This window comes from Podarcis muralis, chromosome 11 (assembly GCF_964188315.1).
Source record: "Podarcis muralis chromosome 11, rPodMur119.hap1.1, whole genome shotgun sequence".
NCBI classification, from domain to species: domain Eukaryota; kingdom Metazoa; phylum Chordata; class Lepidosauria; order Squamata; family Lacertidae; genus Podarcis; species Podarcis muralis.
This window is the reverse complement of record NC_135665.1, coordinates 25,094,635-25,238,813: the sequence shown is the minus strand read 5'-3', so window position 1 is coordinate 25,238,813 and position 144,179 is coordinate 25,094,635. Positions and strand designations below refer to the sequence as shown.

The 144,179-nt window shown below is 42.6% G+C and overlaps 1 protein-coding gene across 1 annotated transcript; it reads left to right on the top strand.

Annotated features, from left to right (window-relative positions):
• Positions 1–34,101: 34,101 nt before the first annotated feature.
• MAN2A1 (mannosidase alpha class 2A member 1) lies at positions 34,102–90,779 on the top strand. The gene is made up of 22 exons (XM_028747881.2): positions 34,102–34,856; positions 44,894–45,154; positions 48,492–48,636; positions 50,193–50,364; positions 54,269–54,396; positions 55,716–55,889; positions 59,090–59,276; positions 61,954–62,131; positions 62,809–63,011; positions 64,644–64,829; positions 65,061–65,175; positions 66,794–66,861; positions 78,009–78,174; positions 79,489–79,722; positions 79,821–79,943; positions 81,454–81,568; positions 82,776–82,909; positions 84,032–84,173; positions 84,548–84,681; positions 85,990–86,184; positions 87,968–88,078; positions 88,671–90,779. The coding sequence occupies exons 1-22, from the start codon at positions 34,722–34,724 to the stop codon at positions 88,821–88,823; spliced, it is 3,459 nt and encodes a 1,152-aa protein (XP_028603714.2). The 5' UTR covers positions 34,102–34,721; the 3' UTR covers positions 88,824–90,779.
• The last annotated feature ends 53,400 nt before the right edge of the window (positions 90,780–144,179 follow it).

Here is a 144,179-nt window from a genome sequence, read left to right as displayed (position 1 = left end):
GAGTGTTTGGACTACAATTCCCATCAGCGCCTGCCTGCATGGCCAGTGGTTGGGATGATGGGATACGAAGTCCACAACTTCAGATGGACACCACATTGCATATATTTTTCACCTGTGTCTGAACAGACTTGGAAGGCAGACCATTATAGCAGAAATTCTAGAGGTTAATAAAGCAAGGGTGATTGTAGGGGTCACAGTTGAGTCCAGCATACAGTTCCATCTAATTTGTTGAAATTGCTAATGCACAGGTGGTGGTAGTAAGGTCTCTGCTCTTTAGTGTATTATTCATGATTTTCTTTATTTTTAAAAATAGACACCAACTAATTAAATAGCTCTTATACTGAAATAGCCTATAATCTTTCAAATGATCATGACAAGGTTTCGTGGAAAAATGCTGAGGTATAATAAGGGCAAAAAGAATGCCTGAATGCCAAAACTTTTTTTTTTAACCCAATTAGTTGAAAAGTTGTAGAAATGTGGACTCTGTTTCAAATGATGGATTAGCAAGTCGGAAAGATTTGCACAGTATCAATACTGTAGCAGCAAACACACACACACACACAACTCCCAGAGAAATGTAACAGGAAATTAAGCACAAATTGATTCCACAAATTAATGTACATAAGGACATGCTGAATAATTTAGCAAATCGATATGAATAATCTGAGTAATTGATGGGTATAGAGGCAAAGTGCTATGTAGGTTAATGTTTAATACAAACCTATTTAGTGACCTGCTCAGTAGCAATAATTGTTGAATTCTAAATGTGTGAATAATAGAGAGATAGTTGCAGTGTAGTTGAAAGAGAAAGACAACCAGGAGACATGGAGGTCACAAAGTGGAATGCAGCAACATCCATGCTAAAATGTTTCGAATACGCTTGCTAATTAATGCAAGCGAAAATTGCACCAAAGTATTTTAAGGTATGAGGCATGGTTTTTAGCGGGGCTAAGAATAGTTACTATAAATGTTTTAGAGTATTTGCTCATAGACAAGGAATGGAATGTTAGCAAATAGAAAGTAAATGTAATTTGCACCTCTTTGAATTTTAATTTAATGCAAATATAGGCTTCTGTTTACTTTGAAGTGAGCTGATTTTTCAAATAAGTTCCCCACCACCACACACAGATGCAAATACCAATGTGCTGTCGCCTTAAAAGACAATGAAAAGAGAGGACTAAACTGAAGGCTGTTGTCCTATGGGAATAATGCAAAGCAACAGCATCCCTTTGTATTCATTGGAACTTCACTTGAGAGGTGGTGCTCTGGTTTTTATTGGGCTCTTCTTAGCAATATATGGGTTTAGTTGGCCTTTGCAGAAAAAAACCCCTCATAGGGCAGTGATTCCCAATTACCTAAGTACTGCAGGCCCCCCATTTTTCAAAAACAAAGCCACAGACCCCTACTTTTTAAAATTTTAATATCTCAGTGGTAGCTTTTGTTACATAAAAGGTGCCACAGACCCCCTCAGGTGGGTTTTGCCGACTCCCTTTGGTCTGCAGACCACCAACTGGGAACCGCAGTCATAGGACAAACCCTCCAAGTGCCCCAAATAGGCTGGGATAGTCACGAAAAACCTTAAGCCAGTGCTTCTCAACCTGTGGGTCCCCAGATGTTGTTGGACTACAACTCCCATCATCCCTGAGCTCTGGCCTAGTAGTTTGGGAGGAGGTGTGAGGTCTCCTTCCCAAAGCCTGGTGAGCACTTCCTCCAAGCTTTGGGAAGAAAGAGGGTGGACTCTAGGACCCTGACAGAGTCCTCAGACCACCTTCTCAAAGCCACTAGGTTTCTTAGGGAAGGGGAAGTACAGTCATCCCATCACTTAAGCACTCCAGCTCTCTTTTGCCACCTATAGCAGCGTGGGAAGGAAAAATACCCTCTCTCCATTTGGCACACAGATGGAAGTAAAGGGGTAGTCACATGTCCATCTCCTCCCTGCTCACAGAGCACTGGAGGGGTAGGTGGGAGGAACCCAGAGAAGGAGCGATTCCAGGCAAAAGGGGCAGCTACCACTTTAAGGAATTGACACTGATGCAGAATAGAAGGTCCCTATTTCCATCTGAGGAATGTCGGAGCGTATGATAGGGCAACTCTATCGCTGAAGCAGTCCTAGGGCAGAGAGTAGCTCACATGGTGCCGCCCGGATGTCAGACTGCAGTTCCCATCATCCCCGATCAGTATGGCTAATAGCCAGGGATGATGGGAGTTGGAGTACAACAAGGTGTGGAGAGCATTATGTTGGCTATGCATCCCAGGGAGTTGTTCCAGGTGTTTCGCATTTCTGCACAAAAGGTAAGGTGGGGTGGGGTGGGGGAGAGCCTGTAGCTGGGTACGAGAGGCTTCTGTGCCCAAACTTGTTTCTAAATCCCCGTTTCATCAACACAGTCCAGACCTGAAATCTCTTTCCCACTTTCAGTCTATAAGCTACTTTTAAGACTTGGCAGAGACTTCAAAAGCTACTGGTGGCTTTGGATAGTTTGAGTGCTGTTCATCAAAGAAAGAGGAAAACACAGGTGTGCTAAGTATATGAATATGTCTTTTGTAGAGTGAACCATACAATGAGCTTTTAGGAAGCGGACAATGATGTCGATGGTGGACTCCACATATTAGTTACTTGTTGCTAAGGTGTCCAAGTAATTGGATATTTAAAAACGAACAAATACATTAGACAATTAAAAAAATCATATAAAATATTGATATTCTAATATAAACACCTACACACACAACACACACACACTGCCTAATAGCTAGCCTACAGGAAGCCTTGGTAGCAACTAACATCAAAATTAATTGGGTCCGTCAAAAGCCTGGGGTAGGGAAGATAAAGCTTTACCTGATGTTGAGAAGATGTCAGCAAAGGCACCAGGCGGACCTCACCGTGGAGAACATGTCACAGATGGGGAGCCACCACTGAGAGGGTCCCGGCTGATATTCCACATGCACGATTAAGGCTAAGCAAAATGATATCCACCTGGTTTGCTTCATAAATCCTAGGAACTCCAGCACTTCAGTGAAACAAGCAGGAAGGTGCCTTGTACCAGGTCAGGCTATGTGTCCCACCTAGTCCAGTATTCTCTGTGCTGACACGCGATAGCTCTCATCGCCTGCTGCCTGAGCGTTCTAACTGACGATGCCAGGAGTCGAACCCGAGGCCTTCTGCATGCCAAGCACGCATGCACTGCAACTGAGCTATCAACATGGATTTTGCTGACTGCACTTGGCTTCTGCAAAGAGGTAATTGCCCTCCCTAGCACATCTGTTGGCAGCACCAGGCCCTCATTTATTAATGAAGAGCCAGATGGGTTCTGCATGGGGGTGGGGAGAAGCCAGACAGGTGTGCTCAAGTCCCTTGATTACCTTGCTGACACAGTGAGAAAAGGGATTTCTATAATTCATTAAAATGCTTGACACTTGTGTCACAGAGCAGATTCTCTCCTAGCAAAGTCAGGTGGCTCAGCAAGGAAGAGGAGCCACTCAAACAAACAAAACCCTGCCAAGGCAGTGCACTGAGACTGTATAGGAAGCAACGTGTTTTAAGTTATATTGTGAGTTGTGTACCTACTTAGTCTGCTGACCAGGTGCTGCTAATTGTGGATGGGCAACTTCAAAGTTTCTGCCCTTCCTTTCTGTGCTTCCTTTTCTTTAAACCAGACCTGAAGCCTTCAAACAGATGGAACCTTCAGCTAAAGGACTGGCATCTGGTAAAGGGGTAAAGGGGGACCCCTGACCATTAGGTCCAGTCGTGGCCGACTCTGGGGTTGTGGCGCTCATCTCACTTTATTGGCCGAAGGAGCCAGCGTACAGCTTCCAGGTCATGTGGCCAGCATGACTAAGCTGCTTCTGGCGAACCAGACTAGCGCATGGAAACGCCGTTTACCTTCCCGCAGGAGCGGTACCTATTTATCTACTTGCACTTTTGACGTGCTTTTGAACTGCTAGGTTGGCAGGAGCAGGGACTGAGCAACGGGAGCTCACCCCGTCACGGGGATTCGAACCTCCGACCTTCTGATCGGCAAGTTCTAGGCTCTGTGGTTTAACCCACAGCGCCACCCAGGTCCCTTTTCTTTAAACCAGACCATTTTATATGAATGTGGTTCCTTATCTTTAAACCAGACCTGAAGCCTTCAAACAGATGGAACCTTCAACTAAAGGACTGGCATCTGGTAGCCCTTCCAAATAGAGGACTCTTCTCTGTAAAATAGGACACACGACTACCCTAGGAGGGCCTGTGTTTCTGACGTGAATTGGGGCTGTCTTATTCAAGCCTGTATCTTTGAGAACTCCCGTTTTGAATACTTGCCCCATCCGAAGTTTATGTTGGTAAACCTCATTGCCTGTATGAAACTTGAATCCGAAACAAGGGGAAATGGACAGCATTGGGCATGGGAGATCAGAGAATAGGGGTGAACAAGAAAATGGGAGAGATTTACATTCATTATCTCAGTGCACAAATACAAGTTGTAAATAATTTAAATGGCTTCACAAAAATAAATGAATATGCAATCAATGACTGCTAATCAATAAGCCATTAGTTCCCTGATTTCCTTTTTGGCTGTTTGTAACTACATACCCGCCAACTGTCCAAAAGCCAGGGCTGGTCCCTAGTAAATCACTGTCCCTATTTCGCCCCCCACTTCATTTTATTTGGGCAGGCGGATGAGAAGATTTTGTTATTAACATTGTGACACTCAAGTTCAGCTCCCTCCCCCAAATTGGTTAAGACGTTAAATCAATAGATAAAGCTGGTGACACCCAGCTTTATCTATCCCCCCCCCCCTCTGTACCCTAGAATCGCCCGCTCAACATGAAAGGGAAGCATTTTAGCCCCTGTATGCTCTAATGCTGAGCATTTAGGAACACAAGGCGCTTCGGTTTTGAGAGAAAGGTATGCAAGTTTTGTTCCATAAAATGGAATTTCATGGGAAACAGTCGCTCCAAAAGAAGATATTGGAGCACTCCAAATCATTTGCCCAGGTATGTGCACAGAAAATAGTAGATTGAGCTGAAAGACAACATATGCATTGATCATTGCAATGCATTGTTATTGTATAATTATATGATCATTGTATGCTTGTAGAAAGTTATGGATGTGACTATCATGAAGGGACCCTGCACTTCTGAATTTGCCGCCACACTATTGCTGTTAGGAGGTGGTTCATCTGCCCAGGTTACAGAGTGGGGTTGCAAAGCTCTTAAAGGATCAGGTTTGCCGTTTGGGGGTATTGATTGACCCAGTTTCATCAACAGAGGCTCAAATGGGCTCAGAGCACCTTTTACCTGATCCCAATGATATGGCCTTCCTGCAATATCACCTGGATGCACAGTGTCTTATTTCAGTCACCTACGCTCTTGGATTGCTGCAATGTATTGCGTGTGGGAGCTGCTTTTGAAAATGGTGTGGAAGCTTCAGAAAGGGGCAACGAGTGTCTAAACATGGACTGGTTAATTTGACCATATTATGCCAGTGTTCTGTCATCTACCCTGGCTCCTAGCCTGTGTCCAGGCACAACTAAAAATGCTGGCTTTGACCCTTGAAGCCCCTAACAACTTGGTACCAGGTTACCTGAACGATTATGAGGAAACAAATTGACAGCAATGGAGAAGGCTTGCAGTCACCTGGACCCCAAGCCTTCCCCATAGCTGTCAACTGTCCCTTATTTGGCGGGAAACTCCCTTATCCCAGCGCCGTGTCCCGCTGCTGTCCCTTACTGATGATGTCCCTTAAATTTCCCGGGTTTCATGCTTGCCCAGCTCGGGAGGGAAGCAGTGGCTCAGGGTCCTCCGCCGCAAGAGAGAGCGTGCGCTGGCGCCGTCGTCCTTGTGCGAGGAGTTCCATCGGCCCTTCCCTGCCTGAGAGGGGGGGAGGGAGAGAGACTTGCCCACACCACCCGCGAGCCCAGAGGCGGCAGCAGTGGTGGCAGCTGAGGAGGCGGCCTGAGGGAGGAGGAAGAGGAGGGGATGGGGAGGGATGCAGAAGGGCGGTGCTTCAGTGGCCGCCGTGGCGCCGCAACCGCCTCATGCCGGATTGACAGCATCTGTCAATCCTACCAATGTATGTAGCTCTTTACAATAGCAAAATCCCCTATTTTGTCTGCTGATCCCTTATTTTCGAGGGTGCTGGTCCCTTATTTTCAAAACTGTAAGCTGACAGCTGTGCTTCTCTAGATGCTCCTGCCACATGAGGTGCAACAGGTGGATATTTGCCACCAATGGTGGTTTGCTTAATGCCTTCCATATTTTCTTTTTTCAACAGTCCTTATTGTCATGGGATTTTTGTATCTGTGCACTTTTAATCCACTTATGTTTTGATGATCTGCTTTTAGTGACACTGTGTACCTCAGCATTCTATTTTACTTGCTGCCTTTAATGCTTTTTTTATAGCTTTACCTTTAAAGGTAAAGGGACCCCTGACCATTAGGTTCAGTTGTGACCGACTCTGGGATTGCGGCGCTCATCTCGCTTTACTGGCCGAGGGAGCCGGCGTACAGCTTCCGGGTCATGTGGCCAGCATGACTAAGCCGCTTCTGGCGAACCAGAGCAGCACATGGAAACGCCGTTTACCTTCCCGCCGGAGCGGTACCTATTTATCTACTTGCACTTTGAGGTGCTTTCGAACTGCTAGGTGGGCAGGAGCAGGGACCGAGCAACGGGAGCTCACCCCGTCGTGGGGATTCAAACCGCTGTCCTTCTGATCGGCAAGTCCTAGGCTCTGTGGTTTAACCCACAGCGCCACCCGCGTCGGCTTTACCTTTGGAGGAGGGCAAAATCCTAACTCTGACAGTGGATTCTTGGCTGCTCCTTTTCCCCTCCTCCCTGCCCCTCCCCACCTCCCAAATGCTTGGTGTCTCTGCTGGTAGAGTCTGGCACAGCCAGGCAGGTCTGGGCAGAGGGACACGTCCACCTCATCCAAACGGGATATCCGTTTTGTTTTTTTAATGTTTTATTGTAAGCACCCAGGGGACACTGTTATTGGGTAGCATAAAATTATAATAAATGCACACACAATAGACATGCGCTTTGATGCTAAAGTACCACATAGCATGGTCCGCCATTTCACATACCGCAGCTGCTGAAATCCATTTTGAAGGATTGATATACCATATTGGACGACAACCATGTTTTTTCTAATCCCTTTAACTGGAGAAAAAGCATCGTCTGCTTTTAAATAATCATAAGGCAAGCTGTGGCTGAGTAAAGTAGGTGAAGCAGAGTCTTCAGTAATGTATAGCAGGCAGGATGGAAGATCTCAAGCATGCAAACAGGAATGCTATGCGCATGTTTCTCTTTTCATCTGTCCAGTGTCAGAGGGAAGGTACATATAGTTGTATATTTCTATATGGCAATAAACATTAGATCTACATGAATTACACTGCACTATGGCCCCATCTGGCATTTATCTGCAGTGTATAGAAAGGGTTGAGGCAAAGTATAGCTGCTAATGATGTTGGTCTAGAATGAATATTCACGGAATATTCCTGAGTAGCTTATAGTCTGTTGTATGGCTTTTCTGCCCCATGAAAGTATCAAGTAATCATTACTAATACAGTGGTACCTTGGGTTAAGTACTTAATTCGTTCTGGAGGTCCGTACTTAACCTGAAACTGTTCTTAACCTGAAGCACCACTTTAGCTAATGGGGCCTCCTGCAGCTGCCGTGCCGCCAGAGCACGATTTCTGTTCTCATCCTGAAGCAAAGTTCTTAACCTGAAGCACTATTTCTGGGTTAGCAGAGTCTGTAACCTGAAGCGTATGTAACCTGAAGCATATGTAACCCGAGGTACCATTGTAAATGCATTTCTTAAGGAACTTTGAAATCAGGATCCCATGGGATTTCCATTTTTTGTGTCCTCCATTTTCTTTTGTTACAAAAGAATTCTAATCCGTTGCTCCCTGTTCCCATCCCAGACCACACAGGTACACATAAATAGCAACACTCAGATGGGGATGCAATTCAGATCCGGAAAATTGTATGCGTTCTCTGCTACCACACCCCTTATCGGAATCCCAAATGTCTCATGTAGGAACCCTTGGGACATCTCTCTCTCTGTCTCTCTCTCTCTCTCTCTCTTTTACACACACACACACACACGAACATTTGTAGTGTGAAAAGTTATAGGATTGCAGCAGGAACTTACAGGATATGCACCAACTGAAAAGGAAACCGTATGCCTGCCCCAAAACCTTTGTAGGATCAAAACTTATGGAATATGCAGAAATGGCGAAACTTACCGGAAGAATAAGAAATCAAGATAACAAACTCTTTATAAAATGGAAATGGTTCATCAAATATTTACAGTATACCTGAAGTAGTGTCTCCACCCCCATCATTCAACCCGAACACTGAGCTCCAGCGCCGAGGGCCTTCTGACTGTTCCCTCACTGTGAGAAGTGAGGTTACAGGGAACCAGGCAGAGGGCCTTCTCAGTAGTGGCGCCCGCCCTGTGGAACACCCTCCCAGCAGATGTCAAAGAAACAAACAACTATCTGACGTTTAGAAGACATCTGAAGGCAGCCTTGTTTAGGGAAGTTTTTAATGACTGATGTTTTAATGTAGTTTTAATCTTTTGTTAGAAGCCGCCCAGAGTGCCAGGGGAAATTTAATATATTATTATTATTACAGATAAATTGTAAACAGATTAAAACATTAGCAGGATTATTGTAATAACCTGCCATTGTATAAGAATATATATTTATAGTAGAGCTATTTAATTAAATGAGTATATTAAATGAATTTGGATATGCAGAAGATATGAAAAAATAAATTTAAGGAACCGTGGAAAAAGAGGGAAGGAAGTCAAATATTGAAATATTAAATGGAATGCAAAATTAAGGAAAATTATAAAACTGAAAAGTATAAATAGGGGGGAAAACAATTAAAAAAACTTTTGTAGGATTGATTTGATTTATTGTATATCTATGCTGCGGATTGAGCAGAGGAGACCAATAGTGGGCCTAATGGTTAAGAAGGTGGTTTCTGCACACGCTGTAGAGAGAAGTGAGGGGCAGATGAGGCTCGTCAACCTGGGAAGGTAGCCCATCTAGCCGAAAGAAAACTCTTGTCCTAAACCTCCACTGCCTTGGGAGATATCTTTGGGAGAAGAAAAGGCTAGGGAGTAAAAACGCTGCACAAATCCAGAGTGGAGTCTCTAAATCCAGCAAGGATGTTGCCTTGTATGCCTCCTTTTGGCAACTCCTGCAGCCAAGCTGTTGCCAGACATATTGCTTTCCTTTGGAGCAAGAAAGGGGTCTTGTTGTCTGGTCAGCTCAGGACTTCGAAACACCCTGCTTATGCTTGTGCCCCCCCCGGGGGGGGGGTCACTTCAGTGCTGCTGCTGAAGCCCCCAGAGGCGCACTCCATTGTCTCTCAAGACAGAAGCCAACAACAACGCTGCTTTTCATTCAAATGAATCTCCAAGTGGCTTACAAACAATGAATTGCAATAACATAATAGAGCATCACAAATGCAGCATAAACTATACAATCAACAAATCATCAACAAAACCATTACAACCTATATAATAGTATTAATGAAACAGCAACTTAAAAAAAAAACAGCTGAACACCACAATTACAAGAAAAGTCAGATTATCTGATTAACCAATCAATATGGCATTTATAATCTATGGCACAATATTAACAACATTAACAAAATTATAACTAACAGGGTGACAGACAGTTCACTGCCTTGATAGCATCATAAACACAAAGCATCATGAATACACAATAAAAAGCGTGTCTGGAGGGGCCCATAGTTTGGTTTCTGAATATACAGAATCACTCAGCCAGAGAAAAACGCTAAGTATTCCTGCAAAAAAATTGCATGTGGTCTGAAACATGGCATGGCTACTTTTCCTAAATGACACCCCTGCTTCTTAGTATCTTCTGCAGTAATGTCAAGGATAACAATCACAGATCCTAAAATGAAGATCATGCAAGCTTTAAATGTCTGGATTTGGATATACAGTAGTTTTAGTCATACGGGCCATAGTTGGGATTGGTCTATGAAAGCACAGAACCACATTACAAGCAACTCTGCTTGCTTTTTTCCATTATGATGCAAAGAGTTCAGAAAGGGCTGGCCTTCTTCCCATACATTGTTGTAGCTGTCCAGCCAGTTGCTCCACAGCTCCTGAATGTAATGTCTCTGTTCCTGCATTTTGGCGCTTCTTGTGATTCCTTCCTTGCGATTTTGCAACCTCCCTGGTTTCTGTGTCTAGTCCTATATATAAACTTGCTCAATCCCCTGACTAACATTCAAAACCTGATTTAGCCTCAGGCTTGATCTTCTGAGCTGGGCATTAAGCCAAATGATCATTTAGTACTGACTCCAGGTGTGATTTTCTTTAGAAGTCCAATATGATCTGACACCAGAAACTGCCTTACACTGAGACCGCTGGTGCATGCAGCTTAATATTGTCTACCTGGAAATACCAGAGATTGAACCCAAGGCCTTTGGTGCACAAAACATGTGTTTTACCACTGAGCTATGATCCTTTCCCACTGATCTTGCTAAGTGTGCTCAGGTTCTGTGCTATTAAGGGTGAAGAGAAGCAAGCTGAATTTAGAGGCAGGTGCAATTTGTTCTAAACACAGGTGGTCTATTGCCTAAGAATGCCAGATGGTAGTTATAAATTAAGCAATTGATATGTTAAATGGCTTTTTGAGTCTCTGCTGGAATATACCATAAAATGTTAGTTCTCTATGTTGAGAGAGAGAACAGTTTTTTTAAAAAGGCAAACAAGTAAAATAAATATTGCTGCTCAAGTTCATCATTTGGAAAGGCAGCATGGATGGTCAGGAATAAATTCATCAAATCCTAGTTCTCAAACACCTCCCGCAGGAACACTGCCAGTTGAAACAAGTGGGATTTAATGGCTGTGGACGAAGGCTATGTTTTGAGGCTAGGGTTGTACATTAATTCTGTTCAATTGCAAACACCTGGAGGGTGCATTTTGCCAGAATTATGAAAAGGTTTTAGCATTTTAAAGTAGTTGTCTGAAAATTATTGAACTTTAAAACAGTGGGGGTTTTGTTATATATGTGTTGCATTTGTATCCTACAGCAAGGTTCTCTCTCTTTCTCCTGAATTGGGGATCATTCACTGAAGCTTCCTGTAGCAGAGTTTGAGGTTCCTTGATTTAAAGTGAAATCCTAACCTCCTAACCTGGATTAGGATTCAGCAGAAGTGCTCCTTCTGTGTACCCTCCACCAGTCTATTCTGGCAAGTGAGCATCCACCACCATGGAGGACTCAATGGACCCACCAAAAGCATCAGCAGGGATGGAGCTACAGCCAGAGATGTTCCTATAAATAGTGGCCAGCAGAGGTCTCCAAATGAGGAAGTAATGGTATGTCAATGGACTCAGTGGGTCTTGAGATGGACTGTTTCCCAGAGAGGGGCCTGGGAAGGGGCCTTTTATTGGGACAGCTTGGATCTGTCCACATCCCTAGCCGGCAGGAGGATTGCTCTGCCTGTCAGATGCAGTTTCATCATCAAGTAGCTAAAGCCTGAATTCATTATCATGTCATCCAATACAGCCACAGCTGCCCTGGCTAGGGCTGATGGGAGTTGTAGTCCAAAACATGTGGAGAGCAGCAGCCTGGGGAAGGCTATAATGGAGCAGCATCTTCCAGTTTGATTTCCCCCCACAACTGCCTCTCCGTTAAAATAAAAAGAGTGCTGGCACAAACAAATCAGTCTTCTCAATTACCAAAGTGTTAAAGGTAAAGGTAAAGGGACCCCTGACCATTAGGTCCAGTCGTGACCAACTCTGGGGTTGTGATGCTCATCTCGCTTTATTGGCCGAGGGAGCCGGTGTACAGCTTCCGGGTCATGTGGCCAGCATGACTAAGCCGCTTCTGGCGAACCAGAGCAGCGCACGGAAATGCCGTTCACCTTCCCGCCGGAGTGGTACCTATTTATCTACTTGCACTTTGACGTGCTTTCGAACTGCTAGGTTGGCAGGAGCAGGGACCGAGCAACGGGAGCTCACCCCGTCGCGGGGATTCGAACCGTCGACCTTCTGATCAGCAAGTCCTAGGCTCTGTGGTTTAACCCACAGCGCCACCCGCGTCCCTGTTACCAAAGTGTTACTGGCATGCTAAAAAGTTTATGGATTAATATTCTAAGATAGAAAACAATCTAAAAGGAGGAGCACGTGGCTTTCCTATGCAGCAACGGGACTGAGCTCACTCCCCAGGTTCAGCCCTTACTCCATGACGGGTTCTTCACCCCTGTTGGACACCCATGAGTCATATTCTTGTTTTCTATGATGTCATCTCAAGCCCTGCCTTTATATGGACAGGATTTAGAAAATACAAACTAAGATATAGGACATTGCACATTAAAACAGCAGTATGGTTCCCAAATAATCCGCAATGTACACATTGACGTCACAATCTTGGTTTGAATGAAACATCAAAGAGTCTTGTGGCACCTGAAAGGTTAATGACTTATTTGCTTGTTTGAGTGTTAGATGGATGAAGTGGGTCCTCAAGAGTTTCGTGGTGCCACACAATGATTTCTTACGTATTCCCTGCTTCCGACTAAACATTTGCTACCTCTTTGGTCTGCATGACTTATCATTTTCTTGCAAGGTACTTGACAGTCCTTTTCATCTTTGGGTGTTTCCAGATGGCTGTTTATTGTTAGACAGGTGCTCCTCACACGTGCAGGGTTTTTTGTTTTGGTTTTTTTGCAGCATCTTTATGACGTTGTCCTCAGCAAAATGCTAGTCCATATTTTTCCCCATTTAGCCTTTCATGGGAAATTTTGACCTTAAAAACAAAACGCCTGTCGTCAATGACCTGCTTGTGATGTTTCAACAATCCACTTACCAGAATCATAGACATCCCAAGTGCAACATGTGTGGTACCCCTGCTGCAAAAAGCTAACTATACATCATGGACTTGATTCTTATAAAGGCAAAACTAGTAAACGCTAATAAAACCAACAATCCTATATTAAGCTTTCCTGGTAATACGAAAACATTGTTTTGTTGTGTGAATTCTTTTGAGATATAGCAATGCCCATTGTCAGGAAAATATGTGACATGCTGTTCTTTAAGCAGCAGATGAGTATTGTGACAGCAGCTGTCCAAAACTAAGAAAGACAGGTAAATGCTGGTTCTTATTTAAGAATAGTGTTAGACAGCAACAGATAATATGACTGGTCTTTACAATCAACAATCTCTGAGTTTCTCTGTTTAAAATAATGAATAGATCCTGGTTTGATTTTATTTGAACTCTTTGCTGAATTTAAAGCTTTATACTTTTTGCAGTTTAATGAATGTCTGATCTTTAAATGTACAGTGGTACCTCGGGTTACATACGCTTCAGGTTACATACACTTCAGGTTACAGACTCTGTTAACCCAGAAATAGTGATTCAGGTTAAGAACTTTGCTTCAGGATGGGAACAGAAATTGTGCTCTGGCGGCGCTGCGGCAGCAGGAGGCCCCATTAGCTAAAGTGGTGCTTCAGGTTAAGAACAGTTTCAGGTTAAGTACGGACCTCCGGAACGTATTAAGTACTTAACCTGAGGTACTACTGTATTGTAATAGCTTGCTGGGGACTTATTTGGATCTTTATTTAAAAAAAAATCTCTTAAATATTACAAAAGTTTCTAAATTTCAATATTTTTCAGTATTCAACCCCTTTGGATTTTTGAGGGAGTGCCATGAACAACTCTTACAAAATGGCTGCCACAAGGTGAGGCCTATGACAAAATGGCGGCCATGGGGAAAGTGGCGTAACACAAGGTGCAAGATACAGCTATACAGTGGCAACTATAATGTCCGAACTAAAAGTGCAACTGACAAATATGTTTAAAGTATATTTTGTGTATGCAGGCAAAAGAATAACACAAAGAGAAAGAAAGCATTATTCTGAATAAAAATTAATTTGGTGATAAGGTCTTCGTAGATTGCAGCAATACAGGCTCAAAAATCCTCTAAGCTAATTTTCAAAAGACCTAGTAAGTCATCGTAATCTTACAAACGAATTCGATAACTTAGGATATTGTCTCCAAAGCATAGACAGCACCAAATGGGTTTCTATTTATAAAGGTACTTAGTTACAGGGTCCTTCTGATCAAAGGATAAAGACAAAACAGTTGGCTAAGATAAATATAAGTTATTAGGCAAGGGAGAGAAAGCACACACAAAAGGACCACAGGTCAATGCACTATGATAATACATTATTTATTGTGCAATAAAGAAGGATATCTAGGTTACATCCAAAAATCGACTTACAAGATAGCTCTGTTCTCGCTGACCTTTTGCAGAACAGCAAGCGAGTAGGTATATAAATGTTTTGCAACATACAGTTTGGTATAAAACCTTTCAAAATGCACATGGCTAAGTGTCAATATTTCCCAGCTGTATTTTTATGTACGCTGGTGTCTGAGTGAGGAAAATAGGGGCATACTTATTATAATATCCCAATACGCATACCAGGAACGTTTTGTCCAATCTACAGCTCAAACACATCTCAACAGCAGCACTGTGTGATGTTTGTGCTGGGGTTGAATATTTGGACCAGCATTTTTGCCACAGGGAGCTATGGAGTTTGGGGAGCAAGAACTCTCTCTGACGATTACATGGAATATAAATCTGGGTTTTGTTTCTGCAAGTTTGGGGGGCAAGGGTTGGTTTCATCCCTTCTCCTTTTTAAAAAAACTATTCATTTATATACATACCACTTATAAGCAGTTTACAGGTGTAGAAGCCATTAAAAGCCATCATTAAAATATACAATAAAACAATCCCATTAAACACTTAAATATTAACACCCACACTTGAAAATATGCAATAAAACAATCCTGTTGAAATACCACCACAATTTAAACTGGAGACTCAAGCAGAGAGATCAAGGGAATGGCGGTATAAACAGAAGCATCATCTTTGAAAGCTGGTAAAATACCACCACACATTGCACCCTCATATTTCAGCAGGGGATGCATTCTATGATACTGGTGCCACCATATCAATAACCATTAAGCCATGGCAAGATGAAGCAGATTCCATTGGTTCAACTTAATGCGTTGACCAGGCAGTGGAGAGGAAGTCAGTCTTACAAGTAGAAAAGCTAAGCTGTCAGTCCCATGAGCATCCAGATTCCATTTTGAGTGTTTGGAGCAGTAACTTAGGTATTATTTTCCCTTTTATTTTATATACAGTGGTACCTCGGCTTACATACGCTTCAGGTTACATACACTTCAGTTTACAGACTCCGCTAACCCAGAAATAGTGCTTCAGGTTAAGAACTTTGCTTCAGGATGAGAACAGGAATCGTGCTCTGGTGGCGCGGCGGCAGCAGGAGGCCCCATTAGCTAAAGTGGTGCTTCAGGTTAAGAACAGTTGAACAGTTTCAGGTTAAGTACGGACCTCCGGAACGAATTAAGTACTTAACCTGAGGTACCACTGTGTAGGTATGTGTGTGTGTGGTGTGTGTGTGTGTGTGTGTGTGTGTGTGTGTGTGTATACCGGCCTCATTGTTCTGCTGTCACTAGGTTTACCAGGGTGTTTGCCAGTGGCATAAGTAAAAAAAAATGTGTCCTGGGCTTGTCTGAGTAAACAAGCATTCATGTTAGACAGGGGTGGTTCTACTATGAAACTAATGAAGTCTAAACTTCAGGGCCCCTAATTCCAGAGGGGTCACAGAAGTAACTTTAGTGCACATTGCTTAAAAATTTGGATCTAGTAGATCCAGTTCGAGTCACACAGCTCAATTTGATGTTGATGATGATGATTAGTATATATTTTAACAATCCCAAAGTTTGAGAGTCAGTAGCACAGAAGTTGGAAAGGTGTGGTGATCTGTCGTGGAACAACTCCATTGAAGAAAATAAAGTGGTACCTCGGGTTACAGACTGCACTAACCCAGAAATAGTACCTCGGGTTAAGAACTTTGCTTCAGAAGAGAACAGAAATCGCGTGGCGGTGGCACGGCGGCAGTTACCACGTTAAGAACGGACCTCCAGAATGAATTAAGTTCTTAACCCGAGGTACCACTGTAACAGTGGTCACCCAGATTTTATTGCTGGTTGTGAAGGGGCCCCCATAACAGTTCAAGCTTCAGGGCCCCCAAAATGGAGGTCCACCACTGATATTAAAGGCCAAACTCACCCATGTTGCAGATGACCCATCCTCAGTTTCAGTTAAGGATCCCAGCTCCACACTCACAAATTGTGCCTGTTCAGGGCATGGTGTAATGCTTGGACTTTCATCCTCTGATGAAGAATCTCCTGGCTGAGATATTACACTCAACCCCTTCATGGAATTGCAACAACTCTTCCCCACTCCAAAGTCCTGTGACTCTGGTCTAACTGGCAACAGTCACCAATATTCACCTCCCTCAATGCACACAACGTACATAAGAACGGACCCATGAAAATTGGGGAGGGGGAGTGGTATCTCTGCATTAGGTAAATAGCAGAGGTTATGCCTCCCATTAAAAGCAGTCTTGTTAAAGTTTTGTCATTTTGAGTTCCAGTTTTGCAGGCGAAAGGCACACCAAGTAATCTTTCTGTAAGGTGGCTTTAGGCATGCAAAACTGGTTTGCTTTTCCTGGAGAATAATAGCATCGAGGTCATTCAAGCCCATAAGCAGCTCAGATCTGCTGGATAGCACAGAATACTGGCGCCTTCAAATTACATCATTGTAAAAAAGAACATCATGTATTGGTAATTTTATTTTATGTTTGCCTATTTATTCTAATGTTCCAAAAGATGGCCAAATCTGAAGCCCCGGTTGATTGTCCTTTCTGTACAGAGGTGTGTGGCTTTTCTCTTTCCTGTCACTTGGACGTACTCTACGACTGATTAAAACATTCATGATGGGAAAGACCATTGTTTAGATTCTGTCTACAAGGTTTTAGGGGTGCTGGTAAGATTTACTGGGTGCTGCTAAAGCCAACTGTAATTTTTAAAATCTCTGATCAAGAGGGAACAATGATGAGAAGAAAAGAGGAAGGGTTTAAAGACTGGTGGAAGTAAAACTTTCCCCATCTTTCCAGAAAATTGATAACGGGTTGTTACCTCATAACGTATTTGCTTGCAACTCAAGCCCATGTTCCTGATTGTTTGAACACTTTGGGTGGCTTTTCCCAGATTTTCAAACGCAATGTACTGTGAAACACTGCAATGAAAGAATGACAAATTTTGGCTCCTCGCAATACTTAATGCTTAACACCTCCATTAATGAATGGCCAAGTAAACTAATTGATTAATTCTGCACTATGAAATAAACCCAAAGCCTGAAAGGAATATTTTTATTTCATGTATTAAATATTTATTTCAGCCTGACCTTTGTCAAACGATCTCAGAGTGGAGTTAAGTGTAACTGAAAAAGCAGCAGATACTTGTGAGAACACAGCTGGGGTGTGACTTTTCTTGCATGTTAGTGAATGGCCCATTAGAAGAATGGGATGCTTTCAAATGGCAGGCTCTGTCTGAGGCCATGTCCTCATCTTGGGACTGTTTGGCAAGCCCTTTATTATTTGCAAAAGGCATGGAGCAAGCATTGGTGGAGACAACTGCGTTTGTCACTGCAAGAGGCTTCCGCTATCTGTTTGGGGACTCAGCTACATTAGTCAAAAAAACGTTTTGAATGCGTTATAAGCATGCAACACCAGATGCATCTGTACAGATGGCGCTGCAGAGCAGAAAAATGTTCTATGTGATTTCACATAGCGGTTTCCCCCCTTTTTGTTATAATGATTTAATTTCTGACTTTTTGATAGCGCGTCCGTCCATCCCGTCCCCCCGGTGTGTAGATCCACCCTGGTTCTTCTTACAGTACAGGGTGACCAGGAGGCTCTGTTGGATAAGCGGTCAGGAGGAAGCAAAGGTAATTGCTTCTACCAGGCATTTGTTTATGTAGTTCTGCTTATCTAGGTTTCCTCCATATGCAAAAAGACATGAAGAATGGCCCCATTTCACTTCCAATCTGATTGGTGCTAAACCACCTTAGCTCACTATTAGAAGGAACATTGCATAATGGAGTGCGGAGGGCTAGGCGTGCAGGAAAATCCCTGCATGTGCTGGCTCCACTTTAAAACCAGATGGCTTTAAAAGAAGATTAGACACCTTTGTGGAGGGCAAGGCTATAAATGACTACTAGCCACGATGACTATGCTCTGCCTCCAACACCTGCATGTCAGTTGCTGGAAACTGCAGGAGTGCAGAGTGCTGGTCCACTTAAGGTCCACCTTGTCTGCTTCCCACAGGCATGTGGTTGGCCACTGTGAGAACAGGATGCCGGAAGAGATGGGCCATTGGGCAAATCCAGTAGGCTCTTCTTGCAGGTGAATTTTAGGTTCCCTTCCCAGAGGGCAATAGTAATGAGGTATGAATAAGGGAGGTACATGGGTGGCGCTGTGGGTTAAACCACAGAGCCTAGGGCTTGCTGATCAGAAGGTCGGTGGTTCGAATCCCCGCGACGGGGTGAGCTCCCATTGCTCAGTCCCTGCTCCTGCCAACCTAGCAGTTCGAAAGCACGTCAAGTGCAAGTAGATAAATAAGGTACCGCTCCAGCGGAAAGGTAAACGGCATTTCCGTGCGCTGCTCTGGTTCGCCAGAAGCAGCTTGGTCACGCTGGCCACATGACCCGGAAGCTGTACGCCGGCTCCCTTGGCCAATAAAGCGAGATGAGCGCCGCAACCCCAGAGTCGGCCACGACTGGACCTAATGGTCAGGGGTCCCTTTACCTTTACCTATGAAGAAAGGAAGATCAACATCAAACCCACCCTGTCGTTGCCTTAGTTCAACACAATCTTAAAGCTTCATTTCAGCGACACACACCTTTTGACGTGGCACTGTTAGTTCCCTTTGTTGCTACCCTATTTTACACCGTCAGCTCTGCATAACTGCTCAATCTGCAATTCTCTTTGAAGCTCCTACAGCGTGATTTGTTGCATTCTCCATCTCCCGACTGTCTCTAAATGTTTTCATACCTGTAACATAGCTTGCTTACTCCCCTTTCGATCCAGTCAAATATCGCCTTGTTTTCATTCCACCTAGCAGTTTCTCTTCGTGACAAATTAACTCTTTCAGTCCCTGCATCCCTCGCTCCTGATATTCTGTTGGGTATCACCTTATGATGCTAATCTCACTCCTAACTTTTTTACCCCTCTTTTCTCTTCTACCCATCCATCCATTTCCCCTCCCACCATCTATCTTAACCATATGCAGTGCCGGATTTACGTATAGGCTAAACAAGCTATAGCTTAGGGCCCCAAATCAATATCCTTACCCATTCCCCTGCTGTTATCTGGAATATAGGTGCAGCATTCGTTCCTCGCCAGGGCGCACACTCCTTTGGCCAAATGTAATCCAGCGCCATTCCATCTTGCAAGGAAACTAAGCATATGTTATACTCTTCACCATTGATTCCCTCCCCAAGCATTAATTGAAGCATTTATTAATGTTTTTAATGCCTGACTGAGGGCATTCAGCCATTCTCATTGCCCTTGCTGCCTCATACCAAAGGAAGGCTGAACAAAAACGTACCTGACACATCATTACTAAAAGGGAGGCTTATTTTGTCCTTAGATAAGGCCATTTCTCTCTTATTTCTTACTCTTTCTCCAAGATGAGGACGTATACGAAATGCAGGCATTAGTAACACCTCCCATTCCAATTCTTGAGCAACCAAAGGTATGCCTTCTGTTCACGTGTAAAAACTTCTTCCATACGTAGGTAAACCGCATTTCAAAACCTTCCCTTCGCAGTTTTCACTGGGCCAATAGTCTTCCTTTTCATTCATGGTTACAGCTCAAAGGATTATTGCTGTTACTTTGGACAATCACACATTCCTGTCCCTTTCTTCTCGAAGCAGAAGGAATGGCAGACACATGCAGAGGTTTAGGAAGGACATTCACTTGCATAATATTTACAATTCTTATCTGCGGCATCCTCCCACATCGTAGCTCGACCCTCCCAGTCCCAGCAATGGACATAATTTGTACGCCATTGGATAGGAGAACAGAACCAGCCAAAGAAATCTGGTCCTGAGTTGACCTGAAAATGCAAGCTTGTCTGGAAGCCCTGCTTGCAGCATATTGATGATCCAGATGACCTCCTACCTAATTGGTAGCAGCTGTAGCAGTGAGCTTATATGTGTTTCACACACTCTGGTGTATCCACAGGCCCCAGGCGTAGCTAGACAGGTTGTTGTTGTTTAGTCGTTTAGTCGTGTCCAACTCTTCGTGACCCCATGGACCAGAGCATGCCAGGCACTCCTGTCTTCCACTGCCTCCTGCAGTTTGGTCAAACTCATGCTGGTAACAGTCCCTTGTGTTCCTATGTGACGTAGCCTACCTGAGCCTATAAAGATTGTGTGTATCTTTATTTGGGTGTGGATAAGCCATCTCCTTGCTGTGGAATCTGTCCCACAGAATGCTGTGAGCCAGGGGCAAGCTGCTGGACTTTTGTTGTAAGTTTGTACCCTTCTTTAATAAATCGTTAGACCCGATCACTCTGCTGGTTTGAGCATCTTTCTTTGGAATTCCTGTGTACCCGAACTCCCATGAGGCCTTCTCTGGTTCTGGAGAGCGTTTCAGGTTCCCAGCTGATCCTATAACTTTACTGCAAGGAAACAGTCATGCAATTCCAACAGACACTTAGGTTGAGAGCTCGACAGGTCTCTGTCTTAAAAAGCTCCTTTCAAAGGCCTGCCATCCAAATGTCCTGAGGCTCTGAAGAAATAAAATATTTTGTAAATCCAGCATGGTTATTATAGATAGGGTACAGAAAAGCCCGTCAGCACTTGACTTAAAACAGTTTCAGGGCCACCTGTAGTTGTACCAAACCAGGTGTAGGTACAGCAAAGCAGAATTCAGAGAAGTGTGAATTTCAAAAGGTTAGCTGCATTTAAGTTTCTGTATAATTTCAGAAAGTGCAAATTGCATAGGTTCACATAGAAATAAGAACTGAACCCAAATTCTCCCCATCCCTAATTATAAGTAGCTTCCCAAACCTTTAAAAGGCAAAAATAAAGGGCAAACAAGCATTTCAATACAAAAGGGGGAGGGAGGGAACCAACTTTTGTCAACGAAGCATATTAAGTTGGTATTTTCACTGCAAACAGTTCTTATTGACATAATGAAGAAAGCCAGTCGTGTCCAGCCCATGGGCCTTTGCTGAGATGCCCTCCGAACTCCCAGTTCTGTATACAATATTCCCATAAGACCGGCAATTGAGCAACATTGGTTTGTCACCTGCTGCATCTGAGGGCAGCAGGGCAGATTGCATGACATAAACTGCTTTGTTCTCCAATACTTTGTCATTGTACCCCTCCCCCCATCCCGCCAGCCTCTGTTGCTTGACACAGCCATCTCACTCTGCTTAATGGGTAAGGCTGGCCCATTAGTTTGAAATGTTATAATCATTCCCTTATCTCTATAGGCAGCAATTCTTTAAGACACTGTCTCTTTGCTATTGTGGTTGGGGACATGAAAGCAGAAAAATTCTTCCAGGTGATCCTAACTGTTCTCCTGGCATGCCGCAAACAACTCTGCTTATCTAAGAAAGCACAGGAGCTGTAGAATAATCATCCTAGGTAACTCTTCTGGGCCTGGGATGCTGCCAAGGCTTGGAAGGTGTCTCTCCTTCTCCTGGGAAAGAGTTTTCTCCCATCAGTTGAAAAATATGGATCCCCCCACCTTTAAAAATAATAATAATATTCTATTGAATTTTCTGTCTCTGTGACCTTTCTGGTATCCTATCTGTTTTCATGTTGGATCATCGTGTGCCGTAGAGATTTGAAAGCTATCTGCATCTTAAGAAATAAAAATAAAACGAAGATGAGTTACAAATTAAATGCAAGCAAATCCTCAGGGCTTAAAGAGTTGTTTTCGTGGTTGAATGTGATATTTTGCCTCCAACATGTTTCGGAAACTTTTCTCTTTCTTCTCCTGCCTTTCAGTGGATTCCTGTAATATTGAGAATTTTACATGAAGGAGCTGAATGTCTGAAATAACATTCCAGGTGTTGGGGCAGCAGTGCTGGGATTGCTGTAAGGAGTTCCGTTCTGAACATGAAGAAATAGTAAGAGAATCTGATAAAATTACTTTTAGCAATGTAGAAAATTAGAATTCAAGTAATGGGACTTTATTTGTGATTGTAATGGTGCCCATTTCCACGGAAAGCATCAACCTCATCCATGTGGTTTCATCACTTGCATGCATCTCTCAGCTGTGTGGGAGCACATCACGGCAAAGTAGATTCCAATCTGCAATCCTTAGTATACTTCCTGGGAGCAAGGGCTGGGGGAATCTCCAGAACAGATTTGGGAGGGTGCATGCGGGGCAGAGGTGCCAACTGACACCCATGAAAGGGGAGCAGGAAAAAACTTATCGTATTTTTTGCTCTATAAGACCCACTTTTTCCTTCCTAAAAAGTAAGGGGAAATGTGTGTGAATCTTATGGAGCGAATGCAGGATGTGCAGCTATCCCAGAAGCCAGAACAGCAAGAGGGATTGCTGCTTTCACTGCGCAGCAATCCCTCTTGCTGTTCTGGCTTCTGAGATTCAGATTATTTTTTTTCTTGTTTTCCTCCTCCAAAAACTAGGTGCGTCTTATGGTCTGGTGCGTCTTATAGAGCAAAAAATACGGTAAATAGACCAGAAGCAACTGTACTTCATCCAGCAGAGCTTTTACTGGTGCTGAAGGCAAAAGAGCAAAAATGGTCACAGATCCAATACATTCAGGATTGGCACTGTCCATAAGAAATCCAGTTGCAGCACTTACCATAAAACTTACAAAACTTATAATAAGTCTAAAACAGGCTTCCTCAACCTCGGCCCTCCAGATGTTTTGAGACTACAATTCCCACCATCCCTGACCACTGGTCCTGCTAGATAGGGATCATGGGAGTTGTAGGCCAAAAACATCTGGAGGGTCGAGGTTGAGGAAGCCTGGTCTAAAACTTAACACTACAGCATGCAGAAACAGAACACCAGAACAAAGGAGACAGAAAAGCGAAAGTAAGGGAGACCTCCTGGTCTTACTATTATAGTCAGCACAACCTTGGCAGAAAGATAACAGAACCAGTTTAAACCATCTGTACTCGGCTTCCCAGAGAAATAACCCAAACAGAAACCTTCTTTCACACAGAAAAGCTTCTTGAACCTTCTTTTAGTAAACAGAATAGGAAGGATCTCTACACATCAGATCCATACTTTCTGTACTAAGAAATGACAACCTACAACTTCTCGAAAACATTGCAGGGGCCCAAGACAATGTCCTGACATCATGTATGTGATGTCGCACAGAGCCAGGGGGTGGAGCCAAGCATGATGGCAGCATGGCTACAGCAACAGGTGGCCCCCATCCTCCCCACCCCCCTGCAGCACCAGGGAAAGGGGGGGGAGCTGCCCCCACTGTGCCTCCAGTTTCTACTCCAGAGAGCCAGTGTGGTGTAGTGGTTAAGAGTGTTGGACTCGTAATCTGGTGAACCTGGTTTGCTTCCCCGCTCCTCCACATGCAGCTGCTGGGTGACCTTGGGCTAGTCACACTTCTCTGAAGTCTCTCAGCCTCACTCACCTCACAGAGTGTTTGTTGTGGGGGAGGAAGGGAAAGGAGAACGTTAGTCGCTTTGAGACACCTTAGGGTAGTGATAATGCGGGGTATCAAATCCAAACTCTTTTCTTCTTCTTCTTCTTCTTCTTCTTCTTCTTCTTCTTCTTCTTCTTCTTCTTCTTCTGGCTGGTTCAAGTCCCCCTGCCTGGTGACGTTCTACGCTCCACAGAAGGGGCAAGGGAGAGATCTGCCATATCTGGTTCCTCCTCTCTGACTTTTAGTTACAAAGAGATGCCCTCTCTGCTTCACCCCTGGGTGCCCACCTTCCAGTCCCTCATCTGCTCCTCCTGTTGCATTTCAGGCTGCCAAATCATGCCAGATCCTGACAAAGCTGAGGGGGCCATGGTAGAACAGGAGATATGGGTCCCAGCACAAAGGACCTGGGCCTCTGGCCTCCTGTGCCTTCCCCTAAATATACCTATAAAATCAACTACCTGAAAGCTTTTCTCCTTTAAGTTTACACTTTAATTATGGGGCAAATGTCCAAGGCTGTGTTATGAAAAGACTCATGGCATTATCACATTTACTCAGACATAAATCCCACTGAATTTAATGGTAAGTAAGTACAGTGGTACCTCGGGTTAAGAACTTAATTCGTTCTGGAGGTCCATTCTTAACCTGAACTGTTCTTAACCTGAGGTACCACTTTACCTAATGGAGCCTCCCGCTGCTGCCATGAGATTTCTGTTCTCATCCTGAATTTGAAGCAAAGTTCTTAACCCGAGGTACTATTTCTTGGTTAGCGGAGTCTGTAACCTGAAGTGTCTGTAACCTGAAGCGTCTGTAACCCGAGGTACCACTGTATAAGATTACAGCCATAGCTTGCTTATCTTTGTCTCTAAAAACACCCCTGCTGCTATCTTTTCCTTTTCTGGTTACGTTCTCAGGAGAAGCCAACATGTTGCCCTCCGAATGTTGTTGAATCACAACTCCGATCATCTCTAACCATTGGCCGTGCTGTCTGGAGATGGCAAGATCTGGGAGTTAACAATATCTGGGAGATATTTCCCCCCACCCTTCCTCTTTCAGCATGTTGCTGGAAAAGGACAGGAGCGGCAGTTGAACAATTTTGGAGCCCAGCCCGCAGTGTAACATAACCGCTGTGGTATATATAATAAACAAGATTCAAATAGCACTTTTTGCTTAGTGTGAAATTAATAAGGCCTCCTCTTGGGAATCGCTGCATGTATAGTGTGGCTATTTCTTTTATTACTGCTATAGTACAGGAAAAAAAATGCTATGCCAGAGTTTCCTCTGTATATTTATAACAGTGCTGAGCTGAATCCTGTTCTCCTATTTCCGAAAATATTCATTCCTTTGAGAAAGAGGCTTCCATTTGGCTTTGTCATTCTCAGCGAGCTTTTAAATTTCTTTCAACTTTTGGTGGGGACAGGGTTGAGCTTATTTTAACTTTGCAAGGTGACCGTGGGTGGTTTGAACTCTGCAGCCTCCCCAGTTGCCTGCACTTCCTGATCTGAACGAGACCTATGGGAAGAGTCCTCTCAGAAGGTCTTCTCTGAGCTACCGAGGGCCTGAGATTGCCATATGTGCTGGTTTTATTTTATTTTTTAGGGAAGGTCTTCCTGTTAAAAAAGCTTTGTGCACAATTCCTTAAAATAAATTAATTCAGGCATAGGCAGACTTGGCCCTGCAGATGTTTTGGGACTACAACTCCCATCATCCTTGACCACTGGCTCTGTTATCTAGGGATGATGGGAGTTGTAGTCCCAAAACATCTGCAGGGCCGAGTTTGCCTATGCCTGAATTAATTAATCAAAATACTTTGCTTAAAAGAAGAACAAGGACATCATGAGGTTCTTAGGGAATATGGGTACCCAGGAAAGCTGCAGAATGCGGACCACTAGAGATTTGATGTGTAGCATGAAGGAAAGAAGCACCCCTAGGCCATATTAAAAGTAAGTGCAGCAAAAACCGTGTGCCCCACCCTTGAGAATTTATCTGAAATTTTCTCTGTCCTTTGATAATTTTTGAATGCTAGTTAGTCTTTTTCTCATTAACTGATGGAGAACGGTAAAAAAAAATGGGGGGTGGGTGGGTGGTTGAGATAGAAATCCAGTATAGCACTAATTTATACTAACTTAAAATGGAACTCTTAGGCAAACTGTCACCAAATGGTGATGAAAACATAACTCAGAGGCAGGTGACTCCTTGGTCCCCAGGGCTAACTTTCATTTTCTCCTCTTTTCACATATTTCATGGGGTTCTCCACAAGCTTCCCAGTTTCCTGCTGCTCATTTTCATCTGCCATCTTTTCCCTGTGCCTCACAACATCTGCCCTGAGTATTTAATCCATCTATTGTTCACTATCATTAGCCCAGATCTCACACCTGGCATGTGCCTTGCCTAGTAATTTCCCTGCAAAATTTCCAGGTATATGTAATTGGGTTATCTTTTTAGTGCCGTCGTAAATTCCTTCTCCGAATATCCATGATGTAAGGCACATGGTTCTTCAAGTGCTAGAGAACTGGGCAAAGGCCACAGTATATATGAATAGATTAGTCTGAGGTGAGAGAGCCCATCCAGTTGCTAGGCAACCTTATGAATTAGCGGCACAGAAAGTGCAATAGTTTCTCGTCAGTGTTGGTGGGCGGGGGGTTGCAATTATGCAAATAGGTGTGAGAAGAGGGAGAACGTACATCTCAATGGCACAGAAGCCTACAAACATGGGCAACCTTGCTATGGTTAATTTTCTGTAGCTTTTATGGAGGAATGTTTTTTTTGGGGGGGGAGGAGGATTTCTTAGAGATTAAAAGTCAAAAGTGAATTAAACACAGCCTGTTAACCCTTTCTTCTTCTGAGCACCCAAGTTACAATGCTGCCTGAGCCAGTGAAGCGGTCTGTAAGAAGGGAGAGGACAAGCAAAGTCATATGATTAGGGCTAAAGTACATGCGATGAAGCAGGTCCGTGATCAGATTTTCGGATGCCTCCTACCCCCCTGCCCCTCCAATCTACTGCCAAGCAGCCACAGGAAGCTAGTTATTTGAATGGGGGAGTAGAGTTGTGGGTTCAAACCACAACGCTGTAGAAGGAAGACGAGAGAGGCGGGGCCTGCATTTTTTTGCATTGCCACTGAAATTTGAGAACCCAAAGTCTGCCACGGCCCAGACCAAGCTCCTTCTGTAAGCTACACCCCTAACCTGCACCCTCCACGAGTGCTTTTGCTAAGCTAGAATGTGTTCTTGTTCATGGTAATGGCCTTTTCTTACTCGGATGAAGAGGGGTGTCTATGGTGATGTGCCCTCTGACTTTTGAATGGCTGGAATGTATCCTGCTGCACAAAGCTAAGACATCATATTGCCTGGCCCAATTGTGCCCCCCCCCCCTTTGCTTCTGACCTTGCCTGCCTCTCACATGTGGCCCCCAGAAAGTTGCCTGTAAGGGATTGTGGCCCTTAGGCTGAAAAGTTTTCACCATCTTTGGTGTTTAAAGCCCACAGTGCAGAATGATTTCATGAGCTAATGTAGTGTCGCAGCTGAGAAGCTGACCTACAATTTAAGACGTCTCCAGTTGGAATCTTCTTCTTTTTGCTGTGGGAGCTTTCTTAGGTAAGCTACTCTCTGCCTCAATGTACAATATGGGATGATGATAATAATTATACCAAACTACCTTGCAGGGTTATCAAGAAGAATGTAATAAAATGCAAATGCAAATCATTAGCTTTGATCTTTGGATTTTCTTCCTGGTTGTGCTATTTGTGTCTGTATTTAGGAATAACTGCACTGATTTGGCATGCGCTTTCATAGAATCATAGCGCTGGAAGATACGCTGAGAATTATCTCGCCCAACTGCCTGCAGTGCAAGAATATGCAGCTGCCCCATATGGGGATCAAACCTGTGACTTTGGCGTTATTAGCACCATGCTCTAACCAGCTGGGGATGCGGGTGGCTACAGCAGAGCCTAGGACTTGCTGATCAGGAGGTTGGCGGTTCAAATCCCCACGACGGGGTGAGCTCCCATTGCTCCTGCCAACCTAGCAGTTCGAAAGCATGTCCAAGTGCAAGTAGATAAATAGGTACTGCTCCGGCGGGAAGGTAAACGGTGTTTCCATGCACTGCTCTGGTTCACCAGAAGCGGCTTAGTCATGCTGGCCATATGACCCGGAAGCTGTACGCCGGCTCCCTCGGCAAGTAAAGCGAGATGAGCGCCGCAACCCTAGAGTCGGTCACGACTAGACCTAATGGTCCGGGGTACCTTTACCTAACCAGCTGAGCTATCCAGTGTTCCAGTTGTCAGCTAACATACCACAACACCTTTTGATTTACTTTCCAAGTCTACAGTAAGTTACTGGAGCTCCTCCTCTGGAACCGAGCAGAGCAGTGACTTACATATGGCCCCGAAGCCGCCATACCCATTGTTTACCTTTTTCACTTTCTCCTCTCTGCACTTATATTATTAGTCAATAATAATAAAGCAGTTTTATTTTAAATGTAAGTAGGGAGAAGGATGGGACGCAGGTGGCGCTGTGGGTAAAAGCCTCAGCGCCTAGGGCTTGCCGATCGAAAGGTCGGCAGTTCGAATCCCCGTGGCGGGGTGCGCTCCCGTTGCTCGGTCCCAGCACCTGCCAACCTAGCAGTTCGAAAGCACCTCCGAGTGCAAGTAGATAAATAGGGACTGCTTACTAGCGGGAAGGTAAACGGCGTTTCCGTGTGCGGCTCTGGCTCGCCAGAGCAGCGATGTCCCGCTGGCCACGTGACCCGGAAGTGTCTGCGGACAGCGCTGGCCCCCAGCCTCTTGAGTGAGATGGGCGCACAACCCTAGAGTCTGTCAAGACTGGCCCGTACGGGCAGGGGTACCTTTACCTTTACCTAGGGAGAAGGATGACTCAGCAAACAAAGCTCTTTCCACCCCTTGCGCTACATTCAAGGAATAAATCTTTCCAGAAAGCCTGCTTTAAACTCTTAATATCCTCCCTATAGTGTGTACAATTCAACTTCCCCGAAATCTGACAGAAGTAATAAAATAATTTTTAAAAACCCACTTTGTATTTCAGTAAGTGCTAAGTAACAATCAGCACAAATTATGCAAATTGTGTTCCATATTGTCAAAATTATTCCAGGGACTGCAAATTCTGAGACATATGTGATGATTTAATTAGTTCGTGTACCATACGTTAAAACATCTGACACACACTCAGGAATGTTTGCATTCTGAAGTTATTATAGTGACTACTTTTTCTCTTTTTTTTAAGAGAAGGATTCAAACAAACCACCAAAAGAGGAATAAATAGTTAGGTACAGTTGATGTTATTTGCAACCATGGAAGCATATTCACAGAGGGGAAAAGAAAGCTCCTGAGTCACTCAAAACGACAATTTTGTTCCAAACCGTTATGATTGTACAGTACAGATGTCTCTTTACCATTTGGCTTAGTGCTTACATTGCATGGCCACAAAATACCTAGCCGTCAACATCCCGGAAGGCTTTGGGTTCAAGTGTTGCTTGTCTTTACATGAGCGACTGCCATGCAGAAGTTGGGAAATGATCCTTGGGATAAAGGGCTAGTAAGAACATTCCAGCTCCTCTAACACAAATAAGCCCATCTAACAAAAATATGTCCTGCTAAGGATGCTGAGAATCAACTTTGCATCATTGGCTATAGTCCTAAGCAAACCTGAACAGGTAAATAAACCTGCTTCTATTTAGGAATGCAAGGTTACATTTTCACTAGGAAGTGTCCTCAAAGAGGAAGTTCCTGTCTCAGGACTAGCAATTAAGCGTTCCCATGTGAGGGAGTAGGGCGAAAAAACAGCAGCCAACACTAATTACAAGTATCCAGAGATTTCAGATAGAACGATGCAAAGGCTGGGACAAAAGCGAGCTTCCATGAATCAGCCTTTCAGTTCTCTTCTACTTTTCTCAGACTGGTGTCCTAAGAGAATCCTGTTGGGCAGTGTTTAATTGTACACTATGCAACTTTATCACAAATGCAACATGTACTCAAGGCAAGGCAGAGTCTGATTTAAACTCCTGCGGTTTTCAGAGCCAGTTGTATTTGTGGCAACAGAGAGAAGGAACATTTTCGAGATAAGCAAACTTTATTATTTCATAAGCTTTAATGAACTACAGTCCAGTCTAGTTTATCAGATGTGTTAGCTGGCAGGAGTGTGTGTGTGTACAGGTCTATCTATCTACATACACACACACACAAACAAACACATACACACAGAGAGAGGGAGGGATATATACGTTTGTGTAGGAATGTTAATGGATGAGTTCAGAAGGAAATAATGTTGCTTCCTGATACCAAAGATTTGAGGTCGAGTCTGGACAGTACTGAATGATTTCTCCAGCTGCTTCAGGTCAATTCTTTAGTATTGCTTTGGCAATAAACTGTAGGCAGAACCTAAAGGTCTTTCCTCAGCTTTAGCAGAAGGTATCAGATGAACTCTGACCAATACAGATTCATTTATTTGCTTTTCCAAGTTCCTACCTCTGCTTGGAATGTGGCTATACCCGACTGGCCTCTGTGCACACTTTCTGGTTTGAGTTTTAACCGTGCAATCCTAAACATGTTTACGCAGAACTCCCCCCCCCCACTTATTCTGTAGTGTGCCTTGGATTTCAGCCTAAAATGCCTTTTGCTTCTTTAACACAACTTCACCATTTTTCTATTCCAGGATCCAAACCAGGGATGTAGACTGCAAAGCAGATTTCCCTGGGGCCAGCAATGCGTGTGCTCAAATCTGTGGACAATCGTTTAATTAAGGGTATTTTGCTAATGAAGCATCATGCAGTCCTTGAAGCCCGACCAGTCAAACCTGCCTTGCCACATTTCTCCTCCAGGCTTTTAAAATTCTCTCTTGCCCCCATATGTCACACTGGTTCAATTATGGAAGGTACTGAATATGGCCCCACTTAAGCTCTTGGACACCATTCTAAAGTGTTTATACTTCTTTTCATTGTGGTGAGGTTTGATGATAAAAGATTTCACAGGACTTCAGTGAGGCCTTTTTTTTTATTTTAAAGATGCATATTTAAGCAGGAGTCTTTTTGAGTCTTGAACCAAAGTAGTAACCTCTTCACATTGTGGTTATGAAAGGCTTCCACTCACATATTTTGAGCTATGGTGAATTATAAATGTGCAGTTTACAAAGATGTCCTCGCATTGAGCAATAAGGGGATTAGCACCTACTCTTCCATGAGCAGTAAAATTTGTACAGTTGTACCTCTGGTTACGGACTTAATTCGTTCCAGAGGTCCGTTCTTAACCTGAAGCACCACTTTAGCTAATGGGGCCTCCTGCTGTTGCCGCGTCGCCGGAGCACGATTTCTGTTCTCATCCTGAAGCAAAGTTCTTAACCCAATGTACTATTTCTGGGTTAAGGGAGTCTGTAACCTGAAGCGTATGTAACCCGAGGTACCACTGTACTATGATTACTTTTTACCCCTTTGGTAAGGATGTGAACCGGTTGTGGGGGGAAATTAAAAATATTTGCTCATATTTCACGAAGTAATGCAGAACTTTTTTTTTTAGAATAAGATTTTATGATGTTGCAAACATGCGTTTTTTTAAAAAACTATTGGTAACAGCAGTTTTATATAAACGACTTTGATAACTTGGTTTGCAGTTTTATGAAAATTATTATTAATAGTATAAAGGGGACTGGTATGCAGAATAATTTATCCAGGTATGAACAGACTGACCAATGCTGAAATTTACTCAGTGACTTTTAACTGTTCTCTATTTAAGTAACAAGTCAATGAAGGGGAAGCCTCGTGCTGAACAGATGAAAATGCATGATGGCTGAAGATGGTGGCAGCAGGCTACTCTAAATTTATTTCTCCTCCATTCTGACCAGTGAACTTTCTGGGCAGCTAAAAGCAAACTTTCTAGCAAATGCCACCACCCCTATGCTGAAAAGGGCACATAAGATGATACAAGTACAATTTAACAAAATAGCTGTAGTACAGTCCTACTCACAAGCCTCATGAATTTGACTGAATTATTCAAAGACAGCCTTAGACATGAGCACACAAATATTTTGCCGCCTCCCATCTACAACAAGGGCTATAGGAGGGATTCCCACAATATATGAATTCTGCATTGCCAATATTATATGTGCCTACTTGTAAGTTACTCCTATCCAAGTACGTATGTACAATGGTACCTCAGGTTAAGTACTTAATTCGTTCCAGAGGTCCGTTCTTAACCTGAAACTGTTCTTAACCTGGAGCACCACTTTAGCTAATGGGGCCTCCTGCTGCTGCCGCGCCGCCGGAGCATGATTTCTGTTCTCATCCTGAAGCAAAGTTCTTAACCTGAAGCACTATTTCTGGGTTAGCAGAGTCTGTAACCTGAAGCGTATGTAACCTGAGGTACCACTGTAAAGGACTGCAGCTTTAAGTAACATTAGTCTAGGGCAGGGGTCTGCAACCTTTAAGACAAAAAGAGCCACTTGGACCCGTTTCCGAAGAAAAAAAAACCTGGGAGCCGCAAAACCGGGAAGGTGACGTCGGGACGGTGTGTGACTAACGCACGCACCGCCCCCATGCGACGTCACAGCCAGTACAGTGCCCGCCACAGTGGGGAGTGTCGGGGCGCACAATGCGCCTCCTCCCCTCGCTAGTATCCGCCCCGGAGCTGCGGCAAAGGTGTAAAAGAGCCACATGCGGCTCCGGAGCCATGGGTTGCAGACCCCTGGTCTAGGGGAAACATGAACCTAAATACCCAGGCTGTCAATGGGGTTCCTCTGAGGAAAGTGTGAACGGCATCCTATTCTATCTTTTTGCACAATTTTTGGGGAATAAACTCTTCCACTGAACTCCAGAAGCTTGGTATGGTACGTATGCAAGATACCATGCAGAAGTTACTACAGAAAACTAGGCCATTTGTTCAGTATACCACAAGACTGAAATCGTACACACATTCACCCAGGCATGAGTCTCCTTGAATTAAATGGCATTTGCTTATGTGTAGTCAAAGGATTAAAGGCACAAACCCAGAAGTCCTATATAATTCAATGAGACTTGGTCATAAAGGTTAGGGCCATAGTTATTTATACTTTCACCATAAGGTCCCAAGGCTTTCTATAACATAATACTACAATATTAAAATAAGTTTAAACAATTTACAACAGAATATTAAATTCGGTTTTAATAATTAACATAAAAAAGAAGAGGGGTAGGTCTTAAAATATATATTCCAGTTGTCATAGAGCAGGTAAGGAAAGCCATACAATGGGGAGGAAAGTCTACAAGTTTCGGGGCTGACACACAAACCGCCCTCTGGCGGACCACATAATAATTATAGTAATAATTTATTATTTATACCCCACCCATCTGGCTGGCTTTCCCCAGCCACTCTGGGTAGCTCCCAACAGAATATTAAAGCACAATAAAACATCAAACATTGAAAGCTTCCCTAAACAGGGGAATTATATTATTAATAATAATAATAATAATAATAATAATAATAATAATAATACCCCGTTTATTTGGCTGGGTTGTCCCCGCCATTCTGGGTGGCTTGCAACACATATAGAAACATATTAAAACGTCATTTTTTTGGGGGGGGGCCAACTCCCAAGTGTGGGGGAATTCCCGAGAGGCTCCCCCTGCCGATCTCCAGCCCCACGCGGGAAGGATGCGGTTTTTCAGCTATTTCCGATCCCATCTCCCCTCGCTTCTTAGCGTGACTGAAGACTTCCGAGCAAGCACGCGATGCCAAGGAGCGGCAAGCTAAGCAGGCGCGCGCTCTTCCGGCCTCCATTGCCGAGCCCTGCAATTACCCCCCGACGTAGGTGGGAGCGACCGGCGCCTTCCGCTCCGACCCGGCAAGAGCGGGACAACTTTCTAACTCGTGCCGGGGAGGGAGGCCGCCCCACCCAGGCTGGCATCGGGGGCCCTCGCTCCCCTTTCGCGGAAGAGGAGCGTCAGGCAAGTGCCTGTGTGTCCCGCCTCGCACCTGCCCGCCGTCTCTAATGCAGCAACAGCTGGAAGCCTCCGAAGGCTCCAGGGAAGCGGGCGCAGCAGCTGCTGCTCCGCTCCCCGCGCCGCAAAACACAAAAGGCGCATTCTCCCGCCGGCCGGGCATGCCAAGCTCGCTTCCTCCCATTGACGCGCAGCTGCGATCCTATGCAGGATCCTATGCTACATTGACGCGCAGCTGCGATCCTATGCAAGCCCTCGGCTTGAGGGGGTGGGAATCTGGGGCTGTGGGTTTGTGCAAGCGTCTTTTTTGGGGGGGAAAGGGGAGCTGATCTCTGCGCCGAGATCCCCCAAGTGCCGCCTTTCTGCGTGAAGCGCGATCGCTGCGGTGCAAGCGAAACCACTGGGGCGGGCGGGAAGAGTCCGGGGCGCGCAGAACGGCCGCGAGCTGCCTCGAAAACGTAATAACGGCGGCAGAACGAGGCGCGATCGCCGAACGCCTCGCCGCCCGCCCGCCCGCCCGCCCGCCTGCCTGGCCGCCCAGCGTGGTCGTGGCGCTGTGTGGCTGGTGGTGGGCCAGGCTCCGCCTCGCCTCGCCTCTCCTCCCCGGTGCGTGTCTGGGGGCGGAGCGCGTCGCTCTCCGGCGGCGGCAGCAGGCGCTGTAGCTGCTGGACTGGCGGGCCAGGCGGCCGCGGCTCCTCCCCGCTTCCTTATCAGCCGCGCCGAGCGTGGGAGCGCCGAGCCCTCCTCGCCCGCCGCCGCCGGTTCCAAGTCCCGCTTCTGGCGGAGGCGATCAGGAAGCAGCGCATCCGGAGCTCCGGCTGCGTCGAGGCGCTCGGGCGGCTGGCTGCCCTTCGCCGGCGCCGCGCGGCTTCCTCGCTCCCCTTCGCGCCGGAGGAGCTCGAGCGGGGGAGCCCTCTCGCCTTTCCCCGAAACTCCCGGGCGTATCTTGGTGGATTTGTCGAGGGGCCCCGACGGGAGGGGAGAACTTGCCCCGAGGGACTCGGAGAAGCGGCTGGAGGCTTGGCTTCGCCCCGGCCCCGCTGGCTGGCGTCCGCCCGGGCCCGGGAGGGAACTTTTGTCCTTCCTGCCGAGCTCTCCGGCCCGGCGGCGGGGCCGGGATTGTTGGAGATCGCGCTCAGAAGTTTAGTTGGAGCCGGAGCCGCTACTGGGCGGGGTAGGGCGCGGGGCGCATTTGGGTAGCTGCGCTCGGGGCTCTTTTTTGTGCCTCTCCGCCTTTGCTCGGCGCGGCGATGAAGCTGAGCCGGCAGTTCACGGTGTTTGGCAGCGCGATCTTCTGCGTGGTGATCTTCTCGCTCTACTTGATGCTGGATCGGGGCCACCTGGATCACCCCAAGAACCACCGCCGCGAAGGCTCCTTCCCCCAGGTGAGTTGGTGCGGGGTTAAGGGGCAGATGGATCGCGGGTGCGCGTGCTTGTGTGTGTATTTATGTATCATACAGGGTTGTATCACAACTGTGAGCAGTTGCCAGGAGAGAAGGAAATGCAGAAAGCTCGTTTGGGCGACCATAAACCGATTCCGGATCAGTGCCCTTCCCCGTAGATAGGATCTGAGTCAAGTGGGGTTAGGGGTTGGGGTGCCTCCGGAAAGGAAAGGGGAAGTTGCTCATACTTCCCCCTTGTTCGATGGAGAGTGGGGGGGGGGCACTAGGAGACTCCTATCTGCCCCCTTTCAGCGCCCTCTTATCAGTCTGATTCGATGGGACGAATTCCCGGGTGGAAACTGCACGTGGGATTGTAGCCTTCCCCTGGGGAAAAAGTCGCATCCTGACCGACTTCGAATGGGAGCTCAGCGCCTTAGTGCCCTACTTTCTATGTTGGGTAGGCTTAATTCGAGCCGCAGGCCAGTCCCGGAGCCAGATTTGAATGTCACGCTCGGCACAGCCTTGGACTACGTACTGTAGTAATAAAAAGTGCCTGCTACTATCGGTCCTCTACTCCAGAGGAGTCATAGCCAGGGAGTAGGGTGCAAGGCTTCAGACAAGTGGCGTGGCTATCAGAAAAGGACTACAAATACTCTGCTGCCCTAAAGTAGACCTGGGAAACGAAGGGGATGGTGGCTGTTAACGGCTTGATAGGAGCTGCGTGAATGTGGGAGGGAAACTCATTTGGAGACTGGAAAAAGCAAGTTTTTCCTGTGTGCCTGTTAAATGGGTGCTCTACTGTTCCCAAGGCACAACTGTTTTTTTTTTTTATTTGCAAAGTCTTATTTTTCTCACCCTCTATATTCCCCCTTATTCCCCAAAGAACTCAAGGCAAAATACATGGGAGTTGCCCTGTTCTTTTTTCTAAACAAAAATTATTTGGCATACTTCAGGCCCTGTGTGTGAGGCTGGACTGAGGCTGCCAAGTTAGCTTTGAGCTAGGTTTCCATGTTTGAAGTCCATTGTAGTTACATTACATTATCGAGTTACTTGCTTGTTGCTAGAAAGTTAATAACAGTGTGAAAGCATAGGGCTTATTTTCTACACATAAACACACCTTGTTTTATGATTTGTACTTTCCCTGATCTTATATGACAAGTACAAATCAAGTAATCTAAGACGTTCCTTGCTAGGATCAAGTCACATAGAAGAGTTATGTCAGGCTGAATAATTTTCCCAGGATATATATGAGGGTGTGCTTGCTTCTGAGACAGGTAACTTTGGCACAGAGAGGTGTGCATTTGAATTGGATAAATGAGGCTTTTCAGCTGCTTAACAGGTTAGAATGTACCGCTGGAAAAGAATTGAAATTAGTATCTTATATCAGTAGGAAAGAGCTTATTTTGTTTAAACCAGCTTTTCCTGCAGATCTTGGCCTAATGCTCAGAACTGTAAAACTTAACGTGGGTTGTGTAACAAAGTAAGTGTATTTCAACATTTAGTACTGTACAGGGCTGGGGTGGGGGGAATCTTGCTCTTTTCCAGCTCTGTGGTTCTAAAATTTCCAAATTCCTATGCTATTAAGTAAAGTATAGTTACCAAAGACTGCTAGTAAATCTATCATCTCTTGCGTAACCCGTGCTTTAATATGCACATTCTAGAAAGTGGTATCCTTGCTTTTATGGAGCACAGATATTATGGAAATGATAGGTTTCTAAAGTGTTTAGTGCTTTGATTTTTTTTTTTTAAAGCTGCTTAGAAAGTTTTCCTGTGCAACAGTACGCCAGCACGCGAGGTTGCATAGGAAGAAGGCCTTTGGAAGCTGTTGGAAAGAGTTGTGACATTCCTGGTTTTGTGTTTGAGAGAGCCTTAGCTCAGCAGCGGCTTGAAAATAGAGGGTTTTCTAGTTACTCCTGGTAACTTTTGTGGTGTGATTATCTCACCACAAAACACACTCAAATCAATAGTTGCTGCCACTTACTGAGGGAGCAGTATGGATTCTTACTACTTCAGTTAAAAGATCCAGTTAGGGTACCGAGTTGCAAGTATTCCACCTTTGGACCCTCTCAACAGCCATCTTCCCTCCCTAAAGGGATAATGATCAGTCTTTGCTGAACAGATAAAGCACTCATGTGAGGTGACAAGAGCCTAGTTTAGAAATCTGTTCAGATCAAGTTTCCTTAGCCAAGAAGATCACTTTATTGTTTAAAACAAAACATTAAAAATGCACTTGCAGAAATAAAGGTAAAATGCAATTTCTAGTTTAAAACGTGCCTCTCCATAAATGTGTCAGACAGATGTTTATTCTTGCCTGGTTACAGATCCAGAGGAAAAGGCAGTAATTCTTATTCAAATTCAGGACCTTTCTACTTGGCAGAAGGGTACAGTGTAGTATTCATTAGTTCACCATTAGGCCTCCTACAATATTCCTGGTTTTATACTTGGCTGTGAACTAGCCCCAGGGCACGATCTGATCTTGAATGGCAGACCAGGGCAAGTTCCAGCTTGTCTTCACAGACAGTGTGGCATCTGGGGTGTTCTGATACTGTCTAGAGTGTCAGCTTAAGAAACACACACACAGTTCGCCCTTTGAAAAATAGGCAGGCGGGCCTCAGCAGATGCAGACTCAAAGCGATCATATTTAACTCAGATGGCGTCATATACTCCTAACACTACGGATAACTTAATTGCCTTGAGCGCTTGTTTCTTCAGTATCCCAAAGTTTTTTTGTGAAGGGAGGAAATGTGTGATAAGGCATGTGAAGTAGTTCCTTCTTACCATTTGCATGCGTAGTGTCAAACAAAAGGACATTGTTTAGTGCATTTATATTTAGCCTTCCGTTATGAAACTCAACATGTGTACAAGGTGGTTACTTTGGGTTCCCAGGTGGTCTCCCACCCAGGCACTGTCCAGACCAAAATAGACTAGAAAACAAGTATATCTTTGGTTCTGTTCTATGTAGATTCTGGACATTTTAATTGGAAGTTAAATTCAGTGTGTTGACATGTGGTTCTCCAATACGTGTTGGTTGAAATCTAAATAATAGGATTTATGCAGTGCTGTTTTTCTAGAAAAAGAGGTGCCAGAACTCAACATGATTTCCTCCCTCATTCTCTTAGAATGTCCATGGTGCCCACCTGAGAGATGCTGGAACTGAGTTCCGGAGAGTTCCGGAAGAAAAAAAAGCCCTGGATTTAAGGCCTGTTAGTATGCAGAGTCAGGCATATTTTAAAATATTCAGTGAGACCAGTGGATTTAAGTAAACCTAATTCTTCATAGGATTGGGCTGTTAATATGCAAGTGCTGAAAGAACACAGTCCTAGTAGCTGTGCAGTTTTCTCACTGGAATGAGTTTGTCTCTTGCTACATCTGTTTGCCACTTCTTGCAGACTAGGGATTAAAGCCTTCCCAACCCAAAGGGACTTATACACATCATTTCCATTCACAGCCAATTGTGTGTGATCTTGTGCCCACAATACACAAATATCCAGAGACAGGGTCATGAGTCAGGCTCATGTCTATGTCATAGACATAGGAGACTTCCTGGTATACCCATGGAAGACTCTAGTGGCGCTTTCCCCTAAAGAAAGGAAACTAATGTTTAAGAAACTAATTCTAAAGCTCCTGAAGTTTTTAAGTGTGGACAAAATGAAATAAAAACCCAAAACAGCAGAAGACCTGCTACAGGTTTACAACATAGTACTGTACACAATTCAGAAGGGGAGAGGGTGAGGACATATTGGGGGGGGGGGGGAAGCAAGTTCAGGCTCCAGTCATTACACAATACTTGATTTTTTAAAGTGGGAAACTTGACTTGAAGTCGCTTCAGTTTAAAAATCAATATGTACTTTGGCTTTGGGGTTAGAGTTCAGTGAAGTGCTCCTCAGCAAACTGAATCTGTGGAGATGGCAAGGCAGCTTCACACATTACAGAGTAAGATTGGTCCTTGTGTCTCACTGCCATGGGTAAACATCAACATTTTGGCATGATTGAAGGACACATGAACACACAGTCCACACGAGGCAAGGCAGATCAAATGCACTTAAATGCACTTTTCCTGTAACGTCTGAAGAGCATTTAGCATAGGGGCCTGGTTTGCACCTTCACAGTAAACCATAGTCAGTGGGTTTAGTTTGAACACATATTTGTGGTCTATCTTGCTCCCTCCCTGCTAGCACTGGCTCTGTGTTACATCTGTAGTGTCGCTGTCAACAAAACCGACAAAATTGTTCTGGTGTTCAGTGATGCAGAGCTCTTTATTGTAGCTCAGGTTCTTAAAATAAAACAGCAGCACCTAGTTCCTCAAAGCTAAGTACCTCAAAATCAGCCTGCAACACAACATTGTTTTTTATTCTCTCGGTATCTATGTTGAACATTTGTTTTGAGCCTTCCAAAGTTGGACGTAACAGTAATCCAGGGGTCAAGCTTTGCTTCATCTGCACATAAGCAGGAAGAAGCAAAAAAGCCCCTTTAAACTTTCCTCCCTGTGTTATCAGTCTTCTACTACCTGTTCTCAAATGTGCAAACGTTTTGCAAACTTTACAGAACAGACACAATTGACCCAGGGTGGTAATGTACAGACTTGTTCTGTCACATGCAGAGCAGATCTCTCTGTGTCTCTCTCTCTCTCTTTATATAGTTGAAATATCAAAGAATAAGACTATCTGGGTGTTCAATGGTTTCCTAGTTGAGCAAAGTTATCCCAAAGGGTAAGACTCCTCTACCGTACATTTTTTAATTAATCCATCCAAGCATGCAGCTGAAAGTTGTTAGAAGAACAATGAAAAGTACGACTTGTGTTTGCAAAAGGAGTCAGCTCTGACTTTCAGTAGCAAAACAAGAGATTACCGATTCATTTACGGGCTGCAAGCTGAATCTTGCTAGATCTGTTAGTGGGAAAACAGATCAATGTTTCTATAACACAGCACTCGCTAACAGCTCAAAAGATAACCTCAAGGCATTTTGGCCTTAAAGTGTACATGGCACAAAATGCCTGGCTCTGTTTGAATATGATCCTCCCTGGAAAGTTTTGTGCCCTTTTTAGATTTATTGAACGATGTGACACTTGGCATGAATGCCATGAAATAATCAGTTAAGTGTGGCTTTCCTTAAATCTAAACTTCTTCATTTAAACAAAGTGACTTTTTGCAGCATCTGAGTGAAGCTAAAATTTCAAAAATATAAACAGGGTTGTCATTACTGTCTGAATGGAAACTTCCAAGTCAGGCTTCCTCAACCTCTGCCCTCCAGATGTGTTGAGACTACAATTCCCGTCATCCCTGACCACCGATCCTGCTAGCTAAAGATCATGGGAGTTGTAGGCCAAAAACATCTGGAGGGCCAAGGTTGAAGAAGCCTGTTCCAAGTAGTCCAAAATTCAACTGCTAATTACTGGCTGGGGTTCCCTTCAGAATGCATATAACAGCTGCATTGATTACCAGCCTGGGCCCAATTCAAGGTGCTCACGTTAGTGTTTGAAACCCTAAATGACTTGGGCGCCAAATATCTGAAAAACCACCTCCTTCTCTAGAGACCCTCTTGAGTATTAAGACCAGCAGTGGGAGCCCTCTTGGTAGTTCCACCTCCCTCTGATACTGAGTGGAAAAAGGTATTATGTGTGGCAGATGTGTCTGGCATCTTCATTATGCAGCTTTTATCATATGATAAAGACATACCTCTTTGCCCTGACCTTTGATACTTGAGATAATGTGTTTTCAGGACCTACCCTATTCCTATGGCTGTCCTTTGTTCAAACAGCTTTTAATGTTGATTTTTAGATTGTTGTGACCCATCTTGTGACTTCCTGGTGAAGTTCAGGCTGTAAATATTAATAACAATGCAGTAACAACATAATCTGTTGTAGTGTTCATAGAATTGTATAGTTAGATGGGACCACGAGGATCGTCTAGTCCAACTCTTTTGAATCTTTTGCCCAACGTGGCAAAATCTCCCAAAGGACAGTGTAACCATCTCCTAACCTTAGTTGGAGCTTAGGAGCATGTTTTGAGGTCTCATTCCTCCTTTTGTCTGATCTGTCATTTCCCATGCAAACTTCCCCGTCCCTAGAGGGGAAGACTTGGGAGATCTGAATTTATATGTCTGCCAGTGTTAGACACTCAGATATATGAGCTAATTGCCAAACGGCACCTAAAACCTAGGTTACAGCCGCCACAATGGAATGTCTAGACCAGGCACCCCCAGCCTGTGGCCCTCCAGATGTTTCAGCCTACAACTCCCATAATCCCTAGCTAACAGGACCAGTGGTCAGGGATGATGGGAATTGTAGTCCAAAACATCTGGAGGGCTGAAGGTTGGGGATGCCTGGTCTAGACACCTTTTTTAAAAAACAATGAAGTTTATGATGATGATGATTCATTTCATTTCTATACCTTTCTATCTTTTAAAGAAAAAAAATCTCATAGCCATTTACAACACATTAAATAAAACAATTCAGTATGAAACAAATACAAGCTTCAATAAAAATATTTCAGATCATTCCCTAAGTGACATTTTGCTTTCCCCATATTACCTACTTAATTTATATAGCTGCCCCAAAGCAGAAGTACTCTAGGAAGCCAGTATAGTGTAGTGGTTAGTGTTGGACTGGGAGATCAGGGTTCAAATCCCTACTCAGTTGTGAAGCTCACAGGTTACTTTGGGCCAGTTGCTGTAGGGATTAACTGAGGAGGGGAGTACTCCTTGGAGTAAAAGATGGGATATAAACGCAACAAATAAGCTCTTCTTAAGAAAGCTGGAGGGGCCAGCCAGATGGAGATGTCAGTCGCCAGCTTGGCATCCAGTGATCTCCACGTGTTCGCAGTTGGACCTGCGCAAGTCGCATAATACGCCTAGTGCATGGGGAATTTTTAACATTGAATTGTCTGCTCAGCCATTAAGCTCGCTTGGTAAGGTAAAGGTAAAGGTACCCCTGCCCGTACGGGCCAGTCCTGTCCGACTCTAGGGTTTTGCGCCCATCTCACTTAAGAGGCCGGGGGCCAGCGCTGTCTGGAGACACTTCCGGGTCACGTGGCCAGCGTGACGAAGCTGCTCTGGCGAGCCAGCCCCAGCGCAGCACACGGAAATGCCGTTTACCTTCCCGCTATAAAGCGGTCCCTATTTATCTACTTGCACTTGGGGGTGCTTTCGAACTGCTAGGTGGGCAGGAGCTGGGAGCGAAAGACGGGAGCTCACCCCGCCGCGGGGATTTGAACCGCCGACCATGCGATCGGCAAGTCCTAGGCACTGAGGTTTTACCCACAGCGCCACCCGCGTCCCTAAGCTCGCTTGGTAGTATTGTGCAAATCACTTTTATCAACTAAATTGACTCTGATTACTGAGTTTTGGATACCCAGAACTCTGCATTGCTTCAGTGCTCCCCAAGGCTAGGAGGGGGGGGGAAGCCCATGAGTAAAGTATAATTATGAATGAAGCAATTCCTCTTCTAAAGCTACTTTTATCCGTTGCAGCAAAAACAACAGTTTTGCATCACAAAGCCAAAGCTTTTTATTATGGCATAAGATTTCAAGGAAGTGGACTGTAGTCCGTGAAAGGTTACATTCGCCAAAATAAGTGTATTATCATTAGGTGCTGCAAGAGTCTTTCATTTTTCTTCTAAAGCTGTTATATTCTTCAAGTATTTTTGATATTCCAGAATGCTACTAAAGAATGAAAGCCTTCAGCCCTGTGAGAATCCATAATTGCGAATACAAAGAATTCAAGTTTTGTATTGTTCGAGATGCAACGGTGAATTAATTGAGGTTGTGAGGTTTCAAAAAATACTAAGTAAATTTTATCCCTGATGCTCCTGCTTCAAGAAAAGCGGGAACCATCTCGCATGTGGTTGCAAAACATTACTTCTCTAGCCAAATATCATATCTGTGTTCCCTGGAATCATTAGTTCAGGTGTTCCAAAACTATGGTAATAAAGTAATAGATTTGAAATGCACACCGCTCGCTCATTGTCTTAACTGGAAGTGATTTTGTTGTTGTATAATTCTCAAGGACTGCTAAGATTAGAATGTTTCAGATAATTTTGGCCTTAGACATTTGGTTAATGTACCACCAGGGGGCATGAAGTAACACTTCAGTGCTTTAGCTCTTTTTTAAAAAAAACTTTCTCAGTGCTGCCATAATATTTATAAATTGCTTTCAGATGTTCAGCTTTGCAGATGCCAGAAAGAATACTGCAAACCTTTGTATCCCCCCCCCCCCAAAAAAAATCTGTCACATCAAAGGAATGATCTAATCAGCAACTAAGCAACTAGTGTGGCTTGTAAACCTGATAAAAACTGTAACATTTGAATGGAAAGGTATTAATGAGCCTTCCTTTTAGAAAGCAGCTCATTCAGACAGAAGCTTAAAAAATGCAACTGTGTATTAAGACAGAAAATAAAGGAGCTAGCTGCAAAGGATCTAGACTGGGGGAAAGACAACAACCCCCAGGATTCCTGCAGAAATACTAATAAGAAACAGAAATGCCCCGAAGGAGAATTTACATGCTGTTGAATGGATTAGCGTTACTGTACCTGGTGTAAAACAGGATGTATTGCCTTTCAGTAGATAGAATTTCAGTTTTAGCTGGTTCAACGTGTGTTTCTGTGCATTTTCTCTTGTGGACTTTGGGCAGATCACTGTCTTTAAACTTTATTTTTTTAAAAATAATTTTTGTTGGTTTTTACACATGTTTTCCAAACATAACACAACATCCCATCTCATACAGTATAACAAACCTTTGGCTACCACAGCGTAGGACTTCCGTCAACCTTGACTAATGGTTTTCTAGCTTTCTTTCTGATTTTGCATTTTATTTTAATAGTTATTGCTCTAAAATCCAGATCCTAAATAAACCCCTCCTTAGTCCTTTTTTTGCAATAATTCATATAGTTCTCCTTACAAAACTTCTCGCAACCCTACAAGCGATGTCAGTTGATTACAGTTGTCTTTCAAATATATAATAAATTTCTTCCAATCTTTCAGGAACATCTGGTCTTGCTGGTTCCGAATTTTCCCAGTTAATTTCCCCAGCTCGGCATAGTCCATCAGTTTCATCTGCCACTCTTCTTTTGTTGGCACTGCCTTTAAACTTTCGGTCATCAGTGGATTAAAAGTTGCTGTTTTAGATTGTTGTGGCAGTGTTAAAACTGGTATATAAACAATCATTTTACATTTACATAAAATAGGTAGCTGACACCTGTCATGGCTCTGCATTTTTCCTCAAGTGCATTTGGTAGTTGGTTAAATGATCCTAGTCTAGACCAGTTTGTAACCAATATGTTAGTGACAATCTGCTTGACAGCAGCTGTTGGACATTGAACTACAGTTGCCATTAGCAAGGAATGCACTGGAGAAGTTACACTTCTCTGCACAGATTAGTGCCTTTTTGTGGCTGGGAAAGGCAGCTTACATGACACAAGCAATAGCACAAGGGAAGATGTGTGGAAAAACTCCCAATAAACCAGGGAGGAAATAACACCTGCTTCCCAGAACATTGATGGTGTGGACAAGCTTCAGTTGGTCGAACTTGTTCTTTTGCTCTCCTGAAACTTTTTCCAGTTCCTCTTGAAAACGGGTTATTAAAATCATATGTCATAAAGGAAATGTATGCATATTAATGAAAATATTAGACCATCTTTTATTACCTTTTGCATCAGGCTACAAAACCTTTCAGTCAGGTCTTGCCTTAATAGGAAGACAAATTCTCTGATATGCTTTTAGTTGAAAACATGGCTGAAAATTATTGAAAAGATAAAATTTGAAAATGTCTGTCTCTTCACTTGATTTGTAATGGATTTGGTCAGTGTGCTTTCTTGCTGTTATTTTTTTTATATTAAGACTTTTAATTATTGAAGAAAACAGTTTTTATTATTTTAATCTTTTTCTGAGAAAGTTTTCTTTGGTCATCAGGGGCTCTTCTTTTCCATTTCTTTTCCTTTGAACTCTGAAGGCCTGTTTAGTAGAGTTGTGAGTTTCGTTCAGTACAAGTGGGATGTGAAATACAGTAGCTTGCACATTTGAAGGACTAATGTTGTGCCTCTCCACAGGGTCAGCTTTCAATACTGCAAGAGAAAATAGACCACCTGGAGCGCTTATTGGCAGAAAATAATGAAATAATTTCAAACATAAGAGATTCTGTGATCAATTTGAGTGAATCTGTCAAAGATGGACAACGTACTCCAGAGGCTATAAACTTCAGTCAAGGAAACTTCTCTGAGCTGTCACCTCTTGCCACTATGTACCTCTCAGTTGACCCTGAAGATTGTCAGTTTGCATCAAAAAGTGGAAGCCAAGCCTCAGATGTACAGGTAAGAATATAATGAATTTATTGCTAGGGATGAGCTGTGTATTTAATTCTATTCCTTTCAGTCTCACTGGGTGCTCAGTCGTAGCTTAATCCTGTTTGTGCAGGTTTTTCTTTTTCTTCTTTAAGAATGCACAGAAATTCCACATTTAAACTACAATTCTTGTATATACTTTTTACATAAAATACACCTGTCCATAAAATATGCATTTTGTGCAGATCTTTTGCATACCAAAACGAAGTGTGCAATGCAGGGGTCAGCAAACTGTCCACTGTCCCTCAGACCTTGTGGTGGGCCGGACTGTATTTTGAAGAAAAAAATAATGAATGAATTCCTATGCCCCACAAATAACCCAGAGGTGCATTTTAAATAAAAGGACACATTCTACTCATGTAAACACACGCTGATTCCCAGACCGTCCGCGGGCTGGATTTAGAAGGCGATTGAGCCAGATCCGGCCCCCAGGCCTTAGTTTGCCTACCCATGGTGAAATGCAACTGGAAGCTTTTTTTTTTCCAAACCTCAGCCAAAGTCAGGAAAACAGACTAGACTAATTCCTCTCCTAACCAATACTAAGCTTTTTAAAGTGGGTCCTTAAGCGAGTTTCCCAAACAGCTTAGTTGACTTGCAGGTTAATCAAATAACACTTGAGTGTAAGTTATACTTAAGTCAGTGGGACTTACAAGAAAAGGTGGCTGTGTTGCAGCCTGAGGGATGTTTTTTGCTCAGTTCTTTGGTTTTAAGGGATTGCCTCATTCTTTCCAGGTGGAATATGAGTGGATAACTGGTGGGTACTCTTGGCTCATCTAAGAAATGAGAGGTCATGCATGGTGTGGCATTATATAGTTGCAGCATTCTCGTTGTGCTTTGGAATGACTGTGCCCACAGAGAGTATTTTTCTATTGGCATGTTAAAAGATACATCTTTATGATGCAAATTACATTAAAAAACTAAACTTAAATCTGAAAAGCTATAACATGGATATCATGGGAATTGGGGTTGCTTGTGTGTAACCTCCACCTGCTCCAAACTGCGTGAGGCGGTTGCGTTTTCCCCGGCTGAGCAGCCCCCTTGGGCACAACTGCTTCAGTCGCTGGCAGAATCCGTCAGTGGGCGTTTCCTAAACTTCTTCCAACATAAAAATTCCTTCACGGACAGCCTCCTTCTCGCCTCACTGCGCGGAAGCCTTCTGCGCAGAGTGGGCGTCCCCACCGGTGGTCCTCCACTCTTCTCACTGACCTCACTTAGTCTCGGAGCCTCCCCTCCGAAGTGCTCTCAATCCTTTCTTTCTTCCTGGTGTCACCTTGCCTTTCTTCCCCAGCGGAAGCCCTCTCTACCCCTGTACTGGTTCCCTCTCCGGCATCATTGGGGAGCCTAGCCTCTCCACTCTGCTCCGATGTCAGTTTCCTGACAATGGATGTTAAAATGTTTCAAGATATGAAGATACTGAATAATGGGAGGTCTGCAAGCTCAAAAGATTGAGCCAGGTTGCCAGCCTTGTTTTGTGTTATAAGGCTTTTGAAAATAAAGCGCTGCTTGAGTCCAACAGCCAGAGATTTGACTGTTTTCCCCAGGTCATTATGTAAATGTCAGCTTTTGTTGGCATTTTAGCTCTTGGCCATGTGAATGTGGCTGCTATTCTTTCTCAGCTTCTTTTCTTTCTCTGACCTCTTTTTTTCCCTCTGGACAGTTTTCTTTCCCATCCATCATATTCAACACTCCTTCCCCCCTTTTTACTGTGGTCCATTAACTGCCCAGGTATCTGCTGCTGCTTTTCCTGGGCCACAGCATCTTATTAGGTTTCTTTGTTTAGACCCTTTCTGTCTCCAGTCAGTGACAGCCAAGTGACTTTTCTAACCCCTTCCAACATTAAGAAAGTTTAGGTGATTGTTGACGGAGGCTTCTGTGTCATAAATACAAAAATATTACTGCATTACTGTGTAGATGAAAGCCACTGTGGTAAGATCATTGTCATATAAATCCCCCAAAGGAGAAGATAATTCTAGTTTAAATGAATGGAATTCATTGATACCTGGTCAGCATCTCAGCAGTTGCAGTTAATATCAGTTATGCAAACCCTGATTTTGATCCGAAAGACTTTATTCTGCAACAGAACACTGACATGCAACTGCGTGCTTTGCAAGGCTTAGATGGGATTTTAGTTTGTAGGACTGAATATTGATGCCCATGTTGCAGCATCTTTATTAAAAAGAGTGTAGAATGCATCGTGTCCCATCGTGTTCACTTACTGTAAGGTGTAATAGTTGCTTGGTTACCTTTGAGCAGGTTTTGTGGGAAAGGTAAGCTGTAATTGCAGAATCAAATGTGTCATGGAGAGTAGTCACGCTCAAGCTTCCCTGTTTATGTCTTGTACTTTGAACAAATCAAGAAAAAAGCACACACATATCAGCTCACTGTGTTAATACTTTATTTAATGCTGATTCCATCAGCCTTGTGCTTGTAATTATAGTGGGTTATTAAGACTCATGTGATGGCACACTTGAAAAACAAATCCCAGCATAAATAGTATTACTATTGCTAGAATACTTTCTTTCATGGGACAAAGGGAGCTCAAGGAAACGACAGCAACTAAACATGTCTTTAAGACAGAAAATATTTATACTCCTTATTAGAGACGGGGGGGGGGGACAACTTCCATGCTGCAACTCACCTTGAAAATGTTTTCAAGAAGTCTTCAATAAATATTAGACATATAAAATATTTTTTTGAGCATAATTGGGAACTGCTGGTATGTGCTGGTGTCTGTTGTTTCGTTGGCGTTTCTCATACATTTGTACCTTGGAAGTCAAACGGAATCCGTTCCGGAAGTCCGTTCGACTTCCAAAATGTTCGGAAACCAAAGCGCAGCTTCCGACTGGCTGCAGGAAGCTCCTGCAGCCAATCAGAAGCTGCGGAAGTCCTGTTGGACATGCAGGTTCCAAAAGAACATTTGCAAACCGGAACACTCACTTTTGGGTTTCTGGCGTTCGGGAGCCAAGGTACGACTGTAGTCGTATTTGATGCCTTGTTCTTGTTCAGAAAGGAGTTAACACTCTAAGCATGCAGAAAGTGGGGTTGTGGTGATTATTGATCACATTCAGTAGGTGCAAAGTTTCAATTAAATAACTTAAACAAATGCTTTGCTCAAAATATTCTATGTAAATTCTCATTTGAATAAAGAACAGTGTGAATTTTCAGTGTGAGTTTTTCCCCCTTACTATTTTATTTTATTTTTTAAATAATTTGCAACTGACTACAGCCTTACCTTTGTAAGTACAGAACTGTGTACTTCAACCACTTAATGTGTTCTCATGTAACCTTTTTTCTTCATCCATTTTAGATGCTAGATGTCTATGACATTCTTCCTTTTGATAATCCAGATGGTGGAGTTTGGAAACAAGGATTTGATATCACCTATGATGAACACGAGTGGGACAGTGAACCTCTTCAAGTTTTTGTTGTGCCTCATTCACATAATGATCCAGGTAAAACAAAATTCTAAAAGGATTTGGAGATTTATTTTTGCATGGCAGTTGCCTCGAATGTGGCTGAAATGTGGTCCTTGACATTCTTTCTGTGTAGGACAGGTTTTATCCCTTGAAGGGGAGTAGCACAAGGCATATCTGGCAAGTAAGAGACTTAACACTCTAAAATCCAGAGCCATTTGATTCTTTGGATAAGACCAGTAAGCTTATTTAAGGAACAGACAGATTGAGAAATGCTGAGAGCCCAAAGCTTGCATGGGAAACATGCCATTATTATTATTATTATTATTATTATTATTATTATTATTATTATTATTTATTTACATAAATCAGAAAAGGACTAAAGCTAATAACATATTCCAATGGATAACTGTAAAGTTCTGCATTTACCTTGGAACAGAAGATGCAGAAATACAGGATAGGTGATGCTTGGTTTGGCAGCAGTATATATGAAAAGGAGGTAGAAGTATTAATGGCACGTAGGCTAAATAGGTCTGCAGCTCGATGCGAGATTGAAAAAGGCTAATGCAGTTCTAGGTTGCATCAATAGAAATATGAGGCCAGTTTGCAAGAAGTAATCGTACTGCTCTATTCTGCTTTGGTCAGATATCACCTGGAGTACTGTGGTGAGTTCTGGGCATTGCAGTTTAAGACAGATATTGACAAACTGGAATTTGTTGAGAGAGGAGGGAAACAAAGATGGTGAGGGGCCTGGAGAACAAGTCCTTTGAGGAGAGATTGAAGGACGTGGGTATACGTAGCTTGGAGAAGAGATGATTAAAAAGTCAATACGATAGACATATTCAAATATTTGAGGGGCTGCCACATAGGTGATAGACAAAATGTATGTTTTGTTACTCCAGAGGGTAGGACCTGAACAAATGGGTTCAAGTTGTAAGACAAAGGATTCAGAGTACATGTTAGGGAGAACTTCCTAACCCAATGTGTTTGCTGCTCATGGTATTTCTTTACAAAGGGATGCAACTGAACTGACTTTTGTTGGTTCATTTTTTATTATTTCAAAACATGTGCCGTTCCCCATGAGTAGCTAATTTGGTGACCCCCCAGAAGCTGCTCCCATCAGCCTCTGCCTCCATAGCCAGTGGTGGGAGTTGTAGATGGTTACACCATTGTTTTGCACAGGCATAGGCAAACTCGTTCCTCCAGATGTTTTGGGACTACAACACCCACCATCCCTAGCTAACAGGACCAGGGGTCAGGGATGATGGGAATTGTAGTCTCAGAAACATTTAGAGGGCCGAGTTTGCCTGTGCCTGGTTTAGCATCATGTTGGTTACCCCTGTCTTACAGCATTAGATGCTCAGATCATTCAACAAGATGCAGTATTACCACCATAGCTTTTGTTTTTGAATGCTAAAAAGCAACAAGATATAAGATGCACTTAATTTTTCAGTGTCTCTGTGTATGTGTCACTGCCAGTCTGCAAAATGCTTCCAGTGTAACCTTAGTCAGGTAAATGACTCTTGACTGTTGTTTCTGGTAAATCTTGTATTCTACTTAATTTAGTCACTGTGTGATCTTTTTATGATTAAAAGGCTGGCTGAAGACATTCGATGACTACTTTAGAGATCAGACGCAGCATATTCTCAATAACATGGTTCTAAAGCTGCAAGAAGACAAAGGGAGGAAATTTATATGGTCTGAAATCTCTTATTTTTCCAAGTGGTGGGATGGAATAGATAGTCAGAAGAAGGATGCTGTGAAAAGGTCTGTATATTTTATTTATTTATTGTATGTATATGTATATGTATATGTATATGTATATATATATGTATATGTATATGCCTCCCATTCTGTCAGAGGCCCTAAAGGCACATCAATATTAACTATAGTTGTTTTCGTTATTCACAGGTTCATAAATTGTAGAGTTCTAACATGTTGCTGTATCTGGGACCCCCCCCCCCCCGATATACAATTTAGTGGAATTCCTTAACAGTTAAATTACCAAGCGCCATAAGATGAACACTTCAGAGCAGAAATCTGGTGGCACAAGCAATTCTTAATTCTTCAGTGAAAACCGTGTCATGGGTTACCACTTAAACAAAAAAAAACCCCAAACCTGCAATAAGGTGGTTATTTGGCTAGCTTTTAAGGTACAGAAATGCCACTACTCTAGAAATGCCACTACTCTAGCTACTCTAGAAAGTTGTTGAATTAGGCATTTTTTCCCCAACGGTTTTACCGTTTCTTTGCTGTTCTCCTTCATGTGGCTGTCACTCATTTGTTGTAGCTTCAGTTGAATTTTCTGTTTCTGAAACCGGAAGCATTAACAATGCTATAGAGAATGTGGCAAGTTGTTGGCAGGAGCCTTCCCAATAAGTATTCAAGTGCTTGCCACGGACCAAAGGGCAGGGCAGTGCAGCTTTATTAGCACTGCGTACAAGTCAAGTGGGGACAGTTCTCGAGGCTGATTGACGGGTGTGACTAAATCACAGGACTGGAAAGTGAAAATAGAATGACAAGTGAAAATGAAATTACTGCATCAGATCTGGTGCTCTTAACTCCACAGAGAGATGCAAATTAACTTTGTGTTGCTGACACAAAGCATACGGATCAACATTCATTTTTCTTGAAACCCTTTGAAAGAGATTTTGCTTGCAGCATTCATTGCTATGGTATTGTCCCAAATAGTGTTGTCATGATGCATAATTTTTCAATAGTGAGCTTTATGGCTTAGTATATTTTGCATGCAAAACAAGCATATTGGTATTCTGAGTGTTCATTACAACCTGCTTAATAACACCTCTAGGTTGATATCCAGAAGCAATGTAGTTCAAGTCAGGGAGAGCCTTTCCAATTAGTGCTTTAAAAAGTTGATGCTGGAGAGAGAGGTGTATTATTTTTTAAATGCTCAGTATTTTTTTCTGTACGAACTGCCTATCTAGTCCAGCGTTCTGTTTCAGATAGTTGCCCGTCACAAGCAGGGTGATGGCGGTGATCATTATCCTTTGTTGTTTGGCTCCCCAACACTTGGTGGTACAGTGGTACCTCGGGTTAAGTACTTAATTCGTTCTGGAGGTCCGTTCTTAACCTGAAACTGTTCTTAACCTGAAGCACCACTTTAGCTAATGGGGCCTCAACCTGTTCTCATCCTGAAGCAAAGTTCTTAACCCAAGGTACTATTTCTGGGTTCGCGGAGTCTGTAACCTGAAGCATCTGTAACCTGAAGCGTATGTAACCCGAGGTACCACTGTACTCAGATGCTGAATTTGTGATACAGCAACAGGCAGGGAGATTCATTTAGCTATCACGGCAAATTGTGGTGTGCCTTTTTCTTGCCGCAAACTTGACTCCTCTTCTCTGTGTTTGCCATTTTATGTCAAGGAATCAGAATTAAAGAGTTGCAAGGGACCATGAGAGTCATTTAGCCCAACCCCTTGCAACGCAGGGATCCTTTTCCCAACGTGGGGCTCAAACACACATCCCTGAGATTAAGAGTCTCATGCTCTACCAACTTGAGCTAGGAGCACAGTACCTTCCACCAAAATCCAGCATAAACAGTAAAGAAGGGAAATGCTCGCAGGGCCTAGCTAAGATGCTTGATCTGTCCTGAGGGAGAGAAGCCTTAGATTGGAAGAAGGACCGGGTACTGTATATGGCAATGTAAATTCTATTACTGGGATGTCTCTGGATCTCCTTAATGTCCGGGACACTCAGCCTGCCTGCTCCAAAAGTTTTGTGCAGCAATGAAAGAACCTCTTGGGCTACTGAGCTAGAACATAATTTGTGGGATCCTCACATTCTGTTAAAAATCCGGTTAGTCTCAATTTAAAAAGAAGAAGAGGTACTAATCAACAAATTATTTATTGATTGTAAGAAAGTCCTCTTTGATACTGCTGCTAATTTATAATGACTTGGTAATTGGCAATTAGACACTTTTGACTTGCATTAAGGCACAGAAGCTAGATCAAAGTGAATTTTTGTGCGTGGATTTCACACTTTAGAACTAACAGTGTAAATATATATACTTTCATTTTTCACTGCCACACAAATTGGAATGTTCAACATTTGTTTCAGATTTGTCTGCGTATATGTTATTAGTGCAGAAGTTGATGAAATCTGCAGTGTGTTCCCCTTGGAGCCCATTTTTGGATACACCTTTTTTTTTGCTTTTCGTCTATAAATTCTGCTGTGCACACTATGTGAGCTATTTTTAGTGGTCATCCTCTTTGAGGAACAAGTATTGAAGGGAATGATGAGGAGGCTTGAGCAAAGAGTTCATTTATTCTCATGAATAAAATCCAGAACTGGCAGCTGCCTACGGGTTTGAGGTAGAAGAAAGTAGAAAAGGGCCTAAAGGAAATTAATTCCATCTCAATCCTCTTGTTTTTCTTAATTTAGTCCAAGGGATATGGCTTTTAAAATCTGGACATGGGCAGAGGGATGGGTATTCCAGGTGAATTGCCTGTGTCATATAAATAGCTGCTTTCTAGAGATAGATTACCTGCCAACCTTTTCTAAACAAACGAGGGTAAACTATTGCTAACTCAGGTTAGTACAGCAACTTGAGAATGAAACATCTTTTTATAATAGGTGGGGGGAGGACAGACAATCCACCCGTGTTTAAAATATAAGCACAGTCTGTCAACAGTTGCACTTTATTGAACCCACTGATTTAAGTCACACTGTCTTAATCCCACTGAACATGCCAGCTACACGACGGAAATACGTTAGGAGTCAAAAAGTGCTTAAGTTTGATTTAAGATACTGCCCGTGGCCATCCTTATTTCAAGAGGGTGCTGTTTAGAGCGGTCAAACTGAAGCTTTTAGAGCATTTCGGTTTCTTATAGAATTGAGAGTGCAGCTCTTCCAAAGCTTGAGTAAAGCAGGTTTTAGACAAGGGGTGAAGACTCTGTTTCACAGGCCAATCACCCCAAACCACAGCCACCTGTCCACCAGCTGATGTCACTGGGTGACGTCAGTTGATGGGCTGAGGGGGCGGGGTTCAATGCTGCTGAGTTTCGGACCAGTCACCTTGAAAATGATTTTATCGTTAGAAGATGTTCCATACCAAGAAAGATGGTTAATTGTGCATATGATTCCTAATACAATCTGCTTCTTAACATTTTACAGAGGGCTAAGAGTGGTCTTGTTGAATGGTGAAAGTATTGTTGTTCGTATCTAATTTTTACTAAATTTTCTGTTTTATAATTTAAAATACTCATTTTTACATCCTTAAGATATAAATGACTTCTCTTTCAACGGTTCATGTTATATATCATAAACCCCTGCATATTTTACAAAAACTATACTATTCAGTATTCCATTATTGCATCCATCAAAGCTTACTAACACTGTTGAGTTTATCTTAATGCTGCCAGCGTTCTCAGCTGTACACAATTATTTCCCATATATTCAATCAATGTTTTCCAATCTTCTCTAAACGTATGTTCTCATTGTTCTCTTATTCTGTATGTTAAGTCTGCAAGCTGCGCGTATTCTGTCAACCTAAGTTGCCATTCTTCTTTCACCACAACGTCTATGGCATGGTGAAAGTATTGTTAATATTTAAGTATCATTGCTGCCAACATTGTATGTTGCTGCTCCAGATAATCTATTGATTGGAAATAGTTACATGCATGAATAAAAGTTCAGTAAATATGTTTTTCAGGTTAATTGAAGATGGACAGTTTGAAATTGTAACAGGGGGATGGGTCATGCCTGACGAAGCGTCTGCTCATTATTTTGCTATAATTGACCAGCTGATAGAAGGGCATCAATGGCTCGAGAAGGCACTAGGTGGGTTCATGTGACTTTTGCCTTGTGATTTCATTGTGAGAAGGTATTTTATTTCATTAACAGTATTTTAGAAAAACTGTTTCCCGTTAATTAAATGATTCGGTTTTCAATATTGACAACCACTGTACAGTTGTACCTTGGTATACAAACTTAATCCATTCCGGAAGTCCGTTCTTAAACCAAGGCATGCTTTCCCATAGCAGGGGGGGGGGGCACACAGTGGGACTCAGTTTACAAATGGAACACACTCAACAGGAAGCGAAACATGTTCTTATTCCAAGGCAAAGTTCACACACCAAAACACCTACTTCTGGGTTTGCAGCGTTCTCAATCCAAGTTGTTCATAAACTAAGCTGTTCTTAAACCAAGGTACCACTGTACATTAGTTGCAGGATAGTTATAAATAACAGTTGTTAGTTTATGTAATAGTGTACCTTTGAGTTTTATATGGTGAAACTCGCTTTACCATACCAGAGTTATAGAGGAAGCAGATGTCATTGTGAAAACACGTAAGAGAACTCAGTTAAGCCAAACACTGTTAATGCAGCAGATTTTTACCACCTACAGATCAAAATAAATAATTCAGTTACTTATTGCTATTGATTATTTTTATCCATAGACTTCAGTGGTTTGCCATAGTAATCATTTTTAAATGCTTTCCTGGTCATAATCTATTGTAGTGTAATCCTAATCACGGCTAGCTTCAAAGTGCCCTGCTTTGAAGAAAAAAAACCATGATTGAGCTACTAATGGTTAAAATTGGTGCCGACATAATAGTGCACAGTGGTTAGTTTCTTTTAAAAAAGGAGGGTGACTTTACATGTGGGAGGATGAGCATGCTAGTCTCTTAATTATTAAGAGATTGCAGTCTTGACATTCCCAATGTGTAATTTGAAACTTAAGCAATTAAAAATTGCATAGAAAAAATCCTTAAAATAAATGCCACTTGAAAAACAACAACTTCAATTAGTAAAGTATAATTGCAGTCCTGTAGACAAGTGGAATGTCATTTTTAGCCATACTGTTTTGTTTTCATTCTTGCATAATTGGTTAGGGGTGCGAGCCAGACATTTTTGATACGAGAAAAAAAATATTTATTTTCCGTGAATCCGCAGGTGCATAAACAAACACTAGCCGAATTATAAAAGCTCTTCCCTGATAAGTAAATTAAATTTCTGCCCACCCCCTTCTTTTAACGTAGTTAAGTGGTAAGGATTTGAGTTTCTATAGGATGAGATCTTAACTGTGCAAGACAAGGTGCACTTTCATTTTTATTCCACTATGGCGTGCATTTTCAACATGTATTCTTTTTTTATTAGGAGTGAAACCAAAATCTGGTTGGGCAGTTGATCCCTTTGGACATTCACCAACCATGGCTTATCTTTTGAAACGCACTGGATTTTCCAATATGCTTATACAGAGAGTTCATTATTCAATTAAAAAGTATCATGCAGCCCAGAAGACACTAGAATTTTTCTGGAGACAGAATTGGGGTATGTATTCCTTTTTTGCATGACCTTATGCCAAGAAGTGTCATGGCAACAAATACTTTGAAACTGAAAGGTCTTGCTTTGACCCGGAACATTTAATAGACAATACAGTTTTCTATCTTCAGAACTAATTTGTAACTTCAAAATGATTTATAGAACTACATGCAATACACTATTCATCCGATGCGCTAGACTTTAGTCTAACGAAAGCTCATACTATAATAAATTTCAGTTTGTAAGGTGCTGCAGGAGTCTTGTTCGGTTTTGCTGAAACACAAAAATATAGCTATCCAGAAATGAAAAGATAATGGGCTGGTTTACGCATAATGCTAAACCATGGTTTAGCGCTATGTGACGGAGCCTAAGTAAAGCATTGGCTCACATTCTTTTTCTTCTCTTGCAGTCAGGAGGAGACCTTCTGTCATGCTTGCTTTCAGTTTTAAATAACCTTGACTTAGTTTTATGAATAAGTCAGGAATTCTGACTTACAACAGTGGTTGGTTAACGTTTAGCACGGGGTAGAGGGAAATATGTGAACCTGCTTCTCTCAGGCATGCATGTTTAGAATTAAACCATGGTTTAGTACAGCGTTCACACTTGCCCATCGTTAATCTTGCACTGGAATTGTCAAAACAGGTCTTCATAACAGATTTTTTCTTGAAAACTGTGGTGGGTAGTAGGTTAAAATATACAATAATTGTAATCAGGTTGGTCAGTGTTCACTGAAGCCATGTCATGGGGAAGGGATCAGCAGTGGAAAATTTTTGGCATTTCTTTATACTCCTTTTAGCTATTTCCAGATTGCAGGTCACAAGGATGTTAAGGTGTTAAATGAGTGTTACTTTTACAGAACTCTGAAAATGCTCAGTGACCTTCAAGAAATTGCATGTGGAGCTCACCTATGTCATATCACATAAAGTACTGAAAGCAGCACCTTAAAGTTTGAAAAGCCGGGAGTGACTATGTAATATGGCTATTTAAAGCTCATGCTGGCAAACAAAGAGATTCTTTCTTTGTCCTTAGTGATTGAGGAATAATTGGAGTTTGCTTTGGAAAACTGAAGATAGAAAGTGTTTCAAGCAATTCTTTCTATTTGAGACAGAGGCAAAGGTTATACTTACAGAGGGAAACAAATGTTGGAAAGTGCCTGGGCTAAAGTTGCCATATTTCAAAAAGTAAAAATCAGGGCACCCCAAAGGTTGACTTGCCTAAGATCCAGGACAAAGCGCTGCTTTTCAAAAATTCTTCTGGATGTAAATTCCACCTTTGAAAAACCTGGTAATGTCCAGAAAAATCCGGACATACGGCAGACCTAGCCTGGAAACTATTTGGCACCAGAAAACTGTCTTATTAAACTTAATCCTCCATTGCTGTAGGAAGTTGTCTCAACTATATTTGGCATGTTAAGTTTATGCAAGGAAATGTAGTGTCCCGAATTATTTGTACAGCACACTTGCCAATTTCAAAGTTTGGCATACGCAACAAGAACTAATAAGCAAAGCACACAACATATTGTTAAGCAATACTACAAAGAACCCCAAGGCCAATGTACAATATATAATTAAGTGATTTAAAATTATGCAACAAGTGAGATTATGATTGTATCTGTGGCTCAAGAAAGTGTGGTTATGGCTCTAAACAGATTTATTTGCCAGTATTCTTGTTTTGTGTTCAGCAGGCAAATTTTCTGACATTGCTTTGAAAAAAATCCATTGAGTAAAACTGGATGGTGGAATTGATCAAAATTTAGTTTACCCTATTTTGGGGGCTGCTTGGTTTTCCTTCCTTCTTTCCCTCTGCAGAGTAGACAGTGCTAACAAAGATAATAAAGGAATTTTATAAAATAAAAATTGAGGAAAGCTTGGAGTAGATGGGTTGGGTCTAAAGATTGGAACCACCCCCCCCCCCCGACTGGGTTAGCTTAAATGCACTGATGAAGATGATCAACTTTCAAAGTCTCCTTTTTAGAAACACAATGTTTGTAAGTCTCTAATGATAGACTGCTTTATTAAGACGGCGTTTCTATGTTTTTGAGCCGGGGCTTAGACCTGTTGCTTCTGAAGCTGTTTCAATCTCTTCCGTATTGAATTTGGCATTTCAGGGTTACCTGGCATTGTATTTCGTTGGGTTTCTCTGCACTATCCTTTACTTAACACTGTTATATTTATCTTTAAGTCACTGAGTTATTGAAGTATTTGTGAGCAATCAATCTGGTCACCTCATGTTAACTCGAATAACAGAAGCTTACTGGATTGAATATACAGTGAATTATTTTTGCTGTGTGGCGAATTATTGGCAGTTTGGGTATCATTGCCAGGTTTGCAAAGCTTACCAGGCCCACAGGTATGGGAGGTAGCTTATGTCATAAGACCATTTATAGCTGCAAAACTTGTTACGGTTGGCTGTGATCCAACAGTCTTCCAAAGGCCTTCCAACTGCAATTTCAGATTATAGAATGGGAAATTATTAAAGTACTAATTCTGTCAGCTGATAAGATGGAATGACAGCTTTTTGGCTCATGATGGGTCCTTCTAAATGGGCGCACTAAATAACAGACCTAGGGAGACATGGCCTAAAGTGACATAGATACCACACATGGACTTCCGTATTACGTCAGTAGACTTGTCAAAAAAAGAACAGGCCAAAGAGCATACCTGGAGCTAATTACTGGTGGAAATGGGATGCAGATGGCGCTGTGGTCTAAACCACTGAGCCTCTTGGGCTTGCTGATCAGAAGGTCAGCGGTTCGAATCCCCGTGGTGGGGTGTGCTCCTGTTGCTCTGTCCTAGCTCCTGCCAACCTAGCAGTTTGAAAGCATGACAGTGCAAGTAGATAAATAGGTACCACTGCAGCAGGAAGGTAAACGGCCTTTCCCTGTGTTCTGGTTTCCGTCACAGTGTTCCGTTGTGCCAGAAGCAGTTTAGTCATGCTGGCCACATGACCCGGAAAGCTGTCTGTGGACAAACGCCGGCTCCCTCGGCCTGAAAGTGAGATGAGCGCCGCAATCCCATAGTCACCCTTTGACTGGACTTAACCATCCAGGGATTCTTTACCTTTACCATGTTTTACTGGTGGAAATAAAAATTCTCTGAAATGTTGTTCTGGTTAGAGAAAAGGCATGTCATGTAATGGGCATGAATGAGATATGAATGAGAAAGGACAGAGTATTCCTTTTATCTTTATCTTGCCTATTTTAATTCTAGATTTGGGATCTAATACGGATATTCTCTGCCACATGATGCCTTTTTATAGCTATGATATTCCTCACACTTGTGGACCAGATCCTAAAATTTGCTGCCAATTTGATTTCAAGCGCCTTCCTGGAGGAAGAGTCAGTTGTCCCTGGAGAGTTCCTCCTGAAGCCATTCATTCTGGAAACGTTCAGCACAGGTAAGTACACAGTGCTGCCCATTAATTTCATGGCCAGTCATATCTTGGAACAATGTCAACCATTCAAATTCAAAGTATGTAGGATGTGGAAATCAAATAATTTTAATATGAATAAAAGTTGGCTTTGGCAAGAGGTATGGGTGATCTTACTGACCCTGCAGGTGGCTTTTCTCATACGGTGCCGATGGCCCTGAATCCCTTGGGATGAAATCTCACTTTGTGCAGGGAGCTGCACCTTGTCTTTGAACAATCATTAATTTGGAATAGGCTTTACAATACAGTCGTACCTTGGAAGTCAAACGGAATACGTTCCAGAAGACTGTTCGACTTCCAAAACATTCAGAAACCAAAGCACAGCTTCTGATTTGCTGCAGGAAGCAGCAGAAGCCCCGTCGGATGTTTGGGTTCCAAAGAACGTTCGCAAACCGCAACACTCACTTCCGGGTTTGTGGCGTTTGGGAGCCAAAACGTTTGACTCGCAAGGCGTTCAGGATCCAAGGTACAACTGTACAGTGGTACCTCAGTCTACGAACAGCCCTGTTTACGAACTATTCAGTTTACGAACTCCGCAAAACCAGAAGTAGTGTCCCGGTTTGCAAACTTTACCTCGGTCTAAGAACGGAAGCCGAACCGTGGAAGGGCACCGGCAGTGGGAGGCCTCATTAGGGAAAGCGTGCCTTGGTTTAATAACGCTTTGGTTTAAGAATGGACTTCCGGAAGTTTGTAAACCTCTATTGCTTTTGATGTCCTTTGATCCTTATTGTTTTCTTCTGAAGTGTTTCCTATCTTGTGGCAGTTCTAAAGAATTTGGACATATATACAAAACTAGGAAATGATAATAAACCTAGTTGAGAATTCTTTACTAGCTAAATATTATAAGGACCATTAATGCCCCAGGTTTACAAACAAGACAGGAAAATTGGCTTCCAGGTGGAGAAATCAAAGTTAGAAACGGAATTGTTAGAACCCAATACTAGGAATCTATCAAGAATGTATAATTTGCTGCTGAAATGGGATACACAAGATGAAACAGTTAAATCAGCTATGATTAAGTGGGCACAGGACATTGGACATAATATTATGTTTGCTGACTGGGAATGGTTGTGGAACACCGGTATAAAATTTACGGCATGTAATGCCCTAAAGGAAAATATTATGAAAATGATTTACAGGTGGTACATGACTCCAGTCAAGCTGGCAAAAATTTACCATTTGCCTGATAATAAGTGTTGGAAATGTAATGAAACTGAAGGTACCTTTTATCACCTTTGGTGGACGTGCCCGAAGATTAAGGCTTTCTGGGAAATGATATATAATGAGATGAAAAAGGTACTTAAATTAATGCCCCACATGAGCCTGGATGAATAATAATACCAGAGGTCTCTTCCCTCCTCCTATTTTGAAGGGAGACAAGTGATAACAGGAGAGAATGCCCTGCATTGACAACCCCACCCCATCGGTCTTATCTGGCACCCAATTTGATTTCTTTTCTAAGCTGGGTAAATTATCTTTTTGCTTATGCAGATCTCCCTGTGGGCAAACTAAGCTTGTTTTAACTTTACAGTTTTTACCCTATGTTTTTTACTAAGTGTGTTTTATGATTGTTGCAGCTGTCCTGGGAGTTTCTTAAACTAAAGCTCTTGGAAGCATTCCTTGAGCTGAATATCCTTTCTGTTGTACGACAGAAGCTCTCAATTTCTTCAAAGGGTGTTCTCTGTGGATTGGGATGTAGACAGTTTTTATAGTACAGACACCTAAGTCTGCTGTCATCCATCATTGTTTTAAAAAACAAATCCTTTAAAAAAAGAATCTGTTGATTTTAGTGGATGTGGGGGGAAATATGTTACAGTGGCACCTCGGGTTAAGAACTTAATTCGTTCTGGAGGTCCATTCTTAACCTGAAACTGTTCTTAACCTGAGGTACCACTAATGGGGCCTCCTGCTGCCGCCGCATGATTTCTGTTCTCATCCTGAAGCAAAGTTCTTAACCCAAGGTACCATTTCTGGGTTAGTGGAGTCTGTAACCTGAAGCGTCTGTAACCCGAGGTATCACTGTACTTATGGACAGTGAACTGCAAAGATTAGATGAACTTGAGAACAGAGGAAATTACATGGAATTAAATTCCATGTGATTTGCATGGAATTTAAACTATAAAACCTAAATAGGTTGAGAAACAATATTAAATGTTGAAATTTCATTGATATGTGTTTTGTAGATGCATTGATTCTTTTATCATCAAGTTACTCTTAGAAGCATTGTATTTGTGCTCCTTGTACTGACTAAACACAAATCATCTAAGGCTACAGCCTTATATATACTTTGGAATATTGTCACATTGAACTTGGTGGAACTTTGTTTTCAAGAAGCACGCATAGGACTGGGTTGCACCAGTTTATTTATTTATTTTGAAGAGTTGTGCCGCAACTTGCAATCATTATTAAAAAAAATCAGTCCAGCTGCTCTTCCTCCTCACTTCTGATGTCAGAACTGTAGGTCAGAACTATTGGGATCAAATCAACTTGGCTGCCATAACTCTTTTAGAAAACTTTAATTCACCCCATTTGGGTGAAAATTTGCAGACTTAGTAAGAATGAGTATTGTTGCAAAATATCTGTTCATGTTGGTTTATCCACTTATTCTATCTTTCCCCCTCAAATTTTATTTTTTCCCCCCAAGGGCATGGATGATTTTAGATCAGTACAGAAAGAAATCGAAGCTTTTCCGCACCAAAGTTTTGTTGGCTCCACTGGGAGATGATTTCCGCTACACTGAGAGTTCAGAATGGGATCAGCAGTATCAAAATTATCAGAAGCTTTTTGATTACATGAATTCTCACCCAGAGTTCCATGTTAAGGTAAGGTACAGTCCTACTATAAGTCAGTTGTTAAATGGATTTCATTGCCTTCACGGTTCATTTCAACTTCAGTTTTGCTTCTTTGCTGGTTGGTTATGCATTCTCAGTGATAGAAAGAACAGTAGAATGAATCCAGGTGCAGTAAGCCACCTTGAACACAGAGGAATATACTTCATAGTAAACATATTCCTACACATGCTTTAAGAATATGTGGGTGATATACAACTAAGTCGTATTCAGGTGACTTTACATGCTTGACATGTAAAATGGGGGGCAGGTGTGTGTGTGTGTGTGGGGGGGGGGGAGTATTTGGCAGTCCCACCCGCCATGGCACTCAGCATGTGTTGACTATACACAGTTTTGACTTCAGTTGTGAACCCTGGGACGTAACTCCCATGTAATTTGCTGGCTTACTGTACGCATGAACACAGAATTCTTAGACTCTCTCTATAAATTCTCAAACTTGAAGATTCATGATTTATGTATTCAGAGAAGGTGGGGTGGGGTGGAGAAAGGATGAGGGTAGGTTCCATTCCAGAGCTAATGGAAGCAACGTGAGCTTCAGTACTGAAACAGAACAGCAGATGCCTGCCAAAAACGTCGGTCTCCAAGAACAGAATGTGCTTCGACTGAACGCAGTGTAAAGAACTTATATACCATATTTTAATTTGCTTCAGGCTCAGTTTGGGACTTTGTCAGATTATTTTGAGGCTCTCCGTAAAGCTAGTAATTTGGATGAAAAGAACAGTAATTCAGTGTTTCCTGTTCTGAGTGGCGATTTCTTCACATATGCAGACAGAGATAATCATTACTGGAGTGGATATTTTACTTCACGCCCCTTCTACAAACGCCTAGATAGGATTCTAGAGTCATATTTAAGGTAAGTAGGGTCACTGGCTTTTTTGGGCAGGGGGTTGAGTTAGTTTGCACTACTTCAAACGTGGGGTTACAGTGGTACCTCGCAAGACGAATGCCTCGCAAGACAAAAAACTCGCTAGACGAAAGGGTTTTTTGTTTTTTGAGCTGCTTCGCAAGACGATTTTCCCTATGGGCTTGCTTCGCAAGACGGAAACGTCTTGCAAGTTTGTTTCCTTTTTCTTAACACCGTTAATACAGTTGCGACTTGACTTCGAGGAGCAACTCATAGAACGCGGTGTGGTAGCCTTTTTTGAGGTTTTTAAAGCTTTTTGAGGTTTTTGAAGCTTTTCCAAAACTTTCCCGACACCGTGCTTCGCAAGACGAAAAAAATCGCAAGATGACAAAACTCGCGGAACAAATTAATTTCGTCTTGCGAGGGGCCACTGTACTTCCAGTTGTACTGATCTTGTGCCTGTTTTCCTGAACAATCTATTGTGGGACTAGGTGTGCTGGATTAGTCCTCTAGCTAAAGGGCCAGATTGACTGGCATGATTGGTCTTGCAACCCTTCTTTTGAAAGGAAGTGCTAGGGGGGTTGGAAAGAAAGGTTGGTGCTTCCATTTGCCTGTGAACACAGGTGCTTTGTGTTGGGGGAGTTACGCATCTCCTGTTCTTTTCCTCCCGTGTTTCAGCAAATGTGTTTGATACGTTTTTAGTTTGGAGTTTTCTAGCATTTCCTGTAGAGTGGTACCTCGAGTTAAGTACTTAATTCGTTCCGGAGGTCCGTACTTAACCTGAAACTGTTCTTAACCTGAAGCTAATGGGGCCTCCTGCTGCTGCCGTGCCCCCAGAGCACGATTTCTGTTCTTATCCTGAAGCAAAGTTCTTAACCTGAAGCACTATTTCTAGGTTAGTGGGGTCTGTAACCTGAAGTGTATGTAACCTGAAGCGTATGTAGCCCGAGGTACCACTGTATTTTGAGTTCTTCTTGGGAAAGGAAATGTAGGTGGAGTGGGAAAACGGCACACCACACCAAAGAGGGTTCTTTCAAATAGTTAAAAACAACTTGTATGAATACTTAGCTCTCTAGTCAACGGTGCAGCCTATTGTGCAAAGATAATTTGATGTTAGAAGCGAGTTAGGTTGCTTTCTTCTTGCTTTAGCCCTGAGAGCTAGCTAGGGATTTGTTAGTTTGCATGACATACTGCTGATGAAGACGGTATTGAATGGTCAGGTGTGTGTCTTTGTACATAGCACTGGGTCCAGTTTAACCCCTCTCCCAAAACGGTCTGCTCTAATGGCTTTGCGTATAGCAGAAAGTAGCTTAAGAGAAAGTTAGTGAAGACTTGATCACTTGACAACTTATCAAATGTGCTTGAGGAAAACAGAACCAGAACTTGCAATAGATGCTAGGTGTATTTTAATTAGTTCTAAACATAAACAAGTTTTTATACTTAAGGCTTTGTTAGCCTTGTGTTTCAGACCCTTGAAAGAAAGGAGCTTCTCATTGACCTAATGCTGAAGTGAATAATAGGATGTTGTAAGTCTTGTTCAGTTGTATTATGGAAACCTCTTGGGGAACCTTTATGTTGAAAGGTTGGTATACAAATATTGTAAACATTTTTTTTAAAAAAAATTATCTTTTTTTGTTTCAGGGCTGCTGAAATTCTTTACTCCTTGGCTCTGGTACAGTCTAAAAAAACCGAGAAAATGAAAGTATTTCCTTCGGTGGACCACTACAAATTACTAACAGAGGCGAGAAGAAACTTGGGACTTTTTCAACATCATGATGCTATCACAGGAACAGCTAAAGACTGGGTTGTTGTGGATTATGGCACTAGGTAAGTGTCGCGCATTTCATACTGCCTCTGGTGTATTTCTTGGCTTGAGGGGAGATCTGATTATTTGGTCTCCTATTTTGGACAAACTTCTCTTGATTTTATATTTAAGTAAACATATTAATAGCTTTGTGTTAGTCAACACTTAGCAATTGCTGCTTTTTTTGTAGCCCTTTAACATAAAGAATGCTTGAATCCAACCTCCCACAGCTGCAGTATTTATTTTGTTCACAGGCTATTCCATTCATTAATAAACGTGAAGAAAATTATCACTGATTCTGCTCACGTTCTTATTCTAAAGGACCCAGAAACGTATCGTTACAACCCATCAACCCCATTTCTTACAATGGTGAGTTTATGGCAATAATCCTTATAATCACGAACAAATTCTTTCCAGGAGGCCACAGTTGTGTTGGTGAATAGGCCAGTCTTGTTTTAGGTTCTTAGCATGAGATGGTTGGCTGCATTATGCACCTCACCTGGCACCTAATGCAGCCCGGACAACATTTTTTTTGTAATCATACCATAAAGAAAAAGTTTGGGAGAAGGAATGTGCTAAATTTTGCTGGTGAACTTATTAGCCATTTACTTCACGTGGTGTTCAATGGTGTCCTCTTGATGAAAAGAATGTCAGTGGCATGAGGGGAAGGGAGATAATTTTCAGTGTTCCTTTCAAACCCCCTGAGCAGATTTAGGGGAGTTGCAGGGGGAGGGAAAATTGCTGAAAATGGCATCCCTCCCCATCCTGTTTCATTGACAAATTCATTCTGAACAGTGAACGGACACTGTTAGATGCCTACATTGTTTACAAGGTACTGTATAATACAATTATACTGGGTGACCAAGTTAAGTTGTAGTACAGTACTACAGTGAATGTTACACCTAAACTGACTGTGCTTGCAACAGGGTAGGTACTGTGACTGGTTATAACAATTGGCAGTTGGCTTCTCAAATAGTTAAATAGTGAACAAAAATGAACCCCCCCCCCCAGTAATGTTATTTCATTGGTTATTTCTTATTTGAGTTTAAAATAGCTTGACTGTATGAAACTGTAGCATGAAAGCATGACAAATCACATCTTGTATAATTTGCATGATTAAAGGGTTCCAAATTCCCAGACTGGGGAGCTGAGTTGCCTAGAGCAATCATTTACTTCAACTTGAACTATTTGTGCACTGATACCTACTTCAGGTCCCTTCTTCCAGGTGTCTTCGTCATCTGTGGTTGAGGCAGATAGTGATGGGGAGAGGCTCTCTCAGTGGTGTGTGGCTTGCTACCTGTTAATTCTTGCTGAGATTACTTCAGTGCTTCCTTTTATCTGTTTTATCTTGTGGTGGTGGCTTAAACATTTTTTCCTCACCCTTAGAATTTGAGGGCAGTGGACCATCAGTCATGGTAATACAAAAACGAAAGTATAAAGTGCAGTGCATAAAATTAATTTGCAATGGATTTGAAACACCTGGGTCAGTAAACAAGGGTTTTACATGGCACCAGAAGATTAGCAATGTTGGGGAGGATGTTCCAGAGGCCCAGGACGTTGCCACTGAAGTAGCCTTCCATATTGACTGATGACTTCTGAAATAAAGAGGTCCCTGAAGGTCTCAAAGCATAGGAGAATTAGTATGGAAAGAGGCACTCATTCATATATTTGGATCCCAAGCCATTTTATTGGTGGATTTGATTTGATTACTAAATTTTATAAGCCACCCTCAAAATATTTAAAATTAAAGAGGGATCAGTATACTTCCTTAAAAATAAAGTGAATGGGATTCGAATGACTCCATGAGTTCTGTGGCATGGTAGGCTCAACTCTGTTCAGCAGCACAGTCCTATCTACTGAGTTCAGTGAGACTTGCTGCCAGATAAGTGGGTACAGGATTGCAGCCTTGGTGAATTTTCAAACAGACTTTTCTTCTTATGCTCTGTGTTGTATCTGCAAGTAACCTCAACATTTTTCCCATTGGAAGGATGATGCGCAGTCTACACAGGACTCTTTGCCACACAAGACTGTCATAGAACTGAGTAAGCAGCCAAGGTAAAAGCTTTCTTTCTTAATGCATGAGAATACGCAGAATGTTAAAAGTTCTACTATTGTTTTGATTTTTTTTAAAAACTAAACTATTCCGTTTCAGGGAGATATTACAGGACTTGCTAAAATTACAAAATCAAGGTGGTATAGTTGCAGTAAATTAATTTTTAGTTAATGTTTTATCCTTTTTTGTAAATAGAGATGAGGTTTTCTTATTTACAGTGTATACATTTTATGAAATAAAAATAAAGCAAATTTAACCCATAAAAATAGGATAGTTCATGATTTATGAAGAAATTAGAATAGGAAGCTTGGGTGGGAGGAAGAAAAGTTATAGATAACCTCCCAAAGCAGTGTCATTTCATTTATGTTTGCATTTTTTGATATGCCAAGTCTAAAGCCATAGTTTGTTTTTTTAAAAAGAAATACATTTGAGGATTTAGCAATAAGGCAGCATTGAGAAAACAAAGTACCATCTATATCTCATCTCAAAGCTTATGCTTTGCTTGAAAAACTGCTGTAATAACCAGACACTTAAATACATATTTATTTATAGGATTACTTACGTAGCCCTCACCATAACGTCTCATGGCGATTCATACAATTTAATATCAGACAAAATCATTAAAATAATGAACCAACACAGTTTAAATAAATAAATAAATAAAGGATGTCAAAGACCAAAGTAAAGAGGTGTGTCTTCATCATCTGCTGAAAGCTCTACAATGAAGGTGATAGATACACCTCTAACTAAGAAAGGTAACCATGACAATGCCTTTTTAATCTGCTGTGAAATAGTCACAGAAGCACTGAGCAGTAGGGTTAAGTAAAACATAATTTATTCGCTCTTTTTTTAAAAAAACACTGATGCTGCTTATTGTTGAAAATGTCTTAGTATCTGTGTACTATACTATACTGTGTACTGTGTATTATACTATTGCATAGTATCTGTGTATCATAATGTCTTCATATACTTCAGTATTTCTCAATCTTGAACAACAATATTGGTAGCAAATAAACTAGGTGAAAGAATTGATTACTGTAGTGTTTCAGAATTTGCAGTTTGGTGCTTTTTTGGGGTTGAACTGTAGCTCATTTCAAGAAGAAACACTAGGAATACCTCTATTAATATTATAGGTATCTTATCTAGTTCAGAAATGTGGTGTTTTAAATTAGTATGTTGTGTGCAAGTTTGTACAGAAGTGAATAACACTGAAACTTTGTAATTGCCTAGTTGTCTGTGGTAATAGAGCAGATATCTCCATTGCTGTCATAAGGGCCACTAATACTGGGATTGCAGCCATAGGGGTAGCCCTCATAGTACTGCCCTGCATTCAGCAAAGCAGGGCTATGAAACCTGTGGTCATGACCTCTTTCTCTTTTCTAACCTGAGGAATTGGAAGGAAATGGAAGTGGAAGTGGTGTTTGTGCAGCTTCTAATAATAATGCCAATAGTTTGCAAACAGTGCCATGGAGACTCTGAATTCCTCTTTTCTAGACTCTGGAAGTTCTTCACATGCTTTGTTTTGCCATGAGATCAGCACTTTTGATAGTCTCATTCGGTATGGCAACCGTAACCAATAATATTTGAGTTGGGGAGAAGAGGCGATGAGTGGTCTAGCCCAAGTACTGCTTAAGTATTTATTGCTCAGCAGTAAATACTTTGAGGCTCAGCAAAGATTGTACAGCCGCCTTATTTTCTGCTTACGAACTTGTGAAGTAATTTTTGATAGGTCTCAAGAGGGTTGCATGCCAACTTGATGCACTCCAGATGTTTGAAGCACAACCCCCATTGGTCCTAAATAGGATGGCTGGAGCCGAAGGGAGTTGCATCCAAACCATCAGGAGGGCACCAGGTTGAGGCTGATGTAGAGTATTTCAGAGGGTTATGGGTTGTCACCATAGAACGTCTGGTTAGTTTGCAAAGGTAACAATTTAGGAGTTGCCTGTGTTACAGAATTGTTTGTATAAACATCAGAACTGTCTTCTTGGATATAATGTTGATGAGGAGGCTATGGGTGGTGTTATAAATGCATGTACAGTGGTACCTCTGGATATGAACAGGATCCGTTCCGGAGCCCCGTTCGCATCCTGAAGTAAACGCAACCCGCGTGTGTGCGGGTCGTGATTTGCCGCTTTTGTGCATGCGCATGACGTCATTTTGACCATCTGCGCATGCACGAGCGGCGAAACCTGGAAGTAACGTGTTCCGTTACTTCCGGGTCACCACGGAGCGCAACCCGAAAGCGCTCAACCTGAAGAAACTTCAACCTGAGGTATGACTGTAAACCTAATTTGGGAACAGACAATGCGTATCTCGGGTTAAGTACTTAATTCATTCCGGAGGTCCGTTCTTAACCTGAAACTGTTCTTAACCTGAAGCACCACTTTAGCTAATGGGGCCTCCTGCTGCCGCCGCGCCGCCGGAGCACGATTTCTGTTCTCACCCTGAAGTAAAGTTCTTAACCCGAAGCACTATTTCTGGGTTAGCGGAGTCTGTAACCTGAAGCATATGTAACCTTAAGCGTATGTAACCCGAGGTACCACTGTATATCTTTCTTTGCATATCTGTGCTAGATAAAAACCCATGGTCTGATAACCTGGTGTCGGTACTAGGTGATTATCCAGTGCCACAAGTGGATGCAGCAGGGCTTTCTTTCCCTGCAGCCATGGGTCTTTCAACTCAACCTTCGTAGCTGTCATGTGCCACAGCCAGGACAAGGGTAGGCATGCCAGGATCTGTCAGAGGATGAGAGCCTCAATTGCGGGTGGGGAAGTTTCCAGTAGTGATGGAGAAGAGGGTCGTGTGGCACTGCTGCTGACTTCTTCTATAAGGGAGCAGGAGTCTGCTGGGTCAGTTCCTATTAAGTCTCCTGAGCACAAAGTTTCCAGGGTAGCCAAAGAGGCAGGTAGCCCTTCGGCCAAGCCAGCTGAGTAAGAGGTAGGGGGTTGGACTCTGTACCCATCACAAAAGACCATCTGAACAGACTCAGCAGCTCCTCTTTTAGGAGTGCTCCCTTGCAAGCACAGTCTTTTCACTAGGAATGAGATCCACATAACCGACTGGTCCTGTGATGGTGCCTGCCTATGCCTAGCCATGATCCTAGAACTCTCATGAACGATGTATTCTGTACCTAGAGCTGATACTGAGACTGTGTGCTGATATATCAATAAATCCTTTGGGATTTCCTGAGCTGAAAGCCCTCTGAGTCTCTTGTCTGAGAGTGGGAGCCAGGGCAAGACCAAATTTTGGGGCTGCAGGGGAAAGAAGTCCCATTAGGTGAGTGGATATTCATTCCACAAGTGGGAAACACCTTTGAATGTCACCTATTGATTCTTTTACCACAATTGTAATATTTGCAGAAATCATTGATACATTTGAAGACATGTGCTTAGGACATTTTAAAAAGATGTTGGAAAATATATTATTAGGCTTTGAGATTCTGTAAAGGTTTGGCTTAAAATTTGGTACATGTTTCTGACTTCTTAAGGAGGGTAAAATTTACTGCAGTGTACTATAGAAATATAAAAAGTTATATTAAGTTAACTTTTACCCACAGTACACCCACTGAAATTAATGACCATGACTAACTTAGGTCCATTAATTTCAGTGGGTGTACACTGGATTGTATTCAACTAACTTTTACTCGGTGTGCTGAAAGTACTTCCAATATCATTTTTATTTTTTACCATTTCTTACAATGGTCTTTTAAGCTTGCACAACTTTATTATTCCATATTAAAAACTTGAGCTTGAAATCAAGAACCTTCATCTCAGAATTTATGCTCTTGGCCGCTGTACTACAATAAATAAATGCAGCAAAGGTCCAAAAGTCTAGGAATCGTCATAACTCGTCAGGAGAGAGCCGGCAGAGGTCTGTGCTATCTTTACTTTTAATCGGATTTCTTCCAGTGCCTCTCTTTGCTTCACCCCTTCCAGACTTGTGTGTAGTCAGATACTGTTTGTGGGCTTTTTGTTGTGATTTTTCAGGAAATATTTTTACTGTTGAATTCAGCTGATAAATAAATCTTTTTCAGGCTCATGCTTGTTTATTTAGCTGATATTTATACATGGTGGTTGTGGTAGGCGACATACAGCTTGTGACATACTCAGTTTCTTACAGTTATCTATAGATCTTGCCGTTTGGGGGTGTGTGATCTGCCTCTTCAGGTTGCAAGAGAGAGTCCTAACATAACTTTGAAAATCAACCAGACTTTAATGTATTGCCATTTGCTGCCACTAGTAAGTTTTTTTCCATAGATTATCACCCAAGCTGTGATATGATATCTAACCTACGTACTTCGTGTAGTCACATTGAAATCGGTACACTTAAGTGCATTGATTTCATTGAGTTTGCTCGGAGTCCTCACCTTGTGTTTTATGGCATTAGGTCAGGAGCAAGACAATATACTAGTTTAACAGAACCACCTGTAATATGAAAAATACTATGCTTTATTTTATACCGCCAAATAAGGAAAATAGGTGAAAGAATATAGACAGCAGCATATGTTCACCAACCATGAGTGTTTGTGCAGTATTAGAAACAGAGATATGAAAGCTAGGAGCTAAATGGCTCCTTAAATCTAGGTTATGGGTACAACAACAGAATGTCCAGGTGCAATTTTTTTTAATAACAAGAACACAAAGCTGAAAATGAATGAATTGCTGCTAAAATATTGCAATCATTTTTCACATGGTCTAGTCCCTCCCCTCCCCACCCCTCTAATATTCTTAAGAGGGTCTCTTCCCCAGTCTTCAGAGAGCAGCTGGAAGTGGGGAGGCAGAAAAAGGCCCTCCTTTCCTTCCACTCTGCAATTTTAATCTGAAATCTTAGTCACAGTACTGCGCCCAGAACTCAAAAACTGCTCACCCTAATGAAGTTCCCTGTTGCAAAATGTGCAAGAACAATGGGAGTTTAGAACACGTGTGTGTGTGTATGTATGTATGTATGTATGTACCTGAAAGAAGTGAGTGATGAAGTCAATTCAGGAACATGTTGAGAGTGGGGGTTAGCACTCAACTTCTGTAAGGAAAACAAAAACCCAGTGACTTCAGAATTTAGGGATATGATCAGAACAGAGTTGCTTTTAAGATTGTTAGCAGGGAGGGGAGGATGTTTGAGAGAGATGAGAGCAACAAAGGAAAAGGTGAATTTAACAGGATTGGGGTCTAGAGCACTGGCGCCACAGACTCATAATTGCTTGTTCTGGCTCTGTCTCAGAGACTCAGTTGGTAGTTGAGAGATTAAATTGAGCTGAAAGTATTTATTGCTTGTGAGTGTAGTGGTAAGGTTGGACACCAGATCTTATTTAGAGTAGTTATGAGCAGTAAGTACAAACAGATGTAAAAAAATAAAGGTAACCTTTGCCTAATTAAAATTTGTTTGAAGAAACAAACTTAAATAAAACTATTGAAGTGTACCTGTGCTGTGCAATATTGTCACCTTTAAATGGATGCTTTCATTTAAATAATTATTGTGATTGCTTCATATAATGGAGCGGCATTTTTAGTGCTGCTTCATTTTCCCTTGTAAAATCCACCAGAGCATGTAGCATTGTGGTATAGATTTTCTGTGGAGTTAACAAAATTGGCAGATTTGCATGCACTTTTGTCATCAATGGATACAGCATCATGGATCTTGAAGTATTTGTGGAACTGGCAGAGATGCAGGATGGCTTTTGGAGTAAGTTATGAAGTAGATGAGAATTTAGAGTTTTGAGTGCAAAGTGCTTCTGCTTCTACTGGGATTATAGAAAATGGTTATAGACGCAAAGGATTAAATTGAGTGGTTTTTTTAAAATATAAAAGTATATACTGCTATATCATAAAACATGAAGATGGTATGCACAGGAATATAATGTGATTGATGAGATATATGAGATATTTAAATTGTTTGTTTTGGCAATTTAGCCCACTGTTTATTAAAATAATCCCAAAGTAGGGCACAATGTATAAAAACAAATGCAAAATACCAAGAATAAATAACATAAACCAGGCATAGACAAACTCGGCCTACCGGATGTTTTGAGACTACAATTCCCATCATTCCTGCCCACTGGTCCTGTTAGCTAGGGATGGTGGGAGTTGTAGTCCCAAAACATCTGGAGGGCCGAGTTTGTCTATGCCTGACATAAACCCATAATCACATATCACATACCAGTGATTCCAGCAGGGAAAAGCTGCCTACCCCCACAACCAGTTCTGCCCAAAACCTGAGTGGATAAAAATGGTTTTTAACTGGCACCAAAAACCCATCAGGGTTGACGCCTGTCAGATCTGTGAGGAGAGAACATTCCCCCAAAAGGTGCTGAAAACACACACTCACACTCTTGGTTCATAATGCAAATTTAGCACCATTAAGAGGGCATACTCACCTGATTGTCATGTTCAGGAAATCTTATATGGGAGCAGACAATCCACCAAATATTTAGATCCTAAGCCATTTAGGACTTAAATTCATATATTATATGAATGTAAGTAGTATATGAATATTGGTTATAATATTGCTGTCAATGCTCAAAAGCCCAATCTTGTCACCTGAATTGTGTATCATATTTGCAGTGTGATTGGACAAAGTAGTATGGGGTGTGCATATGAAAGCCTTTAAGGCCTCAGCTCAGTTCCATGAAGGAGTGTTGTCATGGCGGTTCTTTTTTTTGGCCATTAGTCTCTTGTTTTGCGTACATGTTAATGTAAGGAAATACATGTAGTTGAACAGGTTTTGTAATGCTGCTTCATTTTCCCTTGTACAATTTGCTTGAGAAACCTGCTCAAGTTTGGACTTTATTATTTATTTCTCTGTGAGCATCATTTTCGAGTTTAAATACATCAGCTCTTATTCAGCTCTTTTTTCTACTTTTGGCAGAAATATTAAAAACATTTATATTGATGGCTTTTGACTTATATGCTGAGGCTTTGAGAGATGAGATTTTGGGTGTGAGGTTGCATATTACCTTACATTAATATTCATGGTCACCTAACAGTAGAGCATCTTCGCTTTCTCAGAAGCAGACATTTGCCTTTTTCTCAACCTTGCACTTTATTTCTATATCTTGTGACCACTGAAGAAATAATAATAATAATAATTACTGCTACTACTACTATTAGAATAATCATCACAATAAACTATTTGGCTCTTGCATAATCAAAACACTGGAAGATATAGTACTATATCATTGAAGGGGTTTCATTAAATTTTCCTGCTTCAGAGCAGATTTGATGAAATTTAATCCTAGTTGCAATTTATATGATGCCATGTCCGGGCATATGTTTATGTAAGAATTCTGCTTGAAAGTATCTCTGGCACTATAGAGGTAAGTGTTTTTCTTGAAAAAGGTTAAGAGCAGCAGGTGGTGGCGTCTGTCTCTGGAAAATGTTCTTTGGTAATCTTTTCGATAACATCTGTTCTGTTACTATTGTGTGTGGGCAATCAGATCTTTATGACCTCATAATTTGCTATTTGCTTGTACTGCTAATGTCCCTAGGACTTCATAAGGGGCATTTTCTTCTTCGTGAAATCTCTAATGGTGGCTACCACCAGTTTTAGTGCATGAGCCCAAAGCTCAGGTACCTTCCAGAATAGAGTTATTTCCGTGGAATGTGGCAGTTAAGAGTCAGACAAAACTTAGTGGTGTGAGGAGAAATTGGCATTTTGGAGAGCACTTTAATGATGGACTAGGCCGAGCCTCACTACTGAATCTGGGGTAAAATGTTCTGACTGGAAATTTTTTTCTTCAGGGTCTTTCTGGCTGATGGAAACAGGAGAGCAATTTTAAATTTTTGAAGGAAGAAATCAATTCCAGCAATAGACCCCGAGGCAGTGCCACAAAGAAGTGCTCTGAATGGTGAGAGCAGCACAGCTGCCTATTGCCTCTGAAAGAGAGGTTCAGTTTCTCCGAGTTCTTGTCTTAAGTCCAGTTTTAACGGGACCTTTTTAGATGGTACGAAAAGCCTCCTTCAGTAAACCTGCCTCCATGCTTGTTTTTTTGTGTGGGTGGGTTACATCTAGCATTTGTCTTTCCACATGGGTGGATGTTGTGCTGTGCCACATAGTATGAGTGAAGTAGAGTCTTTTGTGAGTGTGGTGTCTTGATTTTTATTGTAGATATCTATCTTGTTACAGGTGACATGGTGTTTTAAGCGATGGACCTGATGCAAAGCTTTAAAAATTGCATCGCAGAGCTGTATTAGTCATAAATGTAAAACACGCAATTGTGTACCTGAAATTGACAGGGCGTGCCCTGTTGTTTGCATGGTGTTTTCATTTCTCAAATTGTGGGCTTAATTCTTGGCTAAAATCACAATATAAGTTTCCTCTTCTTATTGGACTCCTAATTTCCTCTTTCACCTTCCCTTCTGTTTGTTCCCCAGTTACATTTTAATACATGGTTGAGTTTGGTTGACCTCAACTTTTGGGGGTTCTAGGTACATTTATCATTAAATTATTCTCTGACCTTCCCCCACCAGAGAGTGGCTTTGGATAATATTTCTGCATTGCAACTTCCTGTTCGTGTGCATCTTTAAAAACAAACATAGGACTACTTCCACATCTGCACTGCTTAGATATTCAAGGACAGTTTCAAGCAGCAGTTATTTTTAAATTGCTGTTCAGATGAGGTGGAAACAAGAACAACTTGTCACTTGGTCTTCCTTTTGTATCAATATATCTTAAAGACACTATGCTGAAGGAGATAGGTAGATGATAGATAGATAGATAGATAGATAGATAGATAGATAGATGGATGGATGGATGATAGAATTAGGTTCTTATATGGCCTGAATTTCTGTTGTGAAATTCTTCTCGGTAGTGGCACCTTCCCTGTGGAATGCCCTCCCTTCAGATGTCAAGGAAATAAACAACTATCTGACTTTTAGAAGACATCTGAAGGCAGCCCTGTATAGGGAGTTTTTTAAGGATTGATGTTTTTATTATGTTTTAGATATGTTGTAAGCTGCCTAGAAACCAGCCAGAAGGGTGGGGAAAAAATAAAATTATTATTATTATTCACATATAATATTATTATTATTATTCAGAGAGATTAGAGGCAACTTTGAGGTAGGGATCTGTTCTCCCATTCCTTGGAAAGCACCATGTACATAGATGACACCACATAATTAATAATAATATACAGTGGTACCTCGGGTTAAGTACTTAATTAGTTCTGGAGGTCCGTTCTTAACCTGAAACTGTTCTTAACCTGAAGCACCACTTTAGCTAATGGGACCTCCTACTGCTGCCGTGCCGCCAGAGCACGATTTCTGTTCTCATCCTGAAGCAAAGTTCTTAACCTGAAGCACTATTTCTGGGTTAGTGGAGTCTGTAACCTGAAGCATCTGCAGCCCGAGGTACCACTGTATCTCAGAATCAAGCATCTACATAGTCTATGCAAGCCTAGGGTGGCTATGTCTATGAAGGAAATAGAATTTACACTACATAAAAATAATATGCAAAAAACCCCAACACATTTCCTGCCATTTTTTTCCATAGAAAATTTTATGTTATAATTTTTAATATTTGTGTCTTAGATTGATCTGTTGAAGTGCAAGCGGTGTGTCTCATAATTTGTTGCAGCTCATGTAAAGTTAGAGACAACTATAGTTCTACATTTGAATGAATAGGTTATGTTCTGTTGTACAGAGAACAGAATAAATCTTGAGAAGGTCAAGGCTTAAGGCATGCTGGTACTTCCTAGTGGTGAGATGAAAAACTGGGTGGTGCATATATACAACCACATCGTCGTGATAACTTTCACTAGTACAGGTATCTCCCCACTTATGTAGGGGTTACATTGCAGGCCCGTGTGCGCATAAGTGAAGTTGTGTGAAGTTTAAATGCCATCTCTGCCACTCTCTCCTCAAGCCATACAAAAAAAAAAAATGCTTTCTCCAAAAATATCCGCAACTAGAATTGAAGCTGTGGAGCTGGCAGGAGGCTAGAGGGATGTGTAGGAAAGTGGTGGCAGCGGCGGCTGCACTACCCCACACATCAGCTGTTAGGTGGGGAGGCTGAGCAGCATAAACAAAGCCCAGTCTCTTCAGGGCTTCCTCCACCTTCACTGATACCCTCTTCCGGCTCTGGGGTTGGTCTTTTCGTGAGCTACAAGGACTCCTTCCTGGTTTGAATCGAATTATTTATTTCCTGTCACTTCATGTATACGCGGTCACACGTGAGTTGATCGCGTGCAAGTGGGTGATGCTTGCATGTCTCTTAGATGCCAGTGAACACAGGGAGTAACTCAAACAAGGGGTATCTGAATGTTTAGCAATATAAATACTCTTCTTTGCCATTGTTCTCAGGTTAATTTTGGATGAATTTTATTGGGAAAGGGTCATTCAGTTGCTTTTAACTTTTTGGATTCTTTAAATATCAACCTTTTAAATAGAGGTCATGTCAGTATATTCACATTGACCAGTGCAGCTTACAAATGCGCTCTTGCAAGAAATCACCTAGGAAGTTAAGTAACTGAGACAAAGTAGTGTGATAGAAAGTGTAAGAACAGAAATTGATAAAATGTATACCAGTGCTTTCATTATATTCCAACAGTTTTTCCCCCTTTTTAATTTATGTGAATGCATATTTTAAGATATAGCTGCATCGTTTCTTTCTATACTATTTGCTTGTGGTTTGGGCTAAGAAATAGCAACTGTCCAGATGTTCTTTGATTCAGCTACAATACTTGGCTTCGTTTGTTGGGTGATTTTCAGTGTTTTGCAGATAGATCTCAAAAGCACCTTTCTGAAGGAGGAAAATGTTTCCTCCAACAGAGGAAGCTCATCTGAACCCAACCCAATGATATAAAGTAATTTCAACAAGTTGTATATGCTTTTAAGAGAATATACACACCATATTAAACTGTATTTTGAGGCTCTAGACATGAAACACTTCAGGTGACTGGTAAATGAATAGATTTATCTGAAAAAGATTTGCCAAGAACTTTTCAGTATTTTCTCTTCAAAAGTGTTCTTAAAAGAAAAACTCTTAATATCTAGCTAGCATATTAGATGCATTGTTCATCTAGATGCATTGTGCCCATGTATTCTTTTTGTTTTAATGTTTTCTTGGTATAATTTCCTATCTTGGTAATTCAGGTGAAAAAAGAAGTCTTTGATCAAATAACTTTGTTTTTGTAAAGATCTGGCAACATTTCTTGCAGGTACCTTTTGATTTATAACCCTACAGAACAAGAACGTACATCAGTGGTTTCAGTGTACGTGAATACACCTCGAATTAAAGTATTGTCTCCTTCTGGAAGACCAGTTGTGGTCCAGCTTACCGCAGTATGGGATGGAGCTGCTAAAATAACATATGATGCATATCAGGCAAGCTATTTGTAATACACCTATGAAAGTGTATTGAACAAGCATGTGGATATTTTCTATGTGGGAAGTAGTAGTACAAAATGGCAAACAAAAAGGGAATTCAGTCATCTGCAACTGTTGCTAGATAATGTATTTGGGAAAATTTTAAAAGCAAACAAGTGATAATTTTAACTATGGGATTTGATTATTGTCCCCTCCCCTTTATAAATAGTAATTGGATGCCTATGCATTTGAGACTTGAAAGGTGCATAAAATTACTACAGCATGTGTGTTTACTTGGAAGTAAGCTCACTTTAATTTCTTGGAGGTTGCTGATAAGAAATTTGGTATAGGATTGTAGTCCTACTAAAGCTTTCTTTTAATCCAGGTTATAGTTCCAAAGTGACAAAAAAATAATCAATTTTTCATTTCAAATATTTAGTTTAATTATGTTTTTCCTGGTGGTGAGAAGTCAGAGCAGAATGTGTAAGTTTGAAGTTAACAATTCTCTGAACATAAAATATTTTGTTTGTCTCTCTGGGAAAGGAGAATCCAGGTTACGTTTCCTTTCAAATTCTCTTGGCTCTCCAGTTTCATAAAATTCTGTGGAATTTCCATCAACATTTTTTCTGCTATAATCCTTATGCTTTTTGTAACAGTTTCCTAAAAGTGCAAAATGAAAACATTTTTCTCTGCTACTGCTGAAGTACAAGAACCCTACTGAGGGGATGCAGCTGTAGTGTTTGAGCATGCGGAAAATAACTTCTTGATTTCCCTTTCTGTCTCTTGCTTGAAATATAAGTAAGCGTCTTTACTTGTGTGAAACAGCTTTAAAGAAAAGCACTGCAATTCCTTATATATTCAAGTAAGAGTACATGCAGTGATTAAAACAAGGATGGTTTGTTGCTCCAAAATATTTTTTTGTTGATTCATTGCTCCTCAGGTTTCTCAAACGTAGAAGAATTTGATTGCATCATTACCTTTGAATTTCTTAGAATAGAAGCAAATGAGGATAAATTGATGTAGTGGAATCTTTGAAAGGCAGCTATTGTAGCTAATATTGTGTCCTAGGTTCTGCTTTATTGTAGGAAAAGCATGGATTTAATAAACTGAAAAGAATCCTGCTAAATGAGATCTAGCTCTCTTGAGTACCATTATTTTCACATGTCTGTTCATAACAAGGATGTTGGCTTTGATTAGAAAATAGTTCCTAGCACTGTTGTGAGTTTAGGATCTCGGTATAAGTCATCCTTTGGGGACCAAATAATTTTGTTTACACTTGGATGTCTGCTCTTGATATTGGAAAAATAACCTTTCTTTGCCTTCACTTAACAGATTTCTTTCTTGGTTCGTATACCACCCTTGGGTTTTGGAGTTTACCAGCTACTGGAGGGTCTGAGTTCTGAAGTTGCATTGGCAGACTATAATCTCTATCATAACGACAAAGCTAAGCTAGTCAAGCCCTATAGAGTTTTCAACGTTAAAGAGATACAGAATGCTCTGGATGAGATCATGCTAGAGAACTCTTACATGAAAGTCTGGTTCTCTGGGAATTCTGGCCTTCTTGAGGTATGTATATTTAACTATTTGAAAATATTTTGAGATTGAAATAATGTGGAATAACATTATTATTATTATTATTATTATTATTATTATTATTCCTTTAGAAAGTAAATACGAAAGAAAATAATAAAAATCACCGTGTCAAGATGGAATTTGTTTGGTATGGGACTACAAGTAACAGAGATAAGAGTGGGGCTTATCTCTTCTTACCGGATGGAGACGCCAAGGTAATAATAGGCTTGTGTTTGGACTATATTGAGGAAAGCAGGGAAGAGTGTATATACAGGCTTTGATCCAGAGGTACCATTCTGCTAGTGGAAAACTTCCCCCACTTTTGAAATAGATGTTGTGACCTCCCAGAAGAGCACTGGATTGAGAAAAGTGAGCCATGACTGACTGGGAAGAAAAGGGGATGAATCTCTTGAGAGTCAGTGCTCATTTAGCTATCCATTAGTGGTAAACTGGGATCTGATCAAGAACATTTTTATCACTTGTCGTGTTATATAGGTATCACTAAAAAAAAAATAATGGACTTAATCCAGATATGCTCTTATTGGAAGAAATAGAGGCAGGGTGATTTTTGCTGGTTACGCCTTCCTGCTACAGCCCCTTTGTGTTTCTTGAAAACATACCCTTAAGGATTGGGAGAACTAGGTTGTAAGAGATGATGTGAGGAAATCAGGGGGAATTGTCTTGTACTCCACAGCTTCTTCCATCAATGGAAGGAAGCTTTCCATTTGTGGAAGGGCAACTGCAGAGCCAACCTAAAATATTGAAGTACAGTGGTACCTCTGGTTAAGTACTTAATTCGTTCCGGAGGTCCATACTTAACCTGAAACTGTTCTTAACCTGAAGCACCACTTTAGCTAATGAGGCCTCCTGCTGCTGCCACGCCGCCGGAGCACGATTTCTGTTCTCATCCTGAAGCAAAGTTCTTAACCTGAGGTACTATTTCTGGGTTAGTGGAGTCTGTAACCTGAAGCAAATGTAACCTGAAGCGAATGTAACTTGAGGTACCACTGTAGATAGTGAAATGGGCCTTCATTTTTAACTGAAGATAAACTGCAGATACAAAACATTTTGGAAACGGGGATCTACAGCAGGATTGAGGAGCATCCAACCCACAGACCTAATTAGGTCTGGCAGGGATCGCTGCTTGATTCATGAAGCCATTACCCCCTCCCCCAAACCACAACCACCTTTCCCAGGCCTCCATCAGATGAGGGGCAGGTGGGGATGTGGCAGCCGATGAATGATCAGGACCTTTGAAATGTGCTCCTGGTTGTGCATTCATAAGGGGAGGGGGCCTGCTGTCGCTGCCGATGACTGAGAAGGCCATCTCCCAGTTTTCTTGGGATTTCCAAAAATAAATATTCCAGTTTTATGAAAAGCTGTGCCAGAAAGAGGGAAACTATTTAATTAGTGATCAGATGTCGTTGAGTAACAATTGTCCTTTGTTCATATAGCTCTTGGTTGAAGCTTGAGGGATCTTTGACAAGATAAATGTGGCCCAAAATCCATCTCTCTCATACAAAGTACAATTTTAACTTGGAGCTCTTTCAAGGCATTCCACGGATGTGATGAAAGAGGATGTGTGAGGGACATGCTTCTTCCTACTTTTTGGAGCTCCTCTGAATGGTCGCAACAACAGTGCCTCCCCCCCCCCCCCCCTTAAGCAAGACAATGAAATGTGAAGATTCAAAATACTAACATAATTTTGCTTTTGTCTTTTTGCAGCCCTATGTTTTCTCTGATCCACCTATCATACGAGTCACACATGGGAGGATCTTTTCTGAAGTTACTACTTTTTTCCATCATTTGACACACACAATACGACTTTACAAAGTTCATGGTAATGTATTGTTAGCAAATCTAGCTGTGCAATTATGTTCCAGTTCTTTTAGGGTTTAATATTGTCTTGTTTCGGTGCATGTGAATACAGTTGACTTTCCTACAGTTTACCATTTTAGAAACTTGTTAACTGCAGTGAGAGTTGTTCAGAAATGAACTCTTTGATCTGCTACATTTCTTCAGCCTACTTTAGATTAATGTAATCCATTGTTTGTGGTGGTGCTTTTGAAAAGTGTTTGGGAACGTCAACTGGTTTCAACTAACAGCCTTATATATCTATATTTCTATAGATATAGACAACAGCCTCTGCCAGGGACCCTCACTCAAGTAAAAGCCATGGGGGGGGGGTTCAGCATAAAAAATTTGCTGAAAAAGTCGGCATATGCTTGAGTATATACGGTAAACATTATACAACCTTTAAAATATCCAATGGCTTCCCTTCTTCTCCTTCCATAGTTCATATTACAAATCATACTTTCCTGCATATTTTACTATAACAATTCAAATCAATTTTCCACTTTTACATCAATCAAATATTGTTTACTCTTTTGAATTTATCTTAATGCTGCCAGTGTTTTCAGCTGTGTACAATTATTCTCCATATATTCATTAAATATTTTCCATTCTTCTTTAAATATACGTTCTTCTTGCTCTCTTATTCTGTGGGTTAAACCTGCAAGTTTTTCTTCATATTCTAACATCTAAAGTTGCCAGTGCTCTTTACAAGGGACCTTTGCTCACTTTCCATTTGGGGGCTAACATGTTGCATACATAACAAAACTTTTCTGGCACCTGGGAATTTCTGTCTGGGTTATTCCCAACAAAAAGGGCTCTGGTTTTTTTGGTGGAAGGTAGATCTAAACACCCCCCCCCCCAACTCATCATAAATAATTTCCCAACTCATTCTTTAATTCACACTACTTTTGAAAATCAAAGGAGAGCAACAAAGGTGGAATCAGTTGAATTAATAAATATATCATGTGCAAAAGATGGCGTTTTCTGACATCTTTCCTTTGGTTCCAGTCCTCTTCTAAAGCAGGATATGCAGCTCTAGAGATTCAACCAATAGAAGCATCTACGAAAACCCTCTTTACGTGGCTCCAATTGAGCTGCAAATATATGTTGCACTTGACTGGTTCCTTACTGCTTAGGATCATGGGTTGGACAGACTAATATTTGGAAATTACTGAATCTCATTTTATATTTAGGGCTTGAAGGTCAGTCTCTTGAGGTATCCAACATTGTGGACATTAGAGGAGAATACAATCGTGAGATTGCAATGCGGATTTCATCTGACATAGAAAGCCATAACAAATTTTACACTGACCTCAATGGATACCAGGTAAACGCCATGTGTTAATTTAAACACAGGGGTTATGTTCTACGTTTTAGATTAGCCTTTTTGTTAACATTTAGTCCCATCTTTTATTGGAGTGGTGTTTTTTAAAAAATTAGTAACAATTTTTAAAAAAATTCTATAAACTGGATGAAAATCTTAAAATATTTATGTTATCTTCCCATCCTCCTCATCCCCTATTTTTTTTTAAATTCCACTCAATTTTATCAGACATTAATGAAGAAATGCCACCTTTTATCTCCCACTAACGATACCATGTCTGTCCCCATGTTTTGTCTCTCTCACTTACCTGGATTCCCAAGTCAGGACAGCAGAGAGGTGCTTCCATTCCCTTTAAAAGGGAGTTATCAACTAGCATAACCTGAGGTTGGTGCAATCAGTATGTTTGCTGATGAACCCACAGCCGTGGTGGAATGCAGCAGACCTCACTCAGGCAAGCTCCCTGTATTTTCAGCAACATGTATGCAAGCTCTTGCACATGGTAAATTAGAAGATAAGGAGGCACACAGAAAGCAAGTGAATCTCAAAAATGATGAAGAGAAATAAAAACCCAGTTGTTAACCACCTTCTCTTATACCAGTTCACCCTTTCACTGAGATTATAATCTGTGACTTTCCTCTGGGAGCTCCCACAGATTTAGCTGTGTTGCATACAGATGTTTGTTTGTTAAAATATTAGTTAGAAAGATAACTTGTTTATAGGCTGTCATCAATAACTTGGTTTTAGGGAGAGGAACAGAAATTGGGCAAGCCTGAAAGTATAGTAGAGTCATTCCTTGGCTCCCTAATACCTTGGGAGTTGAACATTTCAGCTTCCAGACGATCGAAAACTGGAAGTGAGTGTTCCGGTTTTCAAATGTTCTTTCGGAAGCCGAATGTCCGATGGGGCTTCTGCTGCTTCCAGTTGGCTACAGGATGCTCCTGCAGCCAATCATAAGCCACACATTGGAAGTCAAATGTTTTGGAAGTCAAACGGACTTCCGGAACAGATTCTATTCAACTTCCAAGGTACGACTGTATTCAATTACCATTTAGCAAAAGTTTTTTTTTCTATTTGTCTTATGTAAATTATCAATGAAATTTACTGAAGTCACATTTGATAATTTAGATTCAGCCTAGACAGACAATGAGCAAATTGCCTCTTCAAGCAAATATTTATCCAATGGCAACAATGGCTTATGTCCAGGATAGCAAGATACGCTTGTCTCTTCTTTCTGCTCAGTCTCTTGGCGTTGCAAGTTTAAAAAGTGGTAAGTAGCACTAGAAGGTTTAAAAGACTGACTATGCTGGAAAGTAAACCATGTTGTGGTCATAACATAGCTCAAAGGCCCTGCAAGTTCCATGGAATTCTCCAAGGCTAATCAAGGTTCTATGAATAGTTGATAAGATATGTAGGTGCTTGCTAAAACATTGGAGGAAAAAGTAATATAAGTAGAGCAATGTTTATGAATATTTTGGACAAACGATCTTGGATTAGGAGAGCTTTAAGACTCTGTTAATATTTCTAGCCTTTATATATATGTAGAATAATGGGTAGTCTGTCTTTTCGTAGCAGTATGATTTTTAGATACTTTAACAGAGTGCTGAGTGGTGGATCCAAAATAAGACGAATGTTTGTTTTTAGGTCAATTAGAGGTCATCATGGATCGCCGACTTATGCAGGACGACAATCGAGGTTTAGGACAAGGTGTACAAGATAACAAAATCACAGCTAATCTATTCCGAATTCTGTTGGAGAAAAGAAATGGAGTAGATATGGTAGGAGAAGTGTTACAAATAACTTGATTGCAGTTTCTTGAACATTAGCTTCCAAATATATGTACATGTATATGTATCATAAGAACATTTTACTAAGGGATTCTCCATATCTCTAATTAGTACATTAATCTTTCAGTATTCCAAATATGGATTCACTTATGTTACTGAACCTGACCATGGTGTGTCATAAAGTTTTTCTGTTCTTCCCTGTTTTAGGAAGTTCATATGAAAGAATATGTTGCTATAATGTCACTCACTAAGTCCAAATAAATTCTGGTGGAAGGGGGTTGGGCGAAAGGTGATTCTTCCATCTGTAGAACTGTAGACATCAGGCATCACTGTAAGACTCCTGTGGTTTGCAGGGGAGCACATGGGGCCTTCTACATGCAGAAGGAGGGAATAGGGATAGGGAAAGAAACAGTGATTGTGGTGGAGGCTCATTGTTGGGAGTGGGGATAGCAGTGATAATAGTTGAATATTTGGTCCTCTACACTACTCTTAAGATGAAATATTTCAGCATCATGCTTTGCGTCATATGACTTTATCTACTATAGAGTGAAGTCATACAGATGCACAACTTAGCAAATTTTCACAGGGGTGCATAAAGAACATCCTGAGTGTACAAGCCAAGCTGCTTTAAATTAAAAGTATTTATTTATCACAGTCTTAAGTGGTACAGATTTGACAAAGATAAACACCATTCCAGTCTATGGTGTAGTCACAGATCATTATACTGTGACCCCAGGGAAGTCTGAGGTTGTAGCAGTTAAATTTAAAATCTTTATAGCAGGTTACCTAGTTAAACGAGACACACAGAGAAACAGCCCAGTAAACCAAGAAAAGGGTACCTCTGTTTCCTTCAGGATTAAAAGAGCACACTGTTCAGTCATTGGTCAGGAACCAGCATGACAGAGGGATGGAAAAGACCCCCACAGAGAGTATGGATGATGAAGAACCAGTTCCTTTGGGATATGCATATAGACCCCCAATAGATCAGCTAGGCACTTCCAAATGCTGCATAATCACTTCTATATGAGAGAAAGAGAAACTACACAATTCACACACTGTGCCATAGGTTAAAGTATGTGCCCTAACAGTGCTGTGGCTTCTTTTGACCACTAGAGTGTATGTCTGTTTATGGTAATTTGGGGGGGGGGGGCACTGTTGACTTTAAAACACTGTTGGCTACCTATGTCCCAAATGCCATTTAGTTTTATTCATGGGTTCATTTATCAGCTTAAATGAATGCATATATGTTCAATGTACCACAACTGAAAATAGCTTACTACTATCTTCTTTTTTTAATAGAAAGAAGAAAAATCGACAGTCAGCTTTCCTTCTCTCCTTAGTCATATAACATCATCTTTCATAAATCATCCTTTGATTCCAATGATTACCTATGCAGACATCGGCATCCCATCGCTGTTGAATACCTTTTCTCCATTAATGTCATCCATGCCCTGTGATATGAATATAGTTAACTTAAGAACCATACAATCAAAGGTAAGTTTGAAATAGTTATTTCAGTATACTCAAAACCATTGCTTTCTAGAAATCCCCTTTACAAGACTTCTGAAATGGGTCTCTGAAGAAATTAGTACAGTCTTAGCATCTTTTACTCCTAAACACTATAAAATGTGCCTGGCATTATTGACACTGTTAATGATACTCTCTGGTGTCAAAGAGCAGTGCAGAAGTAAGTTTGGGAAGTGAGTAAGGGCTTGAGTCTGATTACTAGGATGATTTATTTGAGATGCACAATTCCTTACCTACTTATAACAATGCTTTGCAACCTAGCTTGTGACATGTACTTCCATGAATGTAGATTTACAGATGCAGTCACTTCTTTTCTACACCACAAACAGAATTAATTTCTATGGGCAATAACTCTATGTATGCTACGTATGGGCTTTCATTATGTGAGTCTACTGAAGTAGAGAGTGATAAATGTCTGCTTCCTTATAGACCACAAACCATCATTTTTGTACAAGGAACAATAAAATTGTAGATTTCTCTGCCTAATGATGCATATTATTGGAATGATAAACGTCAACGTATTTAAGACAATGTGAAATTACGAAATGTTGCAATCTTTCATTAGTAGCATTAAAATACTCAGATTTAAACTAGACAGAGAATAAGATGAATTTTGGTAATCAAGAAGAACCAAAAGACTTTTCCAGATAACATTTGCCTCTGTTCTCTCTCTCTCTCGGCAGTAGCATCTTTCCTCCCCCCCTGCAAAAATAGGGAAGGTGTGATGAAGCCTTGTCATAAAATAGCCATGCTCCTGTTCACAGTGTTAAATAAATAAAGGGAGAAGTGTTCTTACACACGGGGTGGATAGTGGGCAGCCTTTAGAAAAACAAATATTTTAAAGCAAAAGCCTAACAAAAGAGCAGACAATCTTGCTTAATGGGCAAGAGGTAGGCATGCTGAAATTCACTGCCGTATTTGTTTTGCTATCGTTAAATGGATAGATGATACGCCAGAAATGTACTTCAGTGCAGGGCACAACATACTATTGCCATAAGATATGATGGTGGCCACTAGTTTTAATTGGCTTTAATTAGACAGCTTCATTTAGGCTACTAGTCATGGATGGCTCTTTGTGTAAATTTCTCTAATGGTGTTTTCCGTATCATTTAGTAGCTGACAGCATGGGTTTTGAGAGTTCCGCTTCAAAAAAATTACATATTTTGCACACCTATCATGTATTCCCATCTTCTGCCTTTTAGAAGAGCTATTGTATGTGCCTGCTAACATTGTAGGCTCCTGAATCCTTTAAAAAAAACAACTAAAAAAGCTTAGACACTTACTTTTTGTACAATTGTATGTACTGTTCTAGTTATGTGGGAGGTTATTTTGCCTGAATTTCTGGCTTAGTTTTTAGTGCCACTGCCAAGTGAATCTAATGGTATATAAAGTAACAGATGCTTTGTTCATCTTACTGAGCTGTTTATTAGCCCATAACCTGCTTCAGATAACATCTGTATTCCTGCACACATGCATTTTGGGATATAACTGCTATGTATGCCAAAATCTTCTAAGTTTTAGTATAGTAATTAAAATTATGTATGTGACTGAACCTGTTATGGCCATATAACTGAGGTCTAAAATCATAGCAATAATCAGTGAAGTTGGGCAATGTTGGGCTCCAGAGTAACTTGTCAATTTCCTAGCAGTTTCAGTCAGGATTCAAAAGTTTGTGCCTCTGCCCAGACTCTACAGTTCTTTCCTCCTCTCCTCACCCCCTTTGCCCACAATTTCTCCTTTTGTTTTGCAGGCAGATTCTGGGCCATCTGAGGAAGCAGCCCTGATTGTTCACAGGAAGGGATTTGATTGTAGGTTCACAAGCACAGACCTGGGCCTCCTCTGCTCTACAACTCAGGGAAAGGTATTCTACAATATTTTAGATGTATTCATACGGTAGTAGTGAAACAAGTTGGCAGAGTTTGAGTCAGCTGCTTATGATAATGGCTTGGACCTGCTTAATTGGATTTTCTACCTTCTTTCCTTGTAGCAGGCTCTTATACTATGCCACAAATCAGTCCTGAAAGTATCTTCAGTTTAAGAGACGTCTCCCATGTTGCACGACGAGGGACTGCTGCTTGAGAAACACAAGCCTGCAGTTCACTTAAGTGAGCAGAATTGTAGTGCCCTGTTCACCTCTGCATAGTTCCATGCTTATTTCAGACATCATGGTATATTGTAATGTTTTGCTGGTGATATATCATGATTTTGAAAGCCAGATATTGCCCAGCCCTCACACACATTGTGATTTGTGATATATTGCCAGGTTATAAATATTATGAAACGGTTTTCAGAATGTGAACTTCAAGCCGGTTTTGGACAATATATCCATATTTCGCCCATCCCTAGTTAGAATCTACTTACGAGGAACTCAGTTGGAAAATCATTAAAGAGTGAAGTTAAAATTCATGTCCAATTCTGTGTTATAAATAATGATCTTTTTTTTACTTCTCCAGCTAAAGGTGCACAGACTCTTTAACAAGTTCCATGTGGGAAGTCTTATACCTACATCCTTATCTTTGATGCATTCACCTCCAGATGCCAGAAACATTAGTGAAATCAGTATGAGTCCTATGGAGATAAACACATACAGAATTCAGCTGAGATGAAACTTGACCTTTAGAACTCAAATGCTAAAGAAGAATCTGCAACTTTTCTCAAAGATTGGTGTGCAATAAGAAGCACATTTCTATTCCAGCTTCTTGGATACTGTGACAGTACATTCACTCTAGAATTTATTTGATCTCCAGCACAGTAAAAAGCCATGATGCAAGCAAGCAACTTTACCATTAACAAAATGCCAACATCAGTATAAGAAGTGGAAGAAAAACAAAGGATATTTTCATCGACATAGTGAATCTCAGGTTAAATGTTAGTTTATGGCTTCTAAGTTTATGATTTTTGTGTTTGAAAGGTTGGGACTGTTGATTTTTAAATGGTTTTCTGATCTGTAATTGGGTCTTAAATAATTACATATTGTTGAAATCCCAGATAGTACAGTCTGGAATTAAAACCCTGAATATGCTCTGGCGAAGCTATTGTCCAAATACTTGTAAAGACTTCTATAAGCGACAGTTACAATTTTGTTCCACATGGAGTCTGCATTTATCCCACTCTAGCCGTAGAGTGAAATCCAAGAGCCTTTGAGAAGTGTGGAAAATTATAATCACTTGTTCTACCATCTTGAAGTGGCAGAAGTTAAAATTCCGGAATTTTAGATTCATCTTTCTTGGAAATGTCAAACAAACTTCTGTTTCGTTACTTGACACATTGGGATATGTGCAATTACTCCATTATGAAGAGTAAAGAAAGTTAAGTCTATAATTTCATGAATACAAGATTTTTTTACAGAACATTTGGATACTAATGCTCTCTGAAAGCCTTTTTCTATTTCAATATTTCAATATCAAAATAAATGTGCCTTATTTTTTTATACATCTTGTTACTCTTTTGGTGTCCATGTAGTGTTTTTGGGGGGGAAGGGGGGGAGGACATTAAAACATATTTTTTATTTGACAGTGGTGGTTACATTCCGTTCTCCTGCACCAAATTTGTTCTGGTGGTGGTGGTCTGAATGCTCTAATTGAATGTAGAAAATGATGTGATGATTTAAAACAATGGAAGAATAAATAATACTGTAAAATTCATCTATCAGTTAAACTGCAACATACACATAAATTTAAAGGTGTGCAAAAGCTGCCTTGCCATGTATATTGTAGCAAACAGTGCATTGAGAATCATGTGCCTATATTTTTTAAATGTCACTGTACAAACTTAAATGTCCATGCTTATTTTGCTAATGCTTGTTACATATTTCTGAAGATGCTATTCCTCAGTATTTCTGCCTCCAGTATTTTACACTGAGATCTTGAAGCCATGGGGATTTAAAAGTTCCACTTCCCTAAATAAAGTTACTGTTTACTATTAGCAACCAGTAAAGGCTGCAATCCTATAAACACCTAGGGGCATGTTCCATTGAACCCAATGGGACTTGCTCCTGTGTAGACATATGTAGGAATGCACTGTAAATTGCAATTCTGTATGATTCCAGTTCCTTTAACTTTCACCTTTTTTTAAGTTTTGCTGATACATAATTTCCTCTGAAACTAATATTTTAATGGGGGAATGGCTTTTATAGTCGCACATTTTTGTACTGTAGTAATCTGATCTATGCCATGTTGATATCCAGGCACATTTCCCATCTTAATGACATTAAATTCTTTTATAATTTTCATGTTTTGAAGGCATTCTTCAGAGGACACTATATAGATTCCCTATTTCATTTTTTGTATTCACACAATTTCATGTGAAATGTTGGGAAAAAATAGTACAGTGGAAGAGTATTAAGAAGCTATAAATGAATTATTTTATGCAATAAACATAAAAAATGAATACTTTTTCTTTAGATGAAATCCTTAAATGCCAGCAGAACATTCCTGTAACTACTTCTTCAGTTTTATGATGTCCATAAGTGGGAAATATTTACTGGAAGCCTCTAATTGTTCTTAAGGGAGTAAAAATTATTCAAAAGGTTAAAATTCAGAAAAATAAAAAGATGCAATGAATTGTAGTCTGTTTACTTGTAAAACACGCTTCCAAATAATGTTTCATGTGACAGCCCAATCTTACAACATGTTCCCTCAGAAATCCTATTGCGTAAGTCTACATTAAAATGCATGTCTACTTGGAAGTTGCGTTAAATGGGACTTATTTCCATGTAAGTGTTCAGGATTGCAGCCTAAACTACTTAGTTAGCAAGCATAGGATTGCAGCCTATTTTTTTACTCATTTATTTTTCATCGGCTGTACAATCATGCCTGAATGTTCCTTAACCAGCAGACGTTTGTATTAAGTCAAAATAATTCTTGTCTGAAAGCTAATGCCTTCTGAAGCAATGGCAATTAATTCAATACAAAATATAAAGTTGTCAAAATTGCAGTCCAGTTCATACTAATCTAAGGAAAGATAAAAAAAATCAGGATTTACCATTTTTATTCCTTGCATTTCCTGTGAACATTTTCCAAACTTGTACACATTTTTAATGTCAGTTTTGATGCCCATATATGTTAAGAGCAATTTATCATACGTTCATTTTTTTTAATGGAAGAAATCAGTGCATTTAAAGCAATCATATAAAGCTGAATCTAAATTTCTTGTTGCAGGAGTTCCACCATGCTAAGGATTTTTAACATTCCTTTACATTGTGTCTAATTTTTTTTCATACTGTCCCTTGAAGCCAGCTGATTTAATTGGAAGGTTTTCATATATATATATATATATATATATTTCCCTAGGAAGATTTTATATCTTTGGGGGCGGGGTGTGTGATGCAAGATTGCTAATAAAAAAAATGTGATAACTTTTTTGTCGAGCTGCTTTGATCACTATTTTAGAGATAAAATGTTCAGCGCTGGCTTTCTCTGTTGCAGTAAAAAAAGGTAAAGGGACCCCTGACCATTAGGTCCAATCGTAACCGACTCTGGGGTTGCGGCGCTTATCTCGCTTTACTGGCTGAGGGAGCGGGCGTACAGCTGCCGGGTCATGTGGCCAGCATGACTAAGCTGCTTCTGGCGAACCAGAGCAGCACACAGAAATGCCATTTACCTTCCCACCGGAGCGGTACCTGTTTATCTACTTGCACTTTGTGCTTTTGAACTGCTAGGTTGGCAGGAGCAGGGATCAAGCAATGGGATCTCACCCCGTTGCAGGGATTCGAACCGCCGACCTTCTGATCAGCAAGTCCTAGGCTCTGTGGTTTAACCCACAGTGCCACCCACGTCCCTTCTGTTGCAATAGTATTCAATATAATCCAAAGATTTCCCTGTTGCCAAAGCATCAGTTTGTGTTGCTCTTCTGTCTGTGCCAATAAGAGTGTAACATCAGGGCTTACCGTTAGGAAGACATGATCCTTAGATTACAGACTATGTGCAAGATCTTCGCAGTAACCAGAGAACCTGGAATACCTCATCTAATTCTCTTTGCTGTATAGACTCCTGATGAGTGAAAGCATGAGGCAAATGCCAAAATAACTTACAAAACCATATACATCCTAACTGTTGGACACCATTTATGCCCGGGGGGCGGGGGGCTGTATCAACTTAAAGGCTTAGTTGGAAGTATAGTTGGTTGATTTCAAAATTACTGCAGATCATTCAGATACATGCAATGACCATTTTTCACGTGATCAAAGCATTTGTGACCATGCACTCACACATCGCCACAAACCTGGAAGTGGCAGGAAAAGGGCGTAAGGGGTTTATACAAGCTTTGCTGTTGCACGCGATGACCCAGAACACAACCCCTGTGCAAATAGTGCAAGTAAAGTGGTGTGCCAATCTAGTCTTAATACAACAGCTATTAGTGTACCTTAGATTTCAGAATGTTAACCTAAATTCCTTGCTTGGGGTAGCAGGAATTCTATGCGGGCGGGTGGGGACGGCGACAGAAAATAGGCATAGGTAAAATACTGGGCTCATAACAGAAGAGAGAGCAAATCAATACATCTTAAAAGTTACTATGTTTTAAAGTTAATAATAAAAGGATATTTTCTTCAAAATGGCATTACAAATAAATCAGTATTCTGGGCTTAAAGTAAATAAAAGGATATTGCCTACCCTGTCGCAGCAGCCAGGGAGCCAGGCCACCATGGGCGAATGAAAGGATGCAACAACATTTTGGGACTGAAAAATGGCCACAACTTTGTTTTCAGTTGTAGGTAAACCTTGGCATAAGCATTGGATGTATATCCCTCTCAACTCCCAGCCCAGGGGTCTGAGGCATGACAGGGTCAGTTGGGGGGAAATGGGGCCACGACAAAATATGTGTTTACACAAATGGTCCCCCCTCCCCAGGCGCTGAGGGAATCTCTTACGGCCCTCCGGCCACACGCTTCTGGCTATATGGACAGAGACTTTCCTCAGTACCCCTCTAACAGGGTACCTTGTTATCGCCAGCTGCCAAAGTTGTTGCTATGAGGAAGGTGGAAACCTGATATGCAGGGAAAATTCCTTCCTGGCTCTGCAAAAAACCATTAAAAAAAACCATAGCAAGGCCGCTGACCTGGAAAGAAAAAGGTTGCAAAAGAGGCATGATTAGAGGGTGGGTTGGGTTGGGTGGGTGATGTGCTGGGCCAACTGAGCTGCTGAGAGCAGCACCGGCCTGTTTAAATGCCCCGGAGCGGAGAATTGACCCCCATAATTGTGGAATACATAGAGTATGAAGTGGCTCAGGTCTGCTTGAAAAGTTTTTACAATTTTCAAATGGCAACATCATACAAGGAATTTTCTCCCTGATGCAAATTGAAGACTTGGCTGCTTGCTTTGGGTTTTTGAGGCATGAACTCCAATTGGAATTTGAGCAGCTGTTGTTCTTTTTTCTTCCATATTTGGTAAGAGCTTTATTTTAAGATGTTTTTAATTTTCTGATTGCAATTTTTGTGTTGAGCGCCACAGTTTCCCGCTAGGAGAAGAGCAGTATAGAAATAAAATAAGAACAGCAGTTGTTTGCTGAAAAATTCTCATCCGAATTTTCTGCTGGCCTAGTATGCTCTTACTGTTTCCTGAGCATAATTGCATAGAATGAGTTGTTATTACAATATTACAGCCACATTTTATAGAAACGTTGCAACAAATCTTAATACTGTCCCACTGAAAGAAATTTCACTCACCCGCCAACGATTTGTATCGGATAGTAGTTGCCATGACAATGGGCCTGGTCTTCCCTTCTCGGCATTTGTTCTGGCTCTCAGCATACCATGCTTAGCTTGTGTTTTCTGCTCCAAATTTTCTTTAAAAAGGAGTAGATAAGATAAAGCTAATAGAAGATTAACAGCAAACATGATAAGAAAAACATGTCGGATGGTAAATTGTCTTCAAATAAAAAGGATGTTGTGTACTCTGAATACAAAACGCCTTGAAATCTGGATTGCATGGGCAACCAAGCAGCCATTTTCTACTAGAGTACCCTTAGTGGGATTTTGGGTTCAACTCCACTGGGCTCCCTTTTGCCAGACGAGGGAGGTACCACTTCAGAAAAGATCGTGGTGGTTGCATGACAATGCTCCAGCTGCCTCCCATGACATTCCCAGGTCACTCAAATGAAAACACAGGTGAGCCAAGACAGGGACAGCTGGATGGAAGCAGCTTAGAGCATTAAGTAGACATGCAGGGCGGCTGCATAAAAGGGAGTGTTGGAGGATGAAGATCTAAGACATTGATGAGTGGAAGAAGCAGGTGTTGGAAGAGGGAGAAGGGCAAGACAAGCAAGGGAGGAAGAAACCTGGACTGGTTAGAGCCAGAAAGGTAAGAGTCTGGGGGTAACCCCCAGTGGCAAGCCAGTGTAGCATGGGCAGGTGAATGGAATCACTACACTGTAGACATTTAGGGGTATAGGTAGGAAAGTCCTACACCTTGGAAATAACAGAAAAGGGGTCATGTGATGAGAAAGAAATTGTCAGGCCTTTGAGGGAAAGGGTCCCATCCAGCATTCTCTGAGGCTAAGGGGTCACCTGGAGTTTGCAGGATCCTAGGGACCGAAAGATTCTGACACTTTTGTATAACACACACACACACACACACACACACACACACACAGGTGTGAGTTTCTTCACCTTGTAAGTAGGATTGTCAGAGAGGTTTCTAGCCGAGTTTCTATGTCAAGGCAGTTTTCCACATGGGTAGGTTCTATTTTTTTTAGCCTCAGAGAATGCTGGATGGGACCCTTTCCCTCAACGGCCTGGGACGCAGGTGGCGCTGTGGGTAAAAGCCTCAGTGCCTAGGGCTTGCCGATCGAAAGGTCGGCGGTTCGAATCCCCGTGGCGGGGTGTGCTCCCATTGCTCGGTCCCAGCGCATGCCAACCTAGCAGTTCGAAAGCACCTCTGGGTGCAAGTAGATAAATAGGGACCGCTTTCTAGCGGGAAGGTAAACGGCGTTTCCGTGTGCGGCTCTGGCTCGCCAGATACAGCTTTGTCACGCTGGCCACATGACCCGGAAGTGTCTCCGGACAGCGCTGGCCCCCGGCCTCTTAAGTGAGATGGGCGCACAACCCTAGAGTCTGTCAAGACTGGCCCGTACGGGCAGGGGTACCTTTACCTTTAGGTTCTATTTTTTTTATTTTTAACGAGGAACATTCAGTCATATTAAGCCCCACCGGAAACAGTACAGTCCTGACACTAGTTTACAAGTTCAGGATTAAATTCTAAACACAGCAGGAGCAGCACTTTGAACACACAAGTGTTTACAACTCACTCAGAAGTATGTTTTGTATCGGTTCATTTTAAGTCTGCTTTCCGCAAAAGCAGAGCAGCAGCCATAATGACTTCTGAAATGCCACCTCTTGATAAATGTGAGCCATAAGTACCGTGGCTTCCACAGAATGAGCAGTAACTTTCCCCATCAGCAAGGAAGTGCAAGTTTTGAGATTAGTTATGCATTAAACAATCAATTTAGGGACACTAATTGGAAAAAGGAAGACCTTGAAATAGAAGTCAATTTTTAAAAAGAAACTTGATTAGACTAGCTTTTCTACCACATTTGTCATTCATTTTATCAAAGTTGGTAGGTAGACTGTTCGTTAACCATACAAAAAAAGAAAGATCGGCAAAGGAGGCCTTCTGGGAAAGCTTTCAGTATAAAAACACAGAGTTTGAATAATATAATTGAATAATATTTACAATATTACACAACTGCATTTGTATTCGTATGAAAGATCATACAAACTTTAGCCTATCGAGTTACAAAATGCAGCACTGAATTGGAACAAGTGTTCAAACTATGGCTCATTGGATATGGCTAATTTTCCAGAATACTCCATTCCTTAACCTCCACCCCACAGTTTTCTGTTTTTCCTGCTCCAATAATCTGCATTCCATGATTACAGAGTGTGTTCAGTCTTCATTGTGGTATTTTGGACAGATTTCTCCCTTTCAGGGTCCTCTCTCCAAAGATTTTTCTCTGTACTTTGACAGTCCTTGGGGTTCCCCTAACCACACTGATACATAAGGAAGCACATAAGGAAGACTCAGTATATAGCAGAGGTGAGGACATGTTCAGCCCAAAGACCACATTACCTAATCAGCAACCATCCATGGGCTACATGCCACTGATGGGTGGAGCAATGGATGTCACTGTGCAGTAGGCTATATTCCAGCCACACACAGGCCAAGGTTTATTCTCTCCTCCCCCTCCCCCTCCCCCTCCCCTCCCCCTCCCTCTCCATCGCACACCCATATTCCCCCTCCATCCAAGCAAAAACAGACACCTCTTTCATAGGTGTAAAAAAAAGAGAGAGAGAAACTGGAGGGTCGGTCTAGATTAAACTATGGTAAAGGGTAAAGGGACCCCTGACCATTAGGTCCAGTCTCCAACAACTCTGGGGTTACAGCGCTCATCTCACTTTACTGGCTGAGGGAGGCGGCATACAGCTTCCGGGTCATGTGGCCAGCATGACTAAGCCGCTTCTGGCGAACCAGAAATGCCATTTACCTTCCCGCTGGAGCAGTACCTATTTATCTACTTGCACTTTGACATGCTTTCAAACTGCTAGGTTGGCAGGAGCTGGGACCAAGCAACGGGAGCTCACCCTGTCGCGGGGATTCGAACCACCGACCTTCTGATCGGCAAGCCCTAGGCTCTGATGCTAGAACCAACATGCTATAACAGAGAGGAAAAATACTAAGTTCCATTTTAAAACAGCAAAAGATGTCATCTACATTTTGAAAAAATAATCTAACCAACCCTCCTCCTGAATTCGGAAACTATTGCTAAGATACAGTGGTACCTCTAGTTACATACTTAATTTGTTCCGGAGGTCTGTTCTTAACCTAAAACTATTCTTAACCTGAAGTACCACTTTAGCTAATGGGGCCTCCCGCTGCTACCGTGCTGCCAGAGCATGATTTCTGTTCTCATCCTGAAGCAAAGTTCTTAACCTGAGGTAATATTTCTGGGTTAGCGGAGTCTGTAACCTGAAGCGTATGTAACCTGAGGTACCACTGCACTGTGCTGCTCTTTTGCATTGTTTGTTGCCTCTGTATAAAGATGACTAGAGCAACTTCTACTTTGCAGCAAAGGTGATGTGAACACACATATAAAGGAACACAGGAGAACAGAAATGGATTGCTGGACATACATGCTGTATCTGGAAAGCTGGACTTATTCCAAAGCTTACAAATCTGCACACATGCAAAACTGAGGACCATTAATTTCAGTGAGAGAAGTATACTGGACACATGTCTGAAATTTAAGAATTTCTAAAAGAAAACTCGCACCCTTTGGCTACAGACACCCTGCGGAGTCTGTAACCTGAAGCGTATGTAACCTGAAGCGTATGTAACCTGAAGCATATGTAACCCGAAGTACCACTGTGCTGTTGTTGTTGTTTAGTCGTTTAGTCATGTGCGACTCTTCGTGACCCCATGGACCAGAGCACGCCAGGCACTTCTATCCTCCACTGCCTTCCGCAGTTTAGTCAAACTCATGCTGGTAGCTTCGAAAACACTATCCAACCATCTCGTCCTCTGTCGTCCCCTTCTCCTTGTGCCCTCAATATTTCCCAGCATCAGGGTCTTTTCCAGGGAATCTTCTCTTCTCATGTGGTGGCCAAAGTATTGGAGCCTCAGCTTCATGATCTGTCCTTCAAGTGAGCACTCAGGGCTGATTTCCTTAAGAATGGCAAGGTTTGATCTTCTTGCAATCCATGGGACTCTCTAGCGTCTCCTCCAGCACCATAATTCAAAAGCATCAATTCTTCAGCGATCAGCCTTCTTTATGGTCCAACTCTCACTTCCATACATCACTACTGGGAAAACCATAGCTTTAACTATACGGTAAAGTTTCTTCCCTTTCCTCACACGGCCCTAGTAGCCTTACCTGTTGCCCTAAACAGGCTTGCAATGTCCTCTATGTGGTCACAGCAGCTGACCAATGGCAGATAACAAAAGAACCATGAGCTGCATCAGCTCCATTGATGTCACTACAGCTCTTGCAAGTCTAGGGTAAGGCAGCTGTCTAAACATCCAAGAACAACAAAAGCTTCTGTGACATCACAACAGATCGGCCAATTGCAGCAAGAGAAGTGAGGTTAGGAAGAAAGTTTGACCATGCTTATGGCCAATAAAAACCAACAGGCTATTCACTACTAACGTATAAAACAGAGGAATGAAAAGAGGAAGTGAGACAGGGAGAATATCTCAGAGTACACTTCATACAATGACAGTATTCTGCAAGGCTCAACGATTCATTTTAAACTTGCTTGCGAAAGTGTCTGCTTAAATGCTCCTGTTAACTCATCTGAATGGTTGTTAATCGGAAAAACTTTGAAAAACAATATTTCTCTGTATAGCTCATATTCATCCTCACCCATTAGATGCTCAATTAGCTGAAACAAAGCTTAAATCATATGCCAGAGGCTTAATTTAATTTGCCCAGCCTAAGCAGCTAACCATAGCAGTTAAGCCTGCATTTTAAAGAAATTACTATGGTGTAGTCAAGCAAAAAAACTATTAAGCACTAGAAGGCTATAGGCAAGTTAAAACTGAGCTTCTTATAAGTTCTAGAGCAAACAGGCACTTGACGTGAGAATATTTGTGCACTGGGCATAATCTATTAGGAACTTCTGCAAAACTCCTATCGAATTAAACTTCTGCAAGTGCATAGACCGCATAGTAGCAATCTACTTTAAATAATGTAAATATATTCAACACCCCCCCCCATCCATGTGCCCTTAAGATACTATCATAAAGGAATATTTTTATAGCATAATATTCACATAGATAAAGCAGATGAGCTAATCAGCAAAAGTCAGCATCTTAATGGCGGCTTCGGTCCAAAACTCTTCCATTCCTATGGACAACCCTCTTGCATTAATAATTTATATTAAAGCATCAGTTTCCTGCTTCCATCTGTTGGTCACACTGAACTTTCAATGAGCATATCCAGTATTTAATATATCATTTAATCGTAGCTTCTTGGACAGATTCTTCCTTGCAGGAATTCTCTCCATACATTGCATTCAGTGCTAGAGTAGTTCATCTAATCTAAAACAAAAGCAGGAAACCTTTTTTTACAATAAAGGTCTGTAATCTCAGGATGGATCACCTGCGACTGGTGGGAAGGGCTGAAACTGGGCTAGTTCAGAGCCACCCCGCTGCCAGACCTTTTCTCTATCCCTCCTTCTCCGCACAGTGGGCTGCCAGGGGACGGGTAGGTCATTTTTGCCAGAGGTCTGAAGCCATCACTCCTCCCTCCTCCCAGTGTTTCCTTTCAGCTCCTCCCATATTTCTTCTCTCCTTCCAGGCTTCCTCCTCCCGGTTGAAATCAGGCTGCAGTCATTATGAGGACATTGACAGGAACAGAGAGAGATACAAACAACATGGGTTGTTTGATGCCCGGTGTTATAGATTTGGGAGGGGACCCCCCCAAAACCCTAGAAAATAATAAATTGATTAATTGGGATATGGATGAAAGTACAAACTGCAGAAATGTGCCAGACAAGGAATCCCTGGGCTGCCTTACACAAACCAGCTTCACTGACCTAAAAAGGTAAAGGTAAAGGACCACTGACAGTTAAGTCCAGTCGCAGACAACTCTGGGGTTGCGGCGCTCATCTTGCTTCACAGGCCGAGGGAGTTGGCGTTTGTCCACAGACAGCAGAACACTGAAACCAGAGCACTCCTTCCCGCCATATTGGTACCTATTAGTCTACTTGCACTTTTTGGCATGCTTTTGAACTACTAGGTTGGCAGGAGCTGGGGCTGAGCAACCGGAGCTCACCCCTTTGTGGGGATTTGAACCACCGACCTTCTGAGCAGCAAGCCCACGAGGCCGAGTGAAGAGCAAATCTGTCAACATGACAAAAGGGGTTGATGGGCCATCTGCGAGGAATCCTTTGGCCTGGGGAGACAGATGTTGCCAAGGTGATACATTGTGTGTTTGAAGTGACAAGAAAAGAGAGTTCTGAGCAAGGTGTTCTGGGAAGAAGAATGGAGAAAAAAGTTGGGATCCATCTTGGGTAGGCTGGCTAATGGCTGGCAGGGAGAGATAATAATAATAATAATAATAATAATAATAATAATAATAATAATAATTTATTTATACCCCACCCATCTGGCTGGGTTCCCCAGCCACTCTGGGTGTCTTCCAGCAGAATATTAAAATACAATGGTTCATCAAATATTAAAATCTTCCCTAAACAGGGCTGCCTTCAGATGTCTTCTAAAAGCCAGATAGTTGTTTATTTCTTTGACATCTGATGGGAGGCCGTTCCACAGGGCGGGCGAGAAGGCCCTCTGCCTGGTTCCCTGTAACCTCACTTCTCGCAGAGAGGGAACCGCCAGAAGGCCCTCGGAGCTGGATCTCAGTGTCCAGACAGAACAATGGGGGTGGAGACGCTCTTTCAGGTATACTGGGCCGAGGCTGTTTAGGGCTTTAAAGGTCAGCACCAACACTTTGAATTGTGCCCAGAAACGTACTAGGAGCCAATGTAGGTCTTTCAAGACTGGTGTTATATGGTCTCGGCGGCCGCTCCCAGTCACCAGTCTAGCTGCCGCATTCTGGATTAGTTGTAGTTTCCAGGTCACCTTCAAAGGTAGCCCCACGTAGAGCGCATTGCAGTAGTCCAAGCAGGAGATATCCAGAGCAGCTGCACTGCTGTGGGGGACAAGCCCCTCTTGAAATGACCGTGCTGTAAGACCTGGACTCCCCCATGCAGACTGAAGGTGTAAATAGGTAAATAAACCATATTTCTTAAAGCTGTGACAGTTTCTGCTGTGTCTCAATTCTCCAAAGGAACACAGACCCTGAGTGAGTGCATGGAACCCCCGGGAATATTGCAGAGAGTGGGCGTGGCACCCAACCTTCGTGACCCCACTCTACTCTTTCCTGTTAACATTTGATAGCCACATTGCTTGTTGATGATAAATGCACTTGGCTCTCTGAAAAGATTCATGAAAATGTACAATTCTACAATTGACTTCCTACCTCCTGCAGCTGCAGAGAGGCAAATGTGAAATATTTTTCTAGTCAGTCATTGCAAGAGTAATTCTTTTGTGTCAAAAAACAAATACACACATGCAACACAAAAGCAGGTTGCCTTCAAAGTCTCCAAAAGCTATTCTGAGAAATCATTCTTTGCTAACACTCAAATTACCCTGTGGGGAAAAGGCACAGAATGTTTAGCTAGTTCCATTATTGTCAATGAAGTCATACTGGAGGCTGGGGAAGAGCCCAGGGGGGACACTACACAATGAAATGTGTAAATACAGCAGCAGGCATTGAAAAGCTGTGATTACAAACCCGAAAACATGCTACACATAGCAGAACAGATCACCTGCGAGCACAAAATGGCACGTGCAAACTAGCCTTGTCAGTCATATCTGGGCCTTTGCTGGTGTTGATATCCCGTCTTAATCATTGCTTAAGACATTGATTTCAGGGTGTCTTTGTGTTCTTTAAACCAGTCCTGTGATTTTAATAAACAGATTGCCATGTACTCCACCCCCAACACAACAGGTCCATAGTAATAAATTAGAGGAGGATGAGGATGATACATTAACAGTCACCAGAGATATCAGATTTGTGTAAAATAGAAGAATACCAAATAACTAAATAGATGTATTTAATGAAGTGGGAAAGTGGCAGTTACTAGCGAAAGATCTTGTCTCAAAGCCATAAATCATTGTCATCATTAAAGACTGTTGTGAAGCCTTTCACAAAGACTCACTGACTATGCAACAGTCAGTGTGGTCAAGGATCACGGGTGATGGGAGTTGTAACCCAACATCAGGAAGGGGGCAGGTTCCCTATCTCTGTTTTTAGGGATGATGAGCATGAGATAATGCCTTTCTTGTTGCAATAGACATTCAAAGCAAATTGTGGAGTGTGACTTGGAATTCAAGTCCAGTGGTACCTCTGGTTACGAACTTAATTCGTTCCGGAGGTCAGTTCTTAACCTGAAACCATTCTTAACCTGAGGTACCACTTTAGCTAATAGGGCCTCCTGCTGCCGCTCTGCCATTTCTGCTCTCATCCTGAGGTAAAGTTCTTAACCTGAGGTACTACTTCCAGGTTAGCGGAGTCTGCAACCCAAAGTGTTTGTAACCTGAGGTGTTTGTAACCCGAGGTGCCACTGTTGTGGGCAACCTCTGGCAGCCTTTCAAGAAGTGGCTTGGAATGGAGAGGATGAGACAGTAAGTACTGTGGAGTCTACCAGATACAAACTACTTGCTTCCTTCCTCCCCCCAGGTGGCCCCCAGCCAGAAGGGCCAATGATCAGGGATGTCAGGTGAGTCAGGCCCCATTTCCATGTCCATCAAACATCGTGGTTCCAACTGTACAACTGTATGTGAATAAAGCAGCGAGGTGACCATCACATAGATTTTTAATACCCAATTGTTTCATTCATATATTGGTGTACCAAGGGACAGTGTCAGGGACTGGCAAGGGCAGAGGGCCAGGGGATTGACCCAGGAGAGGGGACCAGTGATTTATGGGGTTTGGCACCACCTGCATGGCAGGAGTCAGGGCAGGCAGGAGGAAGAAGAAGGGTCAGAGCCACCTGAGATGGAGGGAAGAACTAAGGCTGTCTCAGTGGCAGAGGAAGAGGTGAGGGATTGGCCAGTTGACTCCCCACCATCCCCTTCCACCCTGTCTCCTACCCTGAAGAGGGAAGAGCAGCGAAGGCGTCTGTGTAGGAGAAGCCCTCAGGTTGACTGTGTGCACCTCATCAGATGAGGGTACATAAGCTGTCGGGAGGAAGTGTGGTTTCTCTGTTGCTGCAGCTCCTCTGCAGGGCACAGATCTGGGTACAGCTGCCTAGAGGCTAGAAGTTGTGTGTGTGTATCTGGAGCGCCATGGGAGTTGCTGTAAGTACATACTTTTGTTAATAAAGAAACTATCATATGTGTACCCATGGGCATAGCCAGGATTTTTGTTGGGAGGGGGGCAGGACTGCCGTGATTGGTCAGTTAGTTATTTCTACTGTTTTACTTGATGGGGGGGGAGCTGCCCTCAGCCCCCCCTTGGCCACGCCCATGTGTGTACCTTTCTTGGCTGGGATGCCTAGGACAGGAAGTGACTCCCACATCAATATAAGACAGGGAAATAATTAGTGCTGAGCAACAATGGGAGGGGGGATTTTTAAATATATTTTTTTGGCAAATGTTTCCACCTCTGTAAAATATGCCCCCATTTCTTCTGAATGTTGTAGCCTTTTGTAAAGGGTTGTGCAAATCGGAAAGGATGAGAGAAATGGGTTCCTGGTGCCAAGGCAATCAGATCAATGATCCTTCACTCCAATCCAGTCACACGTACCAAACTGGCTGCAGCAGAATATAGATGAGTTTGCACATCACACTGAAAGCAGTGGAATTTATTGCTGTCCACAATGCCTAATGCACACCCCACTGAAAGTAATGCAGCATATTAATTAACGTTCAGATTCGGTTGTGGATCAGATATGTTTTTTGTACCGATATATCACATTATTTTAGGGACGCGGGTGGCGCTGTGGGTAAAAGCCTCAGTGCCTAGGGCTTGCCGATCGAAAGGTCGGCGGTTCGAATCCCCGCGGCGGGGTGCGCTCCTGTTGTTTGGTCCCAGCGCCTGCCAACCTAGCAGTTCGAAAGCACTCCCGGGTGCAAGTAGATAAATAGGGACCGCTTACTAGCGGGAAGGTAAACGGTGTTTCCGTGTGCGGCTCTGGCTCGCCAGAGCAGCGATGTCACGCTGGCCATGTGACCCGGAAGTGTCTCCGGACAGCGCTGGCCCCTGGCCTCTTGAGTGAGATGGGCGCACAACCCTAGAGTCTGTCAAGACTGGCCCGTACGGGCAGGGGTACCTTTACCGTTTTATCACATTATTTTATATTGGATGTATACTATGATGACAGTGGAAATACACAGCATTATTTTCAGTGGGATCTTCATTCCCATCAGATACAGTGCGCTATGTTCAATCAGATGCCAATCTGCATTCATGATCTGCCCAAATCATGTATGTGTGGCTGGGACAAAAGTCATGCCATGTAGCACTGATGGACAATAAGCCCACACAGTTTGAAAAGAGAGAGTGTGTTGGTCAGTTGGCAACATCACATAACCATATCTGACTGGGAATACAGTGGTACCTCGGGTTAAGTACTTAATTCGTTCTGGAGGTCCGTTCTTAACCTGAAACTGTTCTTAACCTGAAGCACCACTTTAGCTAATGGGGCCTCCTGCTGTTGCCGCGCCGCTGGAGCACAATTTCTGTTCTCATCCTGAAGCAAAGTTCTTAACCTGAAGCACTTTTTCTGGGTTAGCCGAGTCTGTAACCTGAAGCGTATGTAACCCAAGGTACCACTGTATAGTACTGTAATGTTCTTTACATAATCTCAAATTGGCTGAGGAAATATTTGAAGGAGCCTTTCAAATTTGTGTGTTTGTGTTTGAGTTTTGTTTTGTTTTGTTGTTTTGTTTTGTTTTGTTTATAAAAGCTGCCAAAGCATCAGATTAAAGGACTAAAGGGTACAACAGACATGAAAAAATACATAAAAGAGTAGAAGGCAGGGGTTGTGGGGAGTGAATGCCTCCATCCTTCCTCTTTTTTTGTCTTGAACTTCAAGCGACAAGATAATTCAGTGCAGTGCTAAGTAGAATAGGAATGAGTGAGGTGTAAGTAGCTGCACAGAGTTCTGGCTTCAAAGGGACTAGTTCAGTCATCTCAGGTTTGTGCTTTGTAGTTATGAGAACAGGAAACTATTTTGCCAGGAATTCTGAGGAGCCACAACGACATGCTCCATTGTTAATATAGTCCCAGTAATGGCTGCAAATTAAACATCTTCAGTACAAATTTAGCTTTAGATACAACTTCTACGTTAAAGAAACTTCATTAGCCATTAATGTAGCTTCCAAGCACCTAAAGTCCTCATTTTGGAATATAAGTATGCATGTGACTCCTTATTGCATGGTAACATTTACCCAGTTAAAAATAGCTCGTTCCTAGCAAATGAAGTGCTCTTTGTCAATATTACTGGATGAACTCTTAACTCAGTGAATTGATGCAGGAAAAATATGACAGCTTTGATCTGATTTGTAAGGGCTGTGTTGTTTATGTGATCTTTGGCAGTTCAATTGGCACTTGGCCTTTAGGAAATCTGGAATTCTTGCAGATGGGAGAGTCTGGAAATCCAGAGCAAGCAGGGATTTTTATTAACCCCTTTGCCTTTCAGCTTCAACTGATTCCCAAGCGAAAATTCAAAAATTAGCTGAATGACAGTATTATTTGTGACTATTCAAGAATGGTGCTCAATAACTCATATTTCAACATATGTATTTCCCTTTTCACATTTGGAGGCGACTCCATTTTCATCCAACCAGTGCTTTTTTTTTTTTTTTGGGTGGTACTTTGGTTAAATGGATATAATTTAGTTTAGCTTGGTAAATAACTACATAAAAATATTGACTATTTTATATTTTTTTAATCTAATAATTTTAAACTTGTCTTACTGACTTTTTGTGTGAAAAATGAGTGTAAAAATGAAAGTAGATTGGTTCTATTGGACCACATCAAACTGGCTTGCCAGGTCTCCCTGAGCATAACAGGAAAGTCAAAAAGTGTAACTGGCAAAAAGGCGAGAGAGGAAGACTTGCTGGATATAAGCAGAGAAGTAAACAGGATGCTTCAGTCAATATGAAGATGGAAATGTTGGAAGTTATGAACTCACATTAGGAAAACCAAGTATGCCCTCCACTTCTGATAAAAAAAGACAGAGTACAACACATTAGAAATATATAATGTTGGTATGCAGAGCATCAGATATGGTGTTGGCCTGCAAGCCACAGCTGCCATCATCGCTGCTGCTTTTATGAATGCTGGCTTGATCACTGAAGAAGATGGGAGAGGTGAGAATGGGACCCAATGAGCCCCCTGCATGAGCCCCCTAACAACAACAACAACAACAACAACTGTACCCTGCCCATCTGACTGGGTTGCCCCAGCCACTCTGGGCAGCTTCCAGCATATACAAAAACAAAATAAAACACTAAACATTAATAAGCTTCCCTATGCAGGGCTACCTTCAGAGGTCTTCTAAAGGTTTTATTGTTACTTGTCTCCTTGACATCTGGTGGGAGGGCATTCCACAGGGCGGAAACCACTGCCTAGAAGGTCCTCTGCCTGGTTCCCTGTAGCTTCACTTCTCGCAGTGAGGGAACCGCCAGAAGGACCTCGGAGATGGATTTCAGTCTCTGGCCTGGATGATGGGGGAGGAGACACTCCAAGGCCATTTAGGGCTTTAAAGGCCAGCACCAACACTTTGAATTATGCTCAGAAACATAAATATAGAGTCGGCCCTGACTGCACTGCAGCAGCTCCTGACCGCAAACTGGTTGCATGAAAAGGAAAGGCCAAGCTGGGTGCCATTTTGAAGAGGTACTAAAGAGGTACCAGCTTGTGAAGCTAAAGCAGTAAAGGTGGCCCTTAGAATGCAACATTACCATGACATTAAGCAGATCACTTCAACCTTAGGCAGTTTGAAAGCAAACCCTTTGAAGTTATGGCTAAAGAACATAAATGGGACAGAGAAACATTGGTTCAAGTTACTTCCTTTCAGCTTGACACTGAAGGTCAGGAAAAGGACAGATGCTTAAAAGCAAGTTAAGAACAAATATTTCTCCTTTTCACTCCATTTAATACATATTCTGAATCTTCACAGTGCATTTTGAAGAGAGAGAGAGAGAGAAAGAACAAAATCAGACCTATACATGCAAATTGCCCCTTCTCTCTTGAGAGAGCTTTGAAAAGCAGCATATGAAACTCTGTTCTGATTTAATATTTCACAGGACTATAATCTCTGTGGTATTCTGCATATTCCCAGTGTCTATATCCTTTTTCCTAAGAGTGAATATTAACACTAGCTTGGGCTCCAAGGACATGCAGCTTCTTTTGCTGGATCTGAACTTTCGGTAATGATGGATATAAATGTAGGACACAATGTTATCTAGTTAGTTAATTAACAGTGCAATCCTATTCACGTCTACTCAGAAGCAGGTCCCACTAGGATCAGTGGAGCTTATTCCTAGGTAAATGTGTATAGGATTTCAGCTTAAATATTTAAAACTAAAACCTGCAATAGCATAGAATGTGTGAGGCTGAAACAGCCTTCCCAGAAACTGTCTGTCATTCAAGCTTGCACTGGGCTACTTACATGATGTGTGTTTACTGTATATCCTGTTCCCTAAACACCAGACGATAAAAGCAGCTTAGGGCCTGTCCTTGACAACCACTGCAGTATTATCAGTTCAGGAGTAAGAACAAAAAAGTCACTGTGACTATTATGCATGATGCTCAGGGCAGGAGAGAACTTGCAATGAAACAGATATAAATAAATGCCTTCCATGAGTGTGTATTTAGCTGGAATATACAGGCAACCCCTTCTTTCTGTGTGGGGTGGGGTTGTGGTCCTGGCACTGTTCCACTGCATTTAGGGGGCACTGTGGCGATCACACAGGGTCCCCGGATGTTTCACCATCTATTGATCCCTGTGCCACCACTTTATTTCTCACTGCCACCACCCAGGCCCTACCTGGGACAATACTGAGTCCAGTCAGGGTTAAATTGGAACATAAACTTCTGTTTATTTATTGCAGTTTAACAAGCGTGTGGTTTCATAAACGGTATTGGTCCATTACAGTCATACAGTGGTGCCTCGCAAGACGAAATTAATCCGTTCCGCGAGTCTCTTCGTCTAGCGGTTTTTTCGTCTTGCAAAGCAACCCTATTAGCGGCTAAGCGGATTAGCGCTTCAGTGGTGCCTCGCAAGACGAAATTAATCCGTTCCACGAGTCTCTTCGTCTAGTGGTTTTTTCGTCTTGCGAAGCAATCCTATTAGCGGCTTAGTGGATTAGCGCTACAGTGGTGCCTCACAAGACGAAATTAATCCGTTCCGCGAGTCTCTTCGTCTAGCGTTTTTTCGTCTTGCGAAGCAACCCTATTAGCGGATTAGCGCTATTAGCGGCTTAGCGGCTATTAAAGGCTTAGCGGCTTAGCGGCTAAAAGGCTATTAGCGGCTTAGCGGCTTAGAGAAGGGGGGGGGGGGAGCGAAAAAAAATCGCAAGACTCACAAGACGTTTTCGTCTTGCGAAGCAAGCCCATAGGGAAAATTGTCTTGCGAAGCAACTCAAAAACGGAAAACCCTTTCGTCTAGCGGGTTTTCCGTCTTGCGAGGCATTCGTCTTGCGGGGCACCACTGTATTAGCGGCTTAGCGGCTTAGCGGCTATTAAAGGCTTAGCGGCTTAGCAGCTAAAAGGCTATTAGCGGCTTAGCGGCTTAGAGAAAGGGCGGAAAAAGCGGGGGGAAATCGCAAGACTCGCAAGACGTTTTCGTCTTGCGAAGCAAGCCCATAGGGAAAATCGTCCTGTGAAGCAACTCAAAAACGGAAAACCCTTTCGTCTAGCGTGTTTTCCGTCTTGCGAGGCATTTGTCTTGCGGGGCACCACTGTAGGGTGCATATCCAGACCTATAACTTCTGCAGCTGCTCTCACTCACTAAACCACCTCTCAGATATTTACTTGTCTTCCTAGTTCCCGACTGTTCCTGACTCAGCTTATTTCACTACACTGACTCAACCTACCCACAGACTCTATCCCAATTCACCCTCACTCCAACCAACCACCCAACTCCCAACGAACTCCCCACTTCACCCCCTCCCAGAGCTGGTTTTATAGTCCCTCTGACTCCACTCTGACTATCCTGCTTACATCCTGACGGTAAAAAGCAGCTTAGGGCCTGACCTTGACAACCATTGCAATATTATCAGTTCAGGAGTAAGAACAAAAAAGTCACTGTAACTATTATGCATGATGCTAAAGGGCAAGAAAGAACTTGCAATGAAACAGATATAAAGAAATGCCTTCCACAAGTATGCACTTAGCTGGAATATACAGGCAACCCCCTCTTTCTGTGTGGGGTGGGGTTGTGGTCCTGGCCCCTGTTTCACTGCTTTAAGGGGGCACTTCCAGGCCAGCGGAATGTGTGTGGTTGCACGTCCATCAGACACATGTAAAATGGTCGCTGCAAAATAAATAAATAAAATGCAAAAATGTCTTGCATACTCCATTACAACAAAGGCCTATCTCAACCCGGACAGGTGATCTGATTCAGCACTCCGCATATCTAAAAAGGACGGAGACTTTTAATATCAAGGTCATGGGTTTGAGCCCCACATGGGGCAAAGATTCCTGCAGTGCAGAGGGTTGGGTTGTGTGACCGTTGTGGTTGCTTCCAACTCTACGGTTCTGTTATAGTTTTCAGTGAAATGTTAGCTCTTAATATCTAGCCAAGTCCCAAAGAAGAGGTTAAAAAGGTTAAAAGGAGAACACTGAAGACAACGATCTGTCTCCAGTCACCAGAGACTTTCTGGCGGCCAAGACTGAGGAGCAAAAATGTAGGGCTTTCTGCCAACTCTTTAGGCAGAACACGAAGTTGGAGTGGCTTTATCGGAGAAATTAGTCCATGATTAGAGCTTTAAACGAGAATCTGGAATTTTGACTCATTTAAAGCTACCAGAATAAAATGCCGCAAGCCTCTAAGAAAGCCTACTTATCCTCCTGCTAAGTGTGGGATCGAAGCTCTTGAGCATCAACCGCGTTTGGAGACCCAGCGCCGCTAACAGCCAATTGAGGCCTGTGACAGAAATAGCAGTTTTGCTTAATGGTTGAGTAGGAACGTGAACTTTTGCATCAACATCCCCATTGCTCCTTTCAAGTTTGAGTTATTCTTTAAAGTCAAGGCAGTTTGAATTGGAGGGGGGAAAAGGGAGAATAAATAATTCGTTATCACAGGACCACAAATAAGAGTTAACAGCTATTTCATCTCTATTTAAATTCTGGCTGACTCTGACCTACTTCTTTGCTTGTGTATTTTAATTGGATTATTAATTGATTAAATGCAAAAAACACAATAAATATCTAAGAACCTTCCGTGGATCCTTAGAATGGATTAGTAGCCCACTCAACCCAATACACAGTCTGCCGCATCAGCCAGATCTGGACACTTCAAAGGAAGTGAATCCAGCGTCGACCACTCAGAAAGTATTCCAGCCAATTTCTACAGCTTCTAGGCTCTGTCATTCCAACACGCTCTTTGAATTGATAATTCATGAACTGACTGCAAATTCCTGGACACTTGGAACCGATTTGTAGTTTAAAGAGCTAAGCTTCCTTTGACATTTAGCTTGCTTAAATATAATTTCGAAATCGTGCCTGTCTTCCAGTTTCGTTGCACAGGGTGACTCTTTTCTTCTTTCCTGTCTGAACCTGTGACTTGTCCAAGCCTAGCCGGGCTTCCTTCACACATCTTCTTTTTCTTGATTTCTCTGCAGAGGCACACTAGACAAACCTTGTCATCGTGGGATTTTCTTCTCTTTCGCACCTGTCACCATGGGCCAATTTAAACGTTACAGCTTTATGCAGAACATGTTGAAAGGTGCTTCTATATAGTTGTGGAACTCTGTTGACCAAAGCATGTGCAATGTCTCCATGCCAGAGCTGTACACCTGGGCAGCAAGTGGTATTGGTATAGACATACCCAGTGCTAGTAGTCTCCATTAAGTTGTTACAGTTGTGCCATATTTTTACCCACGGGACCGCCTCTCCTGGTATGCCCTGCGGAAGACCTTAATGTCCACAAATGAAAACATTTTGGGGGTCCCAAGTCACAAGGTGGTTAGATTGGTCTCAACTAGGGCCAGGTCCTTTTCAGTACTGGCCCCGACTTGGTGGAACGCTCTGTCACAAGACACTAGGGCCCTGCAGGACTTGACATCTTTCTGCAGGGCCTGCAAGACAGAGCTGTTCCGCCTGGCCTTTGGTTTGGACTCAGTCTGATCCTTATGTTCCCTCCCCTTATGGTTTTGATCTATGGGCTACTTTTAAAATGAGGCTGCATTTTAAATTGTATTTTATCCTGTATTTTAAATTGGTTCCCCCTTCCCATTATGTTTTTAGTGTAATTTTACTGGTGTTAGCTGCCCTGAGCCTGGCTCTGGCTGGGGAGGGTGGGGTATAAATAAAACCTTCTTCTTACCAGTGCTTTTCTTCTAGCAAAATGGCGCTGGCACTACATACCTTTGAATAAAAGGTAAAGGTACCCCTGCCCGTACAGGCCAGTCTTGACAGACTCTAGGGTTGTGCGCCCATCTCACTCAAGAGGCCGGGGGCCAGCGCTGTCCGGAGACACTTCCGGGTCACGTGGCCAGTGTGACAAAGCTGCATCTGGCAAGCCAGCGCAGCACACGGAAACGCCGTTTACCTTCCCGCCAGTAAGCGGTCCCTATTTATCTACTTGCACCCAGGTGTGCTTTCGAACTGCTAGGTTGGCAGGCGCTGGGACCGAGCAGTGGGAGTGCACCCCGCCGCGGGGATTCGAACCGCCGACCTTTTGATTGGCAAGCCCTAGGCGCTGAGGCTTTTACCCACAGCGCCACCCACGTCCCTATACCTTTGAATACCCCCCCCCCCAAAGGCACTGGACATACCACATGCCAGGGGTGTGCAAGATTCCCTTATTTTTTCATTGTTAACCCCTAATCGATTTCGTAATTCCTTAAATTCAAATATATTTTTTCCGCCGGAAGACTGAATTGTTTTTCTGCTGCTTGCAACGTCCAACATAGGTATAACACAATTCAGCATTTTAAGAAATAAAATTATGCTCTATGCAAATAGAGAAAGGTTTTTCTCCCTTTCTCATAATACTTGGGGATGTTTAATAAACATCAGGAAAGACAAAAGTCAGTACTTCTTCACACATACACTTCAACATTTCTCCAAAGAAAATAGGGGCGTCCAAAAGGAAAAGTGGGACATTTCAGGATCAAATCAGAAACCGGGACAGCTTCTGTAAATCCAGGACTGTCCTTGGAAAACAGGGACAGTTGGAGGGTCTGTATTAATCCTGCTGCTACGGTTTATGTTGTAGTTGTAACTCTGCAATTTTACCTCTCCTTATATATTTAAAGTGGGCGGATTATTGTTTAAACCAGTTGTAACCCACCCTGAGGTCTGTGGGTGATGGGGCAGGCTAAAAAGAACGCCTAAAATAAATATATAAACGACCCATGGGTTAAGAGATGTAATTGGTGTACTTACACTGAATTAATATTGCAGTGTTTTAAATTATTGATTTTGCCATGCCATCCTCTCGGAGAAAAAGCTGAAACATTGTGGTAGACCTAGACTTTAAAGTTATTTTTTAATATGCAGTGGACAATGTTGCTAATAGGCTGGGGTGCTGCTGTTCCATAATTCTTCTTTCATCAGGAGCCAAGCAGGATTTAGTGCTGGCAATTTTTGAGGGACAAGCTTTTAGGCACGGAAGTGGGCATGCATATAAAATTAAATTGTTGTTTCTGCTCCATTGTTAATGAAAGAAAAATGATCCATGTACTCTACTGGGATAACCAAGTTCGGAATATATTTATCTCGTGATTTAGAAGCTCTGTGAATTGTCAACAAATCATTCAACAACCATTAATGAGCTTTCATTCATACCTTGTGAGTTTATTAACTGCCCTGCTATGTACATTTCTATGCTGCACATGCGAGACAAACTTTAGAACTTCGGCAAAAAAAACCAAATCCCCAAATTAAACAAGAATGATTCTTATTAAGTGCAAGAGAAAGTATAATTAGAAACAGGAAGCTTCCTTTGTATTTATAAACACTTGTTTAAAACTGCATAGGTGTCAGGAACTGGCAGAGTGTGTTTCTGGTGGGTGACCCTGAGAGGCGGCCAGTGATTTTGGGGGTTTGGTGCCACCTGCGAGGCGAAAGCCAAGGCAGGAGGAAGGGGAAGGGGAGCAAGAGGCTGTTCAGGGGAGGGGTGGGCTGGCTGAATCCCTGCTGTCCCCTGCCCCACTGTCTTCTAGAACCAGGAGGTGTTTGAAGAGGGAAGCACAGCAGCAACGTCCATGCAGCTGAAGTTGTGTGCACATACCGGTACTTGGTCAGCTGAGAGTACAGAAACTCAGTGGGCAGGTGTGGTTCTACTGTTGCTTCAACTGCTCCACTGGGCATGGACCTGAGAAAGTTAATGCCAGCTAATAATAATAATAATAATAATAATAATAATAATAATTTTATTGTTTCATACCCCGTCCATCTGGCTGGGTTTCCACAGCAAAATATAAAAAAAATAATAAAATGTCAGACATTTAAAAACTTCTCTTCAGATGTTTTCTTTATCTTTATTATTCAGGTGTAATTCTTTATCTTCCTGACATCTGATGGGAGGGTGTTCCACAAAGAGGGCTCCTCTGCTACATAGTCACTAGAAGTGTGTGTGTGTGTGTGTGTGTGTTTGATGCACCTTATGAACTGCTAAGTGCATGCTTTTGTCAATAGAGAAGTAGCTATCATCTCTTTGTCCTCCTTGGTGTTTCTGACACGTCTTGCTTCTCTCCCCTCCCCCTCCCTCCTGCCTTGGCTTTTTGCCTCCCAGGTGGCACCAAACCCCCAAATACCCCCAATAGGCAGTTTAATTGTTACCTCTTTTTATGCCAAGTACATTTGCATATCAGCAAACTTCCTTTTGTCTTTACAACTAGTTTAGAGACCCTTTTTGGATGGTGCATGGAAGAGAATGCAGACTTGGTGAGTTGTCCCCAAACAGTGGAACTGATCATGTTTTTACTGGCAACGTTTCAGAACCTTTTGCTAACTTGCACAAGAGTAGGCAAATGTATTTTGTGTTTGAGTTTGTTAGAGCTCTTCATTATCAGGCAGATTTCTATTTTCCTATGTGCAACACAAAATAAAATTGTAGAATGGATCAGGCAGTCCCACCCAGGTACATTACCCTATGCTCAAAGCTTCTCATATGCCTACCCATCTATTTCCCTCTTAACTTTCAAAGATGGGAAACTCCCTATGGTTGTAATATACATGGTTCTGGAGGGAGAGAAGGGAACAGACTTCTCGTTTCTTAGCATAAGCAACCAACTATTTCCTTTGTCATTTGGGGATGCCAAAGAGGTCACAAGAGTTGTATTGGAGGGACGGACACTGCAGTTTGCTGTACAAGAAATAATTCCCAATCCTTGAGAGTCCTCTTGAAAAACAACAACCTTACAGCATAAATGTGAATGACAGCTAGGCAATCCTCCATAGAACTGTTGTTACTCATTCACATGCACTTGCCAACCCACTCCGGGTGCTGTGGGTGGAAGATGAATGATAAAGCTACAGTTTGGGAAGACTAGAAACTCTGAAACTGTTCCTTCCCAAACAAGCACATCCCTATCCCTTGCAAATTAAAATATGCCATTGGGCAATTGATCAGCAAGCTCTCTCTCCCCCCTTTTCTTTTTTAATGAGTTAGAATTGCATCAAAATGTACCTTCTGTTCTGCTAATTGTGCCCATGTTTCCATGTTTGTTTGTGTGTGTATTTTACTGTTGCAGTTGCAGTCGTATCCCATTCATCATTTGCCATGGAGCATCATAATCAATTGACTGTGCAGTAAACTTGCTATAAATATAACAAGGTATTTCACTGTCTTAATAATTAGTGCAGGGCTGTCGGTAGGCTAGCTCTCACAAGAGACTTAGATGTTATGTCTTCAGCTTCTAAAAAGAAACTGTTGACCATCAAAAGATTTGCCCTCTTCATTCCGCCCCCATTGCTAGGAGAAATAGTTTGAGCAAAGGGGGGGGGGGGAGGCATCAGTCCTTCATGATGAGATAAAACATTCTGGTAGGTGTCAAATAAGGGAGGATGAAGTTTATGAGGCCTCCGCAAATTGGGGAAGAGCAAATTAATAAGGAAGATGTGGATGATGTAAAGCTTCTTCAGCCTCAAGAGTATCAAGAAAGGTCAACAATTCCACCCTCTACAATTTCAGAGTCTAGGTGCCTTTATGCATATTCATTTGTGCTGTTCTTCCTGCTTCAATCTATCATTGCTTGCAGTGCTTTTCCTGGAGAACAGCTGGTGCATTTCAGGAGACAAAATGTCTAGAAGGAACAGTACAATATGGCTAATTCTCCAGGCAGAGTCTGCTTGGTGAACAACACGGGTGGTGGTGGTGGGGAATCACTGCTATGAGTAAAATCCAGGGGTCATTATGGATTTCTCATAGGAATGTTTAGTTATTTTCCTCCTCCAACAGTATGTTTTTCCCAAAATTCAAGACTGATTTGCTGTGTGTCACACACCCATACTGTCAGGAGTGCGTGCAGGAGCCAGGCCCTGTGACCAGTAGGGCTGCCAGGACTGGGGCTTTCCTAAGTTTGTTCTGAAGAGGCAAGGCGTGGCCGCACAGGTGAGGCTGATTGGTAACTCACAGCACCTGGTGGCAAGAGCCGGGAAGGGATATAAGGTCAGCATTTCCCTTTGGCTCTTTGCCACAGCAACACACTTCCCGGCTTGCTGCATTTGGCTTCTTGACTCCTTGCTTCCTGATCCTAAGACCCTTGGCTTCTGGATTCCTTGTTTCTTGATCCTTGGACCCTTGGCTTCTTGACTCCTTGCTTCCTGTTCCTTGGACCCTTGACTTCTGGTTTCCTGACCCTTGGACCCTTGGCTTCCGGACTCCCGTTCCTGCTCCCACCCCACCATTTTGTTGGCATGCAGAGGGCTGGGAGGCCAGCTGGCTAGCCTCGGCTGGGCCGTCTCCTTCCAGCCCTCCCTCTGCGAAGACCATCACCTCTGCTCTGATGTAAATCAGCGACCTGGGCTTCTGAGCCAGGGCACACTATCAGCAGATCGAACTGCACACACAGAATAGGTGTGAGGCTTGTAGAAGCATACTACAGATTTATTAATCATAAATCAGGACAAAGAAACATGTCGTCTCTCTCTCACGTCGTCTCAGAGAGAACAGGAAAAGCAAAAGCTATACACAACGGAAGTTCCCAGCAAGCTGTGCTGGAATGTAAACAGACATGTGACACACAACAATTCCACACGTCTGCTCCTTAAGGTGGAATGGAAATGTCAACATGTCTTGCCCCCGGTTCTGACGTCCTCCACCAGGACTTCGACTGCCCATAAACCGGACTGTGACACCTACTTCCCCATTAGAACTAGCCAAGATTCAAAAAGGGCAAAACCTCCTTATTGGAGAAGAACACCGCCAGCATCAGCAGATACAGAGGAGGCAACAGACCCCAACATCCCAAAGGTGCCATCTGGCGAGATGTCCCATAATTTACAGCAGGATTTCCCAACCTAGGTCTTCAGCTGTTTTTGGAATACATTTCCCATCACCCCTGACCACTGGTCCTCCTAGCTAGGGATGATAGGAGTTGTAGGCCAGAAACAGCTGGAGACCCAAGTTTGGGAAACCCTGGTTTACAGAGTAAAACCAATTGCTCCTGGTTCTTCATTATGAGCCCTAGCTTCAGTTTCCAGCACTGAGCTGGAGAAAACCCCTACCTGAAACCCTGAACAGCCAATCAGTGTTGACAGCACTGGACTGGATGGAATAATGGTATAAGTCAATCTCCTATGTTTGCTAGAAACTGAAACCCAGACCAGAAGACACAGTAAGCATCTGGGAGAACGAGGCCTTCCATCTCTGAGCCATGCTTAGGAGAAGAACCATAAACCGAGAAGTTCTGTGGGCCATCGGTTCTCTAGAAAGGCATGGCACAACAAGTCCAGCTCTGAAACCCTTTGTTTGCTGCCTAGCTGTTGCTGTGGCAACTCCTCATTGTTCCTAGCTCTGTGGGGTAGTTTGGAATCTTTAGCTGGACAGCTTCCCCAGCATTGCCACAGACCTGCTCCTTGCCCTTCCGGACAGTTTTCTGGCACTGCCGACAATAACATTCAAGCCACACAGCAATGGGTGTGAATAAGACAATATGTTGCACAGTGGGGAGATCACTGTTTAAGAAACTAACTGTTGCTGCCGCAAGATTTTCTGAACTGTTGCCCATGCATGCAGTGCAACATCGTATAATTAACTTTTGGGGTTAGACGAAGAATGATGTGATTATACTTGTTTATTACTATGTTTATTAAAGGCAGCTGCCTCAACTTTTCTTGGCTGCCAGCTGACATCTCCCAGTCCTTTTTGCCACCAGACTCTACTGGAAAGCATTGGTGTAAACCATGGGTGACCAACCCCCTGTTCAGGGGCCTAATGCAGCTCCCCTGCCCCAAGGAAATTATTTTGGCTCCCTGGGCACCACACTAATTTTTGCAGCAGCAGCAGCAGCAAATAATAATAATAATAATAATAATAATAATAATAATAATAATAATAAAGTAGATAAAGTGCTGGGGTTGGTGGAGAGATTTTAAACCTCCCCACCCAGCCCAGTGCCCAAAGTGAAGCTGTAAATGGGACCCTCCCCAGCCACCATTTGATGAGCGCAGTAGCCATAACTCCTCCCTTTCAGATGGTTTGCACAGATCAGCTGATGGTGGGCTATGTGCATTTATGCATTTGTGCCCAGAGTACGTGCCTGTGAGATGGCCACACTGACCGCTAGGCATGTAGCTTGTGGAGTCTGGCCAAGGGCAAATGTGGCTGCCAAGCAAAAAGAAGGCGGTTTGCCATCCCTGGTGTAAATAGACAGACTGCAGGATTTGATACAGAGAGAAGGAACAAAGATTCCTGCCTACAATCTGATTTCGCCTGGCTTCCTTCATTTGCATAGGGGAGGTTAAAGAGGCAAAGGCCCTTGAGTTGGGCTGAGATACGCTGGATGTAATAAGAATTCTAAGCAGGTTAAAAAGGGAGCTGTTGCTATGTCATGGCAGCCCACTTGCTGGCCCCTGAGGTCTATTCTAATTCCATAATACTGCGTTTTTAATCAATTAATTGATTGCTTAATTGAGTTAAGCAGGATCATTAATAAACCAAAACTCTATAATCAGTTGACAGTCCCACTTTATTGTGCATACATTAGTTATTAGCCCAAGTCTTATAAATGGCTTATACATTGTCTCCTTATGCTAATAGAGGAGGAAAAGGAAGGAAGATTCTGCATATATGAGCCATCCTTGCAGATGGCTCTTCTGGAAACAGCAACGGAGTCCAACTCTCTCTCTCTCTCTCTCTCTCTCTCTCTCTCTCTCTCTCTCTCTCTCTCTCTCACACACACACACACACACACACACACACACAGAGAGAGAGAGAGAGAGGTTGGTGCCAACTGCAGAGGATCTCCTCAACCTAGAAAAGACCGTCTTGTGTTTGTGTAAAGGCTAGCTAACACACATGTGAAGTGTTCTGCATTAGCTTGGATCCTAAAGAACTTATGGAAGTTCAAGGAATACAGTGGTACCTTGGGTTACAGACGCTTCAGGTTACAGACTCTGCTAACCCAGAAATAGTATCTCTGGTTAAGAACTTTGCTTCAGGATGAGAACAGAAATTGCACGGTGGCAGCGGGAGGCCTCATTAGCTAAAGTGGTGCTTCAGGTTAAGAACAGTTTCAGGTTAAGAATGGACCTCCACAACGGATTAAGTTCTTAACCCGAGGTACCACTGTAAATGTTTTCCTGTTCCTTCCTTCCACCCAAAGCCACCTGTGACCCTGGATGGGCTCCTATTCTAGAAGAATCCAGAATTATGTAGGTGGGGAAGGGGCAATAAAGGCTTTGCAGAGGAAGGGAAATTGGGACCTAAGATATTCTTCAAGGAAGAGAAGTTTCCCCCTACCATTCTTCTTACATCAACTAAGGTAAATGGTGTCTCTGTGTGCTCTGGCACTCGTCACAGTGTCCCGTTGTGCCAGAAGCGGTTTAGTCATGCTAGCCACATGACCCGGAAAGCTGTCAGCTCCCTTGGCCTGAAAAGCAAGATGAGCGCCGCACCCCATAGTTGCCTTTGACTGGACTTCACTGTCATGGGGTCCTTATACCAGCTCCCTAAGTTTCAGCCCAGCCCATATTGTTCAGGAGGACACTCCCTCCTTTGAACCCTGGAGAGAGACTTTTCAGGGGTCACAAATTACTGTTGGGGGGAATGATAGGAAACTTTGTTTCCATTCACATTATTTGCAGTGCAATCCTCTGGGTTAGCTTATTTTAGGATCAGAGTTAGCCACCCCAACCTGGTGCCCTCAGAAGTTGCTATATTTCTCTTCACCCCTGGCTGTTGGACATGTTGGCTGAAGATGATGGGGACTGTAGTGAAGGGACCACATTAGCTACCCTTGCTTTAAACAAACAAACCTGGCTTCAGAAAGCCCCAAACATTTTGCTGCCTGAAGCAAAGGATAAGATGTCACACCTCCCAATTCCACATGCAGAAGCCGACTGGACAGGCGTTTGAACCTGACCTCAACACTGCTGATGCGATAGTATCCTTCACCACACTGGAGGCTGAGGCAGCAGGTCACATTATGAGGCCCAGGAGATACCATGTGGCAACAGACGGAAACAGATGCAGGCTGTGGAGGAATACCTGAACACCTGCCGTCTGAGGCAGTTGCCTCATTCTGCCTAATGGTGGGACTGGCTCTGTTTGACTTACGCAACACAGAGTTGTCCGTTTCACATTGCGATGCTACATTTGTTTGAAAATGCAATTCAAAGGACCTCCTCCTCTGTTGTTTTGACCTGGTGCCCCTTTCTTCTGCTAGATACTCACCTGACCAATTTTTGTAAGAGAGGCAGTTGTATCCAGTGTTTTCTTTCTTGCAAAAATGATATTGCGTACCCTTGATTACCCCCAGAAAAAAAACACCACTGTGCTGTTCTTCCCCTTTATGAAATAAATGCTGGAATGAATATGACCCGTTAAATCTTTATAAATCTTACAGTATCTGCTACTTTTGCATGTGGAAGAGCATTTTTCACGCAAGAGCAATAAATATTGGTGCAAAACAAAGGGCCCAAGCAGGAGCTACTAAATTCAATGCAAGGCTTTCCCTTAAGTTCAGCATGCTGTTGACCAGGAAAAAAGATAAGAGGGGCTTTATTATTAATCTTAGGGCAGTCTGATGAATCATCAGAAAAATGCACTCCAGGGCCTTTAAAGGAAGGAGTGGGTTAAGTTTTATTGCCAGCCATAATGATTAATGATTTGTTTCTGCTGTCTGAAGAGGATGTGAATATGATATAGTTGAGCTGTGTGGTCTTACAGATCAACATAACATAACATAGCAGACAGACATTACCATTTACTGGTCCAGCTTTGCCTTCTCAGAACTGGAGGCGAGATAGCGTACAGGATTGCACAGAAGACTTTTTCAGGTTTTGGTATTCCAGCATTAGGATCCAGCCCCCCACCCCCCGCCTCTGAACCTAGCCAGATTCAGGATATGATCTGATAGGTGACCACATTGCTGAAGAAGAAGAAGAAGAGTTTGGATTTGATATCCCGCTTTATCACTACCCTAAGGAGTCTCAAAGCGGCTAACATTCTCCTTTCCCTTCGTCCCCCACAACAAACAGGTGAGGTGAGTGAGGCTGAGAGACTTCAGAGAAGTGTGACTAGCCCAAGGTCCCCCGGCAGCTGCATGTGGAGGAGCGGGGAAGCGAACTCGGTTCACCAGATTACGAGTACACCGCTCTGAACCACTACACCACACTGGCTCACTGAAGCGGAGAGTGCCTGGGTCTGGTTGCTCTCTGGATAGGTGACTCCCTTGGGAACCACATGCACATCACTGCCTTGGTTTTCATGGTGGAAGAAAGGTAGTTCTGCATATAAATGTAAGGAAATAAATGAATAAAAATCTTAAGGTTCTGCATGACTCGTAAGCTCGTGTGGGGAGAATGGGTGCCCATCTGATTATGCATACTGACCCACAACATGTGTGAAAGTGAATTGGGGGAGAGTTGGCTCAACTGGGAGAATTCACCCAATTCATTAGTAGTAGTAGTAGTAGTAGTAGTAGTAGTAGTAGTAGTACCAGTAATATTTGTACCCTGCCCATATAACTGGGTTGCCCCAGCTGCTCTAGGTGGCTTCCAGCATATACAGAAACATAATAAAGCATCAAGCATTAAAAACTTCCCCATACAGGGTTGCCTTCAGATGTCTTCTAAAGACTGTATAGTTACTTATCTCCTTGACTTCTGACGGGAGGGCGTTCCACAGGGTGGGTGCCACTACGGAGAAGGCCCTCTATAACTCCTATTTTTCTCTAACACTAATTTATTTATATAAACAGTTTCAAAGCCCTTCAAAAAACAAACCATCTGGGAGACGCACCCCAAAATGTTAATGAAATCTCCCCATTTACTGGCACCCCTTTTTATCTCATCAGTAATAAAACGCCGGCAATAATTTGTAACCTTGCACCAGGGATGTGGGGAATCTGTGGCCCTCCAGATGTAGCTGGATGTCAGCTCCCATCAGATCAGGGATAACTGGAGCTGTAGTTCAACAACATCTGGAGGGCCTCAGGTTCCCTGCCATCTTGTGAGGGTGAATGAGATAAAGATGCCAACAAAATGTCTGCCAACAAAAACTGTCTCTTTCCAACAATCTTTAGAAATGCTGAGTTTTTAGACTCCCAAACCATGCATTCATGGATTGTGGGATCATGCCTGCTAGCTGCCACTCACTGTAACCCTAGTGATGTTACGTGTACACACACTCATCCTCAGAAGTGTGAGCCTTTTGTGGCGCTTCTTTCACACATGCATGCCGCCAAACCTACAGTCACTGGTGGTGGTGGCACGGAGATGGGAAGAAGGCTGTCACCAGCAGGCACAATCCTGGCCCCTTGGCCACATTTTCACTCAAATGCATTGGGCGAGGGGCAGAGTCAAAGAAAGCTAAAGTCAAGAGCAAATTGCAGGTGACCCTATTCTCCATTAGAATTGTATTGGGTTCACGAAATCATATTTTATTCACTCGTTAGTATTATTGTCAGCGGCTGCCTCAGGTCCCAGCTCACAAAGGACCAACGCCAGTTGCTCTTTATAAACAAAAGTCTTTATTGTGGTTCATTGTTGGTTTGACATCCGTGGCGCGCAGCGCTACGTCTGAGTCCTTAGACCGGCGAAGTCCCGTCTGAATCCGCCCCCTCCTTTACACCAGTTCAATACCCGAGCTTTGCTCCACCTCTTCCTTTCCTCCCTCTGCTCCTTTCGCCTCCGGGTCCTCCTGCCCTCTGGGGTCCCAACCCTCCTGGACTCTTCGGAGGCGGATTCTTCTGACTCCTCCCCCTGTCTCCGGCGGGCTTTGGGACCTGGCTCCCAATCTGGATTTTCTGCTGTCCCTCGCGCCTCTACATTTGAACTTGGCGCTCGCGCCCAGCCGCCCACTTTCCTCCTAACGGCTACACTGCTCCCTTCACTGCTTTCTCCTTCCGGGAGGCTGGACGGCCCTGCTCTCTCCTCCGCCCCTCCACTCTCTGACGGAGGCGTGGTCAGTCCTGCCTCACTCCCTCCTCCTGCAGGAGGAAGCTTTTGTTCTAATCTGTGGGATTCTTCCCCCCCGCTGCGCTCTGGTGGGGAAGCTACCCCTGATTTCCAGCTGCCGCTTGGCGACTCCCCACTGGCCCCCCTTGCCCTGACCCTGGGGGCCTCCTTCTGGGAATCTTCTGATTCGCTGGAGAGACTCAGGGAATCTCCCTGGTCACTGTCACACCCTCCTGCGCTCCCCTCCGATTGTTCCCCTTCGCTCTCCATCTCCTCCTTCTCCTGTGGCTCAGTCCCTGAGCCCCTGACAATTATTTTATTGAATTTACATCCCATCCTTTTCCTCCAACGAGCTCCAGGTGTGCCACACGTGGTTCTCCCCTTCCACATTTAATCCTCACAACAAACCTGTGAGGTAAAGTTAAGCTGAGGGGCAGTGACTGGCCCAAGGTCACCTCCATCGACAAACATTTTCTTCTTGTGGATATAGCTTGACCCTGAACAGGAGTGCCTTTGAACACGTTTGCCTTTTGAATTCTGTCCAGAATATTTCTGCTCAAAAATTGGACAGTTCTTAAACCAATCACATCTGCTTTCCCTCTTCTGTGAGGCAACTGCAAAGCTGAACTTGTGGAGGGGGAAACCCCCACAACCCAAGTCTGAGACCACCTTCATCAAGAAAGAAAGGCAGGAAAACAGACAACAGCTTTTCTCCGTTTCTTATTTCCAAAGTGCAGACGCAGCTGATAATAAGCATTTGCTCCTGTGCAGGTTTGAAACCAGTCCAACTTCAGTGTGTGTTCCTGCGGTCTGTGTGTGTGTGTAGCCAGGCTGCACTTGCAGCTAAATCTCCCTGCACCGAAGTGGATACTTTCCAAATGTCACACAGGCCTCTCAGGTCTAAATCTACTGCAGACTCACTCCATTTAAAGAGATTGGTTTTTGGATCTTACTTGAAAGTTGTGGGTACTTAATCATGACGCGCATATGAATGAGCTGAATGAATTCATTACTGAAAAGCTAAATTAAGTTCTGCAGCTGTTCTGCCCTGAGACTTTGTTCCGAGTGTGGCCAGAGCAGCTGAGAGAAAGAGAGAGGGAAAGAAAAAGAGAAAGAGAGAGAGAACATCTCTCTCTCTCTCTTTTGAGAGACTGCATTTTAGGAGGCAGTCTAAGGTAGGAAGTAGCATTAAAAATGCTTGATGGGAAGAGAATTGAACATGACATGCCTGCTTATAGGGCCCGAGTTCTGTGGAGCTGCTGAGCAGCAGGTAAATTGTAATAGAAATATGAGGCATTGCATCCCAGCTGCCTGACCTTGAGCGTGCTAATTTCTGCCTTTAGCGCAGCTGTGGCAGTCACAGCAAGCATTCACATCCAGCATGTCAAAGGAGCTTTACAAATTGCAAATCAAACGCAGGATGTTAGTAACAATAACGGAAACCCAAGGGGAGCAGGTGTGCGGGCAGGTGTGCGCATGAGCTCACACGCGAAAGCGGAATTCCCTATTGCTCACTTTCAACTGCTCTCTCCTGGTCGTATTTTGATTATCTTCTCTATAGGACCTTGTTCTCCTCTTCCTTCATGTGGAATTGTATGCCAGAAAGCAGATAAGCAGTGACCACTTTACAAGCAAGCGGAGTTGGGGGGGGGGAGTTTTCTCAGCAACTGCTTTATTTCAGTCAACTGGGAGTCACTGCAAATGTGACCTGGATGCAGAGGGAACAGGAAGTGGGGGGGGGGGGCGTAGTGCATTGGCAGAGCATCTTGCCTTGCCTGCAGAAGGTCCCAGGTTCATTCCTTGTTGTCTCCCAGTAAAGCTGGAAGAGACCACTGTCTGGAACCTTAGAGAGCTGCTGTCCCTCTCATCCAAAATATAATTGTGGTCCCCCCCCCCTTTTTAAGGAAATGTGGTCTAGGGCTGACATATGTCTGGATTTTCCTGGACATTACCAGGATTTCAAAGGTAGAAGTCACGTCCCGGGGGTGGGGTCTGGAAGGCTGCGGTTTGTCCTGGATCCAAGACGAATCAATTGAAAAATCACGGTTTTTGGAAGAAAAAAAGTGTAGGTGGCTTCCCACCAGGCAAGGCACAGTGATAACAGTAAGAACCTTTATTGAAATAACAGAACTGGACAACAGCTGCAAAGCAACTGCTTATATACATTTCTGAAGGCCTGGGCCACTCCCACTCCCAACGTGATTGGCTGTCTAAACTTCCAAGCTGCGAATCATGACTCAGAGTTTAAGGGCCGATGGCAGAGGCCCAAATCCTGAAATGTTCTGTGATTGGATAGCATGTATCAAATCAGAACAAAGGGGCTCAGAATCCTTAGGCCAGACTCAAGCGCAGGCAAGCACAGACCACTGAATACATAGCACCCTGGTTCTTACTTTTTGAAATATGGCAGCCCTAAAAATATTAACTATTTTTTTAAAAAACAAGGTTCTCCATCTAAAGAGCATGCTTCGCTTCGTCCTTTCTCAGGAGGGAGAGGTGCGCAATTTCTAATGTAAATAAGACACAAAGTGAAACTAGTCATGACACCATTCGTACCATTAGCCATCAATGCCAATGAGAGCTTTCCTCCTGAAGGACATGGCAGTGTAATGGTCCCATTCAGGCTTGGTCCCATTCAGATCAAGAGAGGTCAAATAACTGAACCCTCCCTACAAGAGATTAAATCTGGATCAGGGGCCCCTTGTCTGCTGAGCATTCTAAAATTAATAATAATAATAATAATAATAGTTACAGATAGGTAGCCGTGTTGGTCTGCCATAGTCAAAACAAAAAAAATTCCTTCCAGTAGCACCTTAAAGACCAACTAAGTTAGTTCTTGGTATGAGCTTTCGTGTGCATGCATACGAAAGCTCTGAAGAAGTATCTGAAGAAGTGTGCATGCACACGAAAGCTCATACCAAGAACTAACTTAGTTGGTCTTTAAGGTGCTACTGGAAGGAATTTTTTTTGTTTTAATAATAATAATGTTATTGTTTACATAAAAGGTAAAGGTAAAGGACCCCTGGACAGTAAAGTCCAGTCAAAGGTGACTATAGGGTTGCAGCACTCATCTTGCCTTCAGGCCAATGGAGCCGGTGTTTGTCCACAGACAGCTTTCTGGGTCATGTGGCCAGCATGACTAAACTCTTCTGGCACAATGGAACACAATGACGGAAACCAAAGTGCACAAAAATGCTCTTTACCCTCCCACCGCAGCGGTACCTATTTATCTACTTGTACTGGTGTGCTGGATGGGTTGCCTCAGCCACTCTGGGCTGGACAATTTTTTAAATTTATTTCATCAGCACTGCCTGTTATGCTGGAGGCAGAAGTAAAGTACCACATGAGGGTCGGTTAAAATTTAATACATAATACTCCTTAACATGCATTTGATTATGTTTCTCTGTTCCCAAGTTCAATGCACACAACCCCCACTGATAGCACTTGGGGCACTGGAGACAGCATTCATGAAGATCATGGGCTTATAAAAGGGGTTTCCTGCATTTCCAGTGCACCCTGCTCAGAGATTTACCCACAAGGCCTTTCATGAGCATCCTTCTCTTCTGACACCACACTGCTTGTGCAAAAGACTATTTGCATGAATAGCTAGGTGTGCAAGTTAGAACCAATTGGCATTATATGAACTGCCTTTGGCTCCCTTATGTGGCTGGTTCATCACTTCCATGGTAGTGGAGCTCTGCGGAGCTTGGCATGCCCATTTCTGCCACCTTCCATCCTTCAGTGAAGTTTTAAGCTCAATGTCATACATCCTGTGACTTGGCTTTTCACGCAAGTGTAGATAGTGATGCAACCTATTTACATTTCACTCCCCCTTTTAGCACCATCCTCATCTGGCGCCAATGGCAGCTTCTCTCCCAGACTAAACAGCAGCTTTGAGAAATGGGGAATTAAACTGGGGCTGTGTCCTCCTATGAAGCTGCCAGTTCAAGCTTTTAAAAAACGAGAAGCAGGCATCACCATTCACTTAAAATATGCACTTAAAATAATATGTAGTTTGATCCTTCAGAGGTCCATTGTATAAATGACATGGAATCAGAACTAAGGTGCTGGTCTCAATGCAGGATGCCTTCCCCTATACATTTTCTTATGCATGTGCTTTGCGGGTTCATTTCATAAACCACAATAAGCAAAAGTAATTCATTTTGTGATAAATGTGACTTTAAGTGCAGCAGTAGAGATAATTGATGATTCTGGGCTGTGTTTGTGTACGGGTAATGGCATATTCCCCAATGTGCTGTTCATTCATGTGAAACAATCTCGACTGAGGAGGCATACTTGTACTCTGAGAAACACACAGCTAGTGTCTTAAAAAATATCAGCTATCTACACATCACAGCTGCCACTGTGACCAAGGAATGCAGAGAGGGCATCAAACAACACCCTTGTAAAAATAAATGAAGCAGACCCACCTCTGGCAGAGCAAGTATCAGGATGTGACATATAGTTTAATCTGAAATTAAACTGGAACGTCGCGCGATCATTTCAGATGCATCACCTCTCTAGTTTTTAGCCTAAAAAAATATAAATGCTCCAGAGTGTGTGATTTTGAAAGCACTGTGACAAAACTGACACTTGAGAAGCAAACAATGTTTTAAAACCCAACAGAAGCAATGCCTTGCATACAATATTTTTAGGTATCTATTCTCAAAGCCCTCCCTACACCTTTTTGAGTCATGTTCTGTGGTTGATTTTAAATCAGTTAAAGAACAGAGTGTTTGAGCTTTAAGCTTGGATTGTGCACAGGATATCTTAGAACAAAAAACTGATGAGTTCCCAGTATATTTTAAATTGGTCATAGTTTATGGGGTTGGCTGTTTCAGGGAAATGTCACAAGTAATATGGACCTAATGAGGTATTAGGAGAGGCTTTTTGGTTTTCCTGCAGTACTTAATACTCTTTAATTTGTTTAAATCCAGTTGCTGTTCATCAAAATAGCTTTGCAATCAAATACATATTTTAAATATATACTAAAAAAAAGAAGCAGCAAGGAAATTGATAGGATGTTTCCCTGGATACTGCTGGCATAACTTTTGACCTTCATGGCTGATTAAATCTAGTTAGTGGGGGAAAGATGACTGGGTGGGTTCAGGGTAAGGTGCAGACCACCTTGAAGGAGATGATAGCTCGGCCCTGAAAAAGCCCATCGTGGACCCTTTGGGGGCAAGGTACTTGACAGGATCATACCAGTGCATCTGCAGGCGTTCCTGGAAGAAACTGGTTATAGACCTATTCCAATCTGGGTTCAGACACAGATTTGGAGCTAAATCTGCCTTAACCCTGATGGATGGCCTCTATCAGGGGAAGGATGAGAGTAAGGGGACCCTGTTGCTCTTATTAGGTCTCTCAAGGGTACCATAATATCCTCCTGAACCATCTTATGGGAGATAGGTATCAGGACACAATGTGTTCATGTGTTATCTCCAGGGATAGTTCCAGAAGATAGCATTGGATGAGTGCCTCTTGGCCCCTAGTCTCTTGAGCTATGAGGTGCTGTAAGCTCCAAATTGTCTCCCATGCTATTTAACATCTACGTGATGCCCATCAGCCCCATCCTGCACAGCCAATTTTATTTATTTATTACATTTATATTCCACCTTTCCTCCAAGACACTCAAGGTGATGTACAGTACATAGTTCTCTTCCTCCCTATTTCATTCTCACAACCCTGTGAGATTGGGTAGGCTAAGAGATAGCAACTGGCCCAAGGTCACGCAGTGAGCTTCATGACTGAGTGAGCATTTAAACCCTGATCTCCTAGGTCCTAGTCCAACACCCTAACCACTGCACCACACTGGCTCCAAGTCAATCTGGAAGCTCATAGGTTCTCCACCCTGATTTATTCCAACATCCTGTTTTCAGCAATGGTGGCAAATGGATGGCCTCGACCCAGTATACCTGAAGGAGCGTCTCCACCCCCACCGTTCATTCCAGACACTGAGGTCCAGTTCCAAGGGCCTTCTGGCAGTTCCCTCCTTGCGACAAGTTAAGCTACAGAGAACCAGGCAGAGGGCCTTCTCGGTAGTGGCGCCCGCCCTTGGGGAACACCCTCCCATCAGATGTCAAGGAAATAAACAACTATCTGACTTTTAGAAGACATCTGAAGGCAGCCCTGTTTAGGGAAGTTTTTAATGTTTGATGTTTTATTGTATTTTTAATATTTTGCTGGAAGCTGCCCAGAGTGGCTGGGGAAACCCAGCCAGATGGGTGGGGTATAAATAACAAATAATAATAATAATAATTATTATTATTATTCTCCTTTTTTTTATCCCAAACATGTGGTATGTAGAGGCATAGTGTCTCTAGCTATCCAATCCACCCATAGACCAATCTCCATGACTTCTCTAAGCTTTCATAAAAACAGTCCATCTCAGGAAGTGGCCATCACAACATCCTGTGGCAGTGAACTCCATATATACAAAGTAGACCACAACTTCCACCATCCCTGACCTGTTGGCCATGTTGACTGTGGCCGATGGGAATTGTGGTCCTGGAGAACGTAATGTTGGCTACCTGGCATAAGAAATAATTACGTCACATCTCAGATAACATGCGTATGTGCTTTGAATAGGATAGTCAAGAGAACACACTATTTCTAGGAAAAAATAATTAGAAGGGAATTTGCCCCAAGGCTCTGAACATCAAGACAAAGGCATCCACCAGTGCTGATGCACAGAACTGCACATCCCTTATCTGAGGGCAGGAGATTAAAAAGCATCAGACTTCCTGAAATTTGTAACCCAAGGTGTTGATCAAGGATCTTGGACGACTTTTCATCTGTTTTATTTTGTCACTGTTGCTCCAAAGGGGTTATACTCATTTTCTGTAACTCATGCACCTATTTCATTTAAACTCTGTTTCTCTCTCTGTTATGGTAAACTTTTGAAATCATTACAAAATCTTGGCAAGGGCTCTCTTATTTTAACACCCTCATGCCTGGAAGGTCATATTACTTAAGAAGGCTTCATGGAGACCCCAGGAACGTTATTTAGGATGATTGATAATGGGACAGCCTTGATTTATTTTTTATTTTTAACAACCCTTCCTTTTTCTGGTGGCAAAAAATTGTTTAAGGGGGAAGGGTGGGCTGAGAAGTGGGGTGCATTTGGTTGTGGCCAGATCTCTCAAACGGAGATCTGGGATTTGGCCTTCACAGTAACCATCTTCATTTATCCAGTATGCGAATCATCATTATTATAAACTGCTGCCGTTTCACGCAACTCTGTGACCTGAGAGTGGTAAGAAATACAGTTTTCAGAACATCATTAGTATTTTTCAGATGACATATCCAATAAATATGTAGAAGGGGGAAAGGATTGTGTCTGGTGACCCTGTCCTGACCTCTGGGTGGGCAGCTGAATCTGTGAACAGAATTCTCCCTAAAAGTTTGATAATTTGGTGAGCTTTCAGGTGAATTTGTTTCCTTCTGGAACAAGGCAGACCATATCTGAAGCTACAAAGAAGGGCAAAAGAAGGGGCGGGGGAGCCTGCATTTGTTTTTCCCCTCATGGATTTTTAAAATGGAAACAGACCTCTTCCCTCAGACAATTCCCATTAAGACTGTTATATCAAAATGAAATAGGTACAGCTTGAATAACTGAGATTTTCAACACACAAAACCCTTCAGATGCCCCTTTCATCTTCTTGCTTTGAGAAAGAGAAGTTGACAGCCTTTTCAGAAATCTGTGTTATATATGCACCTGAGAGACATTTTAATTGACTTCAGTCATTCACAGGCAAGGGAGAGAAGAATTAATTAGGGTTCCTGCCTTTTTGGCAGTTCAAGTGTGGCTCTTTTAAAGGGGCAGCACAGTTAATTCCTCTTCCCAAGCAAGTGATTATTTGATCAAATGTTTAAGGTCACCTTCTTTGTTATTGTTTATTTGCAGCACAGCATTGCCTAGAGGCCCCATGACTTGGAGGAGCACAGAGCGCCATTATTTGGCTGAGTAGCTAAAATATGGAGCATTGGAGGTTGATTTTTGCATTTGGATGAGAAATCACTGACAGAGCCCATATATTCTTCCATGTATTTATTACAGAGAGTCTACAAGGTTATAAGACAGTACCCATTATTCAATGTAGCTAGATTAATTAGGGGTGAAACCAAGGAGCTTTCCCCCAATTTGTGAACAATGTGTAAATATAGTCCATTTGATTGATGAACATTTCTTCTAATTTTTGTCTTTGCTCACTGAGATATCCTTGGCTCATCAGCCCATCTAAAGTTCTATTTCTGCTTCACTTACTACTGTCAGATGCTTTATACACCTCAACCAAATACTCAGTAAGAACAAGGTGGCCTCAGAGGTTTTGCTGCCTGAGGCAAAGGACAATTCCATGTGCAGGAACTGACGAGACTAGCAGTTGAAATCTGTGTGCTCCCTTCACCAGAGGCTCTAGTAGGGCAGGTTGTGCAGCAAACATAGTTCTGAACTCTTGCCACCCCCTGTCCTGTGCTCTCCCAACTTATGCTATCTGAGGACAGCCCAGCCCACCAAATCTGAATCTAAGTTCACATCCACACCTTAGATTTTAATCACTATTATTGTACTTTAACATTCATCGTTTGCTTCCAAGTATCCCGAAATGGTGCTGAGAGTTTTTGTTGTTGTCGTTTAGTCGTGTCCGACTCTTCGTGACCCCATGGACCAGAGCACATCAGGCACTCCTGTCTTCCACTGCCTCCCGCACTTTGGTCAAACTCATGTTAGTAGCTTCGAGAACACTGTCCAACCATCTCGTCCTCTGTCGACCCCTTCTCCTTGTGCCCTCCATCTTTCCCAACATCAGGGTCTTTTCCAGGGAGTCTTCTCTTCTCATGAGGTGGCCAAAGTATTGGAGCCTCAGCTTCACGATCTGTCCTTCCAGTGAGCACTCAGGGCTGATTTCTTTCAGAATGGATACGTTTGATCTACCTGCAGTCCATGGGACTCTCAAGAGTCTCCTCCAGCACCATAATTCAAAAGCATCAATTCTTCGGCCATCAGCCTTCTTTATGGTCCAGCTCTCACTTCCATACATCACTACTGGGAAAACCATAGCTTTAACTATGCGGACCTTTGACTGCAAGGTGATGTCTCTGCTTTTTAAGATGCTGTCTAGGTTTGTCATTGCTTTTCTCCCAAGAAGCAGGCGTCTTTTAATTTCGTGGCAGCTGTCACCATCTGCAATGATCATGGAGCCCAAGAAAGTAAAATCTCTCACTGTCTCCATTTCTTCCCCTTCTATTTGCCAGGAGGTGATGGGACCAGTGGCCATGATCTTCGTTTTTTTGATGTTGAGCTTCAGACCATATTTTGTGCTCTCCTCTTTCACCCTCATTAAGGGGTTCTTTAATTCCTCCTCACTCTCTGCCATCAAAGTTGTGTCACCTGCATGTCTGAGGTTGTTGATATTTCTTCCGGCAATCTTAATTCTGGCTTGGGATTCATCCAGTCCAGCCTCTAGGGAACCCCAATTCCCCGCACAGAGCTACAGTCAGAGCTTTTTTTTTTTGAGTCAGAACTTGCTGGGACTCAGTTTTGGCACCTCTCAGGTGGGTGCCATTTCTATTATAAGAGAACAAAGAAGGTGTTCATGGTGAGTTCCATCACCTCTTTTTCTGGAAAAATAGCTCTGGCTACAGTTCAAAGAGTAGTTTAATAATCAAGCCTTCTTCCTATGGAATTCTGGTAATTGTAGCTCTCTTATGGGAGGGAATGGTGGTCTCCTAACAATTCTTAGTAACCTCAAGAAACTTCAGTTCCCAGGATTCTTTGAGGGAAGCCCATGGAGTGGTATAATAGCACTTTAAATGTATGGCATGAGCGTGAGCCAACTTCTTTTTCACATTTGAAAATTTGATTTGAAAAGGATCCAAGAAGGTCGAAGTAAATCAAGTGAGCATGAGAATTCTGAGATTATAAACTCAAATTGAAACACCATGATGTGAGACCTTTCCATTTTAAAACAAACTTGATCAATATTTTGCTAATAATTACAAAGGTGAGGTGCTTCTTAATTTTAATTCTTGTATTTCTTATGTACACTGATTTCAAATGTTCTCCCTTCTGCTTTCTATACTGTATCAGCTATGGAAATTATACATCTCAGACTTGAAGGTGTTTGTGTTATCACTTGCGGCAACATTTTTCCCGTTTGCCCATATACCTGTTTTCCCCATGGCTGGCTTAACACTATATTCACACATGTAAGAAGAAGGACCTAGAGGAGCAGTTTTGCAGCATTCTCACTTTTAGAATAGGCCATGGAGGCTAATATTGCAAGTCTCTGGCCTGCTATTCAAATTAGCAGACATCAGCGCTGGGATCATGTTGCTGCAGGTGTCAAAAGAGCTGAATTTGCAAGCATAACACCTCCTAAAGATGACATCAGCTCCTCAGACTAACAAAAAATGTGCTTCGTTGTGACTGTTTTCAAAGATATCTGTGTCACCTTGACGGCCTGCAGTCCCACTGCCTCATGGCACTTAAGTATGGGCCATAAAAAGCTTTGTCAATACTTAAATTCAGAGACTGGTAAAGTTAGTATACCACCTTCGAGAATCAGGCAGTTGCTGGAGCTGAAAAAAATGATGGGTAGGCTGAAGAAGATGCCAATTTTAATGCTCATTAAAAACATATGTTCAGTGTAAAATTATAATATTTCTAAAGGACAGTTTTTTTAAAAAAGGCTACAGACGCTGATTTATATTTAACATCTCCAACTAGCTTTGTTTTCTAATTAGCTGCTTAATTTACAGGTATCTTATAATTTTATTCTTTCAATTCACTTTTTACAGATGTTCAAATAACTCTAAAAATTATGAAGATTTTTTAAAACAAAACAAAACAAAACAAATTGAGATACAGTGGTACCTTGGGTTAAGTACTTAATTCGTTCTGGAGGTCCGTTCTTAACCTGAACCTGTTCTTAACCTGAAGCACCACTTTAGCTAATGGGGCCTCCTGCTGCCACCGCGCCGCCGGAACACGATTTCTGTTCTTATCCTGAAGCAAAGTTCTTAACCTGAAGCACTATTTCTGGGTTAGCGGAGTCTGTAACCTGAAGCGTATGTAACCTGAAGCGTATGTAACCCGAGGTACCACTGTACTGGGTTGCTATTGGCTATAAAGTACCCACTCTTTCCCAATTCCGTTGGGAGGTTAGATTTAGTCCAGAGGCCTGATTCAAGAACACATTCCCCCTCCCCAGCATCTAGAACCCCATGAGGAGTCCTATTACTTTGGGGCAGGGGGAGACCTTTAATCACGACTTCTTGGTTGGCGGGCCTAGCCAATGATATTTATATACCCAATGGAGGGTTGGATTCTGAGGTACCAACTTGAGCAGAAGGTGGGCGGAATGATGTGCACATTAGGTGTGCATGATGCCGGGATGGTGGGAGTAGCCAGGGGGTGGAGCTGAATGTGCAGCAGCAGTGCAGCTTCATGGCTGATGGCTCCTCCTCTCTGGCGTTCAGTCTCCTAATTCTCCTCTTCCTCCTCCACTGGCTGGGGGCTACTTCCCTCCTTCCTGTCCACAGCAGCAGCAGGAGAAGGAGCCGCCAGCCACTGAAGCGCCACCATGCCACGCTCGGCTCTGCAATCAGCCTCCTCCACAATTTATTGTTCTCAATATTGGCTGCCCCAAATATTTCATGAAGGGACCTGGGCCCCTTAGAGTTGGCACCTATGGTTGGCTTCCTCTCTGTGTCCCTCCTGGAACCACATCCCTCAGCTCTTCCTATTTCTTTTGGGTCTTCCATCCAATTTGAGTACCGCTGCACAGAACATGGTCCATCTCTCTCCACATCAGTGCCTGTACCTCCTCCTTTTTAAAAAAAAAAATAATAATTTTTATTTGATTTTACAAATGTAAATTAATCACAATTGATGGGAAGTTTTGCTTCTGCACATTTGCTTCTGCACATGAGTCTGGCAAACTGCTCTGAGTCTGAAACATTCCTTCCTAGAATGTTCAGTTCACATTGAGTTCATGAAACATCATATCCTGACCTGTTCCTAATGCATGGTTGACCACATCTATGGAATACAATAGTTATGCCCTGCTAGGTTTTGCTATATCAATCATTAGTAATAGTTTAAGCTTTGCCATATCAATCATTAGTAATTGTTTAATAAGGAGGTTTTCATGCCTGTCTAATTCTGTGTTCCCTTTCCCAACCTTTAATCTATTGATGATTAATGCCTATATGCAACCCTTGTATTGTATTTGTGTTAACCAATCAGCAACAAGCACATATGTGGCAATGCTGTAATATTCAATAAAAGGGACTCCCCGAGACATGCTCGGGAGATGCCTCCCACATGACACTTGCCACTCGTCTGTCGTTTATTTCAACCCAACACACAATACCAAATACATAGCCATAAAATGAGATTTCTCTGAATCTCGAGACTCCCTTCCCCCCATTCCCTCCATGGATCCTATTGTCAACATTTCCAACTGCATATTATTTCATAGTCAATGTTTTGTCTCTATCCATATTGTCCATAGTATTTGTACATTACAAGTGAGATTAAAATCCTGCTAATGTTTTAAACTGCTTACAGGGGTCTCCTAAATAAATTATAAACTTTTCCCATTCTTTCTTGAATTTCTTGTCTTCTTGGTCTCTGAGTTCTCCAGTCAGTTTTGCTATTTCAGCATATTCTAAAAGCTTAGTTTGCCATTCCTCTCTGGTAGGGACTCTTTCTTCTTTCCATCTCTGGGCTGGTGCCTGCACCTCCTTCATTCCTCTCTCTTAGACTTCACTCCACTTCCTTTCCATTCTGGTTCTGTTTCATTCTCTCCATCTCAAATCTGCCTCATTTGCCACCTCCATCCATCAGGCCATGTGTTTTTTTCACTCCCACGACGTAAGTTCGCCAACTGCTCATTCTCTGTGTTGTGTTGATCTTTGCCACCGTTCTTTATTATCGGTGGCTGCCATTTTGTGTGTTTCTGCATGGAACAACTGAAACAGCTTCCTTTGTTTTTTTTTCTGGGGAGTGGGGCAGGAGGAGGAACCACCAAAATGTTTAGTTACAAAACCTGGCTATGGCAGGCTGTGATATAATAGGGGGCAGAAACAACAATGCCAACCTTTATGACCTGGTGCCTATGATTGCACTTTAACAGAAAAAAATGGCTGGTTTGTGGACTTGTACATTTTTGCCCAAGTAAAGAAAGTATGTTGCTAAAATACAGGTGGAACAGCTGCAGTTAGATTCTCCTCTTCTCTCTTATAGGTAAAGAAATGTGTGTAGACCAGCTGTACTAAGAAGTTAAGTTGAGAAGCTGGTGGTGAATTGCCAACTTTATGGCAGAAAAGTTGAAAAAAGAACCCACAATAGTGAAATAAGAGTGTATAAAAGCAATAAATTAGAGTCGTTTTATGTCTGCAAAGAACACTTTTGTGGCTCCCCCAATACAAAATAGTGCCTACTAAATCATAGCAATATTCAGTATAAAATGAAATTGATATTAGAACAACTTTATCACCTGATAGATCAAATGTGCACATGTCATAGTTAATATAACATTTACTGAAACAAATATACCGGGAAATGAACTGAATTAATTGCCAAATGAGCCTACTTGCTAGTGAAAGACAAATCTCCTATTCCATATATTCACCGAAATTTAGCAAGGGAGTATTCTATTCAAAACTGGATGTGAGAGAACAGCTGTTCTGCTTTGATATGAACAAAGAACTGAGATCCTTAATAATAACACTTTAGTACTATTAGGGTTGCCATATTTCAAACAGTGAAAATCTGGACAGAAAAGTTGTTGAGCTCTTTTTAGTTTTGCGCCAAGTTTTTGAGTTATTTTTATGGTAGAACAGCAAAAATGGCACTGCCTCCGTGAGCTCTCATATGTCCAAATTTTCCTGGACATTTACATTTCCTGAAGGGTGTTTTTGGGGTGGGGGTGGGTAGAGGAAGAGGACCTTAAAGCAAATCACCTTGGAACATTTTTATGTTCTATTTTACTCTTCTTGATTAAACAGTCATCCAAGAAAATTGCTGTTATTGATATCGGTGTATCCTAACTCAGCCTATCCATCTCCCACCTCTGCCATGAGGTACTGGAAAGTAATAATGATGTAGAAAGTACTTTCCGTTTGAAAGGAGAAAGATTTGTCACAACATTTCACTATTGATTGTGTGGCTTCTATATTGATTGTTTCAGTTAAGGGTCAATTGTATTTTATTAATTTTAATACGTTAACCACCCAGAAGATATCATTAAGCAGGCTGTGTACAAATACTATAAAAAATTAATTTCCCATACAAAAATGGGGTGGGACGCGGGTGGCGCTGTGGGTAAAAGCCTCAGCGCCTAGGACTTGCCGATCGCATGGTCGGCGGTTCAAATCCTCGCGGCGGGGTGCGCTCCCATTGTTCGGTCCCAGCGCCTGCCAACCTAGCAGTTCGAAAGCACCCCCGGGTGCAAGTAGATAAATAGGGACCGCTTACTAGCGGGAAGGTAAACGGCATTCCGTGTGCTGCGCTGGCTCGCCAGATGCAGCTTTGTCACGCTGGCCACGTGACCCGGAAGTGTCTGCGGACAGCGCTGGCTCCCGGCCTATAGAGTGAGATGGGCGCACAACCCTAGAGTCTGGCAAGACTGGCCCGTATGGGCAGGGGTACCTTTACCTTTACCTTTTTTACAAAAATGGGGACACATTTATAATACCTCAATTCTCATCCCAAGGAGACGTTCCCCATCGCAGGCACACAATTTCACAACATCTACATCTTGACGTTGTGCTTGATTTTCTCTACAATTACTCCTCTTCCTCTTTCATTGAACTAAAAAACCAAGAGGCTCTTTGTTCTTTTGGTTAAAGATGCAGTAGAATACCTAATTGTTATTTAATATATTGACAACAGTGCAAGGTTATACATTTTTCAACTGCAGTGTGTGTGAAATGGCAGAATGCACATTGCATGGTGCAGTGGTGTTCATGTGCCAGCGTATATGTGCAAAAGAGATAAATGCTCAAAAAATGACTGTCTAGACTGGAGACTCTGGGGTGGGAACTGAACGATGATAATACTAATCCAATAGACTGGGGTAGCCAACAGGGTCACCTCCAGATGTTCTTGGGACTACAATGTCCATCAGTTCCAGCTGATGTAGCCAGTAGTCAGGAATGATGGGAGTCATAGTTCAATAGTTGTGGGCATCGCATTGGCTACTTCTACAGCAGAATAGTGTATGGGAAAGGGGGCAGCCACAGACTTCATACCCAACCTACATGTGTTCCATTATTTCTACATCTGAAATGATGCTACATGCATATATTTGTATGAGCATAGGCATCCCTCTCTGAAGTCTTCAGGGTTTGTCCAAAAAGCATACCCTCCAACATTTCTCTGATGAAAATAGGGACACCCTGTTTAATAATAATAATAATAATAATAATAATAATAATAATTCTGTTATTTATACACCGCCCATCTGACTGGGTTTGCCCAGACACTCTAGGTGGCTTCCAACATATATAAGGTAAAGGTAAAGGTACCCCTGCCCGTACGGGCCAGTCTTGCCAGACACTAGGGTTGTGCGCTCATCTCACTCTATAGGCCGGGAGCCAGCGCTGTCCGCAGACACTTCCGGGTCACGTGGCCAGCGTGACAAGCTGCATCTGGCGAGCCAGCGCAGCACGTGGAATGCCGTTTACCTTCCTGCTGGTAAGCGGTCCCTATTTATCTACTTGCACCCGGGGGTGCTTTCGAACTGCTAGGTTGGCAGGCGCTGGGACCGAACGACGGGAGCACACCCCGCCGCGGGGATTCGAACCGCCGACCATGCGATTGGCAAGTCCTAGGCGCTGAGGTTTTACCCACAGCACCACCCGCGTCCCCTCCAACATATATATGAACATAATAAAACTATGCAGGACTGCCATCAGATGTCTTCTAAAGCATGGATCTCCTTGGCTCAGGGTCGGATGGCACTGTGGTCTAAACCATTGAGCCTCGTGGGCTGGCCAATCAGAAGGTTGGCAGTTCGAATCCCCGTGACAGGGTGAGTTCCCATTGCTGTGTCCCAGCTCCTGCCAACCTGGCAGTTCAAAAGCATGCCAGTGCAAATGAGATGAGCGTCATAAACCCATAGTTGTCTTTGACTGGACTTAACCGTCCAGGGGAACTTTACCTTTTACTGTATAACTCCATACCATCCAACATTCTCTGATGAAAATAAGGATGTCCTAAGGAAAAGGGATGTGGGTGGCACTGTGGGTTAAAGCACAGAGCCTAGGACTTGCCAATCAGAAGGTCGGCGGTTTGAATCCCCGTGATGGGGTGAGCTCCCATTGCTCGGTCCCTGCTCCTGCCAACCTAGCAATTCGAAAGCACGTCAAATGCTAGTAGATAAATAGGTACCGCTCCGGCGGGGAGGTAAACGGCGTTTCCGTGCGCTGCTCTGGTTCACCAGAAGCGGCTTAGTCATGCTGGCCACACGACCCGGAAGCTGTACGCTGGCTCCCTTGGCCAATAAAGCGAGATGAGCGCCGCAGCCCCAGAGTCGGTCACGACTGGACCTAATGGTCAGGTGTCCCTTTACCTTTACCTTTAAGGAAAAGGGGGATGTTCCAAGATCAAATCGGAAACCAGGAGAGCTTCTGTAAATCCACAACTGTTCCTGGAAAATAGGGACACTTGGAGAGTCTGAAACAGGTCTTAATAGCTTGCAACAAATTGGTCATTATATCAGTCTGATTCAGCAAGCAATTCCTTGCTTGCATCTCCTCTCAAACTCCCCTCCTCTACACACAAACACACACACACACAAACACAGATATAGATATTTATATACTAAATTTCATTTAATTTCAAGAGTCAGATGCTTGTTTTTAGCTTATTTTTCTTTTGAAAAAGAATCACAAACTTGCTTGGACTTGAAATAAATAATTTAGCATCTGGATCTTACAGGTGCTGAATTGTACACTCAAACGCATTCCTCCAAATGAAATTGTTCAGAAAATATACAGAAACCTAACCATGTTATTTTTGTATTGTTTATGATGTGGAGCATATGGGCTGTGATCCTTGTGTATTTATAATATATATGGGCATAAAAAATGCATGAGGAAAAAATTTGGGCCCGCATGCCATCCTCGGTGATTGATCTCAAACCTACTTTCACGCTTTCTCACTATATTGCCCTTTATTACTGTTTGCTCCAAAATTGCTTAGTGTTGCAGCTTAAAATCCAATTACAGGGAACCTTTTCTTGCAGCCTTTTTGTTTGAAAAGTTCTGCCTCATTTCTTGGCTCAATATTTCTGTCTTAATTCTACAATTATGATCCTGGTTTGCCAGAACCCTTTTATCAACATTAGCACGTCAGAATTCTTTTTCTTTCTTTCTTTTTTCAAAAAAGCCTTTTTATAAAATCATATAAATGGTGTTTCAGATCTAAAAGATTCCTCAGCCGGTTCTCAGAATATTAACCATTAGATCATGGCATTACTGCTCTCGTGGCTTCAGGTCTGTCAGTTTGCACCATCATATAAGGACAGATAGGTTCTCCCAGATTTCTTGATCAGCGCATGTAGTATGCACATTACATCTTTTGATGTAGAAATAATTCCCTCGCTTACACCACATTTATTTATCTCGGGGAACACTGAGAAACTTAGTATTCCTGAAAAACAAGGTTTTGATTTGTTGCAGCCAGTGTGATGGGACATCATTGCAGCTTACCTACATAGATAGTGCTGAGCAGGGCTGTATTAGCCATTAAGCAAAATAAGCATGTTCCTAGGCCATCATGGGACATAGGTGGCACTGTGGTCTAAACCACTGAGCCCCTTGGGCTTGCCGATTGGAAGGTAAGTGGTTCAAATCCCCGCGACGGAGTGAACTCCTGTCGTTCAGTCCCAGTTCCTGCCAACCTAGCAGTTCGAAAGCACCCTCGGGTGCAAGTAGATAAATAGGGACCGCTCTAGCAGGAAGGTAAACGGCGTTCCGTGTGCTGTGCTGGCTCGCCAGTGCAGCTTTGTCACGCTGGCCACGTGACCCGGAAGTGTCTGCAGACAGCGCTGGCTCCCGGCCTATAGAGTGAGATGAGCGCACAACCCTAGAGTCTGTCAAGACTGGCCCGTATGGGCAGGGGTACCTTTACCTTTATTTTGTGCACTAACGGAAAATGTCTCCAGGTAGTGCCTCTCAGGAGGGTGGCTCTGTGGCTCTGCCCCACCACACTAGCCACAAATGTTTGGATTACTTCCAGAGAAATATTTTTTACTGTGCCTGCTGCCTTTTCTCAACAGATGGGTTGAAAAATAAGTTACCAACGTATGTTAGTAAACTCAATTTCCAGATGTTTGCACCTTTCCATTTAGGGGCTATACAACAAATTTTAAGGGTGGCAGGGCAGGGAGAAGGTTGGTTTTATCCAGGCCTTAGATAAAAATAGTCTAGGTTTCTCAAAGCTTATTAAACTTTAATATTTCAATTTACGAACAGACTTCCAGAAAATTTGTACTAATGTATAAACTAATGTACAAACTCTCCCTGGAGGGAAAAGATACTCTGTCTACATTAGGTCATTTTAAAGCACAAATGTGGACTTAATATTCTAAAGGTTTATTTGGAGATTTAATAATCTGAGCCAGGAAGATGACCCTCTTGACTCCATATCCACCTACTCACAAATAGTTTGTTTTTGCGGGGCAGGGGCATGTTAATTGAATCCTAGAGTGAATGGCTACAGATTTCAGAAGAAACGTAGGTTCTGCTTCTGCCTTTCATGTTGGGTATTTCCTTGGCATAAAGAGATTATTCTTGTCTCAAAATGTGGGTAGTTCATGGGTGCTTCCTTCTTAGCTTCTGAGTTTGAGCTCCTTCTCACCTGGAACAGCCCAGTGCTATAACATGAGCCCCACCCTTCTGGCGCAAAGAGTTAATAATTAACAACAACAACAACAACAACAACAACATATTAATACCCTGCCCATCTGGCTGGGTTTCCTTAGCCACTCTGGGTGGCTCCCAACAGAATACAGTGGTACCCCGGGTTACAGACGCTTCAGGTTACAGATGCTTCAGGTTACAGACTCCGCTAACCCAGAAATAGTACCTCAGGTTAAGAACTTTGCTTCATTTTGAGAACAGAAATTGTGCGGTGGCAGTGCAGCAGCAGCGGGAGGCCCCATTAGCTAAAGTGGTGCTTCAGGTAAAGAACAGTTTCAGGTTAAAAATGGACCTCCAGAACGAATTAAGTTCTTAACCCAAGGTAAAAAGGTAAAGGGACCCCTGACCATTAGGTCCAGTCGTGGCCGACTCTGGGGTTGCAGCACTCATCTCACTTTATTGGCCAAGGGAGCCGGCATACAGCCTCCGGGTCATGTGGCCAGCCTGACTAAGCCGCTTCTGGGGAACCATAGCAGCGCATGGAAATACCGTTTACCTTCCTGCCGGAGTGGTACCTATTTATCTACTTGCACTTTGTGCTTTCAAACTGCTAGGTTGGCAGAAGCAGGGACCGAGCAATGGGAGCTCACCCCGTCACAAGGATTCGAACTGCCAACCTTCTGACCGGCAAGTCCTAGGCTCTGTGGTTTAACTCACAGCACCACCCGCGTCCCTAACCCAAGGTACCACTGTATTAAAAACACGGCAAAACATCAAACATCTAAAACTTCCCTAAGCTGTTGGGACAACTCTGTCTCCATGGAAATTGAGGCCAGGATTCTGAGCCCAGCGATGCTGGTCTTGCTACTCACCTTTGGCGCAGCTGTCTGACAGATCCTGCCAGCAGGTGCAACACATCCTCCCCCCCTTTTTTTCTTCTTGCAGTCTGAGGCATAATAAGAATGTGCTGAACCATTGCAGCGCCACATCACTGAAAGCCTCCCTTACCTGGGTTGCATGGCAGCGCCTGTGAAGCGACGATGCATTCTGGTGAGATCTCACGAGAACTTGTGTCTCCATGCGATCTCATGAGATTTCGGCAATGTCTTGTGAAGTGGAGGTGGCAGGGTAGGCGGCGCCTCCTCCTGGGTTTCCGTTGCCCGAGGCAGCTGCCTCCAGAAGCATATGCCTGTCTCAAAGATTAAGCCCTGCGTGGCTAAACACGGCCATGCATTACAGTGCAACTGAAGATGGCTCATTAAATCAGTTATGGCACCTTTGGTTGCTCTGTTACTTGGAAAACTCTGATAATCCTTACTCACGTCCATGAAAGGTGCACTGAACCAATCATAGGTAAAAGAGACTTTTATTAGTTACGGTCACTAATAAAGAGCTGTTAATATGAATATTCAAAACTTTACAGTACACTTTGTGCTTGAAGCACTCATAAATCTTAACTGCTGGTAATGGATGATAGGACACAGAATATTCCCGTTTTGTGTCCTCATGAAGTTCTTACATCAGTCTATTTGTTTAACTTTATTGCTATTAGCAAAGAATAACTTTTGCTGCACTTACCCAGAGTGCTCACAGCAAAAAGTAATCAAGCACACACACAAAATACAAAGACAGTTAATCATTCCATTTAAGCGAAAAATGCACCAAATCCCAGTACAAACAAATTACCCCACATTTCATACAACTAACATACTGTTGAGTAATTTAAGTACCTAGTTTCACCTGTCGTTAATTTTCTTTCTTTCTTTTTTTTTGTACAACAACAACCAAAAAACATTCAACTATGGACCTTGTTAGGTTGATCTGGGGTAAAATTCTATGCATATTTCCTAGGGACTAAGCCCAACAGAAGAATACCAGCTGTCTTGCTTCAAAGTAAACATGCATTGGATTATCCTGTCTGTTAATTCGTTTATTTTTTACCTAGAGACTACTCTTGACTGAAAGCTTCCAGGGCAGATTACATACATCACAATTTAAAACAATATAAAGGTAAAAGGTAAAGGTACCCCTGCCCATACGGGCCAGTCTTGACAGACTCTAGGGTTGTGCGCCCATCTCACTCAAGAGGCCGGGGGCCAGCGCTGTCCGGAGACACTTCCGGGTCACGTGGCCAGCGTGACATCGCTGCTCTGGCGAGCCAGAGCCGCACACGAAAACGCCGTTTACCTTCCCGCTAGTAAGCGGTCCCTATTTATCTACTTGCACCCGGAGGTGCTTTCGAACTGCTAGGTTGGCAGGCGCTGGGACCGAGCAACAGGAGCGCACCCCGCCGCGGGGATTCGAACTGCCGACCTTTCGATCGGCAAGCCCTAGGCGCTGAGGCTTTTACCCACAGCGCCTTAAAACTATGAATTAAAATCACGACAAAAGCAGACAAAATCGCTGGATTTCTGCAAGTCTTGAGGGTCAATTCAATGGGGCTCATAAAATAAAACAGCTAATGAACCCAGCTAACCCTAATTAAACTGTCTCTTATCCTAAGATTCTGTTGGGCAAAAGTTTTATGGGCAAAGTCCTTGAGCTCCTATATTAGGTAGCAGCTCATCTGGCTAGTGAATCTTCATCTTTAATTCTTCCATTGGACCTCAGAAGACTTTCTATTGCTGGTAGTGGCCCAATTATACCCTTTAGCTACCTTTAGCTATCATATACCTTTAGCTATACCTTTAGCTATCATAATTAACAACCCACAAACAAACCAGCCCATCTATCGCCTTGATCCCATCTGCATATTACTTTCTGTCCAGCCCAGTCTTTTCTCA

Bases quoted from the DNA above. Each gene is read 5' to 3' on its own strand.
- MAN2A1 (XM_028747881.2), top strand. From the start codon at position 34,722: ATGAAGCTGAGCCGGCAGTTCACGGTGTTTGGCAGCGCGATCTTCTGC. The intron at 50,365-54,268 runs GTCTGTATATTT...TATGTTTTTCAG, and splicing joins AAGAAGGATGCTGTGAAAAG to GTTAATTGAAGATGGACAGT. The intron at 79,944-81,453 runs GTAATAATAGGC...GTCTTTTTGCAG, and splicing joins TACCGGATGGAGACGCCAAG to CCCTATGTTTTCTCTGATCC.